The sequence below is a fragment of the Mixophyes fleayi genome, chromosome 3 (genome assembly GCF_038048845.1).
Source record: "Mixophyes fleayi isolate aMixFle1 chromosome 3, aMixFle1.hap1, whole genome shotgun sequence".
NCBI classification, from domain to species: Eukaryota; Metazoa; Chordata; class Amphibia; order Anura; family Limnodynastidae; genus Mixophyes; species Mixophyes fleayi.
This window is the reverse complement of record NC_134404.1, coordinates 318,555,481-318,657,338: the sequence shown is the minus strand read 5'-3', so window position 1 is coordinate 318,657,338 and position 101,858 is coordinate 318,555,481. Positions and strand designations below refer to the sequence as shown.

Sequence of the window (101,858 nt, the reverse complement as noted above, 5' to 3'; positions counted from 1 at the left end):
TGAAGCATGCTGGCCACGCCCACTGATGGTGTGGCACGGAAACCCCTCTTTACAAATCCTGAGTTTGCCCCTGTACACCACCACAAAATGATCTTATCTTACTTTATCTGTCAATCCCACCATACATCCTGGGCTCTTACCTTATTTGCCAAACTCACAAGACTGGATTGGGTCATTGATTCCTAAAATCTCACCAAGGCTATGCTTAGCCTGTCAATGAGTAAATAAAAGGTCAGTGAGGTCAAATGAATAACTTACCTATACCATGTTTCAACTCTACTTCATGACTTTAATAACAAGGCATGCTCAGCATACATCACCCAAGTCAAGATATACATTTAATTTTTGCCTACTGTTTATCAATAAACTCTTTTGTTAAATCTACCATAACTGATTGCTAAAAAAAATATTCTTTTTATTTTTTTTTAAAGCAGCTTTAAACAGGTGGGAGCAGATCAAAAGACATTGGTCATTTGCTGGTTCTAAGAAGCACCTGGAACTGTTACAGGTATACAAGGTGCGCAGTTAGAAGATTTCCCATTCCCCAGTCGTGATGTGAAGTCTTCTGCATTCCGGTAAGTAGGTTTTTCACAGGTCGCTGTAGTCTTTATGTCGTTCTGTTTTGTGTCGGGGTACTCAGCACTGATAATAGGTACTACACCCCATCTGATACCTATCCATACTCCATGGAAAGTAGGCATACAACTTCATGTGAGCTGGGGATGACCAGACACATCATTGCTTAACCAAGGCATTTGGCAGTGCACAAAGAGTGCTTGTTGTTAACGAGCTCAGATCTGCTAAATGACAGCAGCAGTTACTAGAAGAAGAGCTGCCAGTGAGTCTATAGTCTATACTAATTGAATTATGGTGAGGTAAAATATGCTTGTGGAGTCAGATGAGGTTTAAGAATACATATATTGGGGACTGAGACCAATTTGCTGCTATTAGGGAAATGTTCTCCTTTCATTGTAAATACGTTGTACTGTACTGTATGTTATAATTAGAGATGTTCAGGCTCGGTTCCCCTAGAACCAAACATACCCGAATTTAGCAAAACCGAGTACCAAGTGTTGCGCGCCCTTGGAATTGAAAACAAGACAAAAGGTCATTGTTACGTCGTCGGATCTCAGATCTCGCGAGTTTTGGATTCCTTTTTAAGATCCAAAATAACGGTGGGTGGGAGAGAGGACGAAACCCCCTTTTTCTTTTCTTTCACTGCTGTGTGGCAATGTGTCCTAGATGTGCTAGGAACTGCCGTGTGTTTGTGTCGTTGCTCTGTCGCTTAGTATCCAGCCAGCTCACTTGAGTATTTGTCTCAAAGTGTATGAAAATAATATTGTGACCTGTTAGGCGGTCAAAATTGACTGCAAATGACTTGAAATTAGTGTTATTGAGGTTAATAATAATGTAGGAACAAAAAAAGTGCAAAATTATGTGATTTTAGCATATTTTAGTTTTTTTTCTAAAAAATACAAAACCAAAACACACGAGGGTGGTTTTTCAAAAACTAAAACACGAAGCTAATCCAGATCCAAAACCAAAACCAAAACCAGTTCATGGGGGTCAGTGAGCATCTCTAGTTATAATGGATATGATACACCGTATCTCTATCTTTTATTGCATCTGTTATAGGGGATAGTGCTCAATACCACTCAATGCCACTGATTTTTCTTCTATATACTTATGGTTGGTATCTTGTAACACTGTAGGATGTAGAGCTTACTAATGTTGTATATGCTGCACTCACTTTATTAGACTCCATATTCTAAATGACAGCGCACATAGCCAACAGATTTGCATTTGACTGAGCTGCAGTGCTTTTAGCTAGGTTACATTAGAACGTCAGTGAACCAGCATACTCTGTTCTTAAGTGTCCCCATGTGAACTGTTGGGAAGTATGCATACAGGAGAGATGCCCTGTGACACAACACAACATGAATACTGTCCAGGTTTACAATCAGCCCAGCTATTTATAAGCAAGGAGCAGTTCTGCCACAGAAACCAATTCTCTCAACTTTCTCCCTTCAAAAACAGCTTTATCAAAAGTTGCACTTAAGATTACCTCTTTATGTGCTGAAAACTTTACACTCAATTTAATGCGCTGGATAACACTTTTAACATCTCCTCTTACTTGACAAATCACTACCAATTTTAAATCCATTAACAGTTCTTTTTTTGTAACAAATATATTTCCAGGTATCACAGGATGACCAGAATTAAAAGGATGCAGAAATATGTTTTTTTTTCTTTCTTTGCAGTGCTCAAAATGTAGTCTGCTTTAAACTCAGGGCAGGCACTACCATTAAGAGAACGTAGTCAGTTACTTAGGGCTCCAGAGGTTAGGGGGGGATCACTGTCACTCATTCTGTGTTTTTAATGTTCCTTTAGTGCCCCCATTCAGCTACTTAACTGCTGGTCACTGTTCCTTCCTGTTACTGGTGAGCTGTTAGTGTGGTGCTAGACTACAATGTTACAAACCAGCGCCACACTCTCCGTATGAAGAACAAGAGATACTGGGCCTGATTCATTCAGGATCTTAACTTAAGAAACTTCTTATTTAAGTCTCCTGGACAAAACCATGTTACAATGCAAGGGGTGCAAATTAGTATTCTGTTTTGCACATAAGTTAAATACTGGCTGTTTTTTCATGTAGCACACAAATATCAACTTTAAATTTCAGTGTACAAATAAGCTATCAAGTATTTGTGTGCTACATGAAAAAACAGTCAGTATTTAACTTATGTGCAAAACAGAATACTAATTTGCACCCCTTGCATTGTAACATGGTTTTGTCCAGGAGACTGAAATAAGAAGTTTCTTCAGTTAAGATCCTGAATGAATCAGGCCCCCTGTCCTCATCTCATATCTGCTAAGGTAAGAAGCAGTGAAAGGGTGTGCACTATCATAGGGGAAGGCCTTGGGCAAGAAAGAAAAATGTGCCCCCCCCCCCCATAGCCCTCAATTTTAACTAAATGAACCTAAAATATAATTATAAACTGCACCTCCCCATCAGCGTTGCACCCTTGGCGGTCGCCCCTTGGCGACACCTATATTGACAAAAGAATTTCCTTCGGCCCTGTTTAAACTATATGTGACTCCAATAGGAGCATCGGTAGATTTTCATCAAATATAAGTTATATTAAGTATACAAATATACAATATCTTAGCCCCATTAAGTGCAAGATTGATCATATACTGTATATCCCCCATCACAATGTTTAAAATAGTCAAACAGGCACACAGTCAGTTTACTGAGCTCCCTGATTGGTGGTTGGAGTTTTTTTGTAACATTAGAGCATTGCGCGAACTGTCCCAAAAAAGGTTGAAAATCAACAATCTGTAACTTCAAAGCTGGATAAAAGACATTTCATACAGGTGCCGTCATTTGCTTGAAAGTTAAAGCACTTTTCTATAAATGAAGAGGAGAAGATGTCAGTGGTTAAAGGCTACTGACTGAAAGAGAACGGCGATACTTGAGCTGTTATTGTATGCTATATTTGGAATGGCCAAATCGTACCCCCATCACAGGATGTGGAGACCCAAAACTAACACCAGTTCTAAACAATAGCTAATGAGCAGTGTGTGCATATAAAATGATGACCAATCCCAATCATGATCTGATCAAGTGCAATCAGATGTCAGAAATCTAGTTGGCTAGTGACAGCAAGTGTGTGTATTGATCTGCAGACCATGATAATTGGGCCTCATACTATAGAGTCATTTGGTTTGAATGCTGACAATCCAGATCTGTCCAATTGGGCTTGCTCCTTGGGATTTATTCCTGTACGGACAGATTTGGAGATCTGATGATCTGAGACAAGTCTTTTCCTCCATGTGATATGCACCAACATTAAATTGTAAGTTTGACTGATTATTTTTACCATGCAGGAACTTACCCTCACCCAATTAAGCCAAACCTTAAATTACAATAACTACTTTTTTTTCTTAACTGCTGCCCATGAAGAACCATTTTTTTTGCCAGAAAACAGGTTGTTATATTGTATCTTGAGCCAGTCTTTGCTCCCTTCCTTACAAACATTTAGGATTGGTTGTGAATGACCAACTCTTGGTTGATGTGTAAACAGAAGTCAATATGATTTCAGAGCGCAGTCATGTGGGTGTGTTTATATTAAACTGCAAACAGGAGTTAGTTAGCAACTAGTGTCATGGTAGGAAGCATTGCTTGTGAGCATTGCAAAACAGTAGTTACTAGACTCCAGGCATACAGCCAACAATTGTAGTTCTGTACATGTGTGGGCTTATATCTCAGGTTTACAAACCAGTGCATCATTGTATTAAACATTCTGAAGCTTCCTGTCTATACTACTAGGCCAGCACTGACACTTATATATATAGGTGGGATTTTGGCCAGCATATGGTGAATGGTGAATACTGAGTTGTAAAGTATCAACTTAAATACATAAATTTATTTATATATATATATTTATTTAAAATAAAACAAATAGGGAGGGGCGCCACATAGTGTAATACTGTATATACTGGTAATACAGAAGGTGTACCATGAATGAGAATCTCAATCAACCACGTGGGTATAGAGAAAGAACATTTATATGACACTCAGATAGTAAGGGTGCATCTGTAGATAAGAAGATCAAAATCACACTGGAACACCCGCACCTCACCAATATATAGTGTGCGTAGCAGATATAAAATCTTTAAGGCTTATCTGTAAATGTAGCGATGCTTCAGGTGTTTTCCTTAGTGTCGTACAGCAGCGGCTCTGAATGCGAAGCGGAGGACGAGGAGTCCGGCTTACATCTAAAACCCTACCTGCTAGTGCTGGGACCTTGCGGGCCGTGGATTCGGCACCAGAGGTGGCAGTTAAGGAAATTATTGAGTACCAGTTCTGGACTCTAGAAGCGCTGTGTGAAACTCCTGCCCTGCATATACCTGAGGGGTGAAAAAGAGTTTAACCTTATCTGAAGAAGCATCGCTACATTTACAGATAAGCCTTAAAGATTTTATATCTGCTACGCACACTTTTTATTGGTGAGGTGCGGGTGTTCCAGTGTGATTTTGATCTTCTTATCTACAGATGCACCCTTACTATCTGAGTGTCATATAAATGTTCTTTCTCTATACCCACGTGGTTGATTGAGATTCTCATTCATGGTACACCTACTGTATTATCAGTAAATACAGTATTATACTATGTGGCGCCCCTCCCTATTTGTTTTATTATAGATTATTCCAGTTTACCATCTGGCTTTGTGGGAATTTGGCTGCCTCCTGAACATAGGAATTCCATTGTCAATTTGGACTTTATTTGAACTTTTTGGTCTATCCAGAGTTACGCGCTGTACTATCTATTGTTCTTGATATTATATATTTATTTAAGTTAATTTATTTAAGTTTATTTATTTAAGTTAATACTCTCTTTACTACTGGGTATTCACCATGCACCATATGCTGGCCAAAATACCACCTATATATATATATATATATATTATTTTCTTTTAGATTAATACTTTACAACTGAGCATTGACCATATGCTGGCCAAAATCCCACCTACAGGCAGACTGATTAACTCGTCTCGAATTCCCCAGTATGTGGTTTTATTTTTGCTGAGATTGTGCAGCATTATAGATAACCAAATAATAAAAACAATCTACTATCTCTATTGGAGGAGGTGTTATTTGTGATTGAGTCAATGCTTTGCCCACTTGATATTCAGAGTATAGCAAAGGCCAGGTGCTTCCATTCCCCTGACTGTTTTGTCCTGGTTCATCAGTGTAGGGCAGGGGTTTTCTGTTCTGTTCAGCACAGCAGATTGTATCTGACGGAAAATGTGAAGAAGGTTACAGCAGCTTCCCAATGCCTCCAGAACACACATTAGCACATCTTGCACTGGAGTTTGTTCAGATTGCTTGGAGCCTGCAATGCAAATGCTGTTATTTGACTAACTCCAATGCAGCATTCATATTTCATGTCCAGTTTTAAATAGCCAACTTGGCAAAATAATCCCCTTATTTTGTACAATGCATCATACCTAGGATTCAAAATTGTAATTTTGAATAAGGAACATTCATGTGACCTATTATCGTTTGTCTGTAAAGCACACAGTGATGTCCAGTGCTGGTCAGTGTAGGAACCGCATACATAAAAACAGCGTCATGGAAGGTAGCAACAAGATTAGTGCAGCTTACAATCTAGTGAGGATGGGTGTACAGTTGATAAACAAGTCGCCCATCTTTCTTTTGGATGACAAATACAATATTCCAACTTACTATGTTATTTAAATGCATGAAAAAAAGCCTTTAGAGTTATTGTTCAGCTACAAAAACTGTGATGGAGAAAATTGAGACACATGGAAGTCTTGATGGTGCCTGATCACCCACATGATGTACGGAGAGGCGCATGAGAGTGAGGAGTCAGCACAGTGGCCTAGTGGTTAGCACTTCTGTCTTACAGCACTGGGGTCATGAGTTCGATTCCCGACCATGACTTTATCTGTGAGGAGTTTGTATGTTCTCCCCGTGTTTGCGTGGGTTTCCTCCGGGTGCTCGGTTTCCTCCCATACTCCAAAAACATACTGGTAGGTTAGTTGGCTGCTATCATAGTCTGTCTGTCTGTCTGTCTGTGAGTGTGTGTCTATATTAGGGAATTTAGACTGTAAGCTCCAATGGGGCAGGGACTGATGTGAGTGAGTTCTCTGTACAGCGATACGGAATTAGTGGCGCTATATAAATAAATGATGATGATGAGTCTTTGGAACTACGTTTACCGAAGGGCAACATGGAGGCGCAAAATGGGCCCCATTTAAAGGTATAGGATGAAACCTAAGGACCATCCTAATGTTACTTCATATGTAGAATGTAATTAGAAGTACATGAAGCACTAGGCCAGATAAGGCAGCCAGGTAACCTAGAACAGGACAGATGACATGATGCCATGATGTGTGCTCTCTTCTGTACAATTCTCCGTCACTTCTGCTGTCACTGCTTTTTCACCACCTCTGTTTTACCAGCATTCAGTACGATCACATTTTCAATCTCTTATGAGAGGAAAAACAGCCAAAGTCATTGCAGTTTCCACCCTCCACAAAAGATAAACAATTTGGATGTATAAAACTGTTTCATAGAGATGTGCATTTCACTCCAAACTCTTTTATATTTACCAAGATTTTAAAATATTTTAAAGGGACAGTTTGTTGCTGATCCAGTGCTTCCGCACATGATACTGCCTCAGTGGACTTTGGAGATCTATATATCCCATAATGCAACATGTGTTGAATTTGATAATAGTGTGGGGATTTTATATTTTGCAATCAATTCTGAAAAATAGGGATATAACCAGAGACAAACATTTACAGAGACACATCTTTAAAACCCGAGACTGTCCTTAGAAATTAGGAACAATTGACAAATACAGTCTTCTCGCATCAGTATAACAGGAGCCTTACATTATTACTCTGTGCTATGGACCCAGCACCTTCTACAATCTAACTCTCAGTGCTTGCCTCTACTCTTCTCCTTGTACCATGACACTACCCCTCTCACATGCAACCCCTTGTAGGGCCAATTTATGACATAATTAGTAGAGGACAAAGATACATCTAACCCATATTTTGCCTAACCACTTGGCAAAATATGAGTTAGATTAGGGCTTGTGCTAAAATTAGCTCTATAGTTAGTGCTTCAGGACGGTTTAGATTTAGGACTTTGAGGCTATGGGCTAGATTTACTAAACTGCGAGTTTGAAAAAGTGGAGATGTTGCCTATAGCAACCAATCAGATTCTAGCTGTCATTTATTTAGTGCATTCTACAAAATGACAGATAGAATCTGATTGGTTGCTATAGGCAACATCTCCACTTTTTCAAACCCGCAGTTTAGTAAATATATCCCTATGTGTTAGGATTAAGGCTATTTGTTTGAGGGTGTGTTCTTCTTTATTGAGCTTTTAATTTGACTCATTAGATGTTAGTCATCTTAGCCAATCATGTTTCAAAGAGAAGGCTTTCCACTGTGCAAGAAGGGGTCTCTTGTTTTCCTCGTATACCATGGAGCTATGATATAAGCACTTTTAGGGCCTCTCCTATGTGACATCCATTACTTGTAAGTCTACTTGTGGGCTCTCTCCTGTAGGTCACTGACAAATGCCTCCTCTTTCCTTTTATTAATGTGTCAATGGGAACAATGGCAATATAGAGAAAGGTGTCATATAATGTGCTAATACAGTATTATAATGCAATACGATGTATGGTAATATAATGTATTTGCTTTTATCATTCAGTAGTGTGAGTCTGAAAAAGCAGCTGTTAACGTTTTCTTTCTGATGCATTTTCCTTATTTTTTTGTAAGGACAATAGTTATTGCGCAAAACCAAAATCACCTAGGCAACCCAGACACAGAAAATACAGCTCCGTTTCAATGGCAGCACGAAGGCAGCTAACCTCAAATGCTGCTTTGCAGAAGGGATGAGGAGGGCTGACAATCTGACCTCAAAGATCTGCAGGTACCCAGAGAGACAAAAACATAACTTTTATTATAATTCAGAAAGGGAACTAAAACACTAATAGGCCTATATATTAGAAAGTGGCGAAAGGACTGCTTTTCTTTCGCTACTTATTACAATGATAGAAAACCTCATATCACTATGAATTAACCCAAAAAAATAACACCGGGGCAGCTGGTGACATTGGCTGGCAACGGTAAAAGTAGTCTTACTGCTTTGCCGGGCCAGTTAGGGGGATCGGTGCACGCTAGCCAGTTCACACCTGCTTTCAATTCCACTTGTAAAAAAAAAATTGAGAAAATGTTAAAAAATATATATAAAAAAATATAAATATTTAAATATTCACGGTTAAAAAAAAACACTTAACAAAAGTATTTTTTTTAATTGAATATTTTCTGGTGGCAATAGCAGAAGATGGAATGCGTTGGTACATGTACCGCAGTTAATAGTCTTACTCATGCTTTGGAAGAAAACTGATGAAACTTATCGCCAGCAATGGTTACCTCCGGCGACAGTAGTGCTATCGCCTTAAGCCCTTTATAGATAGGGAGAAGCCCAATTTCTGCCAAAAACATGTGCAATACTGGGCCAATAGCCCAATATCATGTGCTATAAAGCAGCATACAGGACTAGCATAAGATATAAATGTATTCTCTTCCCTCTAAGTGGAAAGAAATTGGTGAACACAACATAAATTTCTGAACGTCCAAGAAACATTTCTCTAGGTTATCAGTTAGCCATGGAGCTATGCTGGCTCTGTTTGGCACCATTTAGGCAGATATAATAATACAATATAAGATTCTTAGCTCTGGTATAACAGTAAATAGGCCAATGAAATAAATGTATTATACATGGCTTAGACAACATGTTTTGTGGTGTCATCTCTTTCAATATGATAACTCTCCTCAACCACCTGTCTAACAATAACATTTAATGCAAAGTGTTTTCTGTGGGGACTGAATAAAATCTGTCACTCAACAATCAATGGAAAAAATCAGATAAAAAATACTAAAGCGCTAATGAAAGGAATAATAGTTGTAATCGATTACACAAAAAGTTCAGGATAATTTTTCTACCAATAAATCCACACACAAAAGTATAGAATGTAAGTACCGAGTAAACTGGACCTCAGGAATTAAAATGAATCCACAGAAAAATAGAAGGTTCAGAACATTTTTGAGATCACAAAATTCCTATAGATAGTGGACTGTTATCTTGTAACGTAATTACCAGCGTGAATATGTTATAGCAGAACAAATAGTAGAACTGTCTCTTGAATTTATCTATTCACATCGGTTACAATTTTGCCAGATGATCTAACGATGGCCAAATCCTGGTCTAAACCTCTTGACTGAAATTACATATTAAAACAGATATTCCCAGCTTTACTGCTTAATTAGAGTCTAATATTAAATGTTGTACAGAGCTTGTATATTGAAGTTAATTTACAAGGGCAGAGCAGGACTCCTATCACTTAATAACTCATAAGGAGTCAAATTTATCAAAAGATGAAAAACCCTATTGTAGGCAAATAGACAGATGTTTTTCACTTTGCACTATTTATTCAGATGGATTATCACCGACAATAACCCTGTCGGCAGAGGTGGTTAGAAATCCCCAACTACCTGAACACGCTCATATCTTAAAACTCCAAGGGGTATATCTATCAAGCTGCGGGTTTGAAAAATTGTAGCTGTTGCCTCTAGCAACCAATCAGATTCTAGCTGTCATTTTGTAGAATGTACTAAATAAATGATAACTAATATCTGATTGGTTGCTATAGGCAACATCTCTACTTTTTAAAACCCAGCTTCATAAATTTACCCCCAAATCTGGTGCCCACTTAGTGAGGGCTTCAGCGGAATATTTTTTAAAAAAATGCAGATGATGGTGGCAGACCCCCATTGTGAGCCTAGATCATGGGACAGATAATCCATAACTGTCACAACGGGGTAAGGCCACACATCACGGGCCTTGTGCTCCTGAAGTCCCTTATCCCCTTCCCATAAACCATCCCATGCATTGCTGCCCACAGCGGAGAACGGGACATACCTCCCAATATTCTTTCTGTGCCTAAAATCAGTACTGTCCTGTCTAAATCTGGACAACTGGGTATATGTAAAGCAGTGCTTACCAACATGTCGTTGTAGCAACACACACCACACAATTTATTTTTTTATGACACACCGATGTTAAAGTATAGAGGGGGAAAAAAATCCAGATTAATGAAAATATATTATTACATTTCAAAACCACCACAAATTTTATTCACATCGTTAACTTTTCAACAATAACATAATTTCCATGTCACCCACATCACTCAATTTCTTTTGAGATCTTTTTCCCATCACTCCTAAATTCTTGTATCTAGAGGCAATGAAAGTCTCGTTAAATTCCAAGTTTTCCCTTTTAATTTACTGCAGCTCTTGGATAGGCTCAAACAACTTGTAGGTTATCCGGCTGTTTCAGAGCTACAAAGTCCACAGAGAGACTCACTATGCAAAAGATAGGTCCATGTATCAAGTAAAAATCCTTTTAGTTAAACATACTTAAAAAGCCTTTCAGTAAAATATAACTTTTTGTTGAGTTGCCTTTATGAAGCAGGAGCTACAACTCACAGCTCACCTGCAGAAGTATAGACACACAACAACTGGTGCCAAGTTAGAAATAAATAGTAATACTGCTACTGCCCTCTAATGGAAATATGTATGATTGCTGTAAACAATACTTCATAAATGCACGCACTATGCTAAATGTCTACTTGTAATTCTGCATGTGGTTGCAGTAATTAATGTCTGATTGACAGAATGTTGTGTTGTAGTTACGATACTACGATGGAGACCGCATGCCTGGTTCGCCAAGTCACGTATCTGCCGATTTTGTGCGGAACCGGGTCAGACGCCACTAAACGCAGCAACGTTCACTGCATCTACGTACACAAAGGACAATTACTATTGCCTACAATTTCGGGGAGTGAACGGGGTAGGGAAGGGACATTCGCCCGTAGCCAATGTGCAGTAAGGGCGTGCCAAACTCGAACACATCTTTGCAATCAGGAGAAACTGTAAAATGTATTTTATGTTTAGTGGACATTAAGATCATTCTAAGAAATGTATTTCTTTTGTTTTGTCATTAATCCTTATTTTATTTACAGGTAACATTAATTCAATAGCTATTTTTTTTTATGTGTGTTCTTTTGAAAATGTGTATTCCACATAGGTATTGGACGTATCCTGCAGTGTGTTGTGTAATAGAGTAGATCTACACCACAATTCATCAGCACACGTCTTCAGATCCGTTCCTTGTCAAATTTAGGAGCACTCATAGCCGATTTACATGTGTTTTTAAACAAACGCTTGTTGCGCTCAGTATGCTGGCCGCGATGAATCAGGCCCAGCGTGTATTTGTTAATAATGGGATGCATCTGATGAATTGGATGATTCCATTTCATTTTAATTGTGCATCATTCCTTTACCTGCTGAGCTGAATAATAGTGATTCATTCCCATACATAAATGGCCACGCTTGGAATTAGTTAGCAGAGCTGCACTGTAAAATCATGTTAGACAAGTCCAGTAGAGATAAGTGTGTTTTTTCTGCTCATTTTCTACAAATTTATAAACAGAAGAATTCCCAGAAGTATTTAATTAATTCTTCATTTGCATTCATTAATATGAGAATGTAAATTACCAAAATGTTTCCCTGTTCAAAAATAATCTTTCTACCATAGCACATTGGAGCCAATCGCCATTAAAAATGTCAGAACCTGGCAAGACTTTTTGAATACTTACAATGATATACCTTTTGGTTAGCCAATATCACTCCTATAATACTTAAGTCTTTTTTGACACGAAAGTATTCAATATCACATAGATTTTTCTGGCTGACATGGTACTGCAGTATTTTTTTTTATTTATTTTGCTACACATTCTGAATACTTGTGCCAAAAAAGGCACAAGACTCTACCCTCCCCAAGATACATATTGTCAAACCCCTGATGCAACTTGAGTCTCACTGCTATTGTGGCCACCTTTCATAATGTATGATCTCATCCCGTTGTAGTTTGCTGGTAAATACAAAACAGAACCCTACACCAAAACATGTAATTAACTGGGAAATGGATTTGGGCAATGTTCCAGATGATGATCAACGATCAGGTAAAAAGTGTCAAGATCCTCGATTCCAACCCATATCAAAGACACAGTTACAAAATCTACTACAGATGGTACTTAGTACCAACCAGACTCCAGGGGATATATGGCACAACTTCCCGTCAGTATTGGAGAGGATGTCGTGAATTGGGTTCCTTCCTCCACATCTGGTAGACCTGCCATAGAATAGCTACAACATAGCCATTCTCATCTCCAAATTCACTCTAACATCTATCTCTAAAGACCCATGGTCCTTTCTTTTGGACCTACTAATACAGGGCCTAGATAAATCCTCTAATAAACTGCCCTCCCAGTTCCTTGACGCGTCTACGTGCCTAATAGCACGTCACTGGATAAACCCAGACCACCCCTCCCTAAAGCCAGTGCACAACAAAATATGGCATCTTCCAACCATGGAAAAAACTTTGTTTATTTGAACAAGGAACCCACAAATTCACCCAGATCTAGAACCTATGGTATAACTACAATACTTCAACCCCCCCAAAATCCCTCCACTAGCGGACCCTCAGACCTTCTTTGGTAGTTATCACATGTTTATCTCAATAACTACCTGCCTAAATGCGATGGTTCCCTTATTATCCACCCTGGGTTGCAGTTGGCCTCATGTAGGCAGCACAGTGGCTTAGTGGTGAGCACTCCTGCCTCACAGCACTGGGGTCATGAGTTCGATTCCCGATCATGACCACTTATCTGTGAGGAGTTTGTATGTCCTCCCCGTGTTTGCGTGGGTTTCCTCCAGGTGCTCTGGTTTTCTTCCACATTCCAAAACAAAACTAGTAGGTTAATTGGTTGCTATCAAATTGACCCTAGTCTGTCTGTCTGTCTGTGTGTGTGTATGTTAGGGAATTTAGACTGTAAGCTCCAATGGGGCAGGGACTAATGCGAGTGAGTTCTCTGCACAGCGCTGCGGAATTAGTGAATACCTGATTAATTAGTAAATACCTGATGATGTATACGTTTTATATGAACATGTATACATACAAACAGATGAACATAAAAGGCAGTCTTTGTTACGAATAAAAATGTGACTCTGCATTAAAATATGTCATGGATTATATGCATTGACATGACTAATGTGATTGCATTAAATACTCCAGGTCAGATCTCAGAGTTAATGCTACAGTAAAGTCATTGCCGGGGCAGCCTTTATCTGATGATTTTTTAATAAATGGCCACATGATATCATCCCCTATTGTTACAATAAGGGATGATAATTAACGGGGGGAAATGGGGTCATTCATAAATAGACCCCTAAGAAAACTATTGAAACCTTTGAGCACAGACACGAATTTTACCTAAACAGAAAATGCAAATCTTGTACTCAACGATTGCAGTTTATCGATTTTGAAACAAATACATTTTAAATTAATAACTTTGCAGATTGAATTTAATGTGCTCACATGTACTAGTCAGATTGCCAAGGACGAGAATTATAGTGTAAAATCTGTAACTGTCTTTAGCTGTTATTACATAATTAATATTATGTAAAATAACTTTGCATTTGTATTTAACCTACTGCAGCAGTAATCCGTCACTTTATAAAGGTGACTCCAGTTTTCATTTCAGGGATATATATCATATATGTCAACTTTTTATTCTTTTCCTCCAGGTATCCTGAAAGGGGAGGTGAAGTGTGAGGACAGAAGACAATGGGGAACGGCATGTCACATAAATCTGTACCTGTCTCTGCAATGCAATGTGGCTGGCCCAAAATGCTGCGACATGAAAGGATGGGGGAAAATGGCCTGCTCTCCCGGGAGCACCCGAAATTCGGTAGTCTCCCGGACATTCCGGGTGAGTGGGCAGGTATTAAACATATATGTATGCGTGTGTGTATATATATATATATATATATATATATATACAAGTTAACCCGTGCATGATACTCATGCATTCTAGTCAAATCAAGCTACTTAAGGTGTTAAAAAGTTTCTTGTCATGCATTTGGGGCTAGGCCCAGGCCTCCTCAGGGGAAGAGCGTTACTTCCCGACGCAAGCGCCCTTTTTTAACGTGGTTTTGTCCACCTGTCACCACCTCATCATTTTTCTCCATCACCTCATCCTTCATCTTTATCGCCACATCTATCCAGATGTCTATCCAGACACAGGGATCTCTCTCAGCGGTCCTGAGTATCACACTCCTCTCCCACTGTCACCCCCGGCAACCACCAACCTCTCCCCACTGTCACCCCTGGCAACCACCAACCACTCCCCACTGTCACGCCCGGTCACCACCAACCACTCCCAACTGTCACTTCTCCTTCAAGAAATATATATATATTTTTTTAAAATCTTTATAAACACTTTTAACAATTAACAAATTAAATTAACAAATTAAAAACATCTTAGTATACCAAATTTCAGCCCTTTCTGAGTTTTTTTCCCCACACACACTAAGAATTTAGTAGGTCAGTGTATAACTTCGCCCAGCAGGTGGCCCTGCAGCTTGGTTGTTTTTTTTTCACACACAGACACACGCCACTAGGCTTTTATATAGTAGATATATATATATATATATATATATATATATATATATATATATATATATATATATCCCTTTTATAGTACTATTTATGACTAGAAAGCGCCGTACGTGAGCACTAATTATTTTTCCTGTGCTGTGATGTCACATGACATGACGTGACTTTTGCGCTGCTTGCACTGCAGTTTTACATTACTGTACATGGTTTTGCATTGCAAAGTAGCATTATTCACAAAAGGACAATTGGCTGTTTGGGTAAAAGGAAAATCTGTGTGATTTGGTGTTTTCCATATGCCTAATGACCTGCTCACAATTATGTGATGAATTAAGAGTGAAAATCATAATATTTTGTAATAAGGGCATATAAATGTATTTAATATGATTTTTAATAATAATGGTTTAGCAGTTTTCAATGCATCTGTCCTGAGTGTATAGAGTACATGTCAGGGGGTAATGAGAGACTATTTTGTGTTACTAGTAGAGATGCTCAGGCTCGGTTCCTCGGAAACTGGACACACCCGAACTTAGGGGATCTGAGTACCGAGCCGAGTCGGCTTGGTACTTTCGCGCTTTTTCGGATTCGAAAACGAGGCAATACGTCATTGTGACGTCGTTGGATCTCAGATCTCGGGAGTTTTGGAATCTATTAATACCGCCCTCCACGGTGATCTAGCACCATTTGAGAGAGGGATACATAAGGGGTAGCATAGAGTGTAGAGCAGTTGGGCAGGCAAAGTTAGAGAATTGAAAGAGGGGGGTGGTAGCAGTGTTAAATAAAGTAATCAGTGACATTCAGGAGAGCTCCATAGCTCCAGTGTTAAATCTCATTTCATAAATATACAAATACTAGTGCTGCTGGCAGGGTTGGTGTAATTCTGCAGTCCAATTCTACTTTGTTTTATAGGTAACACACATATTGGAGAGCTCCAGTGTTAAATCTCATAATAGTGCTTACAGGGTTGATGTAATTCTGCAGTTCAATTCTACTGTGTTATATAGGTAACACACATAAGGGAGAGCTGTGTTGTTAATTCTCATTGCTGAAATACAAATACTAGTCCTTGCAGGCTTTTCTTCTGAATTTGCACCAAAAAGTGTATGGTGTTATATACACCCAAAGACAAGAGCTCCATTGCTCCATTGCTAATTGTCATTGCTGAAATACAAATACTAGTCATTGCAGGCTTGTCTTTAAAATTTGCAGGCAAATTCAAAAGTGTTATATAGGTAACAGACAAAGAGGAGTGCTCCATTGCTAAGAGTCATTGCTGAAATACAAATAGGAGGGCTAGCAAGCTTGTCTTCTGAATTTGCAGACAAACTCTACTGTGTTATATAGGTAACAGACAAAGAGGAGTGCTCCATTACTAAGAGTCATTCCTGAAATAGAAATTATAAGGCTGGCTGGCTTGGTCTAAATCTGCAGTTACATTTTACTGTACCATATCGCACTCAGAAATAGGAGAGGTGGCGGCAGGGCCATCTTTTCCATTAGGCACGATGGGCAGCTGCCCGGGGGCCCCACGGGCAAGGGGGCCCCATAGGCATGGCTCTTAATGAGAATAAATAATCCTGCAAAAGAAAAAAACCTGCAAAAAAAACCTTCAAGGGTCACTGAGCAAGTATATCTATCTATCTATCTATCTATCTATCTATCTATCTCTATCTCTATATATCTATATCTATATCTATATCATTATCTGTATACATCTATATATCTATATCTATATCTAGGGGCCCCGGTGCACTGCTTTGCCCGGGGGCCCATAATGTTGTTAAGATGGCCCTGGGTGGCGGGGTTCAGTGCTGAAACAGAAATTGTAATAATAGGGCTGTCAGCGTTCTTCAAAGTCTCCCGTGACATTGTATTGTGCCATAGCTCCTACAGAAACTGGAGCGGTGACATTGTTTGTGTCACTCGGCAGTCTCAGTCATGATGATACTAATCCCTCTAACTCATGTGCTAAAGCCTATGTTCAAGTGCATATTGGTTTTAAGTCAGGGAAAAAAATGTAAACAAAAACCTTTCTAAAAAATGTGAAAGTTTACTGTAGAAAAACATAAAATTGCCAAGATACCACCTCAAGTAACTGTCTAAAACCAGCTGCATTAATAGTGAATATTGGACTCAGAACTAATACTAGCATAGTCGCCATGGCGTCTGTCATCAGTTTTGCGACTGGGTGACAGCTTTCTTACATTCTTCCTCTAGCAAAGGAATGTTTAACAGTCAATTGTTGTAAACTACTAGTAGTATTCTTCTGGGTTGAAGATCGACCCCCAGCAGCAGCAGCAGCAACGGGACTAACGCTCAATTATTCGTCAGAGGAATCATAGTTAGTGGAGGAGTCATCTAGCAACTTGGAAGCAGGACTAACTCCCATCACTTGTGAGGATATTGATGATGAAGGTGTTGGGGGGGGGGGGGGGGTAGATTGCAGGTGCTGGGATCTAGATGAGAGAAGGGAGGTAGATGATGCTGGACTGCTTGTTGTTATTTTTTTAACATAAGTTTCTGATTTTCCCGACAGCTTTCCATGAACTCGCTTCAAATGCCGTAACATGGATGAGGATCCTAGATGGTTAAGGTCTCTACCTCTAATGAGTGTGGCTTTACAAACACTACAAATGGCTAGACAATTGTTGTCAGGATTTGTGTAAAGATAATTGCACACATAAGAGGTGGATTTTTGGTCTTATGCCCAGGCATGACAATGGCCTTTTTCTTATCACGTGCAAGAGCTGCTGCAATCCTTGTTTGAAAGTGTATGAAAATAATATTGTGACCCTTGAGGTCTTCAAAATTGACTGCAAATGACTTGAAATTAGTGTTAGTGTGGTTAATAATAATGTAGGATGAAAAAAAGAGCAAAATTATGTGATTTTAGTATATTTTAGCAATTTGTCTAAAAAAATACAGATCCAAAACCAAAACCAAAACACGAAGCTAATCCAGATCCAAAACCAAAACCACTTCACGGGGGTCAGTGAGCATCTCTAGTTACTAGGAGTCTTGCTGTTGCATGCAGAAATGATGTTAGTGTGCAGTAGAGATAGCTTGCAGACTGGCACATTCTTGTGGACATGTGGTGTTCTTTGGGATCAGCAACCCTCCCCAGTGTATAACAGATGTGTGAGTGAGGTTATGAGAGATGTTTGTACACTATCTTCTTTAGTGAGAAATTGGTGCCTGTCAAAAGCATAACAACCATCATAGCAGATGCCCGCTTCCCTGTCAAAGCCCCATGTGCAGGGCCGGATTGGGAACTAAAAGTAGCAGGGGAAAAAGTCTGTAGGCAGGGTCAAATAATTGGTATGTGTGTGCGCCCAGTGAGTCTGCCCCTGTATGTGCCCACTCTGTCTGTCCGTGTGTGTGTGTGTCTGCTCCTGTGTGTGTGTGCGCAAGTGTGTCTATTCCCATGTGTATGTGTGCCCAGTGTATGTGTGCCCAGTATGTGTACCTCTATATGTGTGTGTCCTGTTCTTGTCGCTTTCTATACCTGTGGCTGCTGGTGTCGTTAGATCAGTTGCTCCTTCTCTGGATCCTGGAGTGTTGGGGGTCCTATTTGGGAAAAAAATGTGTACATGAAATGTAGGAAACTCCAACCATCCCGGTTTTGAATCAATAGCACCCACGTTTAATAATTAGGCCTTCATCCAACCCCAACATTAAAATAATAATATTCACATTTGATAAATAGATCTATTTCCCTCCAACCAGCCCTGACAATAAATTAATAACATATCCATTTAATAAGTAGCCCTCCTCCCCAAACTCAGCACCACATTCAATTTAGCCCCCAAACCACCCAATCTTAAATTAATAGGCCACACCAATAAATTAATTTGCCCCACCATTACCCCACAAATAAAATATCACCCATTAAATAATTACTCCACCTAACCACCCACCGTTAATTTAATAGCCTACCACCCACCTACAGTATATTAAGACCCCCCTTCCATCCCTCACACATTATATTAAGATCCCCTCCTCACACACTAGATATATTAAAAGCTCCCCCCAATCACACTCACACACTGTATTAATATACCTCCCCCTCCCCCCTCACACCTACCTTGTGACATCCGCTGTGTGAGAGATACAGACAACCTCTCTTGCCGCTCTGCATGAGTGGCTGCCTCCTCCTATCGGTGCCATTGACAGGAGTCACATGGGACATGCATCACGTGACAAGTGCCATGTGACTCCTGTATTTAGCACCATAGGAGGAAACCGCTACACAGGGATTCGCGGCCACATTAAGGAAGGTGGTTGGTCCAGAAGGAGGGGCCAGCCACCCACTACCACACTGACCCCCTCCACTGGCACCTGGTCCAGGAGGCGACTCACAAATATTATTATTTAAGAAAAAAAAGACAATCGGCGGCCTCCAGAGGCCTATTCCCGGTAGGTTGTATGGCCAATCCACCCCTGCCCAAGTGTATATTGGGTAGCACTTGGCGGCCTTTACAAAATTAGCCAGAGCTTTGTATAATAAAACATCTCTTTTCTAACACTGAGCTGAAAGAATTTTGTTACATTTCATAAATAATAATATAGATCTCCATATTTATATGTCAGAATTTCTGTTTACTCAAGAAAACATATATTGCTTCCATAACAGATGTATTTCTATATTTCTGAGAGATGTAATTACTCAGTAAGTAAACATTTAGCGTGAATGCTAGAGTATATTTTTAAAATATCTTGTTACCTGTTTCGTTAAATTGTAAAAACTGGCAATCACATAAATCATTGCAATTTTCTCTCTATGTATTAATGGTGTGTTTATAAGTAAGTCAACCATGGAAGCTTTCTCACGTAGCAGGTTTGGATTTAATAGAAGGTAAAAATGAATAAAAACATTCTAATTTCTTTGCTGCCAAAATATAATCTAGATAGATACTTATAGAAGGCATAATGTTTGAAATGAACGTTTTCCTTCCTTTCTGCATAGAGCCAACTGTTTGCTAATACTAATAACAATGGTATGTTAAAATTGAACACTTAAGAAAACAGCAAGTTGTTATATTTATTAATGCCCTCATTCTGGGTAATTTTTAACTATACAGATATAATTTAGGATTAATTCGAAAGATCCTATAGTGATTTTATTGTTGTATTCAGATCTACTCGGGACAGAAGTGCCAACGTCGGGATGGAGGGACAGTCCCCTTTAAAGTCCTGATGAAATCAGGATAGATAGGAGGTTGTGGAAAGGGAGGGAGAAAGCTGGGCAGCCTCATGTAAATTGTGGTACTTTTCCAGAAATGCAAATTTATTTTGTTTAGGTCTATTTGTAACCTATGGGCTTTCCCGCGCTGTTAATGAGCAAGCCCCTAGGCTTTAAATAGCCTTCATATTTCATTATGCGTACAGTAACTACATTTTCATACAGTTTTCATCGTCTGTGACGGTTTATTTTTTTGCAAAGCCGGTTTCGGTGGAATAGCTTCAAGAAAAGAAGATTTAATTTCCTTCACTCGTGGAATTTTTTGGAGGGTTATATTTTTGGACAACTCCAGGACCTTGAATGAGAATTTTTTGGACAGCTACAGGACCTGGAATGCATTGAGTTTTATTATGGACACAGGCCTATTGGATTAAAAGCTTAAGGGATTGGATCCCTTACAGATGAAGATCAAAATGTTGGTAAGAATATCTGTTGTTTTCTTGTTTTTATTTATAAAATGATGTGGTATGAACTAGGAGTGTTGTTTATTAAAATTTTACTTTCTGGTACTATATGGTTCAGCAGGCCCTGGGTGTCCAGACATGCTGGCATTTGTGGTTCTCAAAGTCCCAGCATGCCCTGGTTGCCATGTGTGTGCTGGTGCTTATAGTTCTACAAGTACCAGCATGCCCAGACTGCTAATGGCAGCCTGGGCTTGCTGGGACCTATAGTTCCACAAACGAAATTAGTGTTTACTATTATTAACTTTGTTACCTCATGCCCACTGACCAGGGGTGTGGGAAGAGCCCTAGTGCTTTCAGCATGGGGCTGGGTATCCCTAGGTGGTATTTTTGCAGACCCCAAATCACTACTAGGCAATCCAACCCTATCCTGACCAGCCTCGTACTGGTATGGCATGGGGACCCCACGCTATGGATTTCCTTGCTATAGTGCCAACAGCCCCGGCTGGCTTACCCAGTGCTGGTTGGAGTAAAATCAGGGGGACCCCATGCTTTTTTACCCCCTGATTTTGTTCCTACCAGTAGGTTGGCGACACAATTTTTAATATCGTCTGGGTTTTGGCTTTTTTTAACCCTTTGTGTGTGGGTCTGCCGGTTGCCAGCACAAGCTTTTAAGTGTTTTGGGAGGGAAGGGGGTAGTTTTAACATTTATTGTTGTTTTCTATTTTTTTTTATGTGTTTTGTGCTGGTGGGTCTGGCGGCTGTATTGCCACCTGACCTGTTGGCAAAGTTTGTTTAATGTCGCCATTGTGACTGTCGACGTTTTGTCTACATTTTCAGCATGTAGACATTATGGAAGTGTCCTCATTTATCTTGTCGACATTTTCATGTCGACACTTCCATTGCCGGCATTTGGTACCCATCCAGTATAGTCTACTATATAAAAATGTACATCATCACCTATTATATAGCATAACTAATTCCACAGCGCTGTACAGAGAACTCACTCACATCAGTCCCTGCCCCATTGGAGCTTACAGTCTAAATTCCCTAACATACATAGAGAGAGACTAGGGTAAATTTTGATAGCAGCCAATTAACCTATTAGTGTGTTTTTGGAGTGTGGAAGCTGGAGCACCCAGAGGAAACCCACACAAACACAGGGAGAACATACAAACTCCACACAGATAAGGCCATGGTCAGGAATTGAACTAATGACCCCAGTGCTGTGAGGCAGAACCACTAAACCTCTGTAGTTCCTACATCTTTTTGGGTTATGAAAAAAGACACCGAAAAACACATTGTCACTAAAATTACATTAATATTTTGTCACAGAATTGAATGCATTTTCTTCTTCATGTCTTACCTTCTCATAATGTTTTGGGTATATGCTGAGTACATTCATTCCTGAAAGTGTTTATTTCTGCTTCTTCTAATGAAGCGCATTATCTCTCATAAACACTAGATGGCAGAGTTGCACTTATGGTTCTGTGTGATACCAACACTCATACTGTATATAAGCATTGGTTTATGACAACAGCACGTTAAATCGTATTATGATATATTCAGAGACTTATAATACTTTTATTTATACTAGTCAAAAAAAGGTTTAGGCCTAAAAATATAGAAAAAACACCTTTTTCTTGTGTTTACTGTTTCTCCAACTGACAGAAATTTGGAGCTGTTCTGACTCCATGGGGTATATTTACTAAACTGCGAGTTTGAAAAAGTGGAGATGTTGCCTATAGCAACCAATCATATTCTAGCTGTCATTTTGTAGAATGCACTAAATAAATGATAACTAGAATCTGACTGGTTGCTATAGGCAACATCTCCACTTTTTCAAACCCGCAGTTTAGTAAACACACCCCCCTATCTTCCTAGTACAGTGCGACAGCTATGGGGCCCTGTGGCGGGCCCTTCTCTATCAGCTACGTCTGAAGCACACTGCATGTGTAGGGGCCAAATAACCACTGAAGTATTGTCATCACAATTCTCGGTTAATATCGATATTATTTATACTTTCTACAAATATTACATCACTTGTGTACTAGATACAAATTGCTGACCTCACATCTACAGAACGCTACAGGGTTCAGGATTTCCCTATGTCACGAGCCGCGAGTACCGCCGCAGCTCGCTTACTGTGCCCTCTGGCGTCCCGGCTGTCACCTTGACGTCCGGGACGTCACTTCTGGATCCTGGCCGACCGTTGCCAAGGCAACTTCTTGTTCTGCGCTGTGTCCCGGCAGCGGAGGAAGTCGGGTGCACACGCGCAGCATCCTAAAAACTGTGGCTTGATTAAACAAGCCTTGCACTAGCCTGTGGGCTAATTAATGTTGTGTTCAATTAATCATGCAGGGGGCTGTGAGTGATTCAGAGCTAGGCTCTGATTGGTGGCCACTAGTATTTAAGGCAGTGATGTCTGTAGCCTCACTGCCGGTTATAGCTTTTCTGCCACAGTCCTGATGACCTGCTTGATCCTAGTTCCTGTCCTTGTCCCTGTCCCGTGGATACTCTGTTGGATTTCCCGTGTATGACCCCTTGCTTGGATTTGGACCCTGCCTGTTTGCTCGTGACCCTGACTTTTCTTGCCTGTATCTTAGACCTTGCTACCGTGCCTGTGACCTCTGATCTTGGCTTGTCTATTGGATTTGCTGTCTGCTGCCGGCCCTCGACCCTTGCCTGGACTTCACTCCGCTTTCCTGTGTTCTCCCCAGCCGGTACGCACTTCACGATCCTCTGTTAGTCTGCGGCCAAGTCTGTCCCCACCACTAGGGGCTCCAGTGAACACCAGACTGGCAGAGCAGACTCCGGGTTGTGCTGTACCGGCTAGAGGGGTTCCTAACACCCTAATCCCTATTTCAATTTATATTTATGATTATATTTATTTATAAATAGGATTATATGTATTTACTCAGCAGCAGTCCCGGTGGTATTTGAAGGCCCAGTTCTGTAATAGCATTTTGAAATTGTATTATACCACTAGTTTACCTAAACAACATTGGCCTGCATAGAGATAGCGATCAGATTACTACTACTACTACTAATAATAATATTATAGTTTATTTATATAATGCCGAGCATGGTAGGCAGCACTGTACAGAGAATATGTAATAATCAGTCCCTGCCCTATTGGAGCTTACAATCTAAATCCCTACCTCACTCTGTGGTCCATTTTTTCAGCAGCCAATTAATCTACCAGTATGTATTTTGAAGTGTGGGAGGAAACCGGAGCACACAGAGACAAAACAGACAAAACAAAAGCAAACAAAACAAAACAAACAAAAACTTGGGGAGAACATACAAACTCCCAACAGACAGGGGCCTTGCCCCAATGCTGGGAGGCCACAATGCTAACCACTCTGCACTTTGCTGTCTTTATCAAATTTTCACCTTTGTCCCAGGCTTTTCAGGGATGAACCATTGAAATACAGTAGTGCAAATATTCAGTCACGGAGACATTGTGCGCTTGTAATGACGAAATTGGATCCAGGATGGCCGGCTGTGTCTTTGTGTCTGCCTATATCTAATTATTTTATACTTTGTATCTTGATTTTGACTCAGCTTGTCTATCATCATCATCATTTATTTATATAGCGCCACTAATTCCGCAGCGCTGTACAGAGAACTCACTCACATCAGTCCCTGCCCCATTGGGGCTTACAGCCCAAATTCCCAAACACACACACACAGAGACTAGGGTTCATTTGTTAGCAGCCAATTAACCTACTAGTATGTCTTTGGAGTGTGGGAGGAAACCGGAGCACCCAAAGGAAACCCACGCAAACACAGGGAGAACATACAAACTCCTCACAGATAAGGCCATGGTCGGGAATTGAACTCATGAACCCAGTGCTGTAAGGCAGAAGTGCTAACCACTAAACCACCATGCTGCCTTTCTAACCTGTCAGTCTTTCCCTGGACGACTGCCTGCGAACACTTCCCTAATTGTGCAAAATAGAGGCATATCCTATATGCAAACACCAACAATCAGGGACCATGGAGAGTACGGGACATTTCCACACAGAGACTAAAAACGAGAAGGAAAATGTTGAACCTAGGCATTGTGAGTGGTGACATGAAAAAGTACATTATATAATGTAAGCTATGTGATTGTTTACTGCAAACAAACTATATAAATATGCAAAGGCAGTTTTTTATTAACCATATTGGGTCTCTGTATCAGCTGTGAATTCTGGTTAATGTGGAGACAGAGATTCTAACTAGAGATCATCATCATCATCAGCTATTTATATAGCGCCACTCATACTTGCCAACTCTCCCGGAATGTCCGAGAGACTTCCGCATTTCGCGTGAGTCTCCCGGACTCCCAGGAGAGTGTGGCAATCTCCCTGATCTGCCCACTTCCTAGTGGAGTGGGCAGAATTCGGTTCAAACGCCGCGATTCACCGGGAATCGCTGTGTTTGGCCCCATCCCACTGTAAAATGGGGCGGGTCCAAAATGACACAAATTTTTGGAGCCATCCCCCCCCCCTCCCCCCTGCATGCCCACCTCCCCCCGGAAGCTCCCGGAAGCCAAATCAAACATGTTGGCAAGTATGGCGCCACTTATTTAGCAGCGCTGTACAGAGAACTCACTCACATCATGAGTTAAACTGTGACATTGAATTCATAAATCTGGACCAATAGTTTCATTTTTAGCAAATCGATTCACAAATCTTTCAATATGGTTAAAAAAATGAATAAAATTAAAACATGTTTTAAGAGTATAAAGTTTTTAATGTTCATTTGTGGTATTTATATAATTAGTTGTTGACGCAGTTTTTAATGTGCAGCTCTTGGTTGTTGTTTTTTATAGAATTTGTTATTAAGAATGTAAAAGCCAATCTTAGACAAAAATGACTTTTAAAGGACAGTCATATTCCAAATTTCAAAACTTTTTCAATGTGACATTCACTAACCAATTTGGCTGGCGTTAAGAACTGACATTTGAAGGAACCTGAAAATTGAACGGTTGGCTCATCTATAATTGAAACATTATAAAATTCTCTCCGTAGTTCATAATTCAATAATACCCATCTGGAAGAAAGTCATTCACAAGTGATTCCTAAAAATGGCAAAAGAGTGAAGGAAAATCAAATCAAGTGTTCTGCAAACACATTTGTAAAGTAGAATGTTGTCTGTATTTTGTTGTTATAGTGCTGTAGGGGACAGAGCCTGCAACTAGCTGAACACACAATGGAGAAAATGAATGGTCTCTAAAAATTTGCCTGTTCCACTCCCAATTTCTACCTGCTGATCTGACTGGCGGATTATGTTCATCAGCAACTCGATGACATGGAAATTAGAAATAAGAAAACAACAAGAAAGTAGGAGGTTTTACATGGACCTCCTGTTGATATTCATGATTTTTGTAAAGGCAAGTTTGCCTTTACAAGACATCGCCGCTTTAAATTTCCCCCTACAAAGTCGCTGATTTCCGACAACTTGCAGAAATCGGAACTTGATACATTTACCCCCTGGTTTTAATTTGATAGGATGTCGGATCAACTGAAGATCTTATCCCTTAATGTTCCTGAGATGAACGTCCCTGTGGAAAGCTCACACGTAAGTTATTTTCTTCACAACATAGGGACTGATGTGTCTTTAAAGGAATCCTACTTCAAGACGAGTCAGGAATCCCAATTTTTCCCTTTTTATAGCAGCGACTATTCTGGTAGTAGAGGATTTATTATCCTTTGCGCCAAGCATGTTCTTTTAAAGCTCATAGGTATACAAAGAGATGAAGAGGGGGCATAATTATTTCTTAAGGGCCAATTCAATAAGGTTACATACACTTGAACCAATATTTTAGCTTGCATCAAACCACAATCTCAGTTCCTTTTCCAGATATTGTCTAAGCTGGAGGGGCTCCAGCATGGGAATCTTATGTAAATTTGCCCTATATTGTTTATTTGATTCCTCTATTCACTTGATTCAGCTGCTACAATCTGTCAGGATCTGCCCGCAAGCCCCTTGCAGTGCATACTGCTTTGCCTGGCAGCTCCTGCCTCCTGGACTATCAGACTTTATTATTTTTGTTCATTTTATGTGTTGGCAGCAGTACCTCTGATCACCAGAGGTGCTGCTATTGTGCCTGCTCCTAGTTCCTTAGGGGTTAACCTGCCCTGTAATTATTCCTTGCACTTGGGTGTGTCCCTTCTTAAACCTGTCACTCCCAGCATACACTGCTGGTTATTGTTGTCACATCCTGATTTTATACTCTGTGGTCACTTCCTCCTGTTGTGCTCCTGGATTTATGCTGCTTGAGATCTATCTCAACATACATTCTGCTGACCTGTTTCATCTGTGAACCTGGGACTTAACTGTGCATTTCCCTGTACTTGCTGCCTGGAATCTTTCCTCACCTCCCATTTACCTGCAACTGCTGTATATCTGGTAATTTCTGCAAACTCATTATTTCATCATCTGTTCATACTCTCCAGCAATAAACATTGTTTGTTTTTCACCTAATCCATGGCTCCTTAGCTGTATTCCTACATTAATTCGTGACACAATCTAAAAGTGTGTTATGATCTTTGTTTGACATGAAAGGAAAACATATTACATATTTTTATCCTACATTCATTTTTATTCTAATTGATCCCTTTTTAATGAAACACCACCAATTACAGTCTCTGATGGATGATTCTATTTTGAATATCCCTTCCTCAACTCCAGTAAGCCAACTGGATGAACCCTTATTGTTCTTCCAATTGGTAAATAGGGAGGAGCTAACACATTTTTAGTTAAGATTGGCACCTTGAGGGCCAGCAGTCCTGGGAGTTAGCAGCAGAGTGGAGCCTTATCAATAGTGAACATCAATGGTGATGGGGCGCCAGTATTTTCCGGCATGGTTGGGTTGCCATGGATGCTATGGAGCGGTGTGACCAGTGACCAGTGTGAGGTGTAATGCACGTGTGAGCCTGAGGGCAGGGTGATAGAGAGATCCGCATCTTAGGTCTGAGAAGTGTAGTCTGTGTTGTTGTAAGTTTTGTAAGTACATTATGTTAGCATATTTCACTAGTAGCAAGATCGCTGATTTAAAGGCTTGTGTTCACCCAAGCCTAATGGTTACAGGCTCTCGTTTACAATAAAAAAGATCATAATTTTCTCGACTGAATGACAATATTTTTATTCCACTATTTAATACAACTTGCACTTATCAAAGATGTGTATGACTGAAACAAGCTTTTTCTATAAATGGCACCTACAAAATACATTTATCATCACCAAGCACTATTGTAAATTTTAGACTTCCCCCAGTTACTAGGTAAAGTTAGAACTGAACTTGCTTGGTGGGGTCAACAATTAATTTATTGGATAAGCCATATTAATAAGAAAGGGGATGGAATACGCGCTCCCTATACATATGTAGGTAGGCTGCCTATAGGATGTGTAGAGAGGAGGGGTGGGCTTCATCCCTCCATGATAAACAATGATAAAAGATTGTTCCAAAGGCGCCAAAATGGCAATCAATATACAGACACCAAGTAATTGCAAATATGGTATATAGAATTATACAACATAAACAAATCAGTGCACTGATATAAAAACATGACATTGAATCACATGTATATTATGCATCAAGTCCTAGAAGGACAGGCAATAGGCATGTTAAGCTCCAAACAACTAGTAATAAAGTTTGTGATAGAATGCATTGATTGCAAATGGAGTCCAATATAAGCCGAGTGCGGATTAGAGGCGACACTTTATTCGTTGGGACACCTATCGAACTATCTTGTTATTTACTGGTACCGCTTGTGGAACACATCCGCACTCGGCTTATATTGGACTCCATTTGCAATCAATGCCTATCCTTCTAGGACTTGATGCATAATATACATGTGATTCAATGTCATGTTTTTATATCAGTGCACTGATTTGTTTATGTTGTATAATTCTATATACCATATTTGCATTACTTGGTGTCTGTATATTGATTGCCATTTTGGCGCCTTTGGAACAATCTTTTATCATTGTAAGCCATATTAATGCAGTGAAAATGAATACGATGCTTAGAATGGTTTATTTATGTCAGGCTCTCCCAATGTCCCATGATATATTTAAATTCATCCACCATAACAAGTCAATATTCATCTGGGCAAAAAAGCATAATGTGTTCAGGGGAAAGCTCGTAGATCCTCTAATGGAGTATGTGTCACTGCTCTCCTCCATATTTAGACTCCAATGGCATCATTGCCCCAGCTGTATGAAGGTGCACTCTGTGGTTGCCCAATCCCTTGTGGTATGGGATTGTTTTATCAAGTTGTTTGTTTTTTTGACTTCTTACCCCTCACCCATAATAACAAATTTTTGATAACCTTGTCTTTAGGCCAGGACAAGGTTGCCTGTCCTTTGGAGCATCGCAGCAGGTTGCTGATTGATTTGACTCTCTCTTAAACATATTTGTCTGACCTTCAAGCACTTTTTGACATTCTCAATAGGAAATTTTATAATTGTTTTTACAACTCGGGTACTTCCACAATTCACTTAAATACTATATAATTGGTAGACTCCTCGCAATGTTCGAATCATTATGCATTTGGCACAACTCCACAAAGGGTTGTTGGTGAAGTCTACGATGAGAAAGAATGGACAGAGGATTGAGAAAGTACAGCTAGCAGCTCTATATGTTTGAGGATTAAAGAAAATGCATATGAGTTTGTCACGGGCACTAGGAGTCTTGCCCAGGAATTCACCAGATGACTGGGCTTACCAGAGTAGTGAAGTTCACACAACGGTCCTCTGGTAGCAGGGTGACTAGCGGAACATATATCACAGCAGATGGAGAGAGAATGCCAATAAATAATGGGAAAGTCAGTGACTTGCAGCAATCTTTGGTCAATGAATCAGCGAATAGCTGATATAGTGAAAAGGCAGATTTGAACACGGAGATCAGGATGGACGTGAGTAGATGCAGGGAGGTAGCAGGGAAGTCAATGGTCTGCGTACAGCAAGTTGTACCACTGCTTATGGTGAAGAGACTTGTCCAGGTGCAGGTAGGTAGCGGGGAAGTCAGTGGTCTGCGTATAGCAAGTTGTACCACTGCTTATGGTGAGAAGACTTGTCCAGGTGCAGGTAGGTAGAAGGGAAGTCAGTGGTCTGTGTATAGCAAGTTGTACCACTGCTTAAAAGGTGAGGATGTGTACAGGTGTTGATGAGTGGAAGCTTACAAAGATAATAGGATGCAGACACTGAGAGCACAGAGGAACTTGATCCCAATAAGTATGCAGCGTATCCAACAAAGTCTATATAACGGTATGTGTGGCGCTGCTTGGTAGAGACTTGCTCAGCACAGATATGCAGGCCAATAATGGATAGTCAATCACAATTATGCATATAACGACTGAGTAGTACAGTAAATTCCAAACAGGTATGCAGCGTAACAATAACAGTCTATAGCGGGTATGGATACCGCTGCTGAGCGTGGAAACTTGTCCTAGCGGATATGCAGAGTAAACGTAGAAAGTCAATAACAGATAGGCATACCGCTATTCAGTAGAACAGTCTGTCCACAGGGAGATGCAGGAACTGCAGAGATGCTGGATGGCAGAGACGAGTGTAGGAACCACAGGTGAGTAGATCCGGTAATCAGAGTCCAGCTGAGGACACAGGCAGGAAACAGGAGACTGTAGCAGGTATGGAAACCAGCGATGAGTAGCACAGGGAATCCACAGGAACTGAAGACACTAGTAGTACACAGGAGATAGTAGCGGGTATGGAAACCAGCGATGAGTAGATCAGGAATCAGCAGGAAACTGAAGACACTAGTAGAACACAGGAGACACCTTCAGAGACTCACAGGGAATGAGACTCCAAGATCAGGCCATGAGGTAATGCACACAGGTGCATTAAATAGGGAGTTGCCTGATCAACCAATTTGGATTAAAAGCAACAGACACAAGAGTTCTTGGGTGCTGCGCATGCGCAGTCCATCAGGATGGCGGACGGCCGCGGTTCAGGATAGGTGCCGGCAGGAAGGCTAGGGAGCCACGCACCAGCGCAGAGGCACTCACGGTCCGGTGAGTGACAGTACCCCCCCTTTTAAAGGTGGGCACAGAACACATGGAGCCGGGTTTGCCCGGATTCTGGGAATAGAATTTTTTCAGGAGAGCTGGGGCGTTGAGATCATCAGCCCGGATCCAGGAACGCTCCTCTGGACCAGAGCCCTTCCAGTGCACAAGGAAACGAAGAACTCCTCGCAAAATTTTTGCGTCTAATATATAAATGATCTCAAACTCCTCCTCTTGATGAACCTCAACTGGCCGAGGTGCTGAAGGAGGAACAGAGAAACGGTTGATGATAAAAGGCTTGAGTAATGACACATGAAAGGCGTTGGAGATACGAAGGTTCTTGGGTAGTAGAAGTTTGAAGCAGACTGGATTTATCACTTGAATGATCCTATATGGAGCAATGAAACGAGGAGCAAACTTCATAGATGGAACCTTCAAGCGAATATTTTTGGTAGAAAGCCATACACGATCTCCAATCTTTAGTGGTGGAATAGCCCGCCTCTTTTTATCCGCAAAGGACTTGTATCTGGCAGATGTCTTTTTTAAACAGGTTTTGACCTGAGACCAGATATCTTTGAAGGTCTGACAAACAGTCTCCACAGCAGGAACTTTGGTGGGAGGGAGGGCAGGGAATTCCGGGAAAGACGGATGGTGACCACAAACCACAAAGAATGGACTTCTTGAAGATGACTCGTGATACATGTTGTTATTGGCGAATTCAGCCCATGGGAGTAAATCTACCCAGTTGTCTTGGTTGGCTAAGGAGAACATCCTAATGAAAGTTTCAAGATCTTGATTGACTCTCTCGGTCTGTCCGTTTGATTGAGGATGGTAGGAAGATGAGAGCGATAACCGAATACCCAAGGTCTTACAAAGGGGTCGCCAGAATCTGGAAACGAATTGCACTCCCCTATCCGAAACAATCTCAGAAGGACATCCATGAATTCGGAAAATCTCTTTGATAAAATGATCAGCCAGAGTAGATGAAGAAGGTAAACCGGTCAAAGGAACGAAATGTGCCATTTTCGAAAATCGATCCACCACTACCCAGATGGTATTACACTTTTTACTTGGAGGAAGATCGGTGACAAAGTCCATACTAATATGGGTCCAAGGTTTGGAAGGAATGGGTAGTGGTTGTAGTAATCCCGCTGGTGTTCTGCTGGGAGTTTTAAACTGGGAACACAGCTCACAAGCGGCCACAAAGTCTTTGACATCTTTCCTCATAGAGGGCCACCAGTAGCTTCGAGAAAGGATTTCTAAGGTCTTGCGTTCAGCCGAATGTCCAGAAAAACGTGAAGAATGGAACCAAAACAATATTTTCCTCCTAAGAGATGGAGGCACGAGGGTTCTCCCAAATGGTAGCACCTTGGTAGACGAAGTGGCCAGAGACACACACTTGGGATCTAATATAGAATGGTTAGGACCATCTTCAACGTCTGAGGACATCACGAATGCCCGAGACAGGGCGTCTGCTTTTTTATTTTTGGCAGCCGGTTTGAAGGTTATAATAAGTTCAAAACGGGAAAAGAAAAGAGACCATCTTGCTTGACGGGGATTCAAACATTGAGCTGACTGTAGATATGACAGGTTTTTGTGATCCGTAAAAATAGTTACAGGATGACGAGCTCCCTCCAGTAGATATCTCCATTACTCTAATGCTGCTTTTATGGCCAACAACTCCTTGTCCCCGATGGTATAATTCCTCTCCGCGGGTAGAAGACCTCGGGAATAAAAGGCACAAGGATGGAATTTTTGTTGCTCCGATCTTTGGGATAATATGGCCCCTAAGCCAACATTAGAGGCGTCTACCTCTAGGAAGAAGGGAAGCGTCACATCAGGCTGTCGAAGAACAGGAGCAGAAGAGAATGACTCTTTGAGAGACTGAAAAGCTTGAAGGGCCTCGGAGGACCATTGTTTAGTGTTAGCCCCCTTGCGGGTCAGGGCCACTATAGGAGAGGCAATGGACGAAAAACCTTGAATGAAGCGTCTGTAATAATTCGCAAATCCTAAAAAGCTTTGGATTGCTCGGAGAGTAGTTGGCTGGGGCCAACGTAATACAGCGTTCACCTTTTCTGGATCCATCTTAAGACCGACTCCGGACACAATGTATCCCAGGAATGAAATCTGGGATAACTCGAATGAACATTTCTCTAGTTTGCAAAATAAAGAATTTCTTCGGAGTCTGGAAAGGACTTCTGCCACATGTTGATGATGAGTGGGCAGATCCTGGGAAAAAAATATTATGTCGTCCAGATAGACGACGACACAGACATACAGCAAGTCCCGGAAGATCGCATTCACGAAACCCTGGAAGACAGCAGGGGCGTTACACAACCCAAAGAGCATAACTAGATATTCATAATGGCCATCCCTGGTGTTAAAAGCTGTCTTCCATTCGTCTCCGGACTTGATCCGGATTACATTATAGGCACCTCGAAGATCCAACTTGGTAAAGATCCGGGCTCCCTTAATGCGATCGAAAAGTTCAGTAATTAACGGAATAGGGTACCGATTTTTGATGGCAATGGCATCGAGTGCACAAAAATCTATACAGGGACGTAATGATCCATCTTTCTTCTTTACGAAAAAGAACCCCGCTCCAGCGGGAGAGGTAGAAGGTCGGATAAATCCTCGCTGGAGGTTCTCCTTAATATACTCAGATGTTGCTTGAGTCTCAGGTAATGAAAGTGGATACACACGGCCCCTAGGAGGACTCTTGCCAGGTTGTAAGTCAATCGGACAATCCCATGCCCGATGAGGAGGAAGGCGTTCTGACTGAACCTTATCGAACACAGCCGCAAAGGAAGCATACTGTGGAGGGAGGCCCGGTGGACATGGTGAAATGGACGACTGCTGTATTTTGAGTGGAACAACTTGAGAGAGACAACGATGACGACATTCGGGACCCCAGGAAGTGACTTGAGGAGTGTTCCAGTCAATCTGAGGGGAATGAAGTTGAAGCCATGGAAGGCCTAGTACAATAGGACTGGTAGAAACAGGAAGGATCAATAAAGAAATGTTTTCTTGGTGTAAGGCTCCAATTTGAAGAGTCAGTGGAGACGTACTGTCACTCACCGGACTGTGAGTGCTTCTTCCCGGACATTTAGGAACCGTGGTCGTCCTCCATCCTGAGGGTCTGCGCATGCGCAGCCCTTTCTAATCCTTCAGTGTATGTTCCTTTAACTTAATTGGCAGATCAGGCAACACTCCCTATATTAAGCACCTGTGGTCAACACCACGTTGCCTGATCCTGGAGTCTCATTCCCCATGAGTCTCTGAAGGTGTTCCTGTGTTTCCTCGTGTGTTCAGCGCTGCTGATTCCTGTGGTTTCCAAACCACTTCTACCTCTGTGGTTTCCAAACCACTTCTACCTCTGTGGTTCCCATACCACTTCTACCATCCTGTGTATCATCGTGACTGTTAGCTGATTCCTATCCGCTGCCTCCGTGCACTACAGTCTTCAAAGCCACTTCAACTCTACCATATATCATTGTGACTGTTAGCTGATTCCTATCCGCTGCCTCCGTGCACTACAGTCTTCAATCCACATTTACTCACCTGTGCATCATCGTGACTGTTAGCTGATTCCTATCCGCTGCCTCCGTGCACTACAGTCTTCAACCTGCAACTCGTCTGTGTTTCATCGTGACTGTTTGGCTGATTCCTATCCGCTGCCTCTGTGCGCTTCAGTCTTCAGCTCATCTCATCTCTCCCGTGTTTCCTCGAGACTGCTGCTACTATTGCTATCCGCTACTCTCCGTGATCAACAGTTCCAGTTCAACTCTGCTCTCCCGTGTCCCATCGTTACTGCACCTGCTGGTTGCTATTGGCTACCTCCGTGTGTCCGCAGAGTCCTGCTGCTGCTGCTGTCAGCTCTACTCGTCCATCTACTGCTGATCCGCTCTCCACGCCTTCCTGTGTTCCCGCTGGTCTCTACCCGCCTGTCAGCATTGGATTCGTGTCTCATCATTTACCCCTCTGCTAGACCATCACCATTCTCCTGGGTGCTCCAAGAGTCCAGTTCCACGCTCTACTGATTCCTGTGGATTAGTGTCCCTGCTGGTCTACTTACCTGTGCGCTGCACCTACTAGACCTCCGCTTCACCCATCCAGGGACTTCTCATCCTGCCGGCCTCCTGCCGCTCAGGTATCTCTGCACTCCTGTCTGACTGCCTGCTTCTGAACCACGGTATGCATACTTCTCATTGACTGTGCTGGTGTATTGCATATCTTGCTGGACTGTGTTGGTTCTCCTCTGGAGTTTACTATCCGCTGAGTCTATTGCCATCATTGACTGTGTTATCTTGTGCCGGATTACTTCAAGAGACTTTCTATATTTGCAGTGCTGTTCAGTCATTTATATATATTGTGCATATTACTGTGGATCGTGTTTAAGGTGCCCGTGTATATCCTGTATTGCAGTCTCTCCCCGTGCACCTCCTCACATATATATTCAGTGGTACAATTTGCTAGAGGCAGACCACTGATCCCTGTTTCCTGTATCACCTGTTCCAGTATCCTCTCACACAGCAGTGGTACAACTTGCTATCGCAGACCACTGACTCCCCGGATACCTCCACTTGGATTCCATTCCTTCACTCAGACAGCGGTACAACTTGCTATCTGCAGACCGCTGACTCTCATCACCTCCTCGTTTCTGTTGGACATTCCTCCTCACTATAGCAGTGGTACAACTTGCTACCGCAGACCACTGACTACCTTCACGTGTCCTTTGTCCATACAGTTCCTCGTGTATTTATACCTCCATATTACCAGTGCTGCTAGTCATAGACTTTCCTGAGCATCTCATCATCTGCTATTTCCTGTTCCGTGATCACCCTGCTACCAGAGTACCATATTACCACCTACATTGCTCTGGTAAGCCTATCACCTGGTGATCCCTGGGTAAAGACTCCTAGTGCCCGTGACAGTAAGATCAGGCCATAACAGACCCAGATATGGAACCTACCGCCAAAGAGATGCTGCAGCATCTGGTCAGCCGTGTGGAGCAACAGGATGCTCGCCAACAGCTGTTACTTCAATGTTACCAATCATTAACCTCCCAAGGAACATCTGGACAGACTGTTACAGCTAATATTGAAGCTCCTGTGCTTTCCTCCGTTTCCCCAGTGCCATCCCAGGTGTCTACAGCTTCCACGCTTCACCTGCCTACTCCGTCAAAGTACGATGGAGACCCCAAAACTTGTAGGGGTTTCCTTAACCAATGTTCAGTCCATTTTGAGCTCCAACCTCAAAATTTTTCTACCCATCGTTCCAGAGTGGCCTATCTTATCTCATTGTTTTCTGGACAAGCCCTGGCTTGGGCCTCCCCTCTGTGGGAAAGAAACGATCCAATACTACAAGATAGTGCCAAATTCATTTCTACATTCCGAAGTGTGTTCGATGAACCAGGTCGTGTGACCTCCGCTGCTTCCAGCATCCTCCGTTTACGACAAGGTTCTCATACAGTAGGCCAGTACGTCATTCAATTTAGGATCTTAGCCTCTGAACTTCAGTGGAACACTGAAGCATTAGTTGCCGCCTTCTGGCAGGGGCTCTCCGATAAAATTAAAGATGCACTGACTACTCAAGAGCTCCCTTCGTCACTAGAAGATTTGATCTCTCTTTGCCATCATGTAGATATGAGATTTCGTGAAAGAGAATCTGAGAAAACAACTTCTGTTAAAGCACCTCTTCGTTCAACCCCTCAATTTCGTCCAGTTTCACCCTCTGTGATTCCCATGGAGATAGGACGTTCCAAATTATCTTCAGAAGAGAGGAAACGAAGAGTAAAGAATAGACTCTGTATCTATTGTGCTGATTCCACACATATGCTCAGCTCTTGCCCTAAGAGATCGGGAAATGCCAGGCCCTAACTAGTTCTGGAGAGGTGAAGTTAGGGTCCCTGGAGTCCTCTCCATCTTCTATGAAATCTAAAGTCTGCGCTTTTGATGTTACGATTTCCTTTGCTACCAAATCCTTTGAGTCACAGGCATTGATTGATTCCGGAGCAGCAGGAAATTTCATTTCTAAATCACTAGTGAATCAATGGTCTCTACCAGTGATTACCTTAAAAACACCCATTACTGTGACGGCTATAGATGGATCACGTCTCATCAACGGTCTCATCACCCAGAGTACGTCTCCAGTAACACTTCAGATTGGTGTTCTGCACCATGAAGAAATATCGTTTTTAATTCTTCCAGTTACGACAAGTCCGATTGTCTTAGGCCTTCCATGGCTTCAGTGTCACTCTCCCCAGATTGACTGGCGCACTCCTCAAGTTACGTCTTGGGGGTCTGAATGTTACCATCGTTGCCTTTCCCAAGTTATTCCTCTTAAAGTACAGCAATCTTCCATCTCATCTTCCTCACCGGGACTCCCTCCTCAGTATGCTTCATTTGCCGATGTGTTTGATAAAGCTCAGTCTGAACGTCTTCCTCCTCATCGTTCTTGGGATTGTCCGATCGACCTTCTACCTGGCAAGACTCCTCCCAGGGGTCGGGTCTATCCACTCTCGTTACCTGAAACTCAAGCCACATCTGAGTACATACAGGAGAATCTCCAGCGTGGGTTTATTCGACCTTCCACCTCTCCCGCTGGAGCTGGGTTCCTCTTCGTCAAAAAGAAGGATGGATCACTACGCCCTTGCATAGATTTTCGTGGACTCAACGCCATTACTATCAAGAATCGGTATCCCATTCCGCTGATCACTGAGCTATTCGATCGCATCAAGGGAGCTCGGATCTTTACTAAGTTGGATCTTCGTGGTGCCTACAATTTAATTAGAATCCGTTCCGGTGACGAATGGAAGACAGCGTTCAACACCAGAGACGGGCATTACGAATATCTGGTAATGCCTTTCGGGCTGTGTAATGCCCCCGCTGTTTTCCAAGGCTTCATCAATGAGATCTTTCGGGACTTATTATATGTATGTGTCGTTGTCTACCTGGACGACATATTGATCTTTTCACAGGACCTGCCTTCTCATCACCAACATGTGGCAGAAGTCCTCTCCAGGCTACGGGAAAATTCATTGTTCTGTAAATTAGAAAAATTTTCATTCGAGTTGCCCCAGATTCCATTCTTGGGGTATATAGTTTCCGGAGTTGGCCTAAAGATGGATCCAGACAAGGTGAATGCTGTATTACATTGGCCCCAGCCAACTACTCTTCGTGCTATCCAGCGTTTTTTAGGTTTTGCCAATTACTATAGACGCTTCATTCAAGACTTTTCATCCATTGCATCTCCTATTGTGGCCCTGACTCGGAAAGGGGCTAATACTAAGCAATGGTCATCTGAGGCTCTCCAAGCCTTTCAAATTCTCAAAGAGTCCTTCTCTTCTGCTCCCATTCTTCGACAGCCTGATGTGACACTCCCCTTCTTCCTAGAAGTAGATGCCTCTAATGTGGGCTTAGGAGCCATTCTCTCCCAACGCTCGGAGCAGCAAAAGTTCCATCCTTGTGCCTTCTATTCTCGGGGTCTTCTGCCCGCAGAGAAGAATTATACAATCGGGGACAAGGAGTTGCTGGCTATCAAAGCTGCATTAGAGGAATGGAGATACTTATTGGAAGGAGCTCGCCATCCGGTGACGATCTTCACGGATCATAAGAACTTGTCATATCTTCAATCTGCCCAATGCTTGAACCCCCGTCAAGCAAGATGGTCTCTTTTCTTTTCCCGTTTTGAATTAATTATAACCTTCAAACCAGCGGCTAAGAACAAAAAAGCCGACGCTCTATCTCGAGCTTTTGTGACGTCCTCTGATGTAGAAGAGGTTCCCAACCATGCCATTCTAGACCCCAAATGTATCTCACTGGCTGCTTCATCCACCAAAATGCTACCATTTGGGAAGACCCTCGTGCCTCCTACTCTGAGGAGGAAAATCCTTTCGTGGTTCCATGCCCCTCGTTTTTCTGGACACGCCGGTGAACACAAGACCTTTGAGATTCTCTCTCGAAGTTACTGGTGGCCTTCAATGAGGAGAGACGTCAAAGAGTTTATTGCTTCCTGTGAGTTATGTTCTCAGTTCAAATCCTCCCGCAGAACTCCAGCAGGGTTGCTGCGACCACTACCCATTCCGTCCAAACCTTGGACCCATATTAGTATGGATTTCGTTACTGATTTGCCACCTAGTAAGAATCATAATACTATTTGGGTGGTGGTAGACAGATTTTCGAAGATGGCTCATTTCGTCCCTCTGTCTGGTTTGCCTTCCTCGTCTACTCTGGCTGAACATTTCATTAAAGAAATCTTCCGTATCCATGGATGTCCGTCTGAGATTGTGTCAGATAGAGGAGTACAATTCGTTTCCAGATTCTGGCGGGCCCTTTGTAAAACCTTGGGCATACGATTAGCACTCTCATCTTCTTACCATCCGCAATCTAACGGACAAACTGAACGAGTCAATCAAGATCTTGAGACTTTTATAAGGATGTTCTCATCAGCCAATCAAGACAACTGGGTAGAATTGCTTCCTTGGGCTGAATTCGCCCATAACAACATGTACCATGAGTCATCATCCAAAACTCCATTCTTTGTGGTCTACGGTCACCATCCGTCTTTTCCGGAATTTCCTGCCCTCCCGCCCACCCGCCCACCCAAGTTCCTGCTGTGGAGACTGCTTGTCAGACCTTCAAAAATATCTGGTCTCAGGTCAAAACCTGTTTAAAGAAGACATCTAACAAATATAAGTCTTTCGCAGATAAGAAGAGGCGGGCTATTCCACCACTAAAAATTGGTGATCGGGTCTGGTTATCTACCAAAAATATGCGTTTGAAGGTTCCATCTATGAAATTCGCCCCTCGTTTTATTGGTCCATATAGGATCATTCAAGTAATCAATCCAGTATGTGTTAAACTTCTTCTTCCTAAGAATCTTCGGATTTCCAATGCCTTCCATGTGTCTTTGCTCAAACCTCTCATCATCAACCGTTTCTCGACTCCTCCCTCAGCTCCGCAGCCAGTTCAAGTTCATCAGGAGGAGGATTTCGAGATTACTGAGGTATTGGATGCAAAAATTTTGCGAGGAGTTCTCCGTTTCCTCGTTCATTGGAAGGGCTTTGGTCCTGAGGAGCGCTCATGGATCAAAGCTGAAGATCTTAATGCTCCTGCCCTTTTGAAGAAGTTTTATTCCAAAAATCCGGACAAGCCCGGTTCCAGGCGTTCTGTGCCCACCTTTAAAAGGGGGGGTACTGTCACTCACCGGACTGTGAGTGCTTCTTCCCGGACATTTAGGAACCGTGGTCGTCCTCCATCCTGAGGGTCTGCGCATGCGCAGCCCTTTCTAATCCTTCAGTGTATGTTCCTTTAACTTAATTGGCAGATCAGGCAACACTCCCTATATTAAGCACCTGTGGTCAACACCACGTTGCCTGATCCTGGAGTCTCATTCCCCATGAGTCTCTGAAGGTGTTCCTGTGTTTCCTCGTGTATTCAGCGCTGCTGATTCCTGTGGTTTCCAAACCACTTCTACCTCTGTGGTTTCCAAACCACTTCTACCTCTGTGGTTCCCATACCACTTCTACCATCCTGTGTATCATCGTGACTGTTAGCTGATTCCTATCCGCTGCCTCCGTGCACTACAGTCTTCAAAGCCACTTCAACTCTACCATATATCATTGTGACTGTTAGTTGATTCCTATCCGCTGCCTCCGTGCACTACAGTCTTCAATCCACATTCACTCACCTGTGCATCATCGTGACTGTTAGCTGATTCCTATCCGCTGCCTCCGTGCACTACAGTCTTCAACCTGCAACTCGTCTGTGTTTCATCGTGACTGTTTGGCTGATTCCTATCCGCTGCCTCTGTGCGCTTCAGTCTTCAGCTCATCTCATCTCTCCCGTGTTTCCTCGAGACTGCTGCTACTATTGCTATCCGCTACTCTCCGTGATCAACAGTTCCAGTTCAACTCTGCTCTCCCGTGTCCCATCGTTACTGCACCTGCTGGTTGCTATTGGCTACCTCCGTGTGTCCGCAGAGTCCTGCTGCTGCTGCTGTCAGCTCTACTCGTCCATCTACTGCTGATCCGCTCTCCACGCCTTCCTGTGTTCCCGCTGGTCTCTACCCGCCTGTCAGCATTGGATTCGTGTCTCATCATTTACCCCTCTGCTAGACCATCACCATTCTCCTGGGTGCTCCAAGAGTCCAGTTCCACGCTCTACTGATTCCTGTGGATTAGTGTCCCTGCTGGTCTACTTACCTGTGCGCTGCACCTACTAGACCACCGCTTCACCCATCCAGGGACTTCTCATCCTGCCGGCCTCCTGCCGCTCAGGTATCTCTGCACTCCTGTCTGACTGCCTGCTTCTGAACCACGGTATGCATACTTCTCATTGACTGTGCTGGTGTATTGCATATCTTGCTGGACTGTGTTGGTTCTCCTCTGGAGTTTGCTATCCGCTGAGTCTATTGCCATCATTGACTGTGTTATCTTGTGCCGGATTACTTCAAGAGACTTTCTATATTTGCAGTGCTGTTCAGTCATTTATATATATTGTGCATATTACTGTGGATCGTGTTTAAGGTGCCCGTGTATATCCTGTGTTGCAGTCTCTCCCCGTGCACCTCCTCACATATATATTCAGTGGTACAATTTGCTAGAGGCAGACCACTGATCCCTGTTTCCTGTATCACCTGTTCCAGTATCCTCTCACACAGCAGTGGTACAACTTGCTATCGCAGACCACTGACTCCCCGGATACCTCCACTTGGATTCCATTCCTTCACTCAGACAGCGGTACAACTTGCTATCCGCAGACCGCTGACTCTCATCACCTCCTCGTTTCTGTTGGACATTCCTCCTCACTATAGCAGTGGTACAACTTGCTACCGCAGACCACTGACTACCTTCACGTGTCCTTTGTCCATACAGTTCCTCGTGTATTTATACCTCCATATTACCAGTGCTGCTAGTCATAGACTTTCCTGAGCATCTCATCATCTGCTATTTCCTGTTCCGTGATCACCCTGCTACCAGAGTACCATATTACCACCTACATTGCTCTGGTAAGCCTATCACCTGGTGATCCCTGGGTAAAGACTCCTAGTGCCCAAGACACGTACTTTGAGTAATGAGACCATTAATTATACGTGATCCATCAATAGCAGTAACGGCAATGGGAACCTTTAAGGAAATCACTGGTAGAGACCATTGATTCACTAGGGAACTAGAGATAAAATTTCCAGCAGCTCCAGAATCTATAACTGCTTGAGAGACAAAGGATTTGGTAGCAAAGGAAACAGTGACATCAAAAGCACAAACTTTCACATTCGTAGAACATGGAGAGGACTCCAGGGACCCTAACCTTACCTCTCCAGAACTGGTTAGGGCCTGGCATTTCCCGACTTCCTAGGACATGAGTTCAGCATGTGAGTAGAGTCAGCGCAATAGGTACAGAGTCTATTTTTCACTCTTCGTTCTCTCTCCTCTGATGTTAGTTTAGAGCGACCTACCTCCATAGGTTCTACTGGAGGTGGAGAATGATGAACTTGAGATACTGAGCGAAGAGGCGCTTTGCAGGAAGTTATTCTCTCGGAATCTCTCTCACGAAATCTCATGTCTACACGATGGCGAAGGGAAATCAAATCATCCAAGGAGGAGGGTAGTTCTTGAGAGGTCAGTGCGTCTTTAATTTTATCGGAAAGCCCCTGCCAGAAGGCGGCGATCAATGCCTCAGTGTTCCACTGAAGTTCAGAGGCAAGTATCCGAAATTGAATGACATACTGAGCTACAGTCCGAGATCCTTGGCGTAGTCGGAGGATACTGGAAGCTGCAGAGATAACACGACCAGGTTCATCAAAAATACTTTGAAACGTAGAAATAAACAAGGCACTATCTTGCAATAAAGGGTCATTTCTTTCCCACAGAGGGGAGGCCCATGCGAGAGCCTGTCCGGAAAACAAAGAGATGAGGTAGGCCACTTTGGAACGATGAGTAGAGAAGTTATGAGGTTGAAGTTCAAAATGAACAGAGCATTGATTAAGAAAGCCCCTACAGGTTTTGGGATCTCCATCATATTTAGAAGGAGTAGGCAGGTGTAGCGTGGAAGCGATGGACACCTGGGATGGCACTGGGGAAGGAGATGGAGATACTGGAAGATCAACGGCTGCTGCTACTTTTTGCACAGGGGTTCCTTGGGAGGCTAAAGCCTGACATTATTGCAACAACTGTTGTTGGCGAACATCTTGTTGTTCGATTCGGGTGACCAGATACTGCAGCATCTCTTTAGCTGTTGGTTCCGATCCTGGGTCTGTCATGGCCTGATCTTACTGTCACGGGCACTAGGAGTCTTGCCCAGGAATTCACCAGATGACTGGGCTTACCAGAGTAGTGAAGTTCACACAACGGTCCTCTGGTAGCAGGGTGACTCATCCAAGGAGGAGGGTAGTTCTTGAGAGGTCAGTGCGTCTTTAATTTTATCGGAAAGCCCCTGCCAGAAGGCGGCGATCAATGCCTCAGTGTTCCACTGAAGTTCAGAGGCAAGTATCCGAAATTGAATGACATACTGAGCTACAGTCCGAGATCCTTGGCGTAGTCGGAGGATACTGGAAGCTGCAGAGATAACACGACCAGGTTCATCAAAAATACTTTGAAACGTAGAAATAAACAAGGCACTATCTTGCAATAAAGGGTCATTTCTTTCCCACAGAGGGGAGGCCCATGCGAGAGCCTGTCCGGAAAACAAAGAGATGAGGTAGGCCACTTTGGAACGATGAGTAGAGAAGTTATGAGGTTGAAGTTCAAAATGAACAGAGCATTGATTAAGAAAGCCCCTACAGGTTTTGGGATCTCCATCATATTTAGAAGGAGTAGGCAGGTGTAGCGTGGAAGCGATGGACACCTGGGATGGCACTGGGGAAGGAGATGGAGATACTGGAAGATCAACGGCTGCTGCTACTTTTTGCACAGGGGTTCCTTGGGAGGCTAAAGCCTGACATTATTGCAACAACTGTTGTTGGCGAACATCTTGTTGTTCGATTCGGGTGACCAGATACTGCAGCATCTCTTTAGCTGTTGGTTCCGATCCTGGGTCTGTCATGGCCTGATCTTACTGTCACGGGCACTAGGAGTCTTGCCCAGGAATTCACCAGATGACTGGGCTTACCAGAGTAGTGAAGTTCACACAACGGTCCTCTGGTAGCAGGGTGACTAGCGGAACATATATCACAGCAGATGGAGAGAGAATGCCAATAAATAATGGGAAAGTCAGTGACTTGCAGCAATCTTTGGTCAATGAATCAGCGAATAGCTGATATAGTGGAAAGGCAGATTTGAACACGGAGATCAGGATGGACGTGAGTAGATGCAGGGAGGTAGCAGGGAAGTCAGTGGTCTGCGTATAGCAAGTTGTACCACTGCTTATGGTGAGAAGACTTGTACAGGTGCAGGTAGGTAGCGGCAGGGCCGGATTTACCACTAGGCAACCTAGGCAATTGCCTAGGGCCCAGAGGTCCCCAGAGGGCCCTCCCAGGGCTGGCGGTGAGACCACCCTTTAAAAATGGGCCACTACTTATGGCCCAGTGCTATATGCTTGCCCTACCGGGCTAATATCTGCCAGCCAGCCCCTGAATAAGGGTATATATTATGCTAAAAAAACTATAGTGCAATGGATTTTTTCAGGGAGGGGGCCCCAAACCAGTACCTTGCCTAGGGCCCCATGAGGTCTAAATCCGGCTCTGGGTAGCGGGGAAGTCAGTGGTCTGCGTACAGCAAGTTGTACCACTGCTTATGGTGAGAAGACTTGTCCGGGTGCAGGTAAGTAGCGGGGAAGTCAGTGGTCTGCGTATAGCAAGTTGTACCACTGCTTAATAGGTGAAGATGTGTACAGGTGTTGATGAGTGGAAGCATACAAAGATAATAGGATGCAGACACTGAGAGCACAGAGGAACTTGATCCCAATAGGTATGCAGCGTATCCAACAAAGTCTATATAACGGTATGTGTGGCGCTGCTTGGTAGAGACTTGCTCAGCACAGATATGCAGGCCAATAATGGATAGTCAATCACAATTATGCATATAACGACTGAGTGGTACGGTAAATTCCAAACAGGTATGCAGCGTAACAATAACAGTCTATAGCGGGTATGGATACCGCTGCTGAGCGTGGAAACTTGTCCTAGCGGATATGCAGAGTAAACGTAGAAAGTCAATAACAGATAGGCATACCGCTATTCAGTAGAACAGTCTGTCCCCAGGAAGATGCAGGGACTGCAGAGACGCTGAACGGCAGAGACGAGTGTAGGAACCACAGGTGAGTAGATCCGGTAATCAGAGTCCAGCTGAGGACACAGGCAGGAAACAGGACACTGTAGCAGGTATGGAAACCAGCGATGAGTAGCACAGGGAATCCACAGGAACTGAAGACACTAGTAGTACACAGGAGATAGTAGCGGGTATGGAAACCAGCGATGAGTAGATCAGGAATCAGCAGGAAACTGAAGACACTAGTAGAACACAGGAGACACCTTCAGAGACTCACAGGGAATGAGACTCCAAGATCAGGCCATGAGGTAATGCACACAGGTGCCTTAAATAGGGAGTTGCCTGATCAACCAATTTGGATTAAAAGCAACAGACACAAGAGTTCTTGGGTGCTGCGCATGCGCAGTCCATCAGGATGGCGGACGGCCGCGGTTCAGGATAGGTGCCGGCAGGAAGGCTAGGGAGCCACGCACCAGCTTAGAGGCACTCACGGTCCGGTGAGTGACAGAGTTACTGTGTCTGTGGTATGTTTCACTTAGACTTCACAAAATATATCTAGACGTTTCAGATAGATGCTTGAGAGGTTGTTCCACACCAGGATCATTTCTCCATATCTGGTGAGAGAGCCCAAGCTATTGCGTTTTCTTGGGCATTAGAGATTTAATATCTGCGTTCAGAGCCATAATTAGATCTTGGTGGGAGTAGATGTTGCCATTTAATGGTGCGCACCTACTGTGGAGGCTGGCCTATCCCTTTACAAGTGCTAGACCGTTCTCCAACTTGTGCTGCTCTTTCCTACCTGTTTCTGCAGCTTTGACTGCCTGATGCTGCTGCTGGTGTATTAAGCTTACTTGCTGCCTGGCTGGATCCTGTTGGGGACCTGTTTGGAAAAGAGATTGTTATTAATCACCTCAAGAAACCCAAAGCAACTAGTGGACACTCGAGGCATCCCTCCTCTAACCAGTCCTGACATTAAATTAAAGCACCCACGTTTAATAATCATGCCTCTTTCCTGAAATTAAATTAATAATATTCACGTTTATTAAATATTTACCCCCTACCAGCCCTGACATTAAATTAATAGCATTCATATTTCATAAATAAGCCTTATGTCACCCCAACTCAGACCCTCATTCAATTAAAGCACCCAAATCCTCCCAGTATTAAATTACTAGTCTCATCACCCCACCTTAAATAAATAAACACCACCATGACCCCACAAATAAATAGCTCCCACCCCAACAATCATCCCAGAATTAAATGAATAGCTGCCACCAATAAATGAAAAGCCCCTACCCTCATTAAATTAATAGCCAACACCAATAAATGAATAACCCCTGCCCCCATTAAATTTATAGCCTTCTCTAATACATTAATAGGCCCTACACCCATTAAATTAATAACTAGAAAGAATGGACAGAGAGGATGGAGACAGAGAGGATGGAGGGAGAGAATCACAGCCTGAGGGGGAGAGAGAGGGGAGTTGGGAGCCAGACTCACAGGCTGAGCAAGAGACAAAGAGAAGGGGGAGTGCCACATGCTGAGGGAGGCGACAGAAGGGAAGGAGAAACTGAAATGCTGAGGGTATTATAGGATTACTTTCCTACAAAGCTGGAGGACAGACAGCTCTAAAATGTAGGAGAAGCTGGTGGGTTGTCCAGGGGGTGGAGTGCCCTCTGCTAAGCAATTAAAGTCCTCATGCAGCTCATTGGGCTGAAGTATCTGGTGGGCGGGCTGGAGTAGCTTGTGGGCTGCCCAAGGCACCTCGTCAAGATTGCTCCTTAGCAAACAGTCAACAGACAGTCAAACAGCACAAAGTTGTAGTGTGGGCAATCTTACTTCTAATTATTGCACCATCGCAACCCGCCACCAAAACAAATTAATTTGACACATTATTGCTACCACCACCTGGCTGCTAGTGGCTGACTGGAAGACACCCATGTTCACTGCCAGGCCAGCTGTGCTCATCAAGGCTATGGTACAACTACCGGATGGAATATAAGACGTGTGTCATTAATAATTCCTCCAAGTCTTTTTGCAAGGTATGAGACCCATAGACCATCTATTTCAGTGTGTGGTTGCCATTCACACTGTAACAGACCCAGGCTCGCGATAAACACTGGCCTCTAATGAGGTTGCGTAGTCCTGTTGGATCAACCCCCGCCCCTCCCTATCCTCCAAAACCTTACACCTATTGATGTAAAAACCAGGTTGGCAGCACCCTCAGGACATCCTTAATGTCTGATTACTTCTTGTGTTGTGCACACTTTATGGATGTATTTTACTCTTTGATTGCACTTTGCCTTATGAAACTGTGGATCTGCTGACCTTGCAATAAATAAAGTGTTAAAAAAAAAAAAGTACATATCCACTTTGGAAATAAGATATATCATTGGCTGATGTGGTATCACAGAGTAGGTCATTCATGTTGATAAAACATCACTATTAATAAGACTTGCACAGTCTGCAGTTACCAGACATTCCGACATATAGTTATTTCCTTCATTACCTCTAAGGTTAGGTGGGAATTATACCATACATAAACAGGGATAAAACAGAATTCTGCATCTCGTTTCCATGGTTACGCCCTACTTATAGCACATTAAACTGATTCATGTCTTTTCTCATCCCTCCGTTAATAAATTATTGCTGTTGATGGGGATTAAGCCAGCTGGAACGGATACACAGTATGGATAATTGATTTGTCACGTCATTCTAAAATCCGTTCTATTTTTACTTTCTGCTTTACATGAGATAGCAAAGTCGTCACCAGCACTTGTAACAATCAATAGTTTTTGCAAATTTATGTAGCTGTAACTCCCATTATTATTAATATTCATATATTTTCTTCCATATTTTGCAAAGACAATTATGCATAAGTAAGGGTAGTTTATTTTAACAAAGAAGCTGTGATTTTAATTGCAGTGTATTAGGCCATAGCAGTGTGTGGCATGAACAAAAGTGCACATCCATTGGTTGCCCTAGCTTGTCAAGAATTCACAGATTAAGTGATCGTTTAAAAAGAAGATGAGTGGGGATAATTAGGACAAGCAAGGAAAGTGGAAAATTAAGTGATTTTTGACACAATAAAGGAAAAAAGAGAAAGGACGCCCAATTTATTTGTGCAGAGGATTCTTATTTTGCATTACAATGGGGTTTTGTTAAATTCTGGGCAAGTAATGAAGAGGCATTTTAAATCTTACTCTTTTTATTCTGCATTGGATTTGAATTGAAATATTTTTCCTGTTAGCTGGCGCTGGAGAGTTCTTGACCTCTTCCAAAAATGTCCAGCACCTTTGTAGAGGGTTTAATGTAAACCAAACATTTGTCACATTTCCAGAACATTTTGTGGGCTAAACAGTAATTCTTGGGAGAGAATATATTTGGAGCTCATAATCTGCAAGGCCATGCCAGGTAACATTGATATTTCAGCTTTCTGTTGAGTGTCAACGTGAAGGACACGTGAAGGTTTTTATATCAGTTTGGACTTCCTGAGTTCTCCGAAGGCCATGAACTTGTCACATCGGGGGGATTACTAACATGATGCCGAACTTCAGAAGTGATGTAACTCATTGCAACCAAACAGACATTTGCTTTCATGGGGTATATTTACTAAACTGTGGGTTTGAAAAAGTGGAGATGTTGCCTATAGCAACCAATCAGATTCCAGCTGTCATTTTGTAGCATGTGCTAAATAAATGATAACTAGAATCTGTTTGGTTGCTATAGGCAACATCTCCACTTTTCAAACCCGTAGTTTAGTAAATATACCCCCTGATTCTAACTTGTACTAGACCAATCAAAGCTTATTGATGATTGTACGTTATGGGTTACTGTACATTTCTACTTTTCCATCATGCTAATAAATCAACCCCATTGTGCATGCTTAGTGATTGTAAATCATGTTAGTGATCCCAGCTCTTTCTGTTTATAAACACTAGCACAATATCTATAAATATAGAAATCCCTTAACCACAATGGATATATGGATAATAAGCTTTTGATTGTGGACTGTGCCCAGCAGGTGAGAAAACCAAATGGATGACAGAGGATGGCACTGGGTAAGTAAATGATGCCTTTTAAAAGGAATGCTTTTACTAAAATACTCAGGGAGCTCACAAGCAATGGCATCAAAACACAGTATTCCAGTATTAAGGTGACTTCTACCCTCCACTGCAACGTATTGCACCTGGCCAGCCTTGTACCAACCAAGCAACACATTTAAGATGGTTAAACTTCCTCCGCAAATGAGAAACTCTTTGGACTTATAATAGTACTCTCTTTGTCTTTTATTAAATAAAAACATTCCTTTTAAAGTACATTTGATCAATGTATCTCACCCCCTCTGGCGTTGTTATTGAGTGACTGAATGTGTTTCCCCTGCACTAGAACCCAGAGGAGACACACCAGGAACAGTTACTTAGCAACATAAAGCTGGTAGGAGCCGAGGAGAAGTGTGGGGAGAGTGTGGCAGCCAGGGACCCAGGACAGAGGGGAGGAGGTCCCTGGATCCCTCAGCAAATTTGGGAACGGGTCCGTGGCCTGTTGCCACGAAGGGCCAGAGTACATAACTGAGAGAATATGAGTGAAATGGGACAGATTTGAGGGAGAAGCTACATCAGAGTGTGGCTACATATAAAAAGAGGAAAGGGGCCTCAAATTCAGAGAGCCACAAGAAGAGGAAGGAGTCCCCATAATGGTAAAGAAGAGCCCCTGAGAGAAAAAATGGAGGGTCCCAATAAAGAACGGGAGGGGGAGCTGCCAAAGCAGTGTGGGGACATTTCAGCATTGATGGTCAGCCATATAGAGTCCCCATCTCTAGAGAGGGGAGAACATGTAAGAGACCCTACGGAAGGGGAAGCACTGTACTAGTGTTTAATGTGACCCCGAGAGGCTTCAAGAGGACACTAGTGACAATGTCAGACCTACCAAGCAGCGGAAAGTGCAAATGAGGAAGTACAATACCCACCTGTGCACCCCAGGACCACACACACAGTAACAGTGTTACGAGCCGCAGCGGTACTTACAGCTGCTCGCTTCTGGTGCCCTCTGGCGTCCCGGCTTCACCTTGATGACCGGGATGTCATTTCCGTCAAGGTCCCTCTGTAGCGCCGCGTCCCGGCAGCTGAGGACAGCCGGGCGCGTGTGCAAATCCAGGAAATAGTGTGTGGGCTATTAGGGCTTTATGAAATTAAGTGGCAGGCTCCTGTGGGCTAATTAATTAGTATCTAAAGTAATTATGCAGGGGCTGTGGGTGATTCAGAGCTAGGCTCTGATTGGTGGCCACTAGTATTTAAGGCAGTGAGGTTTGAAGCCTGACTGCCGGTTATAGCTTGCTGTTATAGTTTGCTGACTTGCTCCTGGTTCCCTGTTGCTGTCCTGTGGATACTCTGTTTGGATCTCCCGTGTTTTGACCCCTACATGGATTTTGACCCTGCCTGCTCTCTTGTGACCATGACCCTTCTGGCTTGTACTTTGGACCCTGATACTTTGCCGTGACCCCGACTTCCGGCGTGTTAATTGACTACCCTGCTTGCCTGTGACCCTTGACTTTGGCTATCGTTTGACTACCTACTGCTTTCTACCAGTCTCCTGACCCACCGCTGTGGTCCTGCATTACCAACCCACACTACACTTAGAGCTAAGTCCTGGGGGCATCCAAATACCAGTGAGCGCGTCAAGCTCTAAGGGGAAGGTGGCTGCTATAGGCGAAGATCTCCGTCATCTAGTTCTGTGGGTTGGTGATCAGGGCCAGCAGCCTAACAAACAGGGGGTTACACATGGTAAGCCGTCTTCCTTTTCTTATCCAATGTCCTCTTCATTCGCCCATATGTTCAGGGATGAACAATGAACATATTCTAAGGAATTCACATAACAGAACTTTGCACAGGTTTAAAACCTATTAGAAAGATATAATTATCAAAATCTATCAGTCAGAACATAGGGGAGATTGTTGACAATTCTCTGCCCCTGAAATTATCACTGAGTTTCTGACTGAACTATCTCAGACTCACTTGATTCATTTTATTGTCCTTTATTCATATACCATCAGAGCCGTAACTAGGGTGGTGCGGGCGGTGCCGTCGCCCCGAGCGCAAGCCCGAGGGGGCGCAGCAGCCGCCCGCTACCTTCCCCTCTGTGGCACAAAGTAAAAAAAAAATATCTAAAAAAAATAAAATAAAATAAAAAAATATTGCCCCCCCCCCGCGACTCATGCAGGGGGGGTGCCGCGAGTCGGGGGAGGGGGGGTCAGTTGCCGTGAGTCGGGGGAGGGGGGGTCGGGTGCCGCGAGTCGGGGGAGGGGCTAGTGTGGTGCTGGTCAAAGAATGATCACACTGTCTGTCAGACAGTGTGTATAAAGTTATTTGTCAGGACCCGCCCCCTCCCCTTCCAGGATGCTGTGCTCCGCTCCACCCCCCCCTCTGAAAAGAAAGTGAGGAGTGGCCATTGCTGAGCAGAGAGAGTGAGTCCCCTGCATCTACTGCTGACTGCTATGCTGACCATCCAGGAGGGAAGAAAAATAGGTAAGTAAATGTTATATTGTAATTAAAATATATATTAAAAAAAAAAAAAATAGGAAATAGGATGCTCCATGGAGCAAAAACTGAGGGAGTGTAGTGGGGAAGCAAAAGCTATGGGGGCAGGGGACATGAAAATGTATAATGATTATTTTTTGGTATTGTATTTTATGGTATTTTGCATTTATGTATTCTCCCCTGTCCCTCTCATCTACCCCACCTGTGCCACCTTCTCCCCAGTCCCTCTCATCTACCCCCTTGTGCCACCTTCTCCCCAGTCCCTCTCATCTACCCCCCTGTCCCACCTTCTCCACAGTCCCTCTCATCTACCCCCCTGTGCCACCTTCTCCCCAGTCCTTCTCATCTACCCCCCTGTCCCACCTTCTCCTCAGTTTCTCTCATCTACCCCCCTGTGCCACCTTCTCCCCAGTTCCTCTCATCTACTCCCCCCCCCCCCATGTGCCACCTTGTCCCCAGGCCCTCTCATCTACTACCCCCTCTGTGCCACCTTGTCCCCAGGCTCTCTCATCTACTACCCCCTCTGTGCCACCTTGTCCCCAGGCCCTTTCATCTACTACCCCCTCTGTGCCACCTTGTCCCCAGGCCCACCTTCTCCCCTGTCCCTCTCATCTACCCCCTTGCACCATCTTCTCCCCTATTCCTCTTACTTGTCATGCTGCAGCCCACTTCCAGCACTGGGTTTATATGTATTTAAAAATCCAAATTTATATAGTGTATGTCGTGTAAAGTACAGGAAATAGAAAATTTGTCATTTTCATATTCATAATCTATGATTTCTATTTTCCTCCACATAGTGTCTATTGCAAAAAATACAGGTGTAGCCAAGGGCTCTTATATTTCTTCCCTATAGTGAGAGAAATTTGTATAGGTTACACCTGTATTTTTGAGGCTACCAACTACACAGCAATGCAAAAGAATTCATTCAGTAAAGTGCTAGCCACACCCCCACATTAGGTTGGCCACACCCACTTGGCAAATGTCACTCCCACTTAGATAGGGGGCGCCGGTGCCCTGTCTCGCCCAGGGCACTAAAATGTCTAGTTACGGCACTGTATACCATAAACATATTCTGCAGCACCATTCAATCAGTGGAAGTACAATCTAATTTCCCTTCCACATACACACAATGGGCCTCATTCATTAAGGAAAGTAAAAAGAAAAGAAAAGGAGTAACTATGCACCCTGGCAAAGCCATGTTGCATTGAAGGGGGAGGTTAATTCAAAATGTGATGGCAGATTTATAGTTGGGTTAGAGCATGTCCTAGATCAACTTTTAATGTCCGTATACAAATAAAGCTATCAAGTATTTGCGTCCTAAATGAAAAAAATAAACTCATTTTCACCCCTTGCATTGTAACATAGTTTTGCCAAGGTTCAAAGCTACTAATTTTTTTGACTTACTTTCCTTAATGAATCAGGCCCACTGACTTCTAGATTATTGTAGGGCAGGGTGATATGTATGGGAGACATTTATGAAGACAGGTGCACAGAACAATGTGTTTTAAGCAGTAGCAGCCAATCAGATTCTAGCTCTAATTTTCCACTACAATTTAGAACAGGCCTGGCCAGCCTGTGGCTCCCAAGGTGTTGTGAAACTACAATGCCCAGCATGCCCTGCCAGCTCTTAGCTGGCTATCTACTGGCAAAGCATGCTGGGGCTTATAGTTTCACAACAACTGCAGAGCCACAGGCTGGCAAGGCCTGATTTAGAAAATGAAAGCAAATGACTAATTGGTTGCTACATGTCACAGCATCTTTTCCTGTGTACTCGTTTTAATTAAAATGAAAGGAATAAGCTGAATTATTTTGTTTTAATAAACCTAATGCATGTCTCCAATGTGTGCAGGTGACTGGTACGTAGAGTACCATACTTGCCAACTCTCCCGGAATTATTATTATTATTATTATTATCATTTATTTGTTAGGCGCCACAAGGTTTCCGCAGCGCCGCACATAGTACAAACAGTAGACTATACAGGGTATAACAGTACAGAACAATAAACAAAAGTACCAATACTTCAGAAACTCCAGGCAGGCAGATGCAATAGACACGGAGCAGAAGAACTGGTAAGGAGACAGGAGGGAAGAGGGCCCTGCTCAAGCGAGCTTACATCCTAAGGGAGGGTTAAACAGACCAGGCACAAGAGGAGCCAGTTGAGGGAATGGGAGAGAGGGGAGAATGAGTGGAGGATATGGGGGGTTAAGTGGATGGTTGGTAGGCTTTGAGAAAGAGGTGAGTTTTGAGTGCACGTTTGAAGGAGCACAGAGTAGGAGAGAGGCGGATGGAGCGAGGGAGGTCATTCCAGTGAAGGGGGGCTGCACGGGAAAAGTCCTGGATTCTGGAATGGGAAGAGGTGATCAGAGTGGAGGAGAGGCGGCGGTCATTGGCCGAGCGCAGGGATGTCTGGGAATGTCTGGGAGACTCCAGAAATCTGGGTAGGTCTCCCGGGAGAGCAGACAAGTATCCCGCATACTGCAATTTAATCGCTAAAATGATGCGATTCCTGGTGAATCGCGTCATTTTGGCCCCGCCCCCTATGACAAAAACTGCATTTTGTCCTGGTAGTGGGGCCAAAGTGACGCATCCCACCCCCTCCGCCCTCCAACTACGCATCCCTACCCGGGATCTTTTGGAATTCACTATTAAAAGGTTGGCAAGTATGACATACACATGGAACATTAGTGGTAATGAAGCAATCTTAGAGAATCAACCACAATGAACATACTGTACTAATAATACAAATTGTGTGTGGACTGTAAACTACAGCAAAAAAAAATCATCATTTGCTGCTTTTCCGCAATTGCATAATTTTATATATACACATTAGCTTTAATTTAATTTAATTAGTGTTGTATTTTGATCCCATACAAGATAGGTCTCTTGTCATGTGTTACCGATATACATCTGCACCTGAACTAACCTAATTTGTAACAGATCATTTAGCATCATCAAAGATTATAATTTGCTCCACTGTTGAGTAATAATCATGTGGGAAAAGCAGGCAGGTTATCACTTGTTAAATCATTTGTACCTGTAATTTAAATGTCCATAATAACATGTTAGACGTGAACTGGTATCCTCCACTGAGGTAATTTGTCTCATGGCTTAGACAAGTGGTTAAGAAGCATTTTGTGAGGATTTGATCACACTGCGCTCCAGACAGAACAGATTAAAGTAAATTACTCTGCATATCATGCTGGTATCAGGATCATTTATTCCGGTGCCGATCACTCTAGATTAGATCCATCCAGAATTAAGAATCAGGTTAAACTGTGGTGCGTGAGATCATACAGATGCTAAGTGCGCTTTCTATACTAATACCTTTTAAACACCTTCAAAATTCCATAGTTTGTGAGCACCATAACGTTGGGATGGCAAAATATATTTGTTTTCTGTATCTGGTTAGTGTCATTTGCAACAAATTGCTTTTTCCAACTCTCTGTCACACTTATTTATTTTTTACATTGAACCACTTCATGGTCCTGTGTTGCATAACAAATTGTTTTCCAATGAGTGCAAATTTCAAATGGAGTGCCACAGCAGACAACAAAGTATTTTACAAAATTGCACTGAGGACCATATTGAACCCAACCAGTAAATTTGGAATCTATGAGGAAATGATTGGTGTTAGCCCAACAGGGAGCATGCAGAATTTGTAAAGGGGGTTTCAGGTTTGCCCATAGAGGGTGTGGTGAGGGGGATAACCACTTATAATTTAAAACCTATTTTTGCATTTTACTACATAGTAAAAGAAATATAAGGATGGGTCCACGGTAGGTCCCTTCCTGGAACAGCCATCTCATGGCTTAATTATATACCCGGGTGCGATATCAATCTTTTGAGAGGGCACTGGGAAAGTGAGAGGGTGTGGGAAAGGGACTTTAATTGAAAAAATAGGTGTTCAGTCAGTGTTCAGACTTCTTCTATTGTATCTAAAATACAGAAAAGTCATACGTTTTAAAGTAAATATCATTTAATTGATTGTCAAGTACTTACCAATGTGCTTTGTTTGAGATCATAATCACATTTCTGCACTGGTGTATCATCATCATCATCATCATTTATTTATATAGCGCCATTAATTCCGCAGCGCTGTACAGAGAATTCATTCACATCAGTCCCTGCCCCATTGGAGCTTACAGTCTAAATTCCCTAATATAGACACAAACTCACACACAGACAGACAGCGAGGGAGAGACTAGGGTAAATTTTGATAGCAGCCAATTAACCTACCAGTATGTTTTTGGAGTATGGGAGGAAACCGGAGAACCCGGAGGAAACCCACGCAAACACGGGGAGAACATACAAACTCCACACAGATAAGGCCATGGTTGGGAATCAAACTCATGACCCCAGTGCTGTGAGGCAGAAGTGCTAACCACTAGGCCACTGTGCTGTATAGAAGCGAGTAACAACTTGTAGATTTGTGGACTACTTGGTGGGGCCAACGGAATCATTACAATGTCAGGAGCCACGTATCTGATCTATTTAAAACATTTTGAGTACACCTAGATGCAACTAAAACAGAAGTGACAACCATAACACTCTCTTATTGGGTATAGAGGAGGACATAAAGGATGAATTATGCAGGCTACCAGGGGACAAAGTGGTGAACCAGAAACAACAGCTGAATAGGTTTGTGTTGGCTAAAAACTAACTCAAAATCAATCATAAACTCTCTTGCATCTCCTAATTTTTCCTTCTAGAGTCACGCCAATGGAGAGAATTTTTGGTAGCAGATTGGAAATGGCCAAGGAAAGGGGTTAGGAAACATCATCACTGCATAGAATTGTCTAAGGCAACAAAAGCAATATAAAGACATTCACATTTGGCTGCCACCAGCCATCTCTAACCACAATTTACAATTATTTATAAAAGCAGCAGGTTTCAACTTGGATGGAGAATGGTCTGCGGTACCATGACCGCAGGAGTGGGACTAAGAGGGTCTTACCAAAAACATGCTGTTGCTGGATCTGCTGGTCATTGTACTGGTGTTAGAACTGTGGGGAGAGAACCTGGTCACATTGTTGGATTGTGTGGAAATTTAAGAGTGGTGCAGGCAATAAAAAACCAATGAAAAATAAATAGATATGGTGACCTTATTAAAGCACTTCTACAAACTGCTGCCCTAATTTACTAATGAGGGAACCACTCTCCCTCCACCATGATGATACCAATCTAACAATTTGTATACTCTGGGCGCCAGTAGAATAAATCTCCCCTTAAATAATCCATGAAATATACTTCAAGTTGAACACTTTCAATCATCCAATAATGTCCATAGTAAATAAAATATAAATGTCTTCCAATTTCCAATGTCCTTTAAGTAACATTTTACATGCTAGTCTTTTTTTTTTCCTTTTTTTCGGGTCCCTTTACTACACATAGGCTTACGGATACCGTTGGAAAAGTACCTTGCAGAATACATCATTTACTTAAAGGACATTGGAAATCGGAAGACATTTATAGATGCACACTAGTCACCCTTGTATGTCTCCAAGCAATCTGCCTGACTCCCTGGATTCTGACCCGGTTCTGCCTGACTATTCTTTTAGATCTCCCTCTGGACATATTGCATACTTGCCAACTTTTCCTCATTGGCATCAGGGAGATCCCGGGGGAGGTGGATGTGCGAGGGCGGGGATTGACGAATCGCATCATTTTGGCCCTGTCCCCTAAACGATTGTCACAATTTTGTCCAATTACAGCAGGGGGCGGAGCTAAGATGACAGCGACATTTGTGTCATTAAGCCCCGCTCCCGCCACTTATCTATTGCGGGGGTGAGAACTGGGAAGTTGCCCTGCTCTCCCGGGAGGTCTCCCAGAAATGCGGGCGTCTCCCGGACATTCCGGGAGAGTAGGCGACTATGCTTAAGGAAAAGCAGCTAATGAATCTCTAGAGACTGAAGTGTCTTTTACATTTCTGTCTCCATTACTGAAGTCATGTTGTCTTACCTGTCAGTCTTTGGTTAAATCTTGGTCTCCATGAAAATGGCCACCTCCATAGGCATCAATACATGGACATAGGACACAGTTTCTGAACTGTGTCATCATGCCACAGATGGCGAAGCCAACCACGACTTGTACTGGTTCAGCATCAGGGAGAATGGCAGACTCTTCAGGGAGTGAGGGAGATCACCCCTATTTCAGGGAGTCTCCCTGACATTCAGGGAGAGTTGGCAAGTATGACATATTTATCTCCTGGTATTGACCCCTAGCTTCCTGACGCCTGCTCTTGCCTGCTCCTTCGGTACCTAAATTGCCCGCACGGTTTGACCTCGGACTACACAACAACTCTTGTTCACCTACACTTCGCTGGTAGCTATCTGGGAGGCCCGCAACCTGCACGTCTTTGCAGCAAACTCTGAACACCCTTGAGAGGTCCCTGGCGAAGACCAGAGGCGTGTTAGACTCCGCGTCTCCTAACTTAGCAGCGCCAATACCGTCAGGAAAGACCCTCAGAGCTAATATATTCCTGACAATATGTTTATGCTTGGAGCTGAGGTTTTGCGGTACTATTTTTTACCATTATTATTAATTTCCAATCAAAAAATACATTTAAAAAAATATTCACCCCACACAAGTCTCTCTCTGTTTAACTTGGGAATAACTTGGGGAGAGGACATCAACTGGCAGATAACAAACCTAAAAGATGTTACATAAGACAGGAAGTAGTCCTGCAAGTGCTGAAGGAATCACATTTTAAGGACAAGTGTGAAATTTTTGGCCAGAGTCTAGGCATTCTTACATCAGACAGTCAGACAATTATCTATACACCTTCTCTCATTAGTTTGTTTAGGCAGGAGTGGCTTGGCTTGGCAGATGGCTAATTACCATTAATGGGACACAGTCTTCTGCATTTCTTCTTCTATGAATAGGAAAAGTGCAGCTGTGTCTGAGAATGTGAATGCAGCATCAGAGAGACTGTATAAAACAATTTTGATCCTAAAAACAAAACAAAAAACAGTCGGTAGAGGCAGATGGCACAGAGTAATGCTAATGAAAGATGTAGTGTCAAGGGACTAGCGAGCAAGGCATTTGTCTCTAACCACTTGCAACTCGTGTATTGTAATGCATGCTCCTAAAACCATGTAATAATGTATAAAAAACGAAAAAGTATTTATTAGATTAGGATGTTATATTATTCCATATCTTTAAGTTGCAAAACAAACACATCCAACATCCTGTACACTTAGGCACTCTTTTTTATTCTGGGACACATTATATTAATCTTTTCAGTGTTTTGCATTTATTTGAAGTGTTTAATATTAATATTAAATGGATGGCGGGAAATTTAATAAACTAATGCAATCAGTAGAGGGGGTGGAGGCCTATTAATCATTACTGCCCAGTGACCAAAGTCATCCTAATCCCCCCACCCCCGGTGGCAGCCTGTCATCTTGTGCTTTGTCTGCTCTGCTTTTTAATTTAAATCTGACGGCAAAAACAAACCAGAAGAAAAGAGGTGAAAAGAAGAGATAAAGGAAAGAAGAAAATAAAAAGACAAAATACTTATATTTTAAAATATAAAATAGTGCAAACAGAAACCAATTAAATCTCATTGTCTAACGTGCTGCCATTAAAGGGAGTGGATACCACTAGCGGTGTCACATTATTTAAAGTATGTTTTTTTCACATTGTTGTTTTTTTTTAATTACACCCTGTACCTATCTACAACTGTTGCTTACATACACTTTCTGCTAGAGTATATTTCATATTACCTAAGCCAAACAAAGACCCCTTTTCTGCTTCTGGGGTAAGAAGGATGTATCGGAAAGAATGGTATGGCCCACTCCTACTGGTTTCTCAATCAGACCGGTGTCAGTGGATTTATATTGTACAAGCTAAATAGCTATAATGGGGCAGTGAGGGCAAACTTCTTAACTTCTGTCCCCATACAATGTCTCACCATTCCCCCCAAAGCAGCCAGAATATTTTACTCTGTTCATGTAATGTTAGATATACTCTAATAGAGAGCATATTTGAGCAACTATTGTAAATAGGCAGGGGGCTTAAATTGAAACCAATTACAAGGGACCTGATTCATTAAGACTGGGTACACACTAGAGAAATTTTCTACCAATGTGTTATCTTTAACAATTGTACCAACAGCTGCTAAAAAAACAAATTCCCGATCAGCATGCCGATACATGTGTACACACTAAACACGTTTTATAAGCTTTACCTTCAGATCTGTGTTCTTCATCTGTCATAACCATCAGCCGAAAAGATCATGGGCCTGATTCATTAAGGATCTTAACTTAAGAAACTTCTTATTTAAGTCTCCTGGACAAAACCATGGTACAATGCAAGGGGTGCAAATTAGTATTCTGTTTTGAACATAAGTTAAATACTGACTGTTTTTTCATGTAGCACACAAATACTTGATGGCTTATTCGTACACTGAAATTTAAAGTTGATATTTGTGTGCTACATGAAAAAACAGTCAGTATTTAACTTATGTGCAAAACAGAATAGTAATTTGCACCCCTTGCATTGTAACATGGTTTTGTCCAGGAGACTGAAATAAGAAGTTTCTTAAGTTAAGATCCTTAATGAAGCAGGCCCCATGACTCTATAAACTCTATGGAGATCCTGATCATGAGTGCATACACACTGCAGAATTGGAACGACATTGTTCCATCTTTAAACAACATTTTTAGTTTGGCTTAAAAATCAAATGTAACAATACAATGTGCTTTGGAATGATAATCGCTCACCGCCACTAATGCAATATCGGGCCGAACAGTCATTTATCGGGTGATTGGCCCTATAATCAGCTGAAAACCCTGTAGTGTGTACCCAGCCTAAGGCACGCAATCTGAATAGAGTTCCTGAAGTGGGTACATGGATGACCCAAACAGTCATCTATGTACTACATGAGTCCACCCCCCACCCAGATCTTCATTGCTACCTGCAAAAGGACAGAGAAAAATGGGAGCAATATGACCCAAGTGAAATAGGTTGTGTTGTGAAATATCTTAAATGAATGATATATAACAAAGGCTGCATAAAAACAAGCACCAAACGATTAACATGGCCGTTGGTTTACATAGGAAATTAATTTTGAAACATTCCAGCTCTCTCTGTGTTAATTTTACCTAGGTTTTGGAATTGTATCAGTCAGTTTTTTATCTGATTGTATTTGTGAACTGTGATTAATAAACACAAACTCTGAGGATTTGGTGTTCATAACAGGCTTTGGAACCCTTTATTTATATTAATAGTATCTGTCATTGTTGCATATTTTGTGGATGTACATTATACACCTCCTTGTGCTCCAATCAAAACGATTGCAACACACAGGTGTGCACTGAGACATAATTATAGAGTGGAGGTTAATGTAATTAAAGGTGATTAAATGGTTGCCACGGTATGCATATGTAAAATTGCTTTCTAAGCGTGATGAAGCTGCTTTGATGCTATGTTCTTCTGTTCTGTTAAGATTTTCCTGGTAAATGAATACGCAGAAGGGGAAAAATATTTTCCTAAGTGGCAGAAAATAATTTTGTGGATCTTCTGCCTTTGTTGATAACACATTCACACATTGTGTAAATAAAACAAGAAGGAACCGATTAGACTGTGATCTACAAGTAATGCACTTAAATTGCTCTAGACTAAAGCCTTTAATTTATGGGATCAAATCTAATTTTAATGTTTTTGTAGTGAAGCAGATTAGGTTCCTAAGGGTAATGTCACGTGAACTTAAAAATCAACATTCCATTTCTAAAGCATTCTCCCACAGAAATAGAGACTCATATAAACCATAGTTATGAGTCACCATTCATTACTCTGGGTAGGCGCGGGCTGGCAAAGTTCAGCCCGGGGGGCGCACAGGCGGCCGCATCACTTGACACGCGGCCGAATCGCGTGTCATGTGATGCGGCCGCTTGTAATATTAATGAAATATAGTCATCAATGGGGGGCGGCCGGCCCAAACAGCTGTCAGACTGAGCGGCCGATTTCCCCTTTCCCCCCGGCCCAGCCCGCCCCTGACTATGGGTCAGTGACTGAATGCTGCAACTATTTGGAAACACAACCTGTACTACCAAGATTCAGTCTGCAGTGTACCTACTCATAAACACCAATCAGATTGATTTGGCATGACCAGTCCTTCATGAGCCCATGCTGACACTGTGTTGAGTTTATTTTCCAGATAGCATTACTGATGTTGGGCTCACTGGTCTACAATTTTCTGGCTCTGATTGTGTCCACTTTTTAAACATTGGTACAACATCTCCTTTACACTAGGTATGTGTTGTGAAAGTGTTCTGAAATATAACAAATAATGGTCTCCCATTTACATTTTTTACAGAAATTAACTCCCTTAGGGGTAGATTTATCAGACCTTTTAAAAAAGGAAAAGTGGAGGTGTTACCCACAGCGACCAATCATATTCTATCATTTATCTAGTATACTCTAGAAAATAATAGCTACAATCTGATTGGTTACAATCTAGCTTTGCTAACCATATTTTAATGCTTTTGATACTTTCCTTGTATTTATTGTACTTTAAATGTATTGGCTCGTACATGTCCTCTTAAAATGTTTACTATATGCATTGCCATTTCTTTCTGGCTTCCTCATTTGTATTTATTGTCATGTATTTATATCGTTCAGGCACTTATTTATTTTCATTGCCTTGGAACGTGAGAAAAAGCTGCTTCCTGGATACAATTGTAACCAGCGCAAAGAAACACAGACCGGCTGTGCTGTATCACAGAGAATCATAGTTACAGGTTACGTAGTTGGGTTGGATATGAAATGTTGACAGTCATAATGCTGACACAGTTATAATGTCGACAGTAATATGTGTATATATTCATAATGTCGACACAGTTATAATGTCAACAGTAATAATGCATACATGTTCATAATGTTGACACATAATGTTGGCAGCCTGGACATGCTGGGACCTGTAAAGCACCAGGGACAAAATGGATTAATACATTTATCATTGTTACCCCACACCCACCACCCCAGACGTGTGGGGAGAGCCCTAGTGCTATCAGCATGGGGCTGGTTAAACATAGGGGGGGTACTTTTTTTTTTTTTGTGGACTTGATCTCCCTAGAGAATCCATCCCTGTGCTGACCAGCTTGCGGCTGGTTTGATATTATGGCAGGGGGACCCCATGCTGCGAGTTTCCCTGCTATAGTTCCATCAACCCTGGTTGGCAAAACCTATTAATAGTAAAATCGGTTGAACCCCACTCTTTTTGTCACCCCGATTTTGCTAGTACCAGCCTAGGCTGGCAGCACTAGGGTTAAGCTGTTTGGGAGGGGGGCACGTCAGGGTTTTTTTTATGCATTGGCATTTTTATTGTTTATATCTGTTTATTTATGTCAACATTTTAAATGTGAACTTTACAACTTTGTCCACATTTTACATGTCGGCAATTTTACTGTGTTGACATTATGAAGTGTAGAAATTATGGTGTTGACATTATAACTGTATTGACATTTTGACTGTCAACATTCTGACTACATCATTCCTAGTTATTTAGATTGAAAAAAAACATATGTCCTCCTATCACCCTCAAGAATCTTAGTTGATCCAGACGAGAATAGTTCCTTCCTGCTCCAAACTGGCAACCGGACATTCCCATGAATCAACATACTAAATAGTGTTATTAATGCTAGTAACTGCGTATATTATATCTTGTTAGAGAAATATCCAATCCTTTAAGAGTGCATTCCAGTTTCACTGCTGTTACAAAAGAGCATAAACTGCAGGATGAACAGAAGGATAAAAAATACAAAGGATCCCATAATAAAAAAAAAACAACAACAATGTATTTAGTAGGATTTCCCTGGGACACGTACAAATCAATACCTCTGTAACATCTCGAGGGTTTAAAGCCTTTTTAATATTTTATATTTGCTCAATATGTCCATTATCAAGAAGTATTTAATGAATTTGAAAATAGAACATGGACACATTTATAAGGTATTTCTACATTGCCTCGGTAAAGAATGTATGAATATTTGTATTAATAAGGCACATATTCTACAACCAATCTAAACACAGCTCATATTGTTAGTCTTTTATTACCACTAAAAGTCATCAGTCTATTTCTGGAAGAACATAGCCTGGGAAACAAATAGGATGTGTCATTTAATAGAGTGCCTGACAATCTAACAGTGTTTAATGGAGGTGGCTCTCTGTGTTCCCTGTATGTTATCTTACCACAGGCAGTGTGCATACACTGTAAAATCAGCCTCTTCATTTTCTGCTTGAAAAGATCATTGTTAAAAAAAAATGTCACCATGTAGAGGTCATGCTGATTTATTGGTAATTAAACCTACAAGATTTCTGTACATGCTACGGAATGGCAGATCCGAGGGCATTCTGCCGAAGATTGAACAGTGGTCTCGGCAGAGGGAGGGGGTTTGCTTGTTTCTTTTAGAAGAAGAAACAACTGACTTAACCACGCATATTAAAAGTGGATGTGTTAGCTACAAAAAATGACACATTAAGCAGACATCTTGACAGACAACATATAAATAAGTATGTTACACTTATGCTGGGTACACACTACAGGTTTATCATCCAATTACCGTGCCGATCATGATAAACTACCATTAGGTCCGATATTGCAGTAGTGTGTACGCTCCCATGATCATTTTTTATCATACCAAAGCACAGTGTTTCGTTTGAATTGGTTTTATAAACTTCCTAAAAAAAGATCAACGATGGAGGGCAAATGTGGAAGTGTGTACGCACTCAGGACCAGCAGTGTCCATAGATCTCTATAGAGTGTGCAGAGTCCCGATCTTTTCAGCTGATGGTTAAGTCAGATGAAGGGCACAGATCTGTAGGTAAATCGTCTATTGGGGTCTACTCAACATAGGTGTTTTCACTGGCTGCCCCTCACTCACATACTCAGCAAGCCACCTGCAGTACTAGGCCCTGGGAAGTCACTTTGGGTGAGACGATAAATAATGGAATCCAACTTGTCCACACAATGCAGAATGATTACCCATGTATCTGGGCATGTAGAGTCACTTCTTGATTTAATCCTGTCCAGTCTTTTGGGGGTAAAATCATGCTTCAACCTGATCAGCACTTTTTCTGAAATATTCTAACAGTGTCTGCAGTCTGTTACGGCTCACGCCCCAGGTATCATCTCCTAGAACTGCTTCAGAGGTCTTCACCTATAGGAACCGCTTTTCCCGTAGAGCTAGATGCGCTCACAGGTACTCTGATGCCCCCAGGTCTTGTACTCTAGTAGTAGGAGCTGATAACCTGAGAACGTAGCGCTGGTGGACACGTAGAAGTGGAGTGAAGATACCAGCAGAGGTTTGAGGGTTGTCAGTACATGGTAGCACCAGATTCAGGCCAGGGGTCAAACAGGTCACAGGCAATACGGCAGTGTCAGAATCAGGCAATAGGTCAAGGGTCACAAGCAATCGACAAGGTCAGAATCCAGGCAAAGGGTCGGCAACAGTAATCAGGTATAATGGCAAGCAGAGAGCAAGGACACAGCAGGGTAGTATGCACAGAAGCAGGGACTATAACTGACAGGGAGGGCTTGTCCCCTCCTGCCTTATAAACAGATAGGGGCCAATGAAAACTGTCCTGCACAGCAGGAGATAATCAGCCCAGCTGGGCTATAGCCACATTTAATGTGCTGCCCTAGATGCCGGGATGCGGCGCTAAGGGCTGAGAGCGTCCCGACCGTTGCCTAGGCAACATCCGGGACCTAGAGTAAGTGACGTCCCAGTCATCTTGACGACGGCCGGGACACAGTGCCTGCACAGGAAGCGAGTCGCGGCGGTGCCCGGAGCCGCCGCGGCTTGTAACACGATCTAGCATCAACTGGCAACACAGTCGTGTCTATAGAACTCATTTAGACATTTAAGAACAGTTGCAATAATAAAACATTAAGACATCCTTTAAAATTAATAGTGTCATTTAATTTATATAGGTGCAAGGTGATGCCAAGCGGGCTTAACCTTTATATTCAGATAGCCTGGCACCCTGCTCTCGCCATGTCAAGGAACACTATTATGTCTATTAGTACAAGAATGAGGTCCATGGGAGCAACTTTGCACTAGTGCCCAACTTTGAAGAAAATGGCAGGAATTTGACTCTTTTCTAAGTAGAGCAAGACAAGATAGTGGCATTGGGCCTGATTCATTAAGGAAAGCAAAGAAATGAGTAACTTTTCACCTTGGCACAACCATGTTACATTGGAGGGGGAGGTAAATTTAAAATGTGGGTATAGATTTATAGTTGGATAGGGCATGTCCTAGAACAACATTACATTTCAGTGTACAAATAAAGCTATCAAGTATTTGTGTGCTACATGAAAAAATAGCCAGTTTTTAACTTACGTGCAAAATAATAAAATAATTTGCACCCCTTGCATTGTAACATGGTTTTGACCAGGGGAAAACTTACTCAATTTTTTGCCTTACTTTCCTTAATGAATCAGGCCCCATGTGTTTTTCACTCACTCCACTAGAAAGCTTCATTTTAGGATTGATATTGTCATTCATTATATGTGTTTATCCTTCTAGGACCACATGGCAGGGCACAAATCAAATGATGGACTGGAAGTATTTACAAACTTCACATTGAAACACAACCAGAAAACTAAGTTAGTTACATCAGATGACAGAACTGAAATTAATTACTCCAAGGGTGTTAGAGCCTTGGTCTAGAGACACATAGGTACATACCTTCCAATAGTACAACCTTTGTCAAAACAGTCCCAATTTTCAGATAAAAAAAGTGATGTGACCTAATGGGCTATAGTATTTCTCTGTATTAATCCAAAGTCCAGATCTCAATACATTGGTTCCAACTTATGAAATTGGATAAGTGTCAGGGGATCAAGAACTGCTCAAATGACAGCCTATACAAATAACTAATTTAAAGAGTGGCTATGGCATTATAGCAGGAAGCAAATAAAGTGAGGAAGGTTCACAAATGTATAGCTGATTTTATTAAGAATGATATTTCTTGATAATTGCACATTGTAATTAAGTTTTTATTCAGTCTGTACTGTTAATGTTCAATTTTTCAAAACAGCTCAATAGATGCCCTTTAATGACAACTAAATTTAACAGGCAAATAGCACTATATAAATAAGTGCCTAGTAACATTCACAGATATATATCCAGATGTGTTAGACAGGATGCAACACTTTTTTCTACTGATGCCTAGTCATGAATGGTGTTTTAGAATTAGCTCTGAAACACTTTACAAACATTAGTTCTGAAATCTCAGGAACCTTGTCAGTATAGGAACCTTGTCACTAGCATGTGTTTCACAAACTTATCATATTATCACACCATGAAATGTAAATGATACATAGTAGAGAATAGGTGTTGCTTAGACAGATCGAGGTTGTTGCTTTGGCACATTGGGGTGTGGAATATTTTTTTTTTTTTTTCTACAAAAATCTTTTAGGACTCTAGTTTGTGCTATGTGCATAGATTTGATGTAACAAAAAAAAGTTATGAGGGGGGTAACTTATACATGACATGACACTCTGATGACCTGTCTTTTGCAAACAACCTGCCAAGGAATGTACAGTGAGCTCTGGCTTGCAGCCTCTATTGCAGTAATCAATACCATTTTTGCCACAAAGTGATACTCAACTATGAATTGCCATTGAGCAGAAAGCCTTTTCTCTGTTAGCAGAATGCTATTTGTAGAGCACTCCATGCTGTCAGTCTGTAGCATACACAGATACTAGGATAACAGTGACTCTGGGTTTCTGCTTGAATTCTCATAAGGTATGAACAGGAAAAACTGCCTCCGAGTCATGATGCCAACATCACTCCAATTGATAGTCCTCGTGGAATAACCTGCAATAACGTTGTGACTGTCTTCTAAAGTGTGTGTATGGCCAGTCCATAGCTGTTTGGATTGTTAAATGACCTCCAAGAGCAACACATTGAAACAACTCGCCAGGCAGCTGTTAATAGTGTTGGATTTTGAGGAAGGAGCGAGTAATGTAGGTGCTCCTACTATCAAAGAGAGCTATGAAACACGTATTCAAAATAAAATAGAGGTGAACATTCATTTTAATTTGGCCTTAAAAAGCAAATCTGGCTTCACTTACCTAGTAGACATGTTTGGCATTTAGATACCTGTACATGAACAAGCAGTACTAGAGATGTCACCAGTGATACAAAGCTGTAAGCTGAACGTGAATATTATGGTAACGTATTGGACCATTTCCCTGTCACATCCCATTACTCAGTCATGTCTGTTTCCTTTCTACATTACTGCCATTTCCTGCATCATACTGAAACTACACTTTGATGAGAGTCGGTTTGCAGCTCATTAATGTGGATAGTTTTTAGCAATTTGTATCAGTAAATCTTAGTGTGTTGGGTTTCAGAAAGATGAACTTGTAACTTAGGACTCAGAAATAATGATAGTGGACGGTTAGGGCATAAACCAGGAAACACCCTAACTCTGGCTATCTACATGTTCTAGCTCAAACTGCTTATCCGTATGACCTCTGCCTACTTCAGGAAATGCACAGCTAAATGTAAATTGATGTCATATCAGAGAGAGAACATAAAGTATGTTTGTAAGACTATAACGATTAATATATAATCTAAACAGCTCAAGATACATTTTCCCTTTTAATATTAAATGTATTTGTTAAAAAAAAAACTCAGGCTATACATTTATTTAACCCCTTTTAGACTATAGGCAGATTACACCTCTATGACTAGAAACATTTTTCGTGGTTTTGCCCTGCACCAGTTTCAGAGAACAGAGCTTTTTCATTTCTAAGCTTTTATTACTGTTTGATTCACAATTGTAATGCTCTATGGACGCTGCTCTAAGGAAGTTTATTTATAAATAAATGTTGATGAATTTCCTAATCTGCCCAAACAGAATTATTTTGGGTTTTTTGGAGACATATTCGGCTTTGGTGACATTGAAATGGATAGCTTTTTATTTTACATCTAACATCTAGTCAACAGCAGAACATCTTCACCAACAAGCATATTTTTATGTAGTTCTGAAGGTACATAGTACCAATGGTACAATAGTGTGTATGCACTTCCTTTGATTTTTGATGCAGAGCGAACGGCTGGCTGTGTTTTCTCTAATTTCAGACCTGCCTTAATCATCAAAAGTTTCCACCAGATCAGGCTCTCAGGTTTGTTCATGTGAGTCTATTAGTGAGGTCCCAGGTTTTATGAGCACACTGTAGAATGTCGAAATCAAGGCCTTTGTGGAGGCTTGTCTCATGCAGAGGGTTCAAGGGCGCAAGGAGACGATTGTTTAGATGACGTTTGATTGCGTTGTGATTTGGAGATATTGATAAATAAAACTTTGTTAGGAATATCAAGTTGTTATTGCAAGTCCAAGAAACCTGAAAGTGATTTTCCACGTGTGAGGTCATTCTGATATCGAATTCCACCTGCCAACCAGGGGCTATAGAATAAAGGAGACTGTCCTGGTTAGAATTACAAGTTATTACATATAGGAAATACGGGGGAGGAACTGATGTAAATGATTAAATATTCTATGGAAGTGCCACCTAAAATGTAGGCACTCTATAAAAATATTGTTAATAAATAAAATGCTGCATAAATATGTCTACGATATAAAACTTTTCGCTCCATTTGCCAGATTAGGAGTGCAGTGCACCTCTGTATATCATTGCAAATTTACTTATCTTTTTATATTAGTATGTGTGGAAATGTATTGACTTCTGAGACATTATATCATGTTTGGGATTTGAAACTGTCTGCAGACAGGTAATCTCATGTTAATTAGACCTTTTTATCATTGAGTGACCAAAACGTCTGTTGAGCCTGAAAGATAGGAGGAGGTTAATATACTTGCTGGTAGACTCCCTATGCAAGTGTTCACAGACGAATGTGAATTTTGCAAGTTAAATGGCGTTCAAAGCAATATTAGAGAAATGTTATATCTTGATGGTAAATATTCATTAGAAAACATCAGACATATCGGTGGCGCTCAGAGGCGGAAATAGCAAGCTGTGGGCCCCGGTGCAGGGAGGAGGGATCCGGGTCCCCGACCCTCTGCATCTGCCATGCAGCAGGCCCCATTATCTCCATGGGCCCCGGTGCACGGCGCCTGCTTCACCAATGATAGTTCCGCCGCTAGTGCCACTAGCAGCAACGTGAAAAGATGTTAAACCCCACTAGACTGAGTTATGTGCAGGCTGTATGAAGCCACTGGATTGGTCATAGGGGCAGGAGTCTGGATTACCTCCTGCCAAGGTAACTGTGTAAATCTGTATAAAAAGCGCACTGTTTGACCATGTATCATTATTATACCATCTGTACTTTCTGGATATCACTAGTACCTCAAAGTAGTGACTGTGTAACTGTCCTTTTTAGGACTTCCTGCGCTAACAAACATCACTGCTTAAGGAACCTTCTTTGACCCCTACTTAACTGCTGTAATTCCAGTGACCCACAGATTAGACCCAATCTAATCCGTTTTCCGTCTGTTCTGAGGTTGGGACTCAGCATTCCAGTAACAACGCTCTGCCTGCTACACTGCAGCTCTGGCCAGGGTGATAGGCCACGTGGAACCATCCACAGCAACCCTGATCTGAAGACAAGAGGTCAGGAATACCAGCCCAGGTGCACCAACAAGGGGGTACACTAGCAGCGAGAGTTACCTAGAAGGGCACAGTTCTAGGTCCTGTTAATGAGCAGCAAAAGCCACTCCTACTGCGGTTAGAAGGCGCATTTGGGAGAAAGAAAGGGGGCAAGGCAAGCTCAGCTGGTCCCCAGCAACACAAAAGACAGGGTGGCATAGGAGGTCTATCCTGTCTGGGGTGTTATTATTAGGTGTTTTCTGATGGCTTTAAAGTAATCTAACAACCTAGCAAAAACAGGGAATCCACTTGCTGATTGGGGACAGTGCCAAAACCTTGTACCTATAGCAGCAGCCTCTTATGTCTACCACTGCTCTCGCCATAGTTATAGAACCACCATATTAATTGCACACTCTAAATGAAATTCAATGTCATTTTATAAAGAGTCATGAACATCCAGGAAGCACTAAAAGTCTGGTGTAATCCTGCTGCTTCTTGAAGAGATCAGGGTGTCCCAACTGCTAGAACTACCTGGTATTTGCAATAAGAGTTTGAGCTCCCCACATTGTCACAACATTTACCTGATGTCAGGGAGTTCAAATTGCCAGCACTGGAGTGACTGATGCTGACAGTTTAGGCTCTCTGATATCGGGTAGGATGTGGTGGTGGAGAGCAGTACTTAGCATTTCAGTCTGTAACAGCTATATACAATGTTTTAATTAGCTTCAGCTGCTAAAGGATTGTTATGCAAGTTATGAGAATATTGGATTTAGCCTTTAAAATTTTTATAATTGCATGTACTTTGGGAGGGAAACAATTTCCCTCTAGATCAGTATCCCAGTAAGCAGTAGAGTGCAACAGAACCCTGGGTCTTAAGCAACACTTATGCATCGTGTTTCCTTTACTTCCCAGATAACCTGTTGTCTTCATCCCCTCTGGCACTGCAGCGCTAGTAAATAATAACTGGGATCAGAGCTGCCAGCAACAAAACTCTGTGTTTCCATTGGTTCTTCTTACGCAAACTATGTTGGAGCATTCTGAAAGTCATTTACAATATGCAAAATGTCTGAGACGCAGTACAAACTTCTAGTTGGTGTTGCTGTTCACCAATATGTACCTCAAATTTAGCTAAAGCGAATGGGTTTGCTGCCCAATATGGTATGTATGACTGAATGGGTGGAGTTTGATGGAGCATGGCTGTTATTTTAAAGAAGCAGTAATCCCACACAGAAGTTATTTCCTCTAAATTGCAAGTACCTCCTACAAATGACTACCTCCTTTTCAAAATCTCTCTATGGAGTATGGCTGCCAGACACACATATATACACGCTCACAGTGAAAGCAGAGGGGAGAAAAAGGAAGGGGTGGATTTTACAGTGCACAGTGTAGACAGAGCTCAGAGTGAAGTTCCAAAGCCTATGTGCTCATTATATTATGTGCCGTGTGACTGTGGTTGCCATGGTAGTCACATGACACTGTGCAGGACTATAAATAATTAATAGCAGCCAGCAAACCAAGGAAAAATAGTAATTGACAAGATTCTTCTTATAGCCTGTCCGTGATTTATGTATTTTATTTATAAATAATTTTTTCATGGGATTGCTTCTTAGCCAGGAGGCTAAATTGAGCAGCATTTTAGGAGAACAGTTTCATTTAATGGAAGATTTTTACACTTTGCACAGTTTGCCTCTTCACATTTTTCAGCCACTTCAAACTCAAGTGCACTCATAGTTTGTGTGGTCATCTCTAGAGACATACATAATAAAATGCACTGGGAAGATCATCAAGGAGCTACCGATGTAAAACCAAGGCATTTTGCAGTACACATCCAGTGCAATTTATAGGTCCACTGTAGGAGAACCAATGACAGTGCTGGATATATAGATATATATAGTTGTTAACTCCACTTACCACAGATCATTTTAAATGTCCAACTGCATGTGCAATACATTCACACGGGCAGCTACTGTGAAAATGTGCTGGTAGAAGGGTGTGTACTTCACACGAGGCATGGGGCTGTGTGGTCTTTATGCCATCTTCTCCATTCAGCAGAGTATGGAATGGTAAGTTGCCCAGAGCATAATATTTTCAGTGTATATTCACTGTATGCTCTAAGCCGTCCTGTTTTTCGTGGGGCAGTCCAACTTTTATGCTGCAAATAGGGGTATAGCAAAGCCAGTTTGAAAGGACAGATGTGATAATTTGGTCAAGGGTAAAATAGTATGTAGCCTAAAATTGTATATATCCCAATTGGTAAACTTGTGAGACACTGGAAAATAGCAAGAAAAACACGATTTCCTGACTGGCTCCAGTGTGTGAATAGACATCTGGGAAATGTCTCTAACTTATGAGCTCCTTGAGACAGGTCTATACTGACCAGGAGTGACTAATAATGTGCATATAGTTTCTAGGTCCGTTTCACTTAAATTATTCTAATTGTTTTAGTGAGGCTAACTGGTTTCAGAAAGATAAAGGGGCACAAGCCACCTCCCACCAATAGAATTCTCTTATAAAACACAGCTGTACAATAGCTTTTCTGTCATTAAAAAACATAATTAAACGAGTGTGTGTATCAATAACATAATTATGAGGCTTAGCCTGTAGTTGTGGAACGTATGCATTTACATACAAGCCCACTCCTGCCTCTACTCTGGGCAGTTCCTGTTATCATTCAGCTCACTTCTTTGCTAGCTTGTCCTCATTTCACCCATTCATCTTTCCCAGTTCACAATTTGTACTTTACCCCAGTAGTTTATCCTTTCTCCAGCCATTTAGTCAATATGTAAACCCATTTCCCCAAGCCCTTATGCAATTTACATAATTTAAAATATCAAGAAGAATGGGCAAATATTAAATTCAAAATAAGCAGGTCACTGCTCTATCATAATGGTAGGCAGCCAGTGGTTTTATGAGCATCACTCAAAAGCCCAAAAGAGTGGATCTGGCAGATTAAATGAGTTACATTGAAAAAGAAACACTTTCCATTTAGTATTGATAGTGGTAGTTTAAGTATATTTAATACATCACTAAAATTATCAATGAGTACTCAATGAGAACCAGTTATAAGGTAAGATATCTGTTTCTCTATAAAATATATCCTTTAAATCTATTGCTAATTAAAATTTTTAGTTGGGATCTGTGTTATGATTCAGAATATATATAGATTTCTTGCAAAGTTTAAATTTTATGTAGGAATGAATTAACTTAATTGCTAACTACACCTGCCACCCATCAATCGGATTAATAGTATAATACAATATATTGACATCTGTCCTGCAGCCCTCGGTGCGTTCATTAATTTCAGGTCTCACCCATTTCAGCTGAAAGGTCAACATTCCCTACAAGGATCCAGTTGAAGTGGTTGCCAATTTGTAATAAAAGCATACAATAGAGAAGAGATTGGTGCTTGTAATATGCAAGATATTCACTTCAATAGTTCTAATAATTGAATATTAAATGTCATTGAATAAATGACTGTTCAAGATCTTTGAAACAAATGAACAAGTTGTGTATGTTATAGTCCACAATATTCAGTGAAAAGTTCCTAGAAGAGACATAAAAAAACACAAAAAGTTCTCACAATTGAATAAATGAAGACTCGATAGTACATACGTAGCTGCAAGTGATTATTTTTTGTGGCTCGGTTAGTCCATATTGAATTCCATATAATATGTTGGAAGACAAAAGAAAACCCAAATCATTATGTAGTATGTAAAAGCATAGTTTAAATAATGAACAGTGAAATAAGTGACTTAAAACCTTTTTTCTTCCAATATATATGGTCAGGGATTATTATCATTTGACCTGACGAAGGTTTAGTAATCAAAACGCGTCAGGTGAGATTAGATACACATAGGGGTGCACTCCTTACCCTAGAATCCGTACATTGACTGCCAGCTTCCCTTCATTACCATCTGACGGGTATCTTTCAATACCATACTTCCCTCTTGTAAGAGTACACATTTACATCGGTGGTAGTCACGTTAACGGCTCTCATTATGATGACAACGTGTATATCTACAAAATAAGTCCGATTTCCACAATACCTATAGAAAGAAAAAGTAGTCTTACCATAAAAATGATAGTCTACATGCCCGACATCCTTTTTATATACTGATTGATGTAAATCACGGCACTTTCTATATACGTCACTTATCAGACCTACAGTGATATTGCAGGATTTAAAGCGACAATGCCAGCACGACTTTATTACCTAATTTAAAGGTTATGGTTAGTGTTAGTGGTAGGGTTAGGAATAGGGGTAAGGTTAAAATTTTAAAAACCATCAACACTTTTATGTTACACATGGGGCTGGCATTACCGCTTTAAGTCCTGAAATATCACTGTAGGTCTGATAAGTGGCGTAAATAGAAAGTGCAGTGATTTCCATCAATCGGTATATAACAGAAGGATATCGGGCATGTAGACTGTCATTTTTATGGCAAGTCTGCTTTTTCTTTCTATAGGCAATGGGGAAAATCGGACTTATTTTGTAGATATACTCATTGTCGGCATAACTAGAGCCGTTAAATCGTACCCAACCCATTTACATGTGTTGGATTTTTTTCAACATTTTTATATGGTCTTAGGAAATTGTTTCATGTCAGTGTTTTTTCTCTTTTGATACATCTGGTAATAAAGATAATTCACTTGTCTCTCTTTTTTTCCATCCATTGATTTATCTAAACATGGAGTATATCTGCATGCTTACATCCAAGGAACAGATGACAGACTATTTTTAAGAATAAATTAATCCAGACAAGGAACTGAGAACGAAGGAAAAAGAAGCACACTGACACTGTTTGATTTTCTACGATTCTCTTGGAAATGTGCATACTGAAGGGGCGCTGTGATTGTTGCTCCAACTGATTCCTTTCAATTTAACTAACTGCATGATTTACTTTGTGTTGGAGGATGTTGTTTATTTATGCTTGACGCTTTGATGTCATTCAACACACGAATAGTGTTTAATGTGGATGCATTATTGATCACACATTATTCATAAAGATCATTTTCACACTGAACACAACTTTTTTTCTCTTTTATTTTGTGGTATCACCTTGGTTTGAAGTCACTTATTTCACTGTTCAATATTTTGACTATGCTTTTACATACTACATTATGATTTGTTTTTTTTTTGCCTTCCAGCATGTTATACAGGATTCAATACAGCGGATTACAGAGCTACAGAGAATATTCAATGGCAACTATGTCTATACCATCAAGTCTTCACAAATTGAATTGTGAGAACTTTTTGCATTTTTTTTCTGTCTTGGGATTTTCTACAAAGGAGATGCCTAGATTAGAAGGCTGCATGTGATTGTTTGCACAAGATAACCTGGTATTTTGTTTTTTGGTTCCCAAGTCTTACCTATAACTCTGGCGGTTATTTCAGGTTTATCTTGGTGAGCTCAGAGGCTACGAAAACTTTGATTTTACACATCCTTACAAAAAAGGAATGTTACTTTTGATCAATATAAATACTCAACAAAGTTGCTATATAGAACTATTCATTCCTCTTGTGCATTAACATCAGAGGAATTCTAAAAATATTGTGACATATTTTGGAGAACGATCTAGAAAATTCTAGTAAATACATACTTTCAATGGTCACCTCACAATGCTATGCAGTGTTGATGTCTTAATATTACCTTGCAATTCTGTAAACTTTAAAACTCCCATCATTTCTTTTTACATTTTGGGTATTTTTTTTATTGAAATTTTAAATGGAAAGTGTTTTTTTTCAATGTTCTGAATTAAATTTGATAGTACCTTGGTATATTATTGTTTCATACAATTAATATACCGGATTCCATAGTCTCCTGATGTTAATTTAATTTGCACTCATCTAACCCTTTGATATGATTTGCATTCCTATTTTCCAGGTGTCTATTACTGTGCTAGTGCCCTAGACAGTGGTGGAACTACCATTGGTGCTGCAGGTGCAGTGCACATGGGCCCATGGAGATAATGGGGCCCGCTGCATGGTAGATGCAGATGGTCAGGGGCCCTGGTTCCCTCCTCCCTGCACTGGGGCCCACAGCTCGCTAGTTCCGCTTCTGGCCCTAGCTGTATAATTTCCTACACACATGGCCTGTGCTATATATGTAAATAAAGTACTTTAGTGCAACATCACAGTATGTGGTGAATGTGATTAATGTCTTTGTGGAGATTCTGATAAATTGCAAATGAATGTTAAACTGATAATTATATTTGTAATAAAATGTTTTTGTGTTTATTTTAGAGAGATAATGGGACTGAGGCTGATTTTAATACATTATGGAAAGTGACAGTTTGAAATAATGAATATTTCCAAAACAACAATTAGGCAGAGTGTCGTTTGAATTAACGGAATGTAATGCTTCATTGAATTCATTTGTGGAGTCTCTAGAGAAATACAGGACTTGATTATTAGCAGTGTGCATTTGTTGCAGTTTATAGTCAATTCTGTTTATCAACTATAAGATATTTAAACATAATTTCCTTATATGATATTATTAAACCATTTACTATTACAGTATTGTATATGATACTGTCATACATTTCACACAACTACTGCATAAGCTTACACTGTAAGTAAAGACACTGAAATCGCACTGATCATGCTCACAAAATGTGCATACGCAATTGTACGGAATTCATACCCTAACATAGTGCTATCAAACAGTGCGCCGCGGCACACCCGTGTGCCACGAGATGTTATCAAGTGTGCCACGGCGCAATGCCTCCAACAGGAGAAAAAGCACCAAATTTATGGCAGTACATGTGTCATACTATGGTTAATTGGAAGACCTTGCCTTACGGAAATAACTTCACCATTTGTTCCATAGGTTTTCTTTGTAAAATATTTTAGTGAAATAAAGAGTTCATTATTACTATTATTATGTTACGGGGGTGACACTTATGAATATATCGCACACGTGTGACGCTCCCACAAGCGGTAATTCCTGCTTCTTTTTTTTTGTATATTTTTGCTTTTAGTGTGCCATGGAATTCTGGAAAGAGCTTAGGTGTGCCGAGGATGAGAAAAGATTGGGGAGCACTGCCCTAGCACATCTGACACTGGGGGCGGCCTAATGTAGCCCATGTACAGTAGCGGAGTCTTCATGCAGATGCGACTGTCGTTGGCACAAGTATGCATGTTTTAAGATGTATCTTTTGCGCCTGCTGCTAATGATTACCAAGACAGCACTACCTCAGTGACATTTATGTTGTTTATGTTGTGTATGCAGTCAGACATGTAGCTTGCTAGCAAAGAAAATGTCTGCAATTGTTTATTATTTGCTAATTACATTAAAACCATGTTGTGCTAGGATTATGACATTATGTATTCTCTCTCTGCATACATGGACTTTGCATATACCGGTATATATATTTTTTTAAACACGGTGTAAAATTTCTAAAAACTATTTCTCCTTAATTTTTTCAACTATTAGAAAGACATTTGTTTGGGACAATTATAAAAGGCATGGAAGACTTTCCTGTAGTAAGTATTATCATTTTTATTTGTGTTCTGCTCTGATTTGTAAATACGTAAAAGTGGTGCATTGGCCCCCAAATCCGACTTTCACCTGTATGTGTTTCTCTAAAGGTAACAGGTGGAGGGTCTCCACCCATATGCAGAGGCGAATACATTCTAAGATAATGATATGTTTGGCTCTGAAAACATTCGGAGACGTGCCACACAACAAACTGAACTTGATTTCATTTTGCGTCCAACTCTGAATCAGGCCAATAATGCTTATGCAAAAATGTTATTTCAATATATATACACACCGGTATATGTTTTAAAGATATCTTCATTAATTAATTTAGCCAATGGGGCACTGTCCACTGTAGTCTATGGCCGATACTTTATTTTATCTCTGAGAAAGTAGTGTGGCAGCTCTTAACAAAGAATGTTTTGACCTGTCAGTAAAACAAAGCTAGTCAACCAGGGTGATTTACAAACCACAAAAAGTATGGACCCACAATGCTTTCTTTAAATTGTACAAGTACCTAGCTTATTTCAAGGTGCTCTCTTTATAGTCCCTTCAATTTTGCAGTTCCAAAAGTAACCATATTGTCTTTCTATCTTTCAAAATGTGAAATCATACAAGATTACTGGCTCTATGAAACCCCTCATATCATTATCAACAATAAACATTATTTACATAATCCACATTAGTTAGTTCAAACTAATATTAAATAAATCCACGTATCCTAATCAATGACAAAATGTAGTCACTTTATTTAAAGACTTTAGTGTATTGCCATGCTGCATGTCTGTTGCAGTTTTCTTTTCATTAGGTCAAGGGGATGTGTATTGAACATTTTACAAATCATTGTGAGAAATCATTTATATTATCAAATAAGCTGATTATTACAGTATTTCAAACAGAAAGTGTGGATAGCAAAATCATCTTGAAGACCTCCACAGACTAACATTATTATTATTATTATTATTATTATTAAGCCACCTTATGTATTTTGCCTAAGTGTATTGCCAGTTCTGGACATTGTCCTACTTTTTCTTTTTCTATTGGGCTGAATTATCATACAAAATGGGCCCCAAAAAACTCAAAGCTCCATCCAAGTCAGCTCCCCCAGTTCACTTCTTTGGCTCTGCAACTGCAGTTACAATTACGGGAGTCTCCAAATCACTGATGACTGTCCAATCTCCAGACTCTGAGACTGCCTTCCACTCATCGGAAACCAGACAGGCCCTTCTGTCCCCTACCGGTGTCATTTCTTCTCAAGAATTTGGAGGCCATGTTACTCTATGCTCTATCCAGACCCTGCTAACCTCCTTGAAAATGTACATTATCTCCGATTTCCGGTTGACAGTGAAAGAAATAAAATCTGAGGTGGCTGAGCTGGGTGCCCGCACTGACCATCTTGAAACCAAAATGGAGGGGTTGGTTTCTTCTCATAAGGACTTCATTTCTGCTTATGATGCCCTCCAAGTAGACATTTTGGCTATTAGGGAAGATTACAGACCTGGAGGATAGATTCAGGCAAAATAAAATTAAAATTAGGGGAATTCCTGATTCAGTTGCCAACGCTGACTTGAATGGATTTGCGACTTCCCTGTTCAGTAAACTTCTTCCATCTGCATCAGCTTCAGATATTCCATTGCTACACCTTCCTCCTAGAAGGACACCCTTCTCTGTTTCTTTTACATAAAGGAACAGGTCCTCCGGGTGGTTCTGTCCTCTGCATCTCTCCTACCACACTAGCAAAGCATAGATAATTTTGGTCGTGGTCCTACGAAATGCTGATATTTCCTATAAGTGGGGATTTCTGATATGCCACATCATTCAAAGGATTGGGATCCATACTGCTGTCTCATCACCAGAATATGACCTTTCATTGCTGAAGGAATATGGACATACTGGTTGAGACTTTATGTCCTTTAGTCCCCAAACAAGTCTGGAAATATGGGCTTTGGTGGATCTTTGAATGTTAGCTTTGAGATTGCACTGTAGACTGCGTGTTGGAGTGTATCCTTTGCTGTTAACCTTTTCTTTTCCAGGGTTGGAACATGTTATCCACAGTAATTTGACTCCTCCTGGTCAAGATACAGGAGTTGACTGTCCTAGTGGTCTACCATTTAAACTTTTTATCTTTAAAAAGAATAATACGCAATAGTTACCAGATCGGTTCCTAAACACTGCCATGGTACTTTCAGTACTAGTTGGATTGGTTTTGCAATATTTTGCTGCTTGAATGTCATAATACCATATTTGCATAAGTTTGTTTTATTTCCAGGTCTGTACCTGTGGGCTCGTGTTGATTAACTTTGATTTCATTGACGTCAGCACTGGTCGTTCTACACTTGTTTTTAGTACTATTTATTCGTTCATGGTTTTAGTGTCGATTGCACACATACACGTTTTCTTTGTTGGTTGTCAGACGGAGTCAAGCCTGGCCATTGCCCCCAGCCCCTAACCACTTTTTTGCTTCACTGTCCTTATCGCAAAATATCAAGTTTCATGATGAAAGCTGTTTTTTTCCTTTTCTCCCTGGTTATATCTTTCCTCCCCATTCCATGGTTCCCCCCTTCAGATACTGTACTCAGAATGCCACCTCTATTTTGCTTCCCCTGGAAACAGCTTTTGCTCACTCCTGCCCATTCCCCTATAATGTGTGCTTTCTCTACCTTAAGGCTGAGGGTCTGGACCCACCTAATAAGCGTAGATTAGCATTTCGTTACCTTGCACTCGATAAGGTTGACATTACTGCTGTCAAGGAGAACCACTTTTCTCCTAACTCTCCTCCACAGTTCTCTAATCTCACATACCCGATATGTCATGTTCCCTCTGGCCCATTTAAACAGAATGGGGTTGCCATTCTTGCCCTTTTAAGCTGGCAAGATCTCTGATAGGAATGGTAGGTATCCGATATTGGTGGACTCCTTGGGTAACAAAAAAGTCATACTGATATCCCTGCATGCTGCAAACTCTAATCAACTACCCTTCTTAAAGAAAGTTTGCACCGAGATTCAGAAGGTTAGAATAGGAGCCTTGTTCTTCATGGGCGACTTTAATTTTGTTCCTGACCCGAAATTGGATAGGTCTACACTTTCCACTGCTGTACCTTCCCCCATTGACCCCCGTACTTCTTCCGTCTTCTCTCAGATCCTTGCAGAATAGGACCCGTCGTCTTTTACCTTATTAGCTTATCCCACATTGATTATTAGATAGTCACATGATCATATTTGCCCACAAATTGGGTTCCTCACCCGGATTTCTTGGCTCGTTTCGTTTGAGGTTCCTTGATACCCGCAGTGTGTCCCTATGAACTATATGAACACCCAATCAAGATCCTTCTAACATTCCCCAGGATATCTTTCCAGACTCAATCTCCGTTTGGGACAGTTATCGCCACTCACCTCCAGAACAAGCCAGCTATGATGTGGTAATCCCTTGCCCTTTATTAGACTGCTCCTTGGCTTTGGACTATGGTTCACCATTACCACCAGTATCATCTATAATTCATCTATTGGGACCTTATCCTCCATATTTTCATTTTTTGTGCTATTTATTGTTATCCATTATCGATTATATAGCAATTTGAGAGGGCCTATTTTCCAATCAATGTGTCCTTGATCACCCTTGGTTTCAAGCTGTACATACAAGACACCATCTGTTTTTGTACACTAACATCATTAATTTGGTCATGATAAGGCTATTATGAGCGCAGATGAGACATCCTATTATTTTTGAATTTGATTAATCAAGGAGGGATACCTTGGTCCCACTGCTGCTGTAATAAGCTTGTGTTGCCTGGTCTGGTTGAGCGCAGTGTAATTGTTGTTTTTATAGGACCCGTATGATGCCTGGAGAGTGAAGCACCCTGCTACTAGTGATTATATCTTTTTTTCTCACGTTCACGGCTTGCACTTCGGCATTGACATGCTTTTGACGGACAAGTGGTCCCTACAAAATATCACTTCTATTGTAAAACTTCCCACCACCTGGTCCAATCATGCCCCTATCATGTGGAACTTGGGAGAGTCTCTCTAAATCCTCTCCTCCCCACCCATGGAGACTGGCAGCTTCTGTATCAATGGATCCTGAGGGTGTCCAGATTATGTCAGATGGTTTCTCTTTTTACATGCAAACCAACAAACCGGAAGACGCGTCCCTGTCCAAATACTGGCGCGTGCTGAAGGCTGTAATGCGAGGCGTTGCAATGCATGCTGCTTCCTCACTCAAAGCCTGAGATTTTTAACTAAAGAGATCATTTGAAGATCAACTTCTGATCTTTGAAACTTGTAATATATGATTTTCGCATAATTCTTGTATTAAAACTGGACACACATATTTTGTCAAATTTTAGAAGAGCGTTGCTGGGTATGCAGAGCACAAAATAATAATTATGAAAAAAATAAATAAAAAATAAATAAAATGCTGACCATTTTTGTTACCTCAGTCACCAATCCTCTCATTGGAGCCACAGCATTGACCTGCATAGTGATGTTCTCTCATATCTGCTGTTTAGCTGGGGCAGAGAGCTGCAGCCTCTCCACCACCAGCTGTACCAACACTTCAACCTCTCATGAACTGAAATGTGGCTGCCTTCGCTTAGAGACAGAGGATCATGAGCCTTGAATTTGCCCAGTTTGCTGTGGCTCAGCCATCACCAGACAACCCTAAACAGGGAAAAAAGTCAGCAATTACTAAAAATCCTTTCATTATATATACACTGTCTTACAGATGTCCTTGTACTCACCAGTTGAAGAAAACGGTGGCCACACAGAAATAGCCGATTCTGATTCCAGTTAGCAGACGTTGTATAACAATTTTGTAATCACAAAATGGCAGGACAGAATGATTGTCTCTCCAGCTGTTACATAGCGTATACAAAGGCATTCTCTCCTGCGATTGCTTGTGTTTTAACGCCTAGGCGTTGATTGCCTGGGTACGGCTGATTATTGTGATTGATTGACAGATTAAAATCAGCCATTTAAATATGGTAGAAAAGGGATCCACAACCGACATGCTTACGTCCACACATGGCCTAAGATCCAATCAGTAAAGAGTGTTGAAAAGTCTCAATAACGTGCAAACAAGCTACATTCACCCTAATGGAACTCCTGGCCATAACATTAACAATGGACAGTATTGGCGGCCCATCTTCCCAGTATATTAGTAACTCGGAGAGAAACGCAGCCTTCAGGACTGTAAAAGTTTGCCTGCGCGTTAAATAAGACAGCAGACAAACAAATGTTTAACTCCAGCGGCACTGGAGCAATTTGAGGAGACGCCAACTGCAGCTCCTTGCGGAATTGAAAAAATTCCCACACAGAAGATAACTGTTACATCTGACTCATTACAAAGCAATATGACTTGTAATGACCTTAATTGGACAAAGTACAAGGCCTCTATGTGTGATATTGAATATTTCACATTGCACCCCAACATTATTTGTATGTATGTGTGAGACAGAGTTAACATTTATTAAAAAATGAATGTGTCATATTTCTTCTAACATCTACGCCGCCTGAAGGTGGAGGCCCAGAAGGAGGGATCCCTTCCAACAACCCCCAACCAGTCCCTTTCCCCACCTCCCGACCAATCTCTTTCCACACAAGAAGAGTACAGAGCTGAATCCTGGGAGGGAACCCTGGCCATAATGGAGGAGTCCCTGGTGGAGAAGGCAGGGCCATCCCAGGCCTGTGCAGAACAATCTATGTATCTTGATTTTATAATCTAGCCAAATATTATTTATTTTGTTTTGCAGCAAAGTGTAGTCCTCAGAAAGTCTTTGCTTCCTAAATGTGTCTTTCCCTAGACCTAGGCAAAGTTTGCCATCCCACAGGTGTCTGACAACATGTGCCTAATAAGTGTTTGTTGCAAAGCAACCTCCCAATATATCTGCATGTGCCTCCAAAATGCAGTTCTCTGGCTACTACTGTGTTCAGCATAACATTAACCTTTGCAGAGAGTTTCACTTTATGTATCACCTCTCAACTCTGCTGAGCTTGGATAATGTGTGAACAAAGTACACCTGTACAGCTGAGATAAGTGTTCAAAATGTCATAAGATTGCGACTGTAAAATATTTTTTCTTTGATTTTCAGGTGCAGAACTAACATCACTGGCATTGTTTTACTAAGGAAAATCCAGAAATATATAAAAAAAAATGTCAAAATATAATAAAAATATTATTTTTTTCAATCAGAATGTTGATTTGTAGTTTGTTACTTATAGTTCAAATAAAAAACTGTTTCTAAAAAACGTTATTGGGTTAGAAAACAAATTGTGTGTGCGTGTGTATTTTAATTTTGTTAAGAAAATGTGTTTTAATGTACATTTGTACCTTTGTGGTATGTGGAATATGGTATTTTTCATATCAGGTAATATCATAGACATATTTTACACCTACCGTACAAAACTTGAAATGGGTGAGGGACAGATCCAAACATACTTCAGTCTGATTTCAGTATGGTATAAAATGAGGACACTAGCTATCACTTATAAACCAAAGGCAGAATATAGATATTGAGGTTTTGCCGGTCCAACTGGTATGGAGAACACCAATTTAATCATACAAAAGGTATGAGGGCAAGTTGAATATTTTTTTGTTTACATCATGCAATATCATACAAACAGCATACATACTGCATCTTACAAAGAGTTAATAAGCAGGATTAGTGTTAACTTATAATTATAATTTTGATAATAAAACATTATTATTACTGTCAGCTGAAATGATCACTAATCACTCTCCTCTGTCTATGCCATCGCCTTCTTTTTATATTAAAGGCTTAATATAAACTATTAGGTATCACTCACTGAGTGATATACAACAAGTAAGAAAGATGTAGATGACTAACCAGGGTTGTTCCACCATTAATTAATTGTACAAAATAGCTTAGTGTCTCTACTTCATCACACTATATATTCCTTAGTGCACCAGAGGTATTTCTTTATAACTCACTCGAATACAGATGTGAGTATGCCCGATGTACGCATATCTGTAAAGAAACGCACATTGCATTCATTTTACGTTCCTTGATAAATCAAGCCAATTATGTTTAATGTATAACTAGCAAAAGTGCAACTAAGGGGCGACAATCCTCTACTAGTGAAGAAAAAAAAGGTTACTCCTGAACGTATTTGCCAGACAGCAAAAAAAATTAAAAATTATGTATATCGTGTGAGGAGCGAATGATGACCCGTCTGGTCCAATCCCACAGCAGAGCTACTGTGGCAGTAATTGCTGAAAAAGTTAATGCTGGCTATGATAGAAAAGTGTCAGGACACACAGTGTATCAAATCTTGCTGCATATGGGACTGCATAGCTGCAGACAGGTCAGAGTGCCCATGCTGACCCCTGTCCACCTCCGAAACGCCTACAATGGGCATGCGGGTGCCAGAACTGGACCATGGAGCAATTTAAGAAGGTGGCCTGGTCTGAATATACACTATATGGACAAAAGTGTTCGGACACTTGACCATTACAACAACAACAACAGGGACTGTAATGGCATTGTATTCAAATACATATACTTTAACATGGAGTTGGTTCCCTTAAGCAGCGATAACAGCTTCCACTCTTCTTGGAATGCTTTCCACAAGATGTTTGAGTGTTTCTGCGTGAATTTGTGCCCATTCATTCTGTAGAGCAATGGTTCCCAAGCGTTCTTAGTTTGAGGCACCCATAATTTTTTCAAGGAACCCGTAAGCCAAAATAATTACTCATTAGTCCTGTTTTAAGTAGTTGGGTCAAAATACCATAATAGGCATTTAGGCCCTATCTCCAACACACTGTGCCCCTTCATCAGTTTCCCTTTTATTACACTTCCCTTTTTATCCCAGTACTGCCCCTCCATTCCTTTACTTACCTTTTACTTGGCCTTCTTTCTTCGGTCTTCTTTTCTTCAAGTTCAGGCTCCTCTCTTCGCAGCTCCTCACTGAAATTGTCGGACGTGATGACGTCAGTGCGAAGAGTGCTGGGCACACCACCCCTGTACTGGAAAATACACTTTAATGTCCGGTGGACAAGTGGGGGATAGCAGGAGGAGGGGAGTGCCTCTCAGGCTTGGCATCCCCCGCCTTGCCTACCCCGCTTACGCGGCACCCCTGTGAGATCGCCACGGCGTACAGTTTGGGAACCGCTGTTGTAGACCATTTATGAGGTCGGGCACTGATGTTGGACGAGAAGGCCTGGCTTGCAATCTCTGTTCCAGTTTATCCCAAAGGTGTTCGATGGAGTTGAGGTCAGGGCTCTGTGTGGGCCAATCAAGTTCTTCCACACCGAACTCATCAAACCATGTCTTTGTAGTCCTTGCTTTGTGCACTGGGACACAATCATGTTGGAATAGAAAAGTGCCTTCCCCAAAGTCTTGCTACAAAGTTGGAAGCATAGTATTGTCCAAAATGACTTGGTATGCTAAAGTATTAGATTGCACTTCACTGGAGATAAGGGGCTTAGCTGAAACCCTGAAAAACAGCCACATACCATTATCCTTCCTCCACCAAACTTCACAGTTGGCATAATGCAGTCAGGCAGGTAACGTTCTCCCGGCATCTGCCAAACCCAGACTCGCCCATCTGACTGCCAGCGAAGCGTGATTAGTCACTCCACTGAACACGTTTCCACTGCTCCACAGTCCAGTGACGGTATACTTTACACCACTTCATCCGACGCTTGGCACCCCACTAGGGTGCCAGAGTATTGGTTCACATATCTGCTCCAGTATCCTGATCTGATTCTGGCACTGACTTGGTGATGGAAGGCTTGCATGCAGCTGCTCGGCCATGGAAACCCATTCCATTAAGCTCCCGCAACACAGTTTTTGTGCTTACATTAACGCCAATGGAAGTTCAGAACTCTTCAGCTATGCAATCAGCAGAGAGCTGGCAACTTTAACGCACCATGCGCTTTAGCAGTCGTTGACCCTGCTCTGTGTGTTTTTATGTGGTCTTCCGTGAGTTGCTGTTGTTCTTAAACAGTTCCAGCAAGGATGAAATTTCACGAACCATCTTATTACAAAGGTGGCATCTTATCACAGTACAACGCTTGTAGTCACTGAGCTCTTCAGAACAACCCATTTTGTATCACAAATGTTTGCAAATGGAGACTGCATGGCTAGGTGCTTGATTTTATACACCCCTGGCAACAGGTGTGATTGAAACACCTCAATTCAATAATTAACAAGTGTGGCCAAATACTTTTGTCCATACAGTGTATATATTATTACCTGTAATTAGGAAAATAAAAATCAGAGACCTCAGTCGCATACAATAGCAAACATATGGGTAAGTCACCTACCATGACTACCTAATTGCCTAATTTTAATAAATGAGAGTCCTATCATTGGCTCAAATATAGATTTAGAAAAATGAAAGTAAAACTTATCAGGTCACCCAAATCTACCAGAGAGGCAATCCAGCCAATGTGTGGCCTGAGCCGCCATAATGCTGCCCCAAACCTCACAAAAGGTACCACCCAATATTATAAAAAGAACAAAAAAGTTAACCAATTTACATAACCGCTCACAAATACATCATGAAACATGGTGCTGCCAACACATAGCAAGTAGGAGTAAGAAAAATGTACATACACCAACACATTTTCCCATACTTATTCATAAATACTGTTATTATAAAATAAATCATAATGGAAGCATTATATGCACTTCCTGTAATTTATTTTATTAAAATCTGCATGGTAAATAAACATACTCATCATTTAGTATAGGATTGATTTCATATTTCCAAAACAAGCTAAGATACACATTAGCTGTCTCAGCATATGGCACTCCTGAGAAATGTCAATACAATGAAAAATTCTTTAGAGCATAAGAAGGGATTGAAACCATAGACAGCTTCACAAATTTATAATAATTGACTGGAGGAATCTGGTGCAGTAAGGCGTACCTGGCTATAGAGCATTGGCTTACATGTTACACTTACGCCCTGTAACACCCTCTTCCGCTAGCTACATCTTACTGCAGCCGGGTTATTTAAATTATATGAACAAACAGAAAAAAATGTGTCAATCATTACAATGGGAACAATATGAACTAGAACTTTTCATATGTATCTTTAAGGATAACTGCACCCAAAACAAAAGAAAATAGTTTAGGGTATAGTTAGGTGAGATCAATATAATAACAAAATCTTACTTACCTCCACTCCACCACTCCTACAATTTTCTAACAGTATGAACTGTTGCTGCATTAGAAAGGTATTTTAAATGCATACATTTTAATTTTGCTGCAATATGGATTACATACACTTTATAAAATACGTTTGCAATAGTTACTTACCGACATTAACTCATAATGGAAAGGCAAATACAAACCAGAGTAGGACAGTATCGATTTGAGGTCTCTGTATTTTCCTGTGGGCTGGAAGTTTGAGAGGTATGTCCCTGCATAGCAGAGCAGCAGTGAATGGGGTTGCTGTGCGCACCTGCCACTGGTGTGCATGGCACCGAAGGGGTGCGCAGCCACACTTCCTTCTCCAGGGTTGAAGTGGCGCATACAAATTGTCACAATTCCCCAACTTAAAAAGTTCGAAGGTATGTGTGTGAAATGATATTGCTGATCTTATAATGTATAATAAAATCTAGGTCACCGTACCTTGGCAGATCCTGAATTCATGAGCTAATCCTAAACTCGGAACATCTGGATGTGCAATCAGGATAAGATTAGACTCTAGACATACTGAAACTAATTTTGTAGAGGCTCTCTCATCTTTACTCACTTTTCTATAACATGAAGTTTTTAATAATTAAATATCTGAGCTTAAGCTTCCAACAAAACAAGGATATGTTATCTAAAAGTTTTAATCTAAACAAACAAAACAATTTTTTTGTAGCCCACACATCCACTGTTTACTAATGGGTGTACATTTCTGAAAATGTCCTATAGGCTAATATTGTATGCTTGAGAGAGGGGCCCCTAATACCTCTTTATTTCTTAATACCCAGTCTTGTTGTATAACTGTGTTTGGTCCCATTTCTAAAGTGCTGTTGAATATGCTTGCAGAAGATGAAGAAATAATAATAATATTATTTATACAGCACTTTTCTTCATAAAGGACACAAAGCACTTTAGTTACATATTAAAAAAAATAATAATTAGATAGTTTTATAAAATTAAGGGGCATTAATGAAATGCTACAGTAAACAATTATTTAGCCTATTTTTTTAAGTTTTCTGGCGAACTGTAAGAGGCAGTGAGTTCCAGAGTCTGTGGACTGAAGTGAGAGAGTAGGAATATAAGGAATCAGAAGTTTCTTCAAGTACCTAGGATCCTGGTTGTGTAGGGCTTTAAATGTCTATAAGCCAATCTTGAAACAGATTCACTAACAGTCAGCCAGTGTAGGGAATAGAGAACAGAGGTTATGTGGCAGGGCCCAGGCTAGTTAGTTAACAGGTTGGCTGCTGCATTTTGTACCAGCTGCAAGCGGTGCAGTTTTTGGGAGATCCAACTATGGTGCATTGCAGCAGTCAAACACAAATGGTGTGACATTGACACCTTCAAAATGACACTCGCAATATAAATCTGATATATTAGTCATCTGCTTTCTTTGTCCATAGACAGCTTTCACATAAACAATTTTTCCTGGGCGATCCTCTGCATTAATCTAACACAAGTTATCCCTCTATTACGGTGTTTCCCAGCCCTAGTCCTCAAGTACTCCTAACAGTGCAGGTTTTCCATGTCACAAGTGAAATAATTATACCACATGTGAATCTTTCAAAATGTGTGAGTCAGTAATGGTTACACCTGTGCTCCAGCAAGCAGATAGGGAAAACATGCACTGTTAGGGGTACTTGAGGACTAGGATTAGGAAACACTGCTCTATTACATCAGTCAGCTTGTCCAGCATTGATTTCCCTGCCTGAATAACTAGCCTTTAAAATCCTAAGCTTCTTCCCAGCTGTAGCCCGATTGACAGGTGTCAAACCAATGTATTTCTCCCACTAACACCACACCTAGATAAAGGTCATTAGGTCTGTTTGCAAGGCTTCATTACAACCACACCATGGGGCCTGATATGTTAGATTGTCTACTAAACATATATTGTAAGTCAGTCACTTTGCCATATATCACTAGGGAAGCCAAGTATAGTTATGTGAACTCCATAAGGAGTGCAAATTTTCCTTACAGCACTTATGAGAGATAGTCCCAAAATAACGACACTTCTTGACGTGCCCAATGTCTTCTTTAGATGAACCCTAAAATCACTCTCAAAAGGTGTATCACATTGGGAACTGTCAAATGTAGCCACATTTTCATTATGCTTCGGTAATATATATGTGTGTTCGTGGCCCAACTCTGTAAACCGAGCGAGACAAATGTTGTACTCATTGTAGTCCCTCAAACTGGGACAGTGGGGCGGTATGGATTAGGAAATTAAAGCAATTATTGGACTGGTTGTTATGGGCAGCATCACCTCTTCTCCCTGTCGAAGTTTTCATAAATGTCTACCAAGCCTTAGACACAAATAATCATCATCATCATTTCTTTATATAGCGCCACTAATTACGCAGCGCTGTACAGAGAACTCACTCACATCAGTCCCTGCCCCATTGGGGCTTACAATCTAAATTCCTTAACATACACAGACATACAGACTAGTCAATTTGTTAGCAGCCAATTAAAATAATGGGTCCACTTACCACTTTCAGGTACGCTGATGACTTCACAAATGTGCATATTTTCATCAGCTGAACGTGGATGGCTACACATGGTGAAATTCTGGGCCAGTTTGGTTTAAAGAGACCAAATTTACTGACAAATCAATTGCAATAAGGAAAAAACAAAATAGCAGCCTAACAGGCCCCAGCTTATGATCTCCAAGATCGTCGATTGCTCGCTCACCAAGCACTCTACCTCAACTCCACAGTCACCCTCCATCAGGCCATTTATCCATCTTCTTCGGCCACAAAGTTCTTTCTTATATACCATCAATAGCTACTTTTCAATCTCTTCGCTGACTTCACCTTCTACCAAGAACTCAAAGGGCCGAACACACGGCCTCCAATCAGCCAACTAAGAGACAAACATCCTAGGCTCGGTTAAATTACCAATTTTTCCTCAGCTCAATCTGTGGACCCCGAGTGGAACTTTCACCACCCAGTTGCACATCCTATGCTTCTTTTGAGTTTTACCTATTTCCACTACCTGGACAACACCACCCTCATTAAGCTGGCACCCAATATCCACCATGGGCATATTGGTCCGACATGAAGCAGGAAACGGGACTTGAGCAGCACTTCCATCAAGTTCCCATCCCACCAGGGCCCATGCACCAACAGCGGACTCAATCCATCAAGACCACACTCTGCCAAGACCTGGTCTTTACTGCAAATCGTAGTACACTTCTCTTGAACTCTTGCCTCAAGCCTGTTCTGTGACACCCCAAGTCCTTTTCACCTTTTCTGCAGATCTACTATATCAAGGAAGGAAAGTGTAGCATTGAAAATTAGTTTTATATCTGGAGCCCATGTATAATTAGTTTAGAGCATTCGTGTCACGGGCACTAGGAGTCTTTACCCAGGGAGCTCGGATATTTACTAAGTTGGATCTTCGTGGTGCTTACAATTTAATTAGAATCCGTTCCGGTGACGAATGGAAGACCGCGTGATTTAGAAATGAAATTTCCTGCTGCTCCGGAATCAATCAATGCCTGTGACTCAAAGGATTTGGTAGCAAAGGAAATTGTAACATCAAAAGCGCAGACTTTAGATTTCATAGACAATGGAGAGGACTCCAGGGACCCTAACTTCACCTCTCCAGAACTAGTTAGGGCCTGGCATTTCCCGATCTCTTAGGGCAAGAGCTGAGCATATGCGTGGAATCAGCACAATAGATACAGAGTCTATTCTTTACTCTTCGTTTCCTTTCCTCTGAAGATAATTTGGAACGTCCTATCTCCATGGGAATCACAGAGGATGGAGCTGGACGAAATTGAGGGTTTAAACGAAGAGGTGCTTTGACAGCTGTTGTTTTCTCAGACTCTCTTTCACGAAATCTCATATCTACACGATGGCAAAGAGAGATCAAATCTTCTAGTGACGAAGGAAGCTCTTGGGTAGTCAGTGCATCTTTAATTTTATCGGAGAGCCCCTGCCAGAAGGCGGCAACTAATGCTTCAGTGTTCCACTGAAGTTCAGAGGCTAAGATCCTAAATTGAATGACATACTGTCCTACTGTATGGGAGCCTTGTCGCAAACGAAGAATGCTGGAAGCAGCGGAGGTCACACGACCTGGTTCATCGAACACACTTCGGAACGTGGAAATGAATTTGGCACTATCTTGTAGAATTGGATCGTTTCTTTCCCACAGGGGGGAGGCCCAAGCCAGGGCTTGTCCCGAAAACAATGAGATAAGATAGGCCACTCTGGAACGATGGGTAGAAAAATTTTGAGGTTGGAGTTCAAAATGGACTGAACATTGGTTAAGGAAACCTCTACAAGTTTTGGGGTCCCCGTCATATTTTGACGGAGTAGGCAGGTGAAGCGTAGGAGCTGTAGACACCTGGGATGGCACTGGGGAAACGGAGGAAAGCACAGGAGCTTCAATATTAGCTGTAACAGTCTGTCCAGATGTTCCTTGGGAGGTTAATGATTGGTAACATTGAAGTAACAGCTGTTGGCGAGCATCCTGTTGCTCCACACGGCTGACCAGATGCTGCAGCATCTCTTTAGCGGTAGGTTCCGTATCTGGGTCTGTCATGGCCTGATCTTACTGTCACGGGCACTAGGAGTCTTTACCCAGGGATCACCAGGTGATAGGCTTACCAGAGCAGTATAGATGGTAATATGGTACTCTGGTAGCAGGGTGATCACGGAACAGGAAATAGCAGATGATGAGATGCTCAGGAAAGTCTATGACTAGCAGCACTGGCAATATGGAGGTAGTAATACACGAGGAACTGTATGGACAAAGGACACGTGAAGGTAGTCAGTGGTCTGCGGTAGCAAGTTGTACCACTGCTATAGTGAGGAGGAATGTCCAACAGAAACGAGGAGGTGATGAGAGTCAGCGGTCTGCGGATAGCAAGTTGTACCGCTGTCTGAGTGAAGGAATGGAATCCAAGTGGAGGTATCCGGGGAATCAGTGGTCTGCGTTAGCAAGTTGTACCACTGCTATGTGAGAGGATACTGGAGCAGGTGAAACTGGAAACAGGGGTCAGTGGTCTGCCACTAGCAAGTTGTACCACTGAATATATATGTGAGGAGGTGCACGGGGAGAGACTGCAACACAATATATACACGGGCACCTTGACTTTGATCCACAGTAATATGCACAATATAAATGTATAAATGACTGAACAACACTGCCAATATAGAAAGTCTCTTGAAGTAATCCAGCATGAGATAACACAGTCAATGATGGCAATAGACTCAGCGGATAGTACACTCCAGAGGAGAACCAACACAGTCCAGCAAGGTATGCAATACACAGCACAGTCAATGGGAAGTATGCATACCGTGGTTCAGGAGAAGGCAGTCAGACAGAAGTGCAGAGATACCTGAACGGCAGGAGGCCGGCAGGATGCAAAGTCCCTGGATGGGTGAAGCGGTGGTCTAGCAGGTGCAGCGCACAGGTAGGTAGACCAGCAGGGAACCCAGGAAGGCGTGGAGAGCGGATCAGCAGTAGATGGATGCGTAGCGCTGAGAAGTAACAGCAGCGGGTCTCTGCGGGAACACGGAGGTAGCCAATAGCAACCAGCAGGTGCAGTAACGATAGGACACCAGAGCAGAGTTGAACAGGCACTGTTGATCACGGAGAATAGCGGGTAGCAATAGTGGCAGCAGACTCAAGGAAACACGGGAGAGTTGACAAGGGCTGAAGACTGAAGCGCACAGAGGCGGCGGATAGGAATCAGCTAAACAGTCACGATGAAACACAGACAGGTTGCAGGTTGAAGACTGTAGTGCACGGAGGCAGCGGATAGGAATCAGCTAGCAGTCACGATGATGAAACACAGACGAGTTGCAGGTTGAAGACTGTAGTGCACGGAGGCAGCGGATAGAAATCAGCCAAACAGTCACGATGATGAAACACAGACGAGTTGCAGGTTGAAGCCTGTAGTGCACGGAGGCAGCGGATAGGAATCAGCTGGCAGTCACAATCATGAACAGGTGAGTGGATGTGAATGAAAGACTGTAGTGCACGGAGGCAGCGGATAGGCATTAGCTAACAGTCCCAATGATACAAGGTAGAGTTGAAGTGGTTAGAAGACTGTAGTGCACGGAGGCAGCGGATAGGAATCAGCTCACAGTCACGATGATACAGTAGATGGTAGAAGTGGTATGGGAACCACAGTAGTAGAGGTGGTTTGGAAACCACAGAGGTAGAAGTGGTTTGGAAACCACAGGAATCAGCTGGGCTGAATAAACGAGGAAACACAGGAACACCTTCAGAGACTCATGGGGAATGAGACTCCAAGATCAGGCAATGTGGTGATGACCACAGGTGCTTAATATAGGGAGGTTGCCTGATCTGCCAATTAAGTTAAAGGAACATACACTGGAGGTATAGAAAGGGCTGCGCATGCGCAGTCCCTCAGGATGGAGGACGGCCACGGTTCCTAAATGTCCGGGAAGAAGCACTCACAGTCCGGTGAGTGACAATTCGTATTCCCTTCAGTTATATTTTCCTGAGATATTACCGTCACAATACTTGTGGTTATATGATAGACCAGAATCTTAATTTTACAGAAAAACACTTCAATCATTTTTTAAAGACAAGATTATTAATTTGTCAGAGGATCTCTCAGGAAAGTCAAAAATTTCAGCTTTCAAAAGTATTCAGACCTACAGGATCTGGTAGCTCCAATTTTACAAAGGTGGCAAAAATAGCCCTTATGATAGATAAGAAGATAACATTATTTAACCATTGGCTACTACCTATGTACCACTGCAGTGATTATCATATCTACTAGTTCATTCTAGCTCAATAATTGTTTACCACAAAATTCAGGAAAGTGGATCTTTAGTCTCTAACAGTTAGCACAGGATCTCCAGAGCTACAACGTCTAATGGCCTCATATGTTTTTCAGCATGGAGAAAAGGGAATGAAGTGGATACCAATGAACAAGATGATGGAACTGCAGATGTTATGTAACATTAAGAAATAGACTAATAAAACATCTTCTACTGGATGCCAGAGAAAACCATTCCTCAATGGGATTGTGTGAAAAGCTATGGATGCAAGATATTTATAAATTAAATCTTACTTTTTTTGTAATCTGTGATTCGTGTTATTGTTTTTGGATTTCATATGAAAGAGGTTGGAATTAGCAATGCAATGGTAATACAGAGGTCAATTTTTCGGATCAGAATGATCCTGGACTCACTTCACTTCAGACACCTGTATCACTCAAAAAGAAAAGTATTTTGATGAGGTCCCATGAAAGTCATCCAAAATGTGCAAAGTAGTGACATAAATAATATAGTTGGAAAGTAAGCAGAGGATGTCTGCTTCCATTGGTGACCTTACCAGAATAGGTATCTTGAATATGGATGACTGTCATGCTTTTAACACAATACTTTTATCTCAAACTGAACAGTCCTTGTCACACCAAAAAGACAGCTGGATTGTAGTGGCACTAACTTTGTTGTTTCTTTTTTTAATTTTTATTACATTTATCCCACTAATTTTTTTTATATAAAATATGATTTGTTTAAAGACTGAATTACAGACATAAAAATTAAAACAATCTTAAAATTTAATTTTAGCTTTCTGAAGCAATTTAATTCAAATACAGTAGAGTAATTACTAACGCTGCTGACATACAGTGCTTTTGACAAGTCAGTTCATTCAAACTGAACAATCGTTGTAAAGTGTGGGTCCAAATTGCCCACTGATTAGTTTGAGAGGTATGCCGAACACTGAAACTTGTGTGAACTACATGAGTGTTTAGTATTGACTTGCATTTTAAAATTCCATAAGTTGCTTAACCACATACTGACCTCTAATCTAGTGTTCTCAACCAATGTGTCACAGTGCTGTCCTGGGTGTGTCATAAGAATTAAGGTGTGGCAGATAAAATGTATATAAAGAAAAGAAAAATGCAGTACAAGTTAAAGATAAGAAATGAGGATATGTAAAGATCTAAAATTGGTTTTTGTTTCTCATGTTTCACATTTCCACTCATTCCAGTTAATTGTAGCAATGATTTTAAAGCTGTTGCACAAACAAAATAAGACGAATTACGAGCCACATCACCTTCTTATGATGTAACTCACACAACACTACCAACATATGGAAACCATATTTTTCTTTTTTGTGGCACACCTGCATAGGCCAGGCATATTAAACTGGTGTTTGGGGTGTTGAAAGTAGCAGTCTCCTCTGTTTGCATCCCACTGTTTCTCGTATAAATTTAAATTACTGATTGGTCCCCAAACTTTACAATGGTTCTATATAACATCCTGGAGGATCTCACATTATATTCCAGTTGGGTTAACAGATCTGAGTTTTATTTTGAGGATATGTAACAGTAGAGATGAAATTATGAAGAGTCCCTCAGGAAAAAGTAGTTTTTTTTTAAAACCCAGTACACATGGCGGACTCTCCAACATGACTCCTTTCACTGGGTACAAAATGCAACTAATTTCTTTACTGCAGGAACCTTGCCTGAACCAACTGGAGTACAACCTTTTCAGCAATTCAGCACTAGTGACTGCAACATAACAAATACATATGAAGCTCAGAATAACATTGTGTACCAGGTGAAGAGTGGAAGGGGTCATATTGGTGCTATATGGAACATTATACATTGATTTTTCACAACGTTAAAACCACTGACAAGTGAAGTAAATAACATTATCTCCTTATACAATGACACCTGTCAAAGAGTGGGATATATTAGGCAGCAAGGTAAAAGTCTGTTTCTTTAGGGGGAATTCAAATGACCGCACTGTTCATGAGAATAACGCAGCCCGCACACGATTACAGTTAGTATACAGTAATTCTATCGTGGATTTTTGCTCGTGGCCCACAGAGCTACGAGCAAAAATCAGTGTTGAAATGACCGTACTAATGCGCACTGTTACGGTAGTAATAGTGCATAGGTTGCATTATTCTCATGAACGCTTTCAATTAGATTCTCCCTTTAAATTGATGTGTTGGAATCAGGATAAATGGGCAAGTGTAAGGAAGAGAGGACACCAGGATGTACAATGAGAAGAAGGCAAGCCGACAGGTTGTGTGAGGCTTTGTGCAATGTTCTGCCTTGGATCCTGGCATTCATGTAGATGTCATTTTAACCAAGTACACCTATTCATGACAATGCTATTCCCTGATAGCAGTTGCCTCTTCCAGAAGGATTATGCGCCCTATCACACTGCAAAAATTGTTCAGGAATGGTTTGAGAAACATGACAAAACGTTCAAGATATTGACTGCTCCTACAAATTCCCCAGATATCATTCCGATCGAACATCTGTGGGATGTGCTGGAAAAACAAGTCAGACCTATAGGGGCCCCATCTCGCAACATATAGGACATAAAGGATCTGTTACCAACGTCTTTAAGCCGTAACTTAGAATTCTAGTGCCCGGGGCGAGAAAGACAAATAGCGCCCCCCTTGCCCTCAATTTTAGCCAAATGAACCTAAATATTCCTAAATTGCGCCCCCCCCTTCAGCGTTGCCCCTGTCGCACAGCCCTAGTTACGGGCCATGGGAACAGAGCTGTTTGGGCTGCAGGAGGGGGACCTACACAATATTAGAGAGGTGGTTTTAATGTTGTGGCTGATGAGATAATAAGATTTTTAGTAAATAAACTCTGCTCTGGACTATACATAAAATCTACCCCAAACTGCATAATTGTTAAAATTTTAGAGTTTTGCATTGTACAGACATTTTAAAGTCTACACAACTTGCCTGTAAGGGAATGTGGCTGCACAGCTGTTGTACAACTACGTATCACAATCTTCCCTGCCAACAGTTTTATGATCGCACAACAGCTGGAAATCCACGGGCTGAACAACTCCGGCCGGACTCTATTATCGTAAAAATAGGCGGCAACAGAGACACGTGACTGCCCCGTGTACTTTCCCCTCATACCAGGCGCTTGTCCGTGCCACGCGCATCCGCGCGGGTTCCGTTCCCATGGAAACGCATCGCGTGACTGCAGCAGGAGATTTCCCGCGTCACAGTCCGTGTTTTTTATTTTTTTTTTCCTTTCCATCTGTATTATAAATGCGTCGAAGGCTCCGCCCTCTGGCCCGAAGGAGTTAAATTCGTCACCAAGGAAGGGGAAAAAAAAAACAACCACGTCACATGGCAAGCGGGCGGCTGATCTTGCTGTTTGCGTCAGCGCTATAACTCCGCCCCTATTTGCCACAAAGAAACAAAAAAGCCGCGAAAAGGCGGGACAGCTGTCAGTTCATCTAAACACAGCCATCTAGTTGCAGTCTAATGAGTATATATTGTCTCTGAATAAAACCGCAACCGAATTTCTACCGACCTCTACTCAGAGTAGCAGAGTGTGTCCTGTCAGACTCGCACTTAAACTACGCCTAGCTATTAAAATAATCTGTGAGGTAAAATGAAGGGAATGAGGATGAGTTGGGCGTGGTTACTGGGGATGGGGGCGTGGCTAGACGTGCGTGCCTCACGCCGAGGGCGGGGGGAAGTTCCTTTGGGCGCCGCGTTGCTATGGCGACTCGGTGGGGGATTTGGTGGCGTTGCTTGCACGGGGATGTAGGGAGCAGCTGCTGATCTCTGACACATTCCCCCCCCTGCTGTACCACCGCACTGCCATACTGCACCGGAACACGCTTCATGCCGGTGAGTAGCCCGGGGCTCCCGTGCACTGTCTCTATGGAGGTGTATGGTGATCGGGAAGCCATATGTGACCGGGGGTGGGGTGTCTGTGTGTGACCTAGGTTACTTCTTGCCTGGTCCAGGTATTGTTTCTGGCCAGTAATATATTGCTGTGTCCTATTAGACATACTGCCCTGAGAGCAGGGTGTCATGTGGGTGGAGGATATGAATCATATGTGCATTGCATGGATGTGTATTTGCATTTAGCAGCAGATGCCTTAGTAACACATCAGACTGATCATGTCTGCTGTACTGTAGCCCATGGACGGGAAGGGGTCCAGTGCTGTTCCTGTACTTTTGCCCCTACAATAGGTTGGTTGTGCACAACGTGTTCAGTGATCAGACGCTGGGCTGGGGAGAGAGAGGGTGGTGCTCTGTATATGGCAGAGGCTTTGTTTCCATTTAACCTTTTAGCTGCTAGTTGACTTACATAGGAGACATGCAACGTCTGTGCTTTCACTTCCTACCTTTAGGAGCCATGCATTGGGGTTAGTTGTGCAGCTGTTATCTTATTAATATCCTGTTGTACATGTAGCTTAGAATACTCCCATTTCCTGTTTTTCCTCTGTCCTTGGATATGCACGGGTTAATGCAATCCGTTAAGGGTGTCATAAAATATAATGCACATTTCTAACACTAAACAAGAGTTGCTGGACTTTGGCTCATATATGGGTATGTAGTGATTGCTTCCATTTCACATCCTTAGCATGGTCACTGTCTGTAATGGTTGAGATCTGTGTAGTAGTAAATAATATAGTAATATGCAAAAGCATTTTTATTATAGTGTCATTATACTCTGTAGTGCTTTACAGTTGGAGAATAATTTGTTTTAATTCTGGAGAAGTATAATAAAAATATTATTCTTTACAAATTGGCCTTGTTGACACTTCTGCTTGTGCACTTTTTGTTTGTACATTATTTGAAAAGAGAAGTGGGTGGGGTGCTTACTGTATATGGTTTGATTGTTGAAACCTGTAACTAAGCAGAAACTGACATTACCCTTCACACTAATGAAATTGGTTTCAATATGCAACAGTATGTCTTGCAATGTGTCTTATTGTTATTTATTATTGTTGTTGTTTTGTACAAAGCTAAATCTTGTAAATGGTAACTAGCAAGTTTTCCACAAGCTGGTCTGCAGACTTAGTCCTATCTTCCAGTGTTTCAGTGGTCCTGTGTAAGATTAATTGCTTTTCCATGCTGGCCCTCTATTTGAAATGGCAGAACTACAGATGTGTGCTCGCATGAATTAGTGTCTATTGCTCTTTAGTCACAACAGCAGTGTCAACTAATTTAATTAAGTAAACAATGTATACATGGAATATGGTGTTTAGTTTTGCTTGCTGTGTGCTCTTTGTCCTCAATAGCCTGCAGTATGGTAGTTTTATAGCCTCTCTACCTTTATCATTGGGCATATGTATTATAGAATGCTTTGCTGCCAGAAAGCTTCACATTCCTTTTGCACAGACACCTGGTTATGAAAGGTCTAAGCTCTTGCACTGTAACTATTTCCAGCTGTTCTGTGTAAGAAAGGGAAGGTTAGGGAATGGTAGTGCTTGTAAGAAGGACTCCCATTTTGCTGTGGATTGTGACAGACACGTGGTGAATAGAAAGCTGAGCCAGAAGTAGCTTGTACTTGCTGGCCACAGGCGCTCCACGTTCCCCCACCCACTCTTTCTCAGCCTTTTAGCCTAGTTCAACATTCCTGTGTCCTTCCTAATGTGACTGTCTCTTGAGGTTGTAGCTTCCTGTTGGTACATGTTACCTGACAGCTGTTTTTAGTGTCATAATTTTGCAGCTTGTTAAGATGTTACTGATAGCATTTATTTCCTTACATTATACTAAACAGTAAAAGTCTCAATTGACAGTTAGTTAATTAGATTTTCCATTAATGTGATTGAGAAAATAAAGCATTTCTGCACAATTGTAATGACTAGTTGTTTGTTATTTTACTTCAGCACATTGTATTACCTAACTAAAGGGGTTATGAATATTAAACTACTTGAACAATAGCTTATTGGTGTCATACGATTCCATCCTTCAAGAGATACAGTAATCCTTTACTGATAAAATAATCCTGACCTCTTACTGATCATCTTGTATAATGTCCTTGATAACTTTACAGTCTGAGCTCATGTAAATATTTGACATGTTTGATACAATCAAGGGATGATCAGGTAAAAATACAAAGTTAACATGGCTTATTAAAAATAGATTGGAGCATAATTAGCTGCATTAGAGGTGTAAATATTTCACTTCTGTGTTGTATTTGTAGAACTTTGTTACTGAACGTAACCACATTTTAGAATTGTTGAGATTCACATGTTAACTCCTTTAAATGATTCTACTTATGTTTCAATTCAGGAAATGTCTGTATACCTGGACCCTTTGTTTGGCATATATTTATATTGATACTGTGAATGTCTTAATAATTTTTTAAGAATTCCATGCAGAACCTGCTGCTTAACATGCTTGTTTCATATCGGCATATATCCAAATCCAGCAGATTTAGCTGCTTGGCCCATGCACAACTAGTGTCGCCGGATGATGTCTGCACATACTGTGAGATAGTGGTCATTGTTCAACCACATTTTCCATCTGTCTCGATCAATATCTCAGCTTTCCTTAGCAGATGTTTATTGGGATTGACAGTTGTTTTTGTCTACCCACTCTTTGGTTTGTGTCCACTTAGATCTAAAGCTGCCTTGACTACCAACAATGCAGGGTTCATGGACACCTTTAGCTGAACTTTTGCAGAGAGTATTGCCTGCGCACCGTTGAGACAGTGACTTGGTGAGGTGCACAGTTTGTTCTTGTCTTTACATTTTGCATAATGTGCCTGTTATACCCATTGCTTGGTGATAACAAGTTTGAGGTACTGCAGAATGCCGAATTTCCTTTAAACCAAGACAACTTGTTTTCTTTTTTAGATGATCATTTTGTATCATGTGCTCAGCGAGTGGCTATTGACCTTGTCTGGACTGAGAGCCTAAGGGCCTTTTGATAAAGTAGATGCTCATCCATCAAGCTATGTATTCTGTGCCTGTCTTTCAGTAAGAAGCATGCATTGAAATGAGCATTTGTTGTACACTAAATGGACATCTTGAGGAGAGCAAACTGTTTGGAGCAAATGTATTTGTTATTTTAAATCCCCACTATGCTGAACCTCTATGATTTTAAATGCTACTTTTTCCTGCAAAAGAAGCAAAGCATTCTGCCATTCAAGTAGGTTTCACAATAAAAATAGCATGATGCACGCTTGCAGGTTTTTGTTTTAAAGAATATTTCTGGAAACATCTTGTTAGCAACAGCAGTTTCTAATGGCTACATGTCATTCACATAATAACAGAGCACAATGCAATCCTGTGAATAAAAGCAAATAGAAACTTGAACTATTTTAAGAATAGTTGCAATATTTTTAACAGGAAAGTCTAAAATATTCTCATGACTTGCTCATCAAGTCCTGCTAGATTTT

The 101,858-nt window shown here is 41.6% G+C and overlaps 1 protein-coding gene and 1 long non-coding RNA gene across 5 annotated transcripts in view; both read left to right on the top strand.

Annotated features, from left to right (window-relative positions):
• Nucleotides 1-445: 445 nt before the first annotated feature.
• LOC142144839 (uncharacterized) lies at nt 446-83,721 on the top strand. 3 transcript variants are annotated; one of them, XR_012689790.1, is made up of 8 exons: nt 446-575; nt 8,328-8,481; nt 14,262-14,446; nt 17,666-17,722; nt 75,242-75,336; nt 77,075-77,226; nt 77,530-77,579; nt 83,660-83,721. It is a non-coding gene; the product is annotated as an uncharacterized LOC142144839 (long non-coding RNA). The 3 variants fall into 3 exon arrangements; XR_012689792.1 differs by lacking the exon at nt 8,328-8,481; XR_012689791.1 differs by lacking the exon at nt 75,242-75,336.
• A 14,491-nt stretch (nt 83,722-98,212) lies between these two features.
• Nucleotides 98,213-101,858, top strand: part of FOXN2 (forkhead box N2) — a 45,275-nt gene continuing 41,629 nt past the window's right edge. The window contains exon 1 of one of the 2 annotated variants that reach the window (XM_075204104.1): nt 98,213-98,347. The gene's annotated coding sequence lies outside the window, so the exon portion shown is untranslated. Of the gene's footprint in view, nt 98,348-98,974; nt 99,056-101,858 lie in introns of those variants that run through there. The other variant, XM_075204105.1, reaches the window with a different exon arrangement.